We start from the raw sequence: 121896 nt of genomic DNA on the forward strand, positions 1-121896 counted from the left end.
GACAAGGATTGTGTAAGCATGATATGGGGGGGGTTAGGAGAGGGTTTTCTTTGTTTCTAAGGGGGGATTTCCTTGTATTACTAAAAATGTAAGAAAAGTAATATTGCTAATATATTTATACATGCCTACAGTTGTGGCCAAAAGTATTGACACCCCTGCAATTCTGTCAGATAATACTCAGTTTCTTCCTGAAAATGATTGCAAACACAAATTCTTTGGTGTTATTATCTTCATTTAATTTGTCTTAAATGAAAAAACACAAAAAGAATTGTCCTAAAGCCAAATTGGATATAATTCCACACCAAACAAAACAGAGGGTGGACAAAAGTATTGGCACTGTTCGAAAAATCATGTGATGCTTCTCTAATTTGTGTAATTAACAGCACCTGTAACTTACCTGTGGCACTTAACAGGTGTTGGCAATAACTAAATCACACTTGCAGCCAGTTGACATGGATTAAAGTTGACTCAACCTCTGTCCTGTGTCCTTGTGTGTACCACATTGAGCATGGAGAAAAGAAAGAAGACCAAAGAACTGTCTGAGGACTTGAGAAACCAAATTGTGAGGAAGCATGAGCAATCTCAAGGCTACAAATCCATCTCCAAAGACCTGAATGTTCCTGTGTCTACCGTGCGCAGTGTCATCAAGAAGTTTAAAGCCCATGGCACTGTGGCTAACCTTCCTAGATGTGGACGGAAAAGAAAAATTGACAAGAGATTTCAACGCAAGATTGTGCGGATGTTGGATAAAGAACCTTGACTAACATGCAAACAAGTTCAAGCTGCCCTGCAGTCCGAGGGTACAACAGTGTCAACCCGTACTATCCGTCGGCGTCTGAATGAAAAGGGACTGTATGGTAGGAGACCCAGGAAGACCCCATTTCTTACCCCGAGACATAAAAAAGCCAGGCTGGAGCTTGCCAAAACTTACCTGAAAAAGCCTAAAACGTTTTGGAAGAATGTTCTCTGGTCAGATGAAACAAAAGTAGAGCTTTTTGGGCAAAGGCATCAACATAAACTTTACAGGAGAAAAAAAAGAGGCAAAGAAAAGAACACGGTCCCTACAGTCAAACATGGCAGAGGTTCCCTGATGTTTTGGGGTTGCTTTGCTGCCTCTGGCACTGGACTGCTTGACTGCGTACATGGCATTATGAAGTCTGAAGACTACCAACAAATTTTGCAGCATAATGTAGGGCCCAGTGTGAGAAAGCTGGGTCTCCCTCCGAGGTCATGGGTCTTCCAGCAGGACAATGACCCAAAACACACTTCAAAAAGCACTAGAAAATGGTTTGAGAGAAAGCAGTGGAGACTTCTAAGGTGGCCAGCAATGAGTCCAGACCTGAATCCCATAGAACACCTGTGGAGAGATCTAAAAATGGCAGTTTGGAGAAGGCACCCTTCAAATATCAGGGACATGGAGCAGTTTGCCAAAGAAGAATGGTCTAAAATTCCAGCAGAGCATTGTAAGAAACTCATTGATGGTTACTGGAAGTGGTTGGTCGCAGTTATTTTGGCTAAAGGTTGTGCAACCAAGTATTAGGTTGAGGGTGCCAATACTTTTGTCTGGCCCATTTTTGGAGTTTTGTGTGAAATGATCAATGTTTTGCTTTTTGCTTCATTCTCTTTTGTGTTTTTTCATTTAAGACAAATTAAATGAAGATAATAATACCAAAAAATTTGTGTTTGCAATCATTTTCAGGAAGAAACTGAGTATTATCTGACAGAATTGCAGGGGTGTCAATACTTTTGGCCACAACTGTATGTATGTAATGTTATCCTTCTCATTTTCATAAAAAACTATTTGATTTAAAAAAAGGTAGGAACTCTGGTAATCTGCATAGGTTTATTGATGTAGTGGATCAGGGTTAGCGCCTGTTCTGGGATGCTGGTGGTTATACTCAGACAAGTTGTGCTGGATCTTGTTGAACTAGGTGCGGCCCTCCAAAGAAATGCCACCCCACACCATTACTGACCCACTGCCAAACCGGTCATGCTGAAGGATGTTGCAGGCAGATCGCTCTGTCACATGTGCTCAGTGTGAACCTGCTTTCATCTGTGAAGAGCACCGGGCGCCAGTGGAGAATTTGCTAATCCTGGTGTTCTGTGGCAAATGCCAAGCATCCTGCATGGTGTTGGGCTGTGAGCACAACCCCCATCTGTGGATGTCGGGCCCTCAGACCATCCTCATGGAGTCGGTTTCTAATAGTTTGTGCAGACACATGCACATTTGTGGCCTAATGGAGGTCTTTTTGCAGGACTCTAGCAGTGCTCCTCCTGTTCCTCCTTGCACAAAGGCTGAGGTAGCGGTCAACAGAAAAAAAATACAGGGAAAAACGGAATGCCTCACCGTGCCAATGTGCCTGGTAGCCTTGAATTTGCCAGCAGCGATCCAAAAAATTCCGTCTGATCATCGGATCACAATAAGAGGAAGAAAAAAGTTGTGGGATCACACAGCTGAATAATAAAAAACAATTCTTCATTTCACACCATCATAAAAACATGTAGATATATCCACAGATGGATAAAAATACAGTCACATTCTTATGCGATTCTGGCTATCAGCCCTTAGTCATAGAATGTATGTATGTATGTACATTCTATGACTAAGGGCTGATAGCCAGAATGTGACTTTTATCTATTTGTGGATATATCTACACATTTTTATGATGGTGTGAAATAAAGAATTGTTTTTTATTATTCAGCCGAGGAAGCGGTCCTGCTGCTGGGTTGTTGCCCTTCTATGTCCCCCTCCACGTCTCCTGGTGTACTGGCCTGTCTCCTGGTAACGCCTCCAGCCTCTGGACACTATGCTGACAAGCACAGCAAACCTTCTTGCCACAGCTCGCATTGATGTGCCATCCTGGATGAGCTGCACTACCTGAGCCCCTTGTGTGGGTTGTAGAGTCCGTCTCATGCTACCACGAGTGTGAAAGCACAACCAACATTCAAAAGTGACCAAAACATCAGCCAGAAAGCATTGGTACTGAGATGTGGTCCCCACCTGCAGAACCACTCCTTTATTTAGTGTGTCTTGATAATTGCCAATAATTTCCATAAGTATGTGGCTCATTCTTTTGTTATTTTTATTTGGGTGTTATTTACCTATGATGAAAGTTGCGACTTTATATTCAGCATCATGTTCACATCCATTATACAGTAGATTTGAGTTGAGCGAATATCTTCTGTTCCCCGCTTATTCGGAAAGCTATAGCGCTTGCCGAATAAGCTACAGAGGGAACCCGGTTTCCTGGATCACGCCGGCTGAACAGATGATCGTCGCTGCAGCTGCATGTGTCCCTGCGGTATCAAAGTCACAGCACATGCATGGGGAGCACAACACACAAGCTCTCCACGCATGTGCTGTGACACAGCTGTGACACATGCAGCTGCAGCAGCAATCAGCTGTTCAGCCGGCGTGATCCCGCTGTAGTAGCACTTGCCGAATAAGCGGGGAACCAAAGATATTTGCTCAACTCTATCATAATTATCCTATATTGCAAAATGCACCCAAGTAGCAAAGTGTCACAGCAGCTTTTTAAGTTGCAAGGGAGGATTTGTTCCATAAATGGATTTCTTTTTTACTACAAGCACTGACATCTGGAGAAATCTGCCTAATAAATGGAATCCAGTGGAGCATAATGGGATTTATGTGTTTATTTACCACCATGGTGCCATACAAGTTTGTTCTGAAATGTAAGGACAGCATTACTGAAATGTATTATACATATTCCAAATACACTTAATACCCTGGTGTGCCTGATGTCACAGTATTAAGCCTACTGTATTAGGCAATTTATTTTAAAAAAAGTAAAGTAAGGTACATCCAGCAAGGGGTCTTCGTAAAAATCCATAAAAACTCCAAAGTAACCGCATTTTTTCTTGCTGTATTACAAGACCTTCCGTGCTGAGGAGATCCTCGGACCATGGATGAGCTGAATATCAGGGTACTGCAAGGTTTCCTATGTCTTTTATATATTAATTATAGTTGCGACAAAGGAATGTCAAATATATAATTGCCATATATCTGGCCATTAACATCTTATTGGCAGCTTCACAATATAGAGGCAAATATAACAAACTAAATCAATATATTGCTAACTGCATCAAGTATTTAAATATCTGGCCACACAGGGTTAACTAAACAGGTCATTCACCTCTTCAATCCCAGTTGATAGCAGTGGTTTCACTTTCCAAAAAGAAAAGATAAGAAAAGGCCTACAGTCACTTGACCTTCAGAAGCCCTTACTAATGAGAAAGAAAACATGTGTAACTCGATACCGGCATTCACCTTCCTAGCTTTGTCTAGGACTCATAGACAGGTGGTCATCATTCACCAACCACTGAGACACATAATGCCAACAGCTGCACAGAGGTACATGCATGTATTTCCACCTGTATAACATCGTAAGAAACTCTTAATATAAACACTAACCGCAGTGACTAAGGAGACTGGAAATAGTCCTTGCACTTAACAGCACAGGGTTGGACAACAAGCAAGCTCTACAATATGTTTTAATTATTAAAACGTAACCCAAAAATACCATTATGCCTGTTCTGCACAAGCCTAAAAGAACTCAATGTGGGCCTCTAAAATGAATTAATCCAATACCGAGGGGATGTCAGGAAACACATTAACACAAGGCAAACTGGAGTGTTTAAAATATGGAAGCCCTCTGTTTCAGAGAGACTTTAATTGACATTTTCCATCTGCAAAAGGGATGAACGTAGCTGCTGCCATTAATAAAAAAGTGCACATTTTAAACATTAGCATGATGACCTTTATAGAGAGTAACATAAGCTCTATATTCCGAACAGAAAAATACGTACCGTATATACTCGTGTATAAGCCGAGATTTTCAGCCCATTTTTTTGGGCTGAAAGTCCCCCTCTCGGCTTATACACAAGTCATATACTGGGGGGGCATCGGTGGGGGAGGGGGAGCGGGGGTGTCAGATCATACTCACCCTTCTCTGCAGCTCCCCTGCTTGTTACATGTTGTCGGCGCTTCTCTCTTCCTGCTTCAGCTGTCAAATGGTACCCGCTCATTAAATATGCGCATATTTAATGAGCGGGTGCCAAGTGACCGCTGAACCAGGAAGAGAGCAGCGCCGACATACATGGAACAAGCAGAGGAGCTGCAGATACAAGCGCCAGGACCCGGTGAGTATGAAGGGGGGGGTTGGGAGGCATATTCACCTGTCCCTGTGCTCTGCTGTCTTGCGTCCTCTGCAGTGACATTCAGGTCAGAGGGCGCTATCGCGCTCTCTGCCTGCACAGTCACTGCAGAGCGCAACGCTGATGAGCAGGGGGCAGCGACTGAGGTGACTATACAGGTTTTTGGTTTTTTTTTGTAAGGGAGGCAGCGGCAGCAGCAACATGATGGGGCCACTCACTGTGCAGAAAAGCTGGGGCCACTCACTGTGCAGAAAAGCTGGGGCCACTCACTGTGCAGAAAAGCTGGGGCCACTCACTGTGCAGAAAAGCTGGGGCCACTCACTGTGCAGAAAAGCTGGGGCCACTCACTGTGCAGAATAGCTGGGGCCACTCACTGTGCAGAATAGCTGGGGCCACTCACTGTGCAGAATAGCTGGGGCCACTCACTGTGCAGAAAAGCTGGGGCCACTCACTGTGCAGAAAAGCTGGGGCCACTCACTGTGCAGAAAAGCTGGGGCCACTCACTGTGCATGATAACTGGGGCCACTCACTGTGCATGATAACTGGGGCCACTCACTGTGCATGATAACTGGGGCCACTCACTGTGCATGATAACTGGGGCCACTCACTGTGCACGATAACTGGGGCCACTCACTGTGCACATAACTGGGGCCACTCACTGTGCACATAACTGGGGCCACTCACTGTGCATCATAACTGAGGCCACACACTGCAGATAACTGAGGCCACTCACTGTGCACCCTCGGCTTATACACGAGTCAATAAGTTTTCCCAGTTTTTTGTGGCAAAATTAGGGGGGTCGGCTTATACTCGGGTCGTCTTATACTCGAGTATATACGGTACCTAATAATGATAAACAGGCTTGCGTGGATGGGTTCCTATACACTAGCAGAATGAGTGTATACCCAAAAAAATAAACTTTCAATTTTTTTTTTAAAGAACTCCCATCAAAGTTTTCATTCTAAAACATTGCAATCACCATATATATAGCACTGTGTATTTACAATCGCTCAATCTGCCTTTCTACCCAGCTAATCGTACTCTTTACTCTGCCCTATGTAGAAACAAGAAGTCTCTTTTCCCTGAATAAATCTTTCCAGTCTTCAACTCCTGACCCAGCTGCTCCCTTCTCCCTCTGCCAGGAACTTTTGCAATGACTGATGCATCATACAGAGAAAACTGATTCCCTTTCACTGCATAGAGCAAAGATTAAGCTAGTCAGTTTTTAATCACATGATGTCATGCACCTAATGGAAAAACAGAAGAATTATCTGGGTAGAAAGGCAAAATGAGCAATTGTAAGTGCACAGTGCTATATAATATGATGATTGTAATATACTAACTTTAAGGTAGAGTAAAAAATAAAATCCAAAGCTCCATCACGTAATGAGGACATGCAGGTTTCAAAATAAAATTAACTTTAATGGCCAGGGATCAGCAAGATGGCAAACGGAGGTGTATTTTGCATAATCACTGACTTGTCAGAAAGCTACTATACACAACAAATTAGCGTTCACTGTCACTAAGAGAACGGTTTGCAATTTAGTAGGATCGGATGGCAGGAGGGACTGAAGCACAGTCTTGCTCGTCCAGGGTTGAGTCAATTACTGGTCTGTATTGTAAAGTGACCTAGAAATAAAACAAAAAAAATGGTTTAACAAGCAGAATAATGTAAGGGCATAGAAGAAAACATATGAAGCCAAGTTGTTATATAGCAGCCTATAGGATATCATGCTCAGTATGTGTTTTCCATAGGTTAAGTTTTTAGAAAACTGAAAACGTAAATACTATAAATAATGAAGGTTTTTTTGTTTGACCCCAAGCTTATTTTCATTCCAGATTTGACTCCACACCTTTTGTTTAACCCCTTCGCACCCGAGCCTGTTTTTGCCTTCGTGACCGGGCCAATTTTTTCAATTCTGACCAGTGTCACTTTATGAGGTCATAACTCTAGAACGCTTCAACGGATCCTACTGATTCTGACATTGTTTTCTCATGACATATTGTACTTCATGATGATGGTAAAAATTTTTAGATATGATCTGCACTTATTTGTTAAAAAAAAATCAAAATTTGGCGAAAATTTAGAAAATTTTGCAATTTTCAAACTTTTAATTTTTATGCCCTTAAATCAGAGAGTGATATCGCACAAAATAGTTAATAAATAACATTTCCCACATGTCTACTTTACATCTGCACAATTTTGGAAACATAATTTTTTTTTTTAGGAAGTTATAAGGGTTAAAAGTTGACCAGCGATTTCTCATTTTTACAACAAAATTTACACCACCATTTTTTTTAGGGACCACCTCACATTTGAAGTGAGTTTGGGGGGTCAATATGACAGAAAAAACCCAAAAGTGACACCATTCTAAAAACTGCACCTCTCATTGTACTCAAAACCACATTCAAGAAGTTTATTAACCCTTCAGCTGCTTCACATGAATGAATGCAATATGGAAGGAAAAAATAAACATTTAACTTTTTTTCCACAAACATTTTACTTCAAAACCATTTTTTTTTATTTTCACAAGTGTAAAAAGAGAAAACGAACCACAAAATTTTTTGTGCAATTTCTCCCGAATACGCCAATATCCCGTATGTGGGGCTAAACCACTGTTTGAGCACACGGCAGAGCTCAGAACGGAAGGAGTGCCGTTTGACTTTTTCAATGCAGAATTGGCTGGAATTGAGATCGGATGCCATGTCGCATTTGGAGAGCCCGTGATGTACCTAAACAGTGGACCCCATTTTGGAAATTAGACCCCCCCCAAGGGACTTATCTAGATGTGTGGTGAGCACTTTGAACCCCCAAGTGTTTCAGTAAAGTTTATAATGTAGAGGCGTGAAAATAAAAAAATCATTTTTTTTCCACAAAAATGATCTTTTAGCCCCCCATTTTTATTTTCACAAGGGTAACAGGAGAAATTGGACGCTAAGAGTTGTTGTCCAATTTGTCCTGAGTACGCTGGTACCCCATATGTGGGAGAAAACTACTGTTTGGGCACATGTCAGGGCTCGGAAGGGAAGTAGTGACGTTCTGAAATGCAGACTTTGATGGAATGGTCTGCGGGCGTCATATTGCATTTACAGAGCCCCTGATGTACCTAAACAGTGGAAACCCCCAATTCTAATTCCAACCCTAACCCCAACACACCCCTAACCCTAATCTCAGCCCTAACCATAACCCTAACCACAAACCTAACACCAACACACCCATAACCTTAATCCCAGCCCTAGCCCTAACCCTAACCCTGAGGCTGTGTGCACACGCTGCGGATTTTGCTGCAGTTCCGCAGCGGTTTTGGCCGCTGCGGACCCGCAGCAGTTTCTGCTGCGGTGTACAGTACCATGATTCCCTATGGGAATCGAAAACCGCAATGCAGACGGTGCGGAATTTTCCGCGCGGATTATCTGCGGTTTTCAATCCGCAGAAAGAATTGACATGTCAATTCTTTCAGCGGATTCCGCTGCGGTTTGCCATCTCCTCCATTGAGGAGATGAAAAACCGCAGGGCAAAACCGCAGAGCAATCCGCAGGTAAAACTGCAGGTCTTTCGACCTGCGGTTTCACCTGCGGATTTTACAAAATCCGCGAGGATGAATCCGCACCTAATCCGCGGCGTGTGCACACAGCCTAGCCCTAACCCGTGTACCGGCTTTTTATTTCTTTACTTTTTTTTATTTTTGTGACAAGATCGCTGCCCTGCGATCTGACTCATAGTAACGTCACTTCTCCTTTGATCTCACACTGACAGATGATCAGAGGTGAAGCAGCTTTACTATGTGACAAGATCGCTGCCTGGCACATAATAACGCGACTTCTCCTCTGATCTCACAGTGACAGATGATCAGAGGTGAAGCAGCGTTACTGTGTGACAAGATCACTGCCTGGCACAGCTGTGCCAGGCAGCGATCTTGTCACACAGTAACGCTGCTTCACCTCTGATCATCTGTCAGTGTTAGATCAGAGGAGAAGCCGCGTTACAATGAGTGAGATCACCGGGAAACAAGCAGCTTTCCCAGCGATCGCTCCCATTGGCTGCTGTGACGCTGACGTCATCAGGACCTAAACCAATCAGGTCTCGATGACGTCGGGGGTCCCAGCATGCATTGCGCACCGGGATCCCCACGTTGTAAGGTATGTGGGGGTCCTGGGGGGCACAAAACCGCCCAGTAGATAAACGTCGGCGCTGCACAAAGCCCAGCAAGCGCCAACGTTTATCTACTGTGGGCGGTCGGGAAGAGGTTAAAAGGGCTCCTTCCATTTTACACTTATCCCTGATCATCAAGTTGTTTGTACGGGGGCAAACTTTAATGTTAGGACATGTGCACACACAAATCTTGTGCCAGCCCCACTATTACTATGCAAAGTCACCTTGGACTCACTTAAAGGTTAATGTTTTCCTTTCATTTCGTATACAGAACAACGACAATACTGATGATACCAGTTGCACCAAAGAATGACAATATGTTAAATTTTCCATGTGTATACTCTAAAAAGAGGTCTCTGTAATTTGTACTTTCACATTTTTGTTACTGTTAAACGCAAATTTTGATAAATACATAATGCTGTTGTCAGTATAAGCTCACTGATACATTCACAATTCAAGGGCTTCTATCATAATAAAAAATTGCTGCAGATAGTTACACCTGGACAGAATGAAGATATGGATGCATTCTTTCTGCATCAGATGTCTCTGTTCTCAGAAAGCATGACAATGTTCACAGGAGGTTTTAACTATACAGATATTTGTTGGGAATCTCTCTCAGGTCCAGAATATTCTCATCTCCTCTTAGGACAACTCTTTCAAAAGGTAGTCTGCAATCTTGAACCTTATTCTTACCAAGGAGGAAATGGTTCTCAAATTTTGTATTACAAGAGGAGGAAAAGCAAGTGTGGACTCAGACTTTAAGGTTGGACTTGAGAAAGGCAGATTTTAATGGATGTAAAAGGTCGGAAAAGGTCGAATGGCTGGATGTACTAAAGGACAGAAATGTCCAAGAAGGATGGGAGATTTTGCTAAATGAAATTTTCACTGCACAATCGGTAACAATGCTGAAAAGAAAAAAGAATTGGAAGCATTTAAATAGACAAGGCTGGATGAACACAGAACTTGTTATAAAAGAAATGTATATTAAATAGAAAGAGATGGGCATATCTAAAGAATTATATATAATACGATTTGCAGGGAATGCAGAGCAAGCGATAGAAAAGCAATCAAAAATGGATTTTGGGGTATGCCAAAAGCAAAAGAAAAGGCAAAGATGTTACAGGATTTTTACAGGATGAAAAGGGTGAAGTGGTCAAAAATGAGGCTGAGAAGGCCGAACTTTTAAATTTCTATTTTGTATCTGTGTTCTCTAAAAAAGTAAATGTAACATCAACTGATCTTCACGGTTCTATTGTAGGAATAAAAGAATCCACACTATCTATAAACAGAGATGGTGAGGGAACACTTCAGTAATTTAAATTAATTTAAATCTCCTGGTTCAGATGACTTACATCCTAGAGTACTGAAAGAGTTAGCAGAGGAAATTGCAGAACAACTAGCAAGAGTCTTTGAAAAATCTTGGCAAACAGAAGTCCCAAAAGATTGAAGGGCAAATGTTATCCATATCTTCAAAAAAGGAAAGGAAAGAAGATGGAACCAGAAAATTACAGGCCAGTGAGCCTTACTTCTATACCAGGAAAGGTCTTTGAACAAATTACTAAAGAGCATGTATGTAAATACTTAGATAAGAATACAGTAATTAATCAGAGCCAGCATGATTTTGTAGCAAACAAGTCATGCCAGACTAATCTAATTTCCTTCTATGATGGAATCACTGACTGGGTGGATCAGGGAAATGCGGTAGATATAGTATATCTCAACTTCAGCAAAGCATTTGATAAAGTATCTCATACTATCCTTATTGAAAAAAATGACCAGGTATGGGATTGACAAGGCTTTAGTTAGGTGGATTCATAAGTGGCTCAGAGATCGTACACAAAGAGTGATCATAAATGATTAAACATAAAATTGTAATCGTGTTTCAAGTGGGGTACCACAAGGCTCTGTTCTTGGCTTTTGTTCAACATTATTATAAATGATCTAGATAAGGGAACTGTAGGTAAATTAATCAAATTAGCAGACGATACAAAACTAGGAGGGATAGCTAATAACACTAGAGAAGACAGAGAAATAATTCAGAAGGATCTAGATAAGCTTGAACAATGGACAACAACTAATAGAATGGTATTTAACAGGTAGAAATGCAAGATTCTACATCTGGGCAAGGAAAAAAAATTACATCTCCCGAATCGGAGGAATAGAACTAAGCAACAGCACATGTGAAAAAACTTATACTAATAGAACACAGACTGCACATGAGTCAACAGTGTGATGCAGCAGCAAAAAAGGCAAACAGTTCTAGGCTGTATTAAGAGAAACAGTCTAAATCACGTGAAGTAACTATCCCCCTCTACTCCTCCTTGGTCAGGCCTCATCTGGAATACTGCGTCCAGTTATGGGCACCCCATTTTAAAAAGACATTGAAAAACTGGAGCAAGTTCAGAGAAGAGCTACTAGAATGTTGAGCGGACTGCAAAGTTATGTCCTACGAGGTACGGTTAAAGGATCTGTGAATGTTTAGCTTGCAAAAAAGAAGGCAAAGAGAAGACTTAATAGCTTTCTACAAATATCTGAAAGGAGGTCAGTGTAAAGAGAGCATCCTTATTCTCATTTTCACATGGAAACATGAGAAGCAATGGAATTAAACTGAAAGGTAGAAAACACCGATTAGATATTAGAAAAACTTTTTGACAGCGAGGGTGATCAATGAGTGGAACAGGCTGCCACGAGAGGTGGCGAGTTCTCCTTCAAAGGACGTCTTCAAACACAGACTGGTTAGACATCTGTCTGAGATGGTTTATTGAATCTTGCGCTACATTGAGTAGGGGGTTGGACACGATGACCCTTGAGGTTCCTTCCAACTCTAGCATCCTATGATTCTATGAAAATAAACAAGTTTGCAAATCAGGGCTGTGGAGTCGGTAAGCCACAGTTGCGACTCCGACTCCTGGATTTTATCAGGCTCCGACTCCGGCTCCGACTCCTTCATAAATGGCCAATTCATAACAACAAATTTACTGTTGTAAAATATTAAACATCGTGCTTATTCAGTTTCTCACCATCATATAAGTAATCAGACCACTTAGAGCAAAAACTACATTTATTAGAATACAATAAGAATATAGCAAATAACTTTTATAAACTTGCAGTTAATAAGAAGAAATCTATAAATTTGTCCTCAGAAAAAGTATTGCCTCTGTCAGATCCTCCTTTATGGATGCCCTCAAATCTGATCTAATTATTTTGAGAGCATAGAACAACCTCTCTACACTAACTTGTGTTGGTGGCAAAGCAGTAACCACTCGGGCAACATCTCTGACAATGTCAGGATACAGAGGAATCGCTTGTTGCACTGTTATTTTTGATGAACGGTCAAATTTCTCAATTTCTTTTAGTGCACATGAAAAATTCTGCTGAAATGTACTGGCTGTGTTCCTTGATGGGGATGACTCTTCTATGCGGGAACGCTTTGCACGGTCCTTGTGATCCAAATATTTTTCGAAATTAAATTCTTCATCAGTTGATGAGGGTGAAGATGTGGCAGGACGACCAAATTCTTCTTGTTCCTCCTGACTGTTCTGCAACCCTTTCATCTTTACTGCTATTTCAAACAGAGCTTCTTTTCCTTTACTTAGCTGTTGATCATCTAGAAGAATCCGATGCATTGGGTCTACATAAACAGCTGCCAAAAGAATGTTATTTTGTAATAGTAGCTCCTCTCGCCGTTTCATTGATGTAGCAATGCCACTTGCAATTAACCCTCCTCTTTGGGACAGGCGAAACATCAGGTTCTTCCACTCCTTTAAGAAAATACCTGGAGTTAAGTCCTCTGCTTGTAATTTTTTAGTCACTGTAAATGGGTGCTCTAGCAATTTTTCCAGCTCAGTCACCTGATTCCACGGACTTTCATTCAGCGTCAGTTGAGGGTTAGCCATGTCTACAAGAAAGGTTTTCAGCTCAACCAAGCGCTGAATCATTAAGTAAGTACTGCCCCATCATGTGGCTTGATCAATAATTGCCCCTTTTCCAGCACGTCTCTTCAAAATTGAGTCAACTTTAGGGGTTCTGGCAACAGTAGCCAATTTTCTCACCTTGCCAATCAGTGCAGCAGCATGTCCTTCTTGCAGACTGTCTCTTATAGCCAGCTGTAGCGTATGCACAACACAGCGCATGTGATGAATGAAAGAACATATTGACACAGTTTCAACAAGATCATCTAAACTATCATGTTGCTGTTCATCTGAAGCAAAGTTTGCTCCTCAGTTACAATACTGTGTTCCTCTATTTCAAACATTTCTGTGTCTGTGGACCCAGAATGTTCTTCTAGCCGCTGGTCACCATCATTACTCTCATTCATTAGCTTAATAGTACTTATCATATTTTAAGCATTGTCAGTTACGACAGAAAGAACTTGCTCTTTTTTAAGTTCATAGTCTTGCAGAAACTCTTCCACCAAGACCTGGAGAAACTCACTGGTGTGATGAGCTTTGGTGTCTTTTACTGCCAATGTCTTGGTAACTATTTCATTTTTGTCACAAACAAATCGGACATTGATGGCAAAATAGTTCACTCTGTGACGTGTGCAGGCATCCATTTTAAGAAACAGAAAGCGTCTCTTGAGAGTTTTTTTAAGTTCTTCCTTTTGTTTAAAAGCTTCTTCGATTACTAATTTTCTAATACTCTCTCTCTCCAGAGAAACACCAAGCTTGCGGGCCATTTCCCCATTCAGACACATAAAAGCTGGTCGTGAAAATAATGAAATAGGCACACTATCCTTTACAACAAGCTCTATGATCTGTTTTTTTAAATGTATCTACTGTCATTGTCACAGTAACTTTGTCACTGACAAAATATCTTGCAACTGATGGCTGCAAAGTTCTCTGCTCCTTTGTTTGGCTGGAAGAGCTGGGCACTGGTTCATTGGTTTGGATGCAGTCTTTCTCATCCACTGCTTTCAGTACTTCTGGATGAAAGCGCTGTAAATGTCTCTTTAGATTAGAAGCTCTGGTAGGAGCATTTTTATCTTTGCCTGAATATGCACTCATCTTGGCTTCACAGCATTTGTTTTCGTCTGGATCATTTGTCATACACTGACAGACATAATGTTTTCTATCTTGAGTGATGGTGAAATGTTCAAATACAGCTGATTTAATGTGATGCTTCTTTGACATTCTCAGGTTTTTAATTCTGCATTCACAATCCAAATGACAATTGTTTTTCCTAAAAACAATTGTACAAAATTATTGCCTGGTCGTACAACTGATATAGTGGTCAGTAATACTGTTATTATTCCTCATGTACTCACAGTTAACTGATGCAAAGTTTGTTGAAAGGATAATACTTCTTACAGTCTTCCTCTTCTGAGTAGCAGGCAGCTGTGATATGCTTGGAAGACGCACACCTAGTATGATCTAGTCTAGAGGAGGAGCTTTACTACTAAGAATTTGCAACACATTTTCACTTTCAGTTTCATACATTGTAAGTAGGGGGGTTGGGGCAACATGAGGTTAACCAAGTATAAGATTAGATAAGGGCAGTGGAGAACAGTGACACACAAGAAGTAAGAAATGTCTCTATCTCCAGCAGAACTGCTTATCACTGTTGTTCATAGTTTGATAGAACATATATATTTGAGTAACATTTATAAAATTCATATGAAAGTTAAATTATGAAATATTAATACATTTTTTTTAAAGCTGGAGTCGGAGTCGGTACATTTCTACCGACTCCAACCAAAACTAACTCCGACTCCACGACTCCGACTCTGACTCCACAGCCCTGTTGCAAATTACTTGCTTTGTCTATCCACTGTTATTCTCCTGACAATGTACATAGTGTACAACTAGATTCCAAGGAGATTTACCACCAGAGTCTGGCCGAGTATGTGCAGTAAACTTACATTCCATAAGAAGCGCTAAAGATGTATTCTCAAGTTGTTTCTTAGCAGCACACAGCTCTGCAGTCTAATTACTTCATGGTTGCAGTGGGGCAGGCATTATTCTTAGAGTGTCAGTCCTCTGCTGTTTCCTTCTGTCAAAGTCATTGTTCTAAAGTGTTCACTGTTATCATTATATTTGCATATTGAGAAAGAGAAAAAAAAAAGCAGCACAAAAAATATTCTGTGCAAAAGCTTCCCAGGTATGTACCAAACCTTGTAAATATATCCAAAAAATGGAAGTAGCACACTAGTTAGTTGAAAAACACGTGCAATGTATTTGCCCATATGGCGACGTTTCTGTCCAGAGATGTGGACCTTTCTATCTTGAGAAAGGTCTGTATTTCTGGACCGAAACGTCGCCATATGAGCAATTTAATTGCACATGTTTTTCATCAAACTGGTGTGCTGCTTTCATTTTTTGGATGCATTTGCAAATAGAGACAACAGTGCATTTGAAAAAACACATAGCTCAGGAAAGAGGTGTGATTAGAACTGCTCTGGACACTGCTGATGCTGGGAGTGGGATACTTGTGATTACGCCAAACTTATAGCAGCTTGGTCAGGAGTTGAAAGTGAGCGGAAGAGGTGAGCCGGTAACTGCTCTGTAGAAATCAGTGGCCTGGAGAAAGCTATCCGGGATCTCCTTTTGCTAAACCACTCACTTGCTGCCACTGTGGACAGATGCATCTAAGTAGATACACTGCTGGAACCAAAGGTCGGCCTGGTCTCGGCACATACAATAGAAGCTCAATGGTGTATAACAGCCACAATCTTCCCAATGGCGGGAAATCACAAGCAAGTTGGACATGCAGTTACACATATTCATGGGAAGGGGTTAACAAAATTTCAGGTTGCGTTCATGCGATCAGGTTTTCGAAAATAGAGCCAGAACTGGATTCAAGAGGTCTATTCTTCATAGGCGTCTTTTGTTTATGAGCCATTCCTGACGTCAAAAACTGCATAAAAAAAACTAAATGTGGAAACATATCCCTACGGAGGGTTATTTCACGCATCCTGGGGAAGATTTAACTAAGGTAAATAAAGCAGAATTTACACAGAAAAGGTTGTCTTTCATGACTTATGCCTTGCCTGACAAGCGCATGGCCTTGTGTTAAACATGTGTGGCAAAAATGTGCCTAAAGTCACCTAAAAAAGTGGTGTTAAACATAGACTAAACAGTCTAAAAATATGCCAAATTTACTATACACAAAGAACCAAAAAAATAAATCTGGTACACTTTAAGACCGTCTAGTGTACATCTGCACTTTTTTTTAACCAAGGACGAAGTGTATTCTAAAAGAATGGGAAATATAATAGATAGATTTTTATTTGTAATTGCTCTATTCACTTCTGGCTTAAATGCAGCAGCATTTTTTTATTCCAAAAAGACGCTGTGTGCATGTAATGCACCCTTAAAAGGTTTTTTCCTCTCTTGTCACTTTTTTATTCTTTATTTTCATACTTTTCCTTACCAAACTTAATTTGTGATGTCTCAGATGTCTTTATGTATGTGTATAATGCATATACATAATTATGCGCACAGGTTTTCAACATCTAAGGAACATGTTGACCAGACAACAAAATAAGAAAACCAGGTCTAAACTAGGCCCCCACAACATACATAATATGGGCATGTATTGACAATACAACCCTCTTTAGGGAGTAGCTAGAGTTGTAAACTGGCAAATATAACATAACATACAGAAGATCTTATTTTATTTGCTCCAATCCTGGGTGGTGCAGTCAAATTACCTTGCCCTTCTGATCAACAAATGAGAGTGTATGTTTTCTCCAATGTTCTTCAATAGGTTTCTTCTGCTGTCCTTGTAGTGGCTTAGAGAAATCATATTCATCAATTCTGACCTACAAAGAACAAACCGATAAAAGACCTAATCAGTCATTCTAACCTTTCTGAAACTGAATGGGACACAGGAGATTATCTATACCGCTCCACCACTGAGTAGGGCCCTAATTGGTCTTAAAATGGAAAAAGAGGCTGGCCACTTTTACTCAACTTTAACAATTGTATTGGTGACATGATTTGGTGACACTAATATACAAGTATTAGGAGTTTTCCTCTTGCACTTGTAAGTGCAGCCTTCTATAAACTGTCTACTGTGCACAAAATGGCAGCTGATAGAGGAGCATGTGATGAGAGCTGTTCTTCAGCCCAATGCAGTTGGAAAACATTGTACATAGAAAAGATGTTTTTAATTTGAGGAGGTCGATGGACAGGTCTTGTCACATGTCACATCAGTGGCCATTGTGTGAACCGGAACTCAATGCGGTTACTGAAGAAGTCCGCACTTCACAAAGAAGGAGAACCTATGATAATAAGTCTGATTAAGGGCCATAAAATCACATCCGCAATACAATTATTAGAATAAATATACAATGGCCAACAACTTTACATTTCAAGAGCAGCACGTTAGCTTATAGAAAAGATTGCATTATGAATACATTCAACAAGGTACGGTACGTAAGGCAATTGCCAATTCCTCTTACTGAGGTAATTACCAGTGTGCAGTATTAAGTACAAATCTTGCAAAAGGTAGGGTAATTCAGGAAATCGCTTGTGCCTAATGCTATGGGGATGTATAACACTTCACTAAGGGTGAAAGATGGCTACGACCTAGGGATGGCGCACTAAGGGAAATGATCAGAGACTTGTGTAACTTTGTTTGTTACATATTGTGGTTAGTCATCTGCAAGACCTGTGTCTGGTAATTACTCTATGTAATGCTGTTGGTAATGTTTTGTTTGTAATGCTGTTGTAACGCTGCTGTGATACCATAATTTCCCTCGAGATCAATAAAGTGTATCGTATCTTAATGCTGAGCTGGGAACGTAGTCAAACATCTTATGTAGCCCATGGCTGACTGTGCATCTTATTTTAAAGAGTAGAAGTAAATAAGCGGATGCTGAGCAACTATCGTGCATATTTTTATCCCAAGGGAACATACAATCAAGCATCAAAAAATCCAACATGACCAATACCCCACCCGACATCTGCTGTTGGGGGACAGTTTGGACACCCTCAAACACATTAGATGATCAGCCATTCCCAGAGAAGTTCCAACACACAGAGGCTGTGACAAATACCCAACAGTGGACTACATCACTCATACAATAATATGAGAGCTACTTTACACATATGTCTTGGATAGTTTTGCTAGATACCTGTTAAAAAAGATGCCATCATAGCCTATAGGTTACTAATGTCAGTGTGAGGCAGATGTCAGCCATTTATAGGCTACATTTTCAACTGTTTAGCTGATAAATCACGAAAGGCTATTGAGAACCCCATGAAATATCCCTTAAATACATCCTTGTGGAGGACGCCATACAATGGTAGCAGTCACTAATGGTTACCCTAATTAATATCTATAAGAGAGATACCTTGTCTGAAATACTGTGACTGTCTACGACTATATATAAGCCCTTCCTTTACCTTCCCTGACTGTGTATAGGCCATGATGGAAAAGGGTTTTGCTAAATTAGTGACCTCTTCCTGCTGCAACCAAGTTTCATTTTTGAACTTACATGTGTCTTCCTTTCTCCAAGAGCAATCATTTTTTATTTTTCTGCTGACAGCGATATAACAGAAGGTGTTTGTGGGACGACTTGTAGCCTTGAATGACACCATTCATTTCACTATGCAATGTAGTGGAAAATGGATTTTTTTCACAGTGCTCTTTACACAGAAAAATGACTAGACAATATAATTCTCCCGGTGAGTACGATTATGCCCATTCCAAAGTTGTATAGTTCAGTTCTTTTTTATTTTAGCTGTGAATATTAATTCAGAAATTTGTAAAAAGAAAACAAAAATTTGTCATTTTCTGAGACCTGTAACTATGTAATTCTTCAATCTGTGGAGCTGTATGAGGGCTTGTTTATATTGATACCATTCTGGGGTACATGCATGTACCAACCTTGAAGCCATGGGATTCGTTCAGCATGTTATGGCTGCCATGGTAATCTATCAGCAAGATATAACTTTTTATTGTCCTGTCAATATGGCCGTGTGAGGGCTTGTTTATGTGTGACGAGGTGTAGTTTTAAAACAACATTGATTTTACCAAATAGTGTACTGGAAAACGGGGAAAAAAATTCAAAGTGTGGTGAAATTCCCCAAAAAGTGCAACTCTACAGTTGCTTTTTTCTTTTTTAAACCATGTTCACTAAATGCTAAAACTGACTTGCCATTATGATTCCCCAGGTCATTAAGAGTTCATAGATACCCAACATGTCTAGGTTCTTTAAGTGGTGAAAAAAATATCCAATGTTTGTGCACTTTTCAGGATCTGGGGATGGGTGAGGGCTTATTTTTTGCACGCAGAGCTGACGATTTAATTGATATCATTTTGGTGTAGATAAGATCTATCGATCGTCTGTTATTGCATTTTAATGCAATGTTGTGGCCACCAAAAAAATGTAATTCTGGCATTCTGATTGTTTTCGAGCTGTGTCGTTTACTGATCAGATTCTTTTTTATATATTGACAGATCGGGCAATACCAGATATGAGGTTTTTTTATTGTTTTATTTTCACTGGGGCGAATTGGTGAGGGGGATTTAAAAAAAAAAAAAAAATTTAGATTTTATTTTTTAAAACCTTTTTTTTTTCCCCCACTTTTTACCTGCTTCAATAGTCTCCATGGGAGACTTGAAGATGCGATCATCTGATCTGATCACCTGTGTTACACAGATCAGGGCTTCAGCTGCTCACTTGGTATGAGCGCCGACCATTTCCGGCATGTACACATTAAATGCCGCTGTTAAGAGTTTGACAGCGGCATTTAACATGTCAACAGCTCGGGGTAGATCATGATTCCACCTGCGGCTGTTAGGGGCACATGACAGCTAATCAGATCAGTTGTCATGTGCCCGAAAAGACAGGGGGAGGCACCCAATGACTAACACTGCATATCATTGGGTGTTAGGGGGTTTTAAAAAGGAATCAGTCAGCTAGCACTATTGTGTGCAAACACAGGAAACACACTCCTGTGCTGAACACAAGCTGTATTTAAAACAGGAGGGATCAAAATATGGATGTCAAAAAATCAAGTTGCCGTTATTAAAAGTAGAAAATTTATTTGACATTTGTTGCCTGTACTAATAACCACTTAACTTCATCTGTCAGACAGGCATGGCAGATGTGCACCAGATTTGTATGGATTGAGATCAGGAGCAAATCCGGAAAATCAGGAGCTTCATACACAAAGGGTGGCAGCTGTACTACACAGCTGGCACCTATCTGTAACTTCTGGACAATTCTGATTAAAATACTGCAATCTTTTGGATGTCACGGTCAATAGCATCAATTGCATCCAAGTGGTAAAGGCCCCGTCTCACTAAGCGATCTCGGTAGCGAGATCGCTGCTGAGTCACAACTTTTGTGACATAACAGCGATCTCACCAGCGAGATCGCTGTGTGTGACAGCGATCAGCGAGCGGCCCCCCTGCCGGTATCGCTGATCGCTGGAAGAAACCTCTGGACATTTCTTTGGTCGCTGGTCTCCCGCTGGCTAGCACGCATCGCTGTGTGTGACAGGCGGGAGACCAGCGATCAGGTGTAAAAAAATAATAAAAAAATAAAAAATATAGTTATTCTCACCTTCCGACGTCCCGTTCAGCCATCCTGCCTCTCTCCACGCTCCGGTCCCAGTGATCCTTTGCACGAATGACCGCGAGACTTTGTTATCCCGCGAGACCGTGACATCTCGCGGTCATTCGTGCAAAGGATCACTGGGACCGGAGCGTGGAGAGAGGCAGGATGGCTGAACGGGACGTTGGAAGGTGAGAATACCACCATGGTTACTTACCGGTAGCCGGTTTTTCCGGAACCCATGACAGCACCACATGAGAGAGGGATCCGCCCCGCCAGGACAGGAACCTACTGAAATATAAGGGGCGGCACCTCTCCCCCGCTTCAGTTGGATTACAGAGCATTGAGAGGACTTCCCGGTTAGTTACATGTTTATCCAACACCACATCACACAAATACACCCGACTATTGTGCACACCCATACGGTAAAAAAAGGGGGGGGAATATACGGGTGCTGTCATGGGTTCCGGAAAAACCGGCTACCGGTAAGTAACCATGGTGGTTTTCCCTTCACCCATGACAGCACCACATGAGAGATTTTTGGAGACTTCGAAACACCTTAGGGAGGGACCACCGCTTGCAGCACCCTTCTACCAAAGGTCAAGTCAGCCGAGGAGGACAGATTTAATCTATAGTGCTTAAAAAAGGTTGAGGGTGAGGCCCAGGTAGCGGCCTTACAAATTTGCTCAATTGATACCTCTGCCTTTTTTGAGCCCAGGAGGTCGCCACGGCTCTGGTGGAATGAGCCTTGATGCCATCAGGAATCGGAACACCACTAGCTGAGTAGGCTACACTAATGGCCTCCCTAATCCATCTGGCAATAGTCCCTTTCGATACTCCATAACCCTTCCTGGCACCCTGGAAGGCTACAAATAGGGACTGGGACCTCCTCCACTGGCTGGTTACTGATATATACTCTAAGAGGGCTCTTTTCACATCTAGATTATGGAATTTCTCCTCTCCTGGGTTTTTCGGATTTTCACAGAAGGAGGGGAGGACGATTTCCTGGCTACGGTGAAAATCCGACACCACTTTCGGTAAATAAGCAGGGTCTGTTTTTAGGACAATTCTGTCCTGGTATACCTGGGTATACGGTGGACTAACTGATAGGGCCTGCAGGTCACTTACCCTACGTGCCGATGTAAGGGCCACTAGAATAATGGTTTTTAGGGTAAGATATTTCACTGATAGTTGTTGTACTGGTTCAAATGGTTCCTTTGTGAGAGCTTCTAACACAAGGTTTAAATCCCAGGGAGCCATTTTTTGCGATGGGACTGGTCTAGACCTGTGGCAGGATTTAATAAACCTAGCTATCCATCTGTTTGCCGCTATGTTACAATTATATAGAGCGCCTAGCGCTGAAACTTGTACTTTGAGTGTATTTACCGCTAGGCCTAGCTGTAGACCTGTCTGTAAGAACTCTAAGATAGTCTTGATCGGGGGTTCTTGGTCTAATGGTTTCCCCAGAAACTGCAGAAACTTATTCCATATTCTACCGTATATATTAGTTGTTACTGGCTTCCTACTTTTCATCAGTGTAGCCACCAACCCAGGGGAGAATCCTCTATTACTTAAAAGTGACCTTTCAAATTCCACGCCGTCAGATGGAACCCCTTGACTTGCGTGTGGAATACCGGACCCTGAGCTAGCAGGTCTGGAATCTCTGGCAGTACCCACGGATCTGAGAGGGACATTATCTGTAGTAGTGAGAACCATGGCCTTTTTGGCCAGAACGGGGCTATTAAGATCACTCTGGCCTGATCTTCCCTTATCTTCTTCACTACTACTGGGATTAGAGCTACCGGAGGAAAGGCATAACTTAGCTTGAAATCCCACGGAATTTGCAAAGCGTCCACTGCCCATGGCTCTTCCTTTGGGTTCAGTGAACAGAATCTTTTTACCTGCCTGTTGCTTCTGTTGGCAAAGAGGTCTATTACTGGCTCTCCCCAAAGATGTACTATCTTTTGGAACACTACCCGATTCAGGGTCCATTCCCCCTGTTTTAGTGTGTTGCGGCTTAGGAAATCGGCTTGTGTGTTTTCTACCCCTCTGATGTGTAGGGCTGATAGGGAGTGTAGGTGTCTCTCTGCCCTGTGAAAGATCTCGTTGGTTTTGAGCATTAGGGAGCGTGACCTTGTCCCTCCCTGGTGGTTGATGTAGGCTACTGTTGTGCTGTTGTCCGACATAATCCGGACATTGCGGCCTTCTAGAGTGGGCATGAATATCCTTAGGGCTCTGTTTACTGCCCGTAGCTCTCTTAGGTTGGAGGATGCGTTTTGCTCTAGGTGTCCCCAGGGTCCCTGGGCTACCTGTCCCCTTAGGTGCGCTCCCCACCCCGAGGAGCTTGCGTCTGTCATTATCACGTCGGACACTGGCTTCTGCCACGATGTCCCTGTTAGTAGGTTTGCTCTGTCTAGCCACCATCTGAGAGAGCCTTTGGTTTTTACGGAAAGTTCCAGCCTTCCTTCTAAACAGCCTTTTAGCGACTTCTGTGCTGATAGGACCTCTGCTTGTAGTTGACGGGTATGAAATTGTGCCCATCTGACCGCTGGGATACAGGCTGTCAGAGTGCCTAACAAGGACATTGCCCCTCTCAGGGTCGTGTGAGGTTGATCTATTGTTGCCAAGATCATATCCCTTACCTTTTCCACCTTGGCGTCTGGTAAGAGACAAATTTGTTGATTTGAGTCCAAGATGAAACCTAAGAACATTTGCCTTTGTAAGGGTTGTAGCCTTGACTTCTTGACATTCACCATCCAGCCGAGATTCCGTAGGGTATCTATCACCCTTTCTACTTGCTCTGTGCAATGACGTTCTGAGTTGCCCACAATTAGAAAATCGTCTAGGTAGGGTATTAAAATTGTGTTGTGGATGCGGAGGAATGCTGTCATCTCTGCAACTACTTTTGTAAACACCCTCGGTGCTATGGATATGCCGAATGGAAGGGCTCTGAACTGAAAATGTTTGAGGTTGCCCCGAATGTAGAGCGCTACCCTTAAGTATCTTTGGTATTCTGAATGGATCGGGATGTGGTAGTAAGCATCCTTTAGATCGACTACCGCCATGAAACAGTTGTGGTGTAACAGCCTTATAGCTGAAGTCACTGACTCCATTTTGAAGGTTTGGTTCTGTATCCAACGGTTGAGGCCTCTCAGGTTTATAATCGTCCTGAACGAATGATCCGGTTTTTTTATTAGAAAGAGGGGCGAGTAGAAACCCCTTCTTTCCTGTCCTCTTGGGACCTCGATCAGGACATGTTTGTCCAGCAGGCTTAGGATCTCTGCCTCTAAGGCCAACTGTTCTTCTACCCCTCTCCTGACGGGGGTCACCACAAACGATGCTCTTGGCTGTTGAAAAAAGGGGAATTTTAAACCTTCCTTTATGATGTTTAAAATCCAAGTATTGGAAGATATATTTTCCCAGGCCTGACCAAACAGCATCAGTCTCCCCCCTACGGGGATGCCGGCGTCATTGAGGGGACTTTTTTGCGGATGAAGCGGCTCCCCCGAACATGAATCCAGACTCTTTCTTCCTCTTGTCTTCCCATCTTTTCCGATCTCCCGGAGGCCGGCCTCTATTGAATTTCCCCCTCCGAAAGGGCGGTCTTCTTTGATCTCCCTGAAACCTGGGGAAGCCCTTCTTCTTATCACCCACTTTTTCTAGGATTTCGTCCAGATTTATTCCAAAGAGAAATTGTCCATCACATGGAAGGGAGCATAATTTGGCTTTTGATTGTAGATCTCCCGGACACCCTTTAAGCCATAATGCACGCCTTGCAGCATTTGATAGTCCCGCTGCTCTCGCCGTCAACCTCATGGAATCGGCCGAGGTGTCGGCTAAAAAGGCGGCTGCTCCGTGTAGCAGATACATGTCTCCTAAAATTTTCTCTCTAGACATCTTGGAAGCAATTTTTTCTTCTAGCTGCTGTAGCCAGATCATTAAAGACCGGGCTGTACAGGTATCGGCTATCGCAGGTTTTAGTCCCCCCGCTGTTGCTTCCCAAGCATGCCTTAGGTAGGAGTCTGCTTTCTTATCTAGTGGATCTCTTAGTACTCCTGAGTCTTCTAGGGGCAGGGCCGACCTTTTGGATGACCTGGATACCGCCGCATCGATTTTTGGGACCTTGTCCCATATTTCCGTATCCTTAGGATCAAAGGGATATCTCCTTTTTGAGGAGGAAGGAAGGCTACCTGATTTTTCAGGCTTCTTCCACTCCCTTTCGATGAGCGCCTGGACTTTTTCATTAACTGGAAAGGTGCGTTTCTTCCTTTCCTGTAACCCACCAAACATTACATCTTCTAGGGATTTGGTCGCTTTTTCCTCCTGAAGGCCCATAGTTGACCTAATGGCTTTAAGGAGACTATCAGTATCCTCAACCGGAAAACACGGTCTACCCCCTGTGTCACTATCCGAGGAGGAAGAGGACATGCGCTCAGCCTGATATTCGGACGAGGAGGAGTCTGATGAAGAACTTGGGGAGTTTCTTCTACTTTTTTTCTTTTTCTTTAATAATAATTTAAGTGAACCTTCCACCTCTGATTTTATGACAGATCTGAGGTGAGTTGCTAGGCTCGGCACTTCCTCCGCCACTGTTTGCTGTATACAGCTAGCGCAAAGGTTTTTTTGCCAATCTTTCGCTAGGGGGTTCTGGCATATCGCACACTCCCTATTATTTCTTTTGTTCCCTGCTTTTTTGCCTTTCACCTAAGGAAGCAAATAACACACAAAAAGGACCCTATTAGTAATGGTCTAACATTCACGAAGATCCACTCACCACCCACAAAATCGGGTACCGGGCTGGAAGGCTGCGCTGGAGCATGTGGTCTGTGTTCTCTCGATCTCGAGGAATCATTTGATCTGTGGCTCGGACGGCTGCTGCTCTTACCGCTCGAACGGCTACCGTGCTTCCGTGCCGAGGTCTGCGACGGGGGTAGAGACAGTGGGGACGGTGAGCGTTCCTGCTGTGACCCCATTGTAACAGCCCGGCCGTTCTGCTCCTTGCCTCCTTTAAATAGGCCCCGATGAGCGATCCTTTTGACCCTCCCCCCTGCGACCGCCGGCCATTCTTCTTTTTTTTTTTTTTTCTTCTTTTGTGGCCGGCGCCGCACTAGGCGCCATGTCCGTCGCGTCCGTGACGTCAGCCGGCGCATACCCAAGCTGCACCGCGCCGCTGACGTCAGGCGCCGTAAGTCGCGCCCGGCTTCCCCTGTCCCAGGGAGAAGGAGCGAGCGGGCGCGCGCGCAGGGGGAGGGAGGCACGGAGGAGCGCCCCGAATGGAGGCCGCCTTACCGCACCCGCACGAACCCGGGGCCTGCTGGAGGAACCCCGGGGACTGCGCTTCCAGGCGCCGACGGCCAGCGCTGCAGGTAAGCTGACCTGCTCTTCCTGCGCCGGGAAGGCCCTGGGTCCATGTCTTCATCCATGGCAGGCACCGCCGCTGTCAGCCTGGGATCCCACTCCAGGACAGGAACCCAACTGAAGCGGGGGAGAGGTGCCGCCCCTTATATTTCAGTAGGTTCCTGTCCTGGCGGGGCGGATCCCTCTCTCATGTGGTGCTGTCATGGGTGAAGGGAAAAACTATATTTTTTATTTTGATTCTATTTTTTTCAGCGATGGCCAGCGATGCCGGGTGCTCGGCATCGCTGTGCTGATCGCTGGTGAAGCTGTCTGTGTGACAGCTCACCAGCGATCACATAGCGACTTACTAGCGATCCTGACACCTTGATATCGGTGTCGGGATCGCTGGTAAGTCGCTTAGTGTGACGGGGCCTTAAGACTAGGTGGGGACGGTGAAAGGTGTTAACATACAACTATGCAGATATGCAAATAACAAAAGATATTGCACTCCAAAGTGGAGTTAGTAGGGTGGCAAAGAGAAAAAATGAAAATGGCTGCATCCTCAAGAGGTTTATTTAGAAGATGCTAAAGACTGAAATGTTCAGTATCGGGGAATTTCTACAGACAGACTTTTTGTCATTATCAATCTAAAAGGGAAAAATATAAAAAATTCCTCAACAACTGGTCTTTTGTGTAATGCAGAGTATAACTATTGCCAATACAAATTATTTGAAAGTCAGGATTGTTTCATCTCAGAAACATTTATAAAAGCATGAGATCAAGATAAGGGTTTACATGTATCACAGATCCATCTCACCTTATAGTCCTCTCTGGCGTGAGCACCACGACTTTCTTTACGAGCTTCAGCGCCATAGATAGTCTGAAGTGCATTAAGCATTAGGTTTTGTAATTCAAGTGCCTCCACCAAATCAGTGTTCCAAACTATTCCTAAAATTGATCATTAAAAAAATGTGATTATATTACTTTAATTCTCACATGAAAAGCAAATTACCAGCAACAAGTTTGCAACAAGAATGGACGGTGACTTACGGGTTCTCACGGGTGTCAAAATAGCCCATGGCAAAGCAGGTGGTTGTGGACTACAAAATGAACATTGTAAATACTGTTTATTACTAATGGCCGCAAGGTTTTGCTTATGTGTCAATGCCCTCAGAGAGAAGATTAACAAGATACACTATAAAGTCTCACGATACTAAAGGCCACTTCTAGAATAAAAAAAAAAAACAATGTGGGTAGCAATTTTCATATAGGGTAGCTTAATAGTATATTCACACGTGTCAGACATGAAAACCGCAATGGCGTTTCACTCAATAGAAAAAACATGGGTGGACGAATAGCAATAGAGCTAACCGTTGTGTAAACCTGATACAAACCCACGTCAAATCCGGGTGGAATTCTGAGGACACAGATTTTAATATATGAAAATACTCCTGAAATCACCCATTCTATTTGTATTTCTAGTGGGATGGTTACGAGTTTTTAATTCAAGCATTGGCTACCGGTCATCAGTACACTCAAGTTTCTAATTAGAGGTTTGCTTTTTGAGTCCTAAATAGTGCTGATCTAACGTGCTTTGATAACGTGTTATCTGAGCATCTTGAACGTGCTCATATATTATGTTCGAATCCCCGAGGCTGCATGATTTGCGGCTGTTAGACATACAAATGCAGGGATTGCCTAAGAAACAAGCAATCCCAGCATGTGTTCAGGCTGTCTAACAGCTGCGAATCATGTTCAAGCATAGACTTGAACATATTATATGAGCACGCCCAAGATACTCTGATAACACCCGAGCGTGCTCAGATAACACGTTAGGTTAGAAAACCTATAACAGTTTTGGATACCTTGATAATTCCAACACATATGCAATACTAACGGAATCGTAAAAACATGGTCTATTGGGACCGTGAGGACTGGAGTTTGGGTAACATTGCAATAGACCAAGAACTAAAATCTGGTGAAGTCTAAGTTGTATATTGTACCATGTCATTGACCTAAAGGAGAAACTGAAATGTTGTCATTAAATTGATGTAAAATAACTACCCAAAAAAGACCACCACAATGCATTACCTCTGTCATATGTTTTGATGTCATCCATAGAAGCGTTGACTGCACTCAGCTTTTCACACCCTTCCTGTAGTACAGAGCCAGTTCGGAATACAGCAGCATGAGTCTGCATGGTCTGAAGCCAGAAATAATTATGAGCTCTAAATACCGATGCTTCAGTTCTCTACAACTCTAGGATACTATATTAAAAATAAATGAACAGCCAAAGGAACTGAAACACTTTACATTGTGTATATTAAATATGTATGTTAAAGGGGTATTCTCCAGTTAGAAAGATATCCCCTATCCATTACGCAATAACCTTCCGATCACTAGGGATGCATCCGCAAAGACACTGCAGTGTCCCACATGACTGCAACAGTAGTCAATCATGTGTCCAGCCGCTCCATTCACTGTTAATGGGAGACCGGGAGTTTGCGGAGCACTGCACTAGGCCAATATTAAGCACTCAGTTGTCTGCAGGGTTGCTCCCACTAGATCACTGGAAGTTTGAATTGCAAAAGACTATTACTGTAGATATTGCATTTACTGCATTAGTACTGTTAACCTCTATAGTACTATTCACCTGCTGTGTAAAATCGATTGTCATGCCTCTGCCGCCACTTTATAAAGGGACCCGTGTGTCCAAAAACACAATATAATTTTGAGACATTATAAATTAATGCTTTTTTTTTTCCATACTTGAGTTCCTAATGGATTCTGAATTATATATCATTGTTCTAATATTAATGTGGTGATTGAACGTTCATTCATAGAGATGGGCGAACTCCAGGATGTTCAAGTCCGGTGGGTTCGGCCAAACAGTTCACTTGAATGGGGGGCCCAAACATCCAGTGCTTGCCACGCTGTCACGCACATGCTTCTGATCGGCGATAAAATCGGCAGTGTGAGCCCACAGCTGTGATCAGAGGCACAAAGTTTACCTCCGGTCACTGGTGTCGGCTGATGGGACTACTAATCCCATCAGCCTATGTCTGCTGCAGCTACTAACAGACCACGATCACAGCAGTGGCTCACGCTGTCATTTTACAGCGTGGAACCGCAGCTTTTTGACCAGCAGTAATGATTTTACTACCAATCAGAGGCAGTGTTTGCCACGTTGTCATGCACATGACAGAAACACTCAGTGTTCGGGTTGCTGATCCCGAGCAGTAACACAGACTTCCTGGTGAAGTTTGTGTTCAGGGTCCGTGCACAAACAGTAGGTACGGTACGGACCTTGAATTTTATTGTTCGGATTCGCCCATCTCTATTCATTCACTATCTTTTTCAGTGGAAAAACTTACAGCATGTAGAAGCCAATGCAAAATCTCCAGAAGGGCTTTTCCTGGTCCTTAAATAGTATTGGTTTACTTGTATGAGCCAAAGGAAGCTTTTGGGCACCCTGAACTCCAGGGGCCATATGCGACTGCAACCCTAGCACAGCACCCATTATAGTTACGTCCTTGATCGTACTAGCAAAAATGTTCTTCCTTGCATTGCCTGGCATCCCCAGCCAAGGGATCAGGACATCTGAACTTTATGCTTTCAATGGCGCACAACTCCCTAAGGGCGAGCTCTCTAACCACCATTTCATGTACATATTTTGCCTAAACATGCTAATCCCATTCTTGTTTATTACTTACTAGCTGAATAGCCCGGCGCTGCCCGGGTATAGTAACTAACTATGGTTAGCTATAACAAATTATAATAATTATATCTATCTATAAAGCTGAGTGTAGAGCCCCGCCCACTCTGCATAGCCACATTCACTATAATATCCCGCATCATCCCGTCAGCCAGAGCTACCGGACAACAACCCCTAATATCCCACATCGTCCCATCAGCCAGAGCCACCAGACTACTACCCCTAATATCCCACATCGTCCAGTCAGCCAGAGCCACCGGACTACTACCCCTAATATCCCACATTGGCCCGTCAGCCAGAGAGACCAAACTACTACCCCTATTATCCACATCATTCCGTCAGAGCCACCGGACTACTACCCCTAATATCCCACATCATTCCGTCAGTCAGAGCCACCGGACAACTACAACTAATATCCCACATCATCCCATCAGCCAGAGCCACCGGACTACTACCCCTAATATCCCACATCATCCAGTCAGCCTGGGATCAGAACTAGAGCGCTAGGTGGAACGGGTCCTAACTTCCATACCGGGGATCCCTTTAAGAGAGGCCTGGTGTCAGAACCAGAGCGCTGAGTGGATTTGCCCTGATTTCCATACCAATGATCCTTTTAATAGAAGCCTGGGGTGAGAATCAGAGCGCTGAGGGATTTATCATAACTTCCATACCGGAGATCCCTTTAAGAGAGGCCTGGGGTCAGTACCAAAGCGCAGAGTGGATTAGCCCTCACTTCCATACCGGGGATCCCTTTAAGAGGGTCCATGGGTCAGAAACAGAGCGCTGAGTGGATTTGCCCTAACTTCCATACCGGGGATCCCTTTAAGAGAGCCTGGGATCAGAATCAGAGCGCTGAGGGATTTGCCCTAACTTCCATACAGGAGATCCCTTTAAGAGAGCCTGGGGTCAGTACCAGAGCATTTGAAGGCAATTGCCCTGACTTCCATACTGGAGATCCCTTTAAGAAAGGCCTGGGGTCAGTACCAAAGCGCAGAGTGGATTTGCCCTAAATTCCATACCATTGATCCCTTTAACCTCTTCGCGACCGCCCACAGTAGATAAACGTTGGCGCTTGCTGGGCTTTGTGCAGCGCCGACGTTTATCTACTGTCGGCGGTTTTGTGCCCCCCGGGACCCCCTCATACCTTATAATGCGGGGATCCCGGTGCACAATGCATGCTGGGACCCCCGACGTCATCGAGACCTGATTGGTTCAGGTCCTGATGACGTCGAGTCACAGCAGCCAATGAGAGAGCTCGCTGGGAAAGCTGCTTGTTTCCCGGCGATCTCCCTCATTATAACGCGACTTCTCCTCTGAGCTCATGCTGACAGATGAGCAGAGGTGAAGCAGCGTTACTGTGTGACTAGATCCCTGCCTGGCACAGCTGTGCCAGGCAGCGATCTTGTCACACAGTAACGCTGCTTCACCTCTGCTCATCTGTCAGTGTGAGATCAGAGGAGAAGTGGCGTTACTATGTGCCGGGCAGCGATCTTGTCATATAGTAATGCTGCTTGTCCTCTGATCATCTGCCAGTGTGAGATCAGAGAAGAAGTGGCGTTACTATGAGTCAAAAATACAAAAAATAAAAAACACAAAAATAAAAAAAAAAGTAAAGAAAAAAAAAAGCAGGTAGGCAGGCTAGGGCTAGGGTTAGGGCTAGGGTTAGGGTTAGGGGTGTGTTGGGGTTAGGGTTGGAATTCGAATTGGGGGTTTCCACTGTTTAGGTACATCAGGGGCTCTGTAAATGCACCATGACGCCTGCAGACCATTCCATCAAAGTCTGCATTCCAGAACGTCACTACTTCCCTTCCGATCCCCACCGTGTGCCCAAACAGTAGTTCTCTTCCACATATGGGGTACCAGTGTACTCAGGACAAATTGGACAACAACTTTTGGTGTCCAATTTCTCCTGTTACCCTTGTGAAAATAAAAAATTGGGGGCTAAAAGATCATGTTTGTGGAACAAAAATTATTTTTTTATTTTCACGGCTCTACATTACACTTTAGTGAAACACTTGGGGGTTCAAAGTGCTCACCACACATCTAGATAAGTTCCTTGGGGGGGTCTAGTTTCCAAAAAGGGGTCACTTGTGGAGGATTTCCACTGTTTAGGCACATCAGGGGCTCTGCAAACGCGGCATGACACCCGCAGACCATTCCATCAATGTCTGCATTCCAAAACGTCACTACTTCCCTTCCGATCCCCACCGTGTGCCCAAACAGTATTTTCTTCCACATATGGGGTACCAGTGTACTCAGGACAAATTGGACAACAACTTTTGGGGTCCAATTTCTCCTGTTACCCTTGTGAAAATAAAAAATTGGGGGCTAAAAGATCATGTTTGTGGAACAAAAATGATTTTTTATTTTCATGGCTCTACATTATAAACTTCTGTGAAGCACTTGGGGGTTCAAAGTGCTCACGACACATCTAGATAAGTTCTTTAAGGGGTCTAGTTTCCAAAATGGGGTCACTTGTGGGGGTTTCCACTGATTAGGCACATTAGGGGCTCTCCAAATGCGACATGGCGTCCTCTCTCAATTCCAGCCAAATCTGCATTGAAAAAGTCAAACGGCACTCCTTCCTTTCTGAGCTCTGCCGTGTGCTCAAACAGTGGTTTAGCCCCACATACGGGGTATCGGCGTATTTGGGAGAAATTGCACAAAAAATTTTGTGGTTCATTTTCTGTTTTTACACTTGTGAAAATAAAAAAAATGGTTCTGAAGTAAAATGTTTGTGAAAAAAAGTTAAATGTTTATTTTTTCCTTCCACATTCCATTCATTCATGTGAAGCACCTGAAGGGTTAATAAACTTCTTGAATGTGGTTTTGAGTACATTGAGAGGTGCAGTTTTTAGAATGGTGTCACTTTTGGGTATTTTCTGTCATATTGACCCCCCAAACTCACTTCAAATGTGAGGTGGTCCCTAAAAAAAATGGTGTTGTAAATTTTGTTGTAAAAATGAGAAATCGCTGGTCAACTTTTAACCCTTATAACTTCCTAAAAAAAAAAAAAATTATGTTTCCAAAATTGTGCAGATGTAAAGTAGACATGTGGGAAATGTTATTTATTAACTATTTTGTGCGATATCACACTCTGATTTAAGGGCATAAAAATTAAAAGTTTGAAAATTGCAAAATTTTCAAAATTTTTGCCAAATTTCGATTTTTTTTAACATATAAGCGCAGTTCATATCTAAGAAATTTTACCACTATCCTGAAGTACAATATGTCACGAGAAAACAATGTCAGAATCAGCAGGATCCGTTGAAGCGTTCTAGAGTTATGGCCTCATAAAGTGACACTGGTCAGAATTGAAAAAATTGGCCTGGTCACGAAGGCAAAAACAGGCTCAGGCACGAAAGGGTTAAGAGAGACTGGGGTCAGGATCACAGAGCTGAGTGTCCTAACTTTCATACCAGGGATCCCTTTAAGAGAGGCCTGGGGTCAAAACCAAAGCGCTGGATGGCTTTGCCCTGACTTCCATACTGGAGATCCCTTTAAGAGGGAAGTTATGCCTATATGATGGAGGATGTGTGATGTGTATATGGGCACAGGAGGGGGGATTCATTTCTATCATGTGCTCTGTGCTCCTTTTTGGGGGGCAGACAATGGCTGGGAGCTTATGTTCCCAGGGATAATAGATTTCTCCCACCATGTCAGTGTCTGCTGAGGTGTTGTAAAGTGGGAAAACTTGCCCATAGCAACCAATCACAGCTCATCTTCTTTTAACCAGCTCTGGTGAAATGAGAGATGCTTAGTGATTGGTTGCAAGGAAAACTGTTGCTCATAGCAACCAATCATAGCTCAGCTTCTTTTGAACAGCTCTGTTGAAATGAAAGATGCTTCGTGATTGGTTGGTGATACACACACATTCAGTTTTATATATAGAGATATGTTATCTACTAATTCCTCTAAGGAATGCAGTTTAAGGAACTGAAGCTTTTACCTCGAACAAACTTGTCCATAGAATCATAAAGTATAAAGAGAGCATACAGTTACAGGCATAAATAAGTAAATCAAACCAGACAGGACTAAATGCATCTGCACTAATACAAGGTGCAGCGGACCCAAGAAAAATGGCAGCTGCACAGGTGCATAAATACCAAATGAAACAGCCAGCCTACAATCAGGGATTGGCCGTGTGGTACACCAGTGCAGAAAAAATAATCCGCATGTGACAGTGTTCACACAGGGAATGCAGGGCTTCTGGTTCACAACCTCTTAGTAACACCATATAGGGGGGCTGCCCAGTACCAACTAGAATGCATCCCGTGTGAACAGAGGCCACACGTTTGCAGAACCATTTGGGCCCAACTGCACCCTGAAAGAAATGCATTCTAGTTGGCACTGGGCAGCCCCCCTATATGGTGTTACTAAGAGGTTGTGAGCCAGAAGCCCTGCATTCCGTGTGAACACTGCCACATGCGGATTATTTTTCTGCACTGGTGTACCACACGGCCAATCCCTGATTGTAGGCTGGCTGTTTCATTTGGTATTTATGCACCTGTGCAGCTGCCATTTTACTTGGGTCCGCTGCACCTTGTATTAGTGCAGATGCATTTAGGCCTGTCTGGTTTGTATTTGAATTTTTTGGAGGATTTTTTCTTCTTTTTGAGGTTTTCATAAATGAGTAAATCACCAATGATCAGTTATACCTTCTGCATGTTGATTCTCAACTCTGAAGTTCTTGTGCTTCCATTGGCAAACCGTAATCTGTCCAGATTTGCCACAGACTCTTCTCCAGCATTAGCTTTGATAGAAGGCAGCTTTTCTCCTAGAAACCATGAACACTAGATTTAAGTGTTTTTTTGGTGGCCAAAATATTACATTTGTCAACCCAATTGAAATATTAATTTTTGCCATTATATATTATATAGTGAGGCATGAATTATTAACAAATGTTGTAGATGTAAAGATGTTTTACTTGACTTCTCCAACCTTAACTGAATTAAAGCAATTTTTTTTATATAGTTAAGTAATTTATTAATACATAAATTCCATTAGTCGCTAATAAAACATAAGCATACCAGGCTTGCAGGACTCTGCTATGCTAAGAGCGCAGGCACGACCAAACACCACCAAATCCAGGAGGGAGTTTGCACCAAGTCGGTTGGCGCCATGTACAGACGCTGAAGCTGCCTCACCACATGCGTACAGTCCAGGAACCACTTTGTCTTTACCGTTCTCATGAATAATAACCTGCAAGGAGAAAAAAGCAGACATGTGATTTTCATATTATTTCTAAATACAAGTACATAGGTACTGCAACCTACCTTTAATTTACACAATATACACTTTAAAATCCGCTATATCTCATTTCAGAACAGTGCGGACCGTTACAACTTAGTAAGATAACAAAGTGGACCTCTTTTAGTGAGCTTACTTGTCCTTTGAAGTTAGTTGGGATGCCTCCCATGTTATAATGGACTGTGGGCAGGACAGGTATAGGCTCCTTTGTGACATCAACACCTGCAAAGATCATTGCTGTCTCAGAGATACCTGGGAGACGAGTAGCCAACTGCTGAGGTGGAAGATGGTGAAGTTGTAAGTAGACATGATCTTTATCTGGCCCACAGCCTCTGTAAAGAAAGTCAAGATTTGATGGAGAAAAAAGATGTATAGAATAGACTGGAATCAAAATGATCCTACAACAAAACCTGAAAAAATCATATTTGCTTGCATTTAACCCCATAAAATGGATAAATGGATTCCTGTTGACTCCAATACTGCAGCCAATAAGTGAGCATATATTTAACCCTTTAGTGACAGAGCCAATTTGATACTTAATGACCAAGCCAATTTTACAATTCTGACCACTGTCACTTTATGAAGTTATAGCTCTAGAACGCTTCAACGTATCCCACTGATACTGATAGTTTTTTGTGACATATTGTATTTCATGTTAGTGGTAAAATTTATTTGATATATCTTGTGTTTAAGAAAAAAAAAAAAATGGAAGTTTGGCAAAAATTTTGAAAATTCAAAACTTAATTTTTGTACACTTAAACCAGAGAGCGTTGTCACACAAAATAGTTAATAAATAACATTTCCCACATGTCTACTTTACATCAACACAATTTTGGAAACAATTTTTTTTTGTTAGGACGTTAAAAGTTGACCAGTGATTTCTCATTTTGCCAACAAAATTTACAAAACTATTTTCTTTTTTTACAGACCACCTCATATTTGGAGGTTTTTTTTGTTTTGTTTTTTTTTTTGGGGGGGGGGGGGGGAGGTCAATATAACAGAAAATACCCCAAAAGACACCATTCTAAAAACTGCACCCCTAAAGGTGCAAAAAAACACATTCAAGAAGTTTATTAACCCTTCAGGTGCTTCACGAGAACTAAAGCAATGTGGAGGGGTAAAATAAACATTTTACTTTTTTCCGCAAAAAAAATTTACTTTGGAACCAATTTTTTTTATTTTCACAAGGGTATCAGGAGAAAATGGACCACAAAATTTGTAGCGCAATTTCTCCTGAGTAGGCTAATACCCAATATGTGGGGAAAGCCACTGTTTGGGTACATGGCAGGGCTCATAAGGGAGGGAGCATTATTTGACTTTTTGAACGCAAAATTGACTGGAATCAATGGTGACGCCATGTCACACACTGCACCATAGCGATACAGCATATCTCTGTCAGTGCTTTGTGCCTCCTCCAGCTCTCCTCACAGCTCCACGTCTGAAGAAGGTCCATGATAGTGACCGAAACATAACAAATAGAATGTACACCGTGTGGATTATTAAGCTGTGAATAAAACAAAACTATTTTTTCTGCATTTGGGAGTGCCGGATTTCTTATTCTGTATTGAATTGGGACTGGTATCCTTTTCTGCGCACCCCACATCTGAATTCTTGGAGTGACTTGTCTTTTTTGTCATAATGTCACGTTTGGAGACCCCCTAATGTACTTCAACAGTGGAACCTCCTCAATTCTAACTTCAACCCTAACCCCAACACACCCCTAACCCCAGCCCAACCCTAAGCCAAAGCTAACTTGAGCCCAACCCTAACCTTAGACTGTCAGGAAAATATGAGTTACTAATATCCTAGGAACACATCCTGTTGCCCTCTCCCTATTGGTTTGTGAAAGTCAAGTTTCACAAGTGACCCCCCTAGCTGCTGCAGCCCCCCCCCCCCCCCCCCTCCTTAGTCTGCCTCTGTGAAATTCTATCCATTCCCCCCTCCCGTCAGCAGATGGTCACTTTTATTGCTCTGGCCAGTTAAGTGTGATTTTTTTTTTTTGCTCAAAGTCAAATTTAATAACTCCCGTTAAACCTAGAAACAGGAAAAGATGATTTCCAGAATAATTTAGGCTACGCATGGCAACATTTTGCAGGCTGTACTGCCATTAGAAACCTGGGAAATAAGTTTCTGCCTTCCAGTAACATGCAGACATGGCGTGCTCAGTCTCAAAAGAAAAAAATTCGCAGGGAAAGTATTATGCCCCTGTCTTCACCCTGTGAGCTTTCCAACCAAAGATATGGCAAGGAGAAGCTTTTAATAACTTTCCAAAAATAGGAGGTACTCCCAGGAAAAACCCATATGTGAGGTCAAAGGTGGGAGTTCCTAAGTTTATGGGCAAACCATAACAGAGAAACAACCATTTTAAGACATGTTCAGAACCTGGGGGAAAGACAGTTATTATCCATGCTGTGGACTGAATCTTTTCTTTGGGAACTACCCTCCCCTTGTCAACACGTCATACCTGTGACTGAGATATATAGTAAGTTTCCTATTTTAATCCCTTTTATTTCTGACTGTCTGTACATTGTCAAGCTGCAGCTCTGCAGGTAAATGCTAACTCCACAAGATGGCAGCAGAGTGGAGGGAAGCCTAAAATACTGCTCAGAGCAGACCAGCCTCACTGCAGCGAGGCTACCACCAGGGGGCAGCAGAATAGTCAAACAAGCCCGCTCAATACCAGAAAAAAAAACACATCATGAAAAATATCCTCACCAAACCTTGTCCAATGACTAATGCACTAGCAGGATGCAGCAGGCTCCCAAAGATAGAGGCTGGAGCAGCACAGGTGCCCTCCACTGATGAGAACAGCCACCCTATCACTATAGCAGTGATGATGAAGGTATTAGCTGCCTAGTGGAAAAAAGCAAACAGATGGAGCTTGCTTAGGACATAAGTCACACAGGAAAGTGCAATGCACAGTATCTGGATGACAGCCTATTTAAAAACGCCTGTCCTTTTTTCCCTGTCTGTGAGCTTTGAATTGATGTTTAGTTAGGTACTCACAATAAAATGGGGACCCTTGACGTTTGGGTTACGAGCGTATCTGTTTTGGCTAAAATAGTAACCAATAGCTCATTGAAAACATTTATCATATGCATTTTTTTTGTATCTTTTTATTGCACTTTTTATCATTTTCTGCAGGATGCAGCTGGGCTCCTTTTTTTGATGGTTGTTTTCTCTGTGTGATGCATATATAGTGCTGAACAGCCCGCTTTCCATTATAGGCGCTTTTAAATAGGCTGTCATCCAGACACTGTGCATTGCACTTTCCTGTGCAATGATGGGATGATGTGGAATATTCGTGGTAGTAGTCTGGTGGCTCTGGCTGATAGGATGATGCGGGATATTAGTGGTAGTAGTCCGGTGGCTCTGGCTGACCGTATGATGTGGGATATTAGTGGTAGTAGTCCGGTGGCTCTGGCTGACGGGATGATGTGGGATATTAGGGGTAGTATTCCGGTGGCTCTGGCTGACGGGATGATGTGGGATATTAGGGGTAGTATTCCGGTGCTCTGGCTGACGGGATGATGTGGGATATTAGGGGTAGCTGTCTGGTGGCTCTGGCTGACAGGATGATATGGGATAGTAGAGGTAGTAGTCGGTTGGCTCTGATGGGATGATGTGGGATATTAGGGGTAGTAGTCCAGTGGTTCTTGCTGACGGGATGATGTGGGATATTATAGTGAATGTGGAGCTATGTGGAGTGGGCGGGGCTATACACATTTTATATATGTGTATATATATTATACACATACATACATACACGCACACAGGGTGGTCCAAAAGTAGGTGGACAGAAAATGATATTTATTTTGATTTATATATAAAGTATATTTACTAACACAAGCATAACATTGACAATTAAATCTTACTAGCTATGAACCCGTTCTAAGCCCGGGTAGCGAGCATTTTTATTAGTATATGGTCTCATATCCTATGTGCTGCCACCCTCCTATCCTGGTACGCATGGTACCCTCACCCCCCCCCAATCCTGGTATGCATGGCACCCTATTCTTCAACCTGGTATGCATGGTCCCCTCACCCCCCAATCCTGGTATGCATGGCACTCCCTCATCCCTATCCTGGTATGCATGGTACCCCTCATCCCCCAATCTAGGTATGCATGGTCCTCTCACCCCCCCTATCCTGGTATGCATGGTCCTCTCACCCCCCTATCCTGGTATGCATGGTCCCCTCACCCCCTATCCTTGTATGCATGGTACCCCTCATCCCCCATCCTGGTATGCATGTTACCCCTCATCCACCAATCCTGGTATGCATGGTACTCCCTCATCCCTATCCAGGCATGTATGGTCCCCTCACCCCCTATCCTGGTATGTATGGTACCCCTTCATCCCCCAATCCTGGTATACATGGTACCCTTCATCCCCCAATCCTGGTATGCATGGTCCCCTCACCCAGTATCCTGGTATGCATGGTCCCCTCACCCAGTATCCTGGTATGCATGGTACCCCTCATCCCCCAAGCCTGGTATGTATGGTACTCCCTCATCCCTATCCTGGTATGTATGGTCCCTTCACCCCCTATCCTGGTATGCATGGTACCCCTCATCCCCCAATCCTGGTATGCATGGTACCCCCTCATCCCCAATCCTGGTATGCATGGTCCTCTCACCCGCCTATCATGGTATGCATGGTCCCCTCATCCCCCAATCCTGGTATGCATGGTACCCCTCATCCCCTAATCCTGGTATACATAGTACCCTTCATCCCCCAATCCTGGTATGCATGGTCCCCTCACCCAGTATCCTGGTATGCATGGTCCCCTCACCCAGTATCCTGGTATGCATGGTACCCCTCATCCCCCAATGCTGGTATGCATGGAACCCCTCATCCCCCAATGCTGGTATGCATGGTCCATTCACCCCCCCTATCCTGGCATGCATGGTACCCCTCATCCCCCCTATCCTGGCATGCATGGTACCCCTCATCCCCCAATCCTGGGCATGCATGGCCCCCTCACCCCCCAATCCTGGTATGCATGGCCCCCTCACCCCCTATCCTGGTATGCATGGTCCTCTCACCCCCCCTATCCTGGTATGCATGGTCCTCTCACCCCCCCTATCCTGGTATGCATGGTCCTCTCACCCCCCCTATCCTGGTATGCATGGTCCTCTCACCCCCCCTATCCTGGTATGCATGGTCCTCTCACCCCCCCTATCCTGGTATGCATGGTCCTCTCACCCCCCCATCCTGGTATGCATGGTCCTCTCACCCCCTATCCTGGTCAGGGCTGTGGAGTCGGAGTCGTGGAGTCGGAGTCGGTAGAAATGTACCGACTCCAGCTTTAAAAAAAATGTATTAATATTTCATAATTGAACTTTCAAATGAATTTTATAAATGTTACTCAAATATATATGTTCTATCAAACTATGAACAACAGTGATAAGCAGTTCTGCTGGAGATAGAGACATTTCTTCTTGTGTGTCACTGTTCTCCACTGCCCTTATCTAATCTTATACTTGGTTAACCTCATGCTGCCCCAACCCCCCTACTTACAATGTATGAAACTGAAAGTGAAAATGTGTTGCAAATTCTTAGTAGTAAAGCTCCTCCTCTAGACTAGATCACTAGATCATACTAGGTGTGCATCTTCCAAGCATCTCACAGCTGCCTGCTACTCAGAAGAGGAAGACTGTAAGAAGTATTATCCTTTCAACAAACTTTGCATCAGTTAACTGTGAGTACATGAGGAATAATAACAGTATTACTGACCACTATATCAGTTGTACGACCTGGCAATAATTTTGTACAATTGTTTTTAGGAAAAACAATTGTCATTTGGATTGTGAATGCAGAATTAAAAACCTGAGAATGTCAAAGAAGCATCACATTAAATCAGCTGTATTTGAACATTTCACCATCACTCAAGATAGAAAACATTATGTCTGTCAGTGTATGACAAATGATCCAGACGAAAACAAATGCTGTGAAGCCAAGATGAGTGCATATTCAGGCAAAGATAAAAATGCTCCTACCAGAGCTTCTAATCTAAAGAGACATTTACAGCGCTTTCATCCAGAAGTACTGAAAGCAGTGGATGAGAAAGACTGCATCCAAACCAATGAACCAGTGCCCAGCTCTTCCAGCCAAACAAAGGAGCAGAGAACTTTGCAGCCATCAGTTGCAAGATATTTTGTCAGTGACAAAGTTACTATGACAATTACAGTAGATACATTTAAAAAACAGATCATAGAGCTTGTTGTAAAGGATAGTGTGCCTATTTCATTATTTTCACGACCAGCTTTTATGTGTCTGAATGGGGAAATGGCCCGCAAGCTTGGTGTTTCTCTGGAGAGAGAGAGTATTAGAAAATTAGTAATCGAAGAAGCTTTTAAACAAAAGGAAGAACTTAAAAAAACTGTCAAGGGACGCTTTCTGTTTCTTAAAATGGATGCCAATCCTTAAGGATATAAAGTTATTCTCGGGCTTACTGTGCGCTGCTTGACCGGAATGAAATCACCACAATATGAGCAATTTGTCCATTTATTTCCCTACGCGTTTCAAAGTGTGAACCACTTCTTCTTCAGGGGGCCATATTGCAAGTGTCTTCAGTAAAATGGCGCCGGATCGCGCATGCGCAGCACGATTCCAGCCCAGACTCCAGCCCCGGTCTCCTGCCCCGAAGAGAAGCGCCGCGGCAAAGCTCCTCCCGGTTAGGTAAGTATGGCGTCGGAGATGGCGGTATGCAGTGTGTATCATACCGCCATCTCCGGCGCCATACACACTCCTCACCGCTGGCTGGCTCACTCTGTCTGGAGCCAGACTGCGCAGGCGCGTCGCGCTTGCGCAGTCTATAGAGGCTTCGGACAGAGTGACGCTTACAGCGTTATATTATAGATTCTGAACAATAATACAAAAGCCCTTAAATTTTATCAATGCAGGTGCTCAAACTGTTTTCCATCACAATTTGCACAGCTTTGAAGTCTGCCTCTTACGCTTTGACAAACATTTTTGCACAAGTCTCTTTGGGTATTAATTTCTTGAAATGCATCTCTTATGTAATTTTTCAAGTCACTGACACTTTTTGGTTTTCGACTATAAACTTTGTCCTTGTGTACTCCCCAAAAGAAAAAATCCATTGGGGTCAAGTCTGTCAACGTGCCGGCCAATCAAGTGGGCCTCTTCGGCCAATCCATTTATTTTGAAATGTTTCATCAAGATACTCGCGGAGTACTCTTGAATAATGTGGAGGGCCCCATCTTGTTGGAAATAAAGGTCATTTGAATTAGGCTGTTGCTGTAACTGGGGAACAACTTGATTTATTAGAATTTCGAGATACTTATCTCCTGTGACTTCTTCCATCAAAAAAAAAAAAAAATGGTCCAAAAACACCAAAACATGAAATACCACCCCAAACATTGACACCAGGCGCATTTAGTTGTTGCTCTAATGCTAAATGCATGTTCTCATTACACCAGTATATACAATTATGTCTGTTAATATGGCCAGATAATTTGAAAGAAGCTTCATCACTCTACATAATGTTATCGAAAATTACTGGATTTTCTTCAGTTTCGTTAAGCATAATCTCTCTAAATTGCAGCCGCCTGTCTGGCTCATCCTCCAATAAACCATGAATTAGACGCGGACGATAAGCTTTCCACCCAATAGATTTCAGGATTCGCATGATGGAAGCTCGTGAAATTCCCAATTCTAAAGAGTCTCTTCTGGTGGACTTTTTGGACTCTGAAGAAATGTTTCAGCAACAAGTTGTTTATTATTTTCTGTACAGGCTGTTTTGGGGCGACCAGTTTTTGGAGCATTAGGGATTGAGCCAGTGGCATCGAATTTGTCACGAATGCGGTAAATGGTTTGTCTCTTTGGGGCTTGGTACCAAATGTTTCAACCCAATTTGCTCTAACTGTTTCAGCATTTTGAGATTTCCAATACTCTTAAAATCCATTTTCTTTGTATTTAAATTATTTGCCATTATGGGTTATCTGAATTATTTGAAAAGAAAACAGATTTGGGGGAGATTTACCTGTGAAAACTGAATCTGTGAAACTGACTCAGGTGCCCTTAGCAACCAATCAGATTCCACCTTTCATTTTCCAAAGCGTCTGTGAAGAATGAAAAGTGGAATCTGATTGTTTGCTAAGGGCAACTGATTTAGTTTCACTTTACTCCATGTTTGATAAATCTCCCCCTTCATAACCCTATTACACACACCGTCCACCTACTTTTGGACCACCTTGTATGTATATATTTATCATTTGTTATAAGTAACCATAGTTAATTACTATTCCAAAACGAAGTTTAATTTGAGCTGGGAACAGATGGTCTGATAGAGGCTGGGTGCCCCCTCTATCAGGAGATATTTTTGATTGCAGACATTGCTGAGTTTTATATAACCACACTCTTGCGGGTACTCTGGTCAGTACAGAAGAGGTCACTTAATAGTTTTAGGCACCAGCCAGAGATAAACTGTCACAAATTTTCATGTTGTTAAAGTGGATATTTGGGACTCTGAACAAAAAAAATAATAATCGATTCAGCTGCCTCTGCTGACGTCACGTCAATAGGACGGCGGATTTCTTTTCCGGGCTGCTCTGTCGACGGAGTGTGACTACGGACGTCATTCTTATCGACAAGTCATTCTGATTGACAGCTGGCTCCCCCAGTTGGACAGCAGGGATCCCGCTGTTAATCAGAATGACGTCCGCAGTCCAGCCCTGATAACAGAGCAGAGCCGAAAAGCCACCATTCTGTCAATGTGCCGTCATCAGAGGCAGCTCAGTCACTGGCAGGAACAGTCTGACTGCGCAGTGCCAGCAAAGAACAGAGCTGGGCAGGTAAGAAGCAATTAAGCAGTTTTTTTTTTTTATACAAGTCCCGGATATCCCCTTTAGCTTTTTAATCCAAATACTGGACTTATTCCATATGGGCATGCTCGCAATGTGTTAACTAGCTCTTTAGCCTATATGACATATGGAAGAATACAGATTGTTGGCAGTAATTTACTTTTTTAAGATATGCAGAGAAGCAAATTGAGATTCAACAAAATCAAGCCTTCAAAGCAATGAATCTGCAGAGACGCATCATGTATTATAAGATAAAACCCCAATCGCTGAGGGGATCTGGCTGCTTACACCTCCACCAGTCCACAGAATAAGGCTCTGAAGAGTCTAGTTTGAATGGAGTGAAAGTTGTGTATGCGCGCTTCCAGTCCATTCATTCTCAATGGGACAGCCACAAGTAGTTGAGCGCAGCGTTTAACTGTTCTTTGGAACTCCCGTTAAGAATAAACAGAGCAAATGTGTGCGTGCTTGACCTCCGTTCTAATAAAATGGAGTTCTTCAGAGCTACGTTCTTGGGATTGGTGTGGGTCCCAGTGGTCGGGAAGTTATAATGGATAGCTTCCAAGCTTAGTAACACCAAAGACTGCAAATGCCCTTAAAGAGGACTTGTAATCAGTTCAAAAATAACCAGTTTTTGCTGCTGTTTTATTCTGGATGATTTTATTCTGTTTTACGATGGAGGTGTAGCTTTGAGGGGGTTTAAATCTATCGCACAGATCTAGAAATATGGGTAGGATTCTTTGAGGGTGGAGAGGTGAACTTTCCAACTGCTTTGCATTATTACCCTGGTAATCACATGGCAGATTTATAAAAACAAAAAAAAAAAAAAACACATATTATAATACTTAATGGGTCCTTTCATCGCCAAGATCATATCCCAATATGTAGTGGGTGTAATAATACTAACACCAAATACCTACAATTAGAAGTTTCGGATGGTTTTTCTGATTTGCTATGACTCTTTTCTCATGCGCAGGTCTTGCAGGACCTTAGGTAGCCATGGTTACGACCACTAGCAACTAGCTAACTTACTGTCACTATATCAGTGGTTGTAACCTACTGTCACTATATCAGTGGTCGTAACCATGGATACCTAAGGTCCTGCAAAGCCTGCACATGAGGAAACACATAGCAATCGAATCAGAAAAATTGTACTACATTTCTTTTTTTTTTTTGAACCAAAGATTTTTTATTATATTCAAATGCCGTTTACATTACATGCAGGCAAAAGCCTATGCAAAATCCAGAACATATACAAAAAAAAATATACGACATTCGAGTTACCCCCCTCATAAGAAAGCCCCCCCTCCTCCCTCGCCCCCCCAGCCTAATTGCCATAAGACATTCTCAATAAGGTTGACTCTACTGCAACCACTTAGACCAAAGTTTTTCAAAATGCACCTCTTTGTGTCGTCGTCTATAAACTCTTTCTTCTAACCGAACTACATTGTTCACTCGTACAATAAATTCCCCAACCGTCGGGGGCTCGGCATCGATCCATTTTTGTGCGATCAGTTTACGGGCAACATATAAAAGTTTTGCTATAATTGGCTTATATGCATTTCCCACAGACACTTCCTCCACATACCCCAACACACACGTTATGGGGTCCCTTCCCACTCCACATTGGTATATCTTCTCAATTTGTTCAATAACCTCCCCCCAATATGAAGAGAGTCTTGGGCAGGACCAGAGCATGTGTAACATTCCCGCGGGCTCAACTCTACATCTTGGACATTCCGCATTGTCCCTCAGGCCCATTTTTTCCATAAGTTCCGGGGTTTTATACATTCTATGTATGATGTACAGCTGCGATATCCTACCCGGTTCACTCAATGAAAGTTTGGGTATATATTCTAATATAGTGTCCCATATTTCATCTTCTATCTGTCCCACTTCCCTCTCCCATTTAGCTTTTGCCTTTAGGGGAAACCTAATCATGTGGGAGTACAATAGGTCCCGGTAAATGGTGGAAATAACTCCCCTCGTACCCCCAGACGCGCACACATAATCCAACACAACATCTTTTTGTACCGTCATATGTGTCATATGTTTCTGTGCCTGGAATGCATGCCTGAGACCGAGGTATCGAAACTCCCCGCTGCTCGAGAGCCCAAACTCCTCTTTTAATACAGAAAATGGCTTGATTTCCGTCCCCTCCAGTAACTGCCACATATATTGCAATCCTTTCCTCTCCCAATCACCAAAATCCTTCAATTTACACAGTTCTGATAGGCTTGCATTATCCCAAATAGGCGTGTATGTCGTCAATTCCCCAATTCCTCTGAGACTCTTAATATTTTGCCATATTTTATGCATTAACCTAAAAGTAGGTAGTCCTTTTCCATGACTCACAAAGCATCCCGCCTCCAGACTCTGTATTAATATTTTTTTATTGGTCAATTGGGCCAAAATTTTTCCCATAACATTTAAATTTCCCTCCTCTTGCCAACCTCTGAAGTGCTGCCCTTGCGTTGCTATAAAGTATATCCATGGGTTTGGTGCCGCCAGCCCTCCTTCCTCCTTCCCCCTTTGGAGCACTTCCAGTTTAAGTTTTGCTTGTTTTTTCCCCCAAATTAGTTCCCTAAAAATAGTATTAATTTTATAAAATCTTCTCTTTGGGATCCACACCGGGGTATTATGGAGAATATACACCATCATTATCATTTTAAGTAGGTTCGTCCTCCCTACTATTGACAATACTAGTTTACACCATGCTGTCATCTTGGCTTTAAGTTTAACTAATAAAGGATCCAGGTTTAATTTGAGAAATCTAGATATAGGCATTGATACCCATATTCCGAGGTATTTAAATTCATTAACTACTTTCAGCTGTCCATCCACCCCACCTATATGTGGACATCCCAATTCCCGGTCAATCCCCATGATACATGATTTGTCCCAATTAATTCTCAATCCGGAAAAGGATCCAAATCTTTCTATAAGGGCCATAACCTTAGTCAACGAATCTCCCCCATCTTGCAGAAAAAGGAGTATGTCATCTGCATATAGGGCAATCTTTTCCTCCAGATTCCCATATCTGAAGCCCTGTATTTCTGTGGAGTTACGAATTTTAATCGCTAATGGCTCCATCACCACCGCAAATAGCAACGGCGATAAGGGGCATCCCTGACGAGTTCCTCTGAACAACCCAAACGACTCCGAGGTCTCCCCGTTAATCCTAATGTACCCCTTTGGATCCACGTATAATAATTTAATCCAGGAAATAAATCTATGTCCGAATCCCATTAACTTCAATACTGCCCATAGATAATTCCACTCTACCCTATCAAATGCCTTTCGTGCATCCAGCGAGGCCACCACCCTTTCCCCTTCATTATCTGCCGGGAGTTGTATATTAAGAAAGAGTCTACGTAGGTTGTACTACATTTCTAATTTGAGGAATTCTTACACCTACTACATATTGGGATAGGATCTTGGAGATGGAATACCCCTTTAAGTGGGGAAGTGGGAAAAACATAAGAGCTAAAACTGGCGACTTTTCCCTTGGCGACACGACAGTTCCTCTTCAACATATCTGATATAAAAGTTTTGTTTATAACTGGCAAATTGACTCCACCTGACAGCACACTCAAGGCTTTCTCCCTTTATTTTTAAGTTACTTTAGGTCATCTATCTGTACCTATTTGTATAAGAATTTAAGCAACATGAATGCCACTTATTTTTTACTTAAATAGATACTTGAATTAGAAGTAAGACCAACCTTCCCTCACGAATCTCAATGGTCATGGACCGGGATACTACATCACGAGATGCGAGATCTTTAGCTACTGGTGCATATCTTTCCATGAATCTTTCACCTTCACTGTTAATAAGAATTCCTCCCTCACCACGGCATCCTTCAGTAATCAAACAACCAGCTCCATAAATACCTGCAAGTTGGTAAAGTAAAAGAAGAAAAAGGGTAAACCGTTTAATTTTTCATTGTAAAGAGAAGTAGTCATTAAATCCATACTGCCCAAATCACTAAGCATGAATCAAAACCTGGTTGCTTTTTTGCAGATAGGTACGTTTTATTCTGAAATTATACTGCATTTCACAGAAAACATAGAGCCCAATTCATCAAGATTGGCATTGTTCACCTCGCTCAATGAACGGGTGTGATCGAGCCAGATGCCCCCGATTAATGCTCAAGACCACATTCAATAACGTCATTAACCCTTCAGATGCTTCACAAGAATTCACGCAATGTAGAAGGAAAAAATGAAAAAGCCGGATTACTTACCGGTAATGCTCTTTTAATGAATCCACGACAGCATCCACTCACTACCCTCCCTAGAAGTTAACGTAGCGTGTATACACCTTCTTACACATAAAAGTGAAATATTGATTGCCTAATAATTGGCGGTCCTCCAGGAACTCTGAAATCCAACTGAGGAGGAGAGGTGGACCGCCCTCTTTTATCTCTATAGGTTTCCTGTTCCTATGGGGAGATCCCGCTCTCTCCAGTGGGTGCTGTCGTGGCGAAGGGTAAAATGTTATTTTCCCACAAAAATGTTGCTTTAGACCCAAATTTTTCATTTTCACAAGGTTAACAGGAGAAAATGTACCCCAAAATTTGCCGTACAATTTCTCCCGAGTAAACTGTTACCCTATATATGTGGTGGGAGACTATTGACTGGATGCACAGCAGGGCACGGAAGGTAAGGAGCACCACTTGATTTTTGAAGCACAAAATTGTCTGAAATAGATAGCGGACGACATATCACGTTTGCAGAGCCTTTGATGTGCCTAAACAGTGGAAACTCTTCACAAATGACCCAATTTTGGAAACTAAACTCCTCAAGGAACTTATTTAGAGATGCGGTGAACACCTTGAAGTCTCAGGTACCTCACAGAAATTTATAATGTTGAGCCGTGAAAATGAACAATTAGATTTTTCCCACAAAAATGTTGCTTTAGCCCCAAAGTTTTCATTATCACAAGGGTAACAAAAGAAAAAGAACCACTAAAGTTTTTGTGCAACTTCTCCAGAGTACAGGCAAAGAAGAAGAAAGAGAGGGATTTTTTGGGTTCTTACCGTAAAATCTCTTTCTTGGAGCCTTCATTGGGGGACACAGATTACCATGGGTGTATGCTGCTGCTAGGAGGCTGACACTATGCAAAACAAGAAAATTAGCTCCTCCCCGGCAGTATACACCCACCGACAGGCACCAAGTACCTCAGTTGGTGAGAAAGCAGTAGGAGAAGCAACCAAAACTCACAAAATATGTACCAACCCAACAAGGGACTCGAAGACCCAACACGGTACAACTTAAACAGGGAGGGTGCTGTGTCCCCCAATGAAGGCTCCAAGAAAGAGATTTTACAGTAAAAACCCAAAAATCCCTCTCTCTTTATCGCCTTATTGGGGGACACAAATTACCATGGGACGTTCCAAAGCAGTCCTGAGGGTGGGAACAGCAATAAGGAACGAGAAGGAAGGGCTTAGGTCAGCCGACGAGCTAACGCCGCCTGCAGCACCCTGCTACCAAAAGCTGCATCAGACGAGGCCTGAGTATGAACCCTGTAGAACCTCACAAACGTGTGCAAAGACGACCAGGTCGCGGCTCTGCAAAGTTGTAAAGCCAAAGCCTGGTGTCGAACCGCCCAAGAAGCTCCTACAGCCCGGGTGGAGTGGGCTCTCACTCCCGGAGGGGGCCGTTTCTCCTGAAGGCGGTAAGTTTCCAGAATGGTAGAACGAATCCAGCGAGCAATTGTGGATTTGGAGGCCGGAAGCCCTTTTCGGCGACCTTCAGAGATGACAAGCAGGGAATCGGATTGACGAAACGAAGCGGTCCTGGCAAGGTATACCCGCAAGGCTCTCACTACATTCAGGTTGTGGAGTGACTTTTCCAGAGGGTGGACAGGCGCAGGACAAAAAGAGGGAAGGATGATATCCTCATTAATGTGGAAAGGGGATACCACCTTTGGGAGAAAGGATGGGACTGGAATGAGAACGACCTTATCCTGATGGAGGATTAGGTACGGGGAACTACAGGACAAAGCCGCCAGCTCAGAAACTCTCCTAATTGATGTAATGGCGATCAGAAAGGTTACCTTCCAAGAGAGAAGGGACAGAGGGATGTCCTGAATAGGCTCGAACGGCGCCTTTTGAAGAGTGCCAAGAGCGAGATTGAGGTCCCACGGATCTATCGGAGAACGATGAGGCACCACGTGGGCGACTCCCTGGAGAAAGGTTTTAACTTGCGGCAAGGGGGCCAGATCCCTCTGGAAACGAATCGACAGAGCAGATACCTGGCCCTTGAGGGTACTGAGGGACAGGCCCGCATCTAAGCCGGACTGGAGGAAGCCAAGAATGGATGGAACGGAGAAAGACAAAGGAAAAACATTGCTGTCATCGCACCAACGGAAAAAAGCCTTCCAGTACCGATGGTAAATGCGAGAGGAGGTTGGTTTCCTAGCTCTAATCATGGTCTGGGTAACCTGGTTGGAAAAACCTGAGTCTCTCAGAATCGCGGCCTCAACGGCCATGCCGCTAAACTCAGAGACTGAGAATTCTGGTGGTAAAGGGGGCCTTGAGAGAGAAGATCTGGAAGCCTCCAGGGAACGTCCGCGAGCAAGTACACCAGTTCCGCGTACCAAGGGCGTCTTGGCCAGTCTGGAGCCACTAGAATTACTGGGATGCCTTCTGATTTTATCTTCTTGACCACCCCCTAGGGATAAAGGCAAAGGGGCGGGAACAGGTAAGGAAATTGGAACTGGGACCACGGAATTACCAGGGCGTCGCAACCGACGGCTAGAGGGTCCTTGGACCTGGCTGCAAAAAAAGGAACTTTTTGATTCATCCGCGATACCATGAGATTGACGTCCGGGGTGCCCCAACACTGGCAAATCTGATTGAAGACTGTGGGGTGAAGGGACCATTCGCCTGACGCTAGGCCCTGGCGACTTAGAAAATCAGCTGCCCAATTTTCCACCCCTGGAATGTGGACGGCGGAGATCGCCGGAACATAACGCTCTGCCCACCGCAGAATCTTTGCCACTTCTACCATTACTTGCCTGCTGTGAGTACCGCCCTGATGGTTTATGTACGCCACGGCCATGGCGTTGTCCGATTGAATGCGGACTGGTTTGCCCACGAGAAGAGGCTGCCAGTAGAGTAGGGCAAGGAAGATCGCTGATTTCCAGAAGGTTGATGGGAAGTAGAGTCTCCTGGGCGTTCCAGCACCCTTGGGCCGTTTTCCGATGGAAAACCGCCCCCCCCCATCCTAGAAGACTGGCATCGGTGGTGATGACTTGCCACTGAGGCGGTAGAAAGGACCTTCCCTGGAGAACTGATGATGGTAATGTCCACCAAGTCAGGAACTGCCTTACTCTGAGAGGCAGGAGAATGGGGCGATCCAGAGATACAGAGGTCTTGTCCAAGGCTGAAAGGAGGGACAGCTGGAGCGGGCGAGTGTGAAATTGTGCGAAAGGCACAGCTTCCATGGAGGCCATCATCTTCCCCAGGGTCCTCATGCAGGACCGAAGGGGAATGGGCCTTGAGCGTTTCAGAGATCAGATTCCCTTGCAATGGGCTGAAAATTTGTCCCTCGGTAGAAACACCCGGGCTAGATTCGTGTCGAACTCCATGCCCAAAAAGGTCAGACGCTGAGTAGGAAGCAGGATGGACTTCTCTTTGTTGACTATCCATCCGAGGCGGTCGAGAGTATCCAGGGTTATCTGAAGACTCTGAAGGCAGTCTTGGCGGGACAAGCCCTTGATCAAGAGATCGTCCAGATAAGGGATGATGAGGATCCCCCTGGAGCGAAGGATGGCCATGACTGTCACCATCACCTTCGTGAAAACACAGGGAGCGGAGGCTATGCTGAAGGGAAGAGCCGCGAACTGATAGTGATTTTCCTGAATCGCAAAGCGGAGGTATCTTTGATGTTTCAAACAAACAGGGATGTGAAGATAGGCATCCTGAATGTCCACAGAGCAGAGGAACTCTCCGGGTTCCACTGAGGCTATCACTGAGCGCAGGGACTCCATCTTGAAGTGGAGGATCCTCACGTGGCGATTGAGCGACTTGAGGTCCAAGATTGGACGAAGGGAGCTGTCTTTTTTCGGGACTACGAAGAGATTCGAGTAAAAACCTGAAAACCGTTCGTTTGAAGGAACGGGAACGATAACTCTGGCGGAAAGAAGGGAGGAGACGGCCTGAAGGAACCCTGGAATCCGAGACCGCTGTCTTGGGGGACGAGACAGGAAGAAGTGTCTGTTTGGGGGGGGGAGGAAAATTCGATCTTGTAACCGGATACGATGATTTCCCTGACACAAGCGTCGTCGACAACGGATAGCCATGCATCCTTGAAAGAGGAAAGTCTGCCTCCCACCCTCAAAGAATTTCCAGGTGGGGGTGACCCGTCACTTAGATGAAAATCTGCCGGACCGGGAGCCTGAAGACCTGGAGGGCTGACCTCTTGATCTGCACCGGGGAGCGGGTTTATATGATGGTTTTCTCCGGTCTCTGGAAGCGGAGGGCCGGTCCTGCTGGGATGAACCTTCTGTGGAAGAGAAGGGGCGAAAGGAACTAAACGGCCAAGAAGCTTTTCTGTTGAAAAACCTTCTAGGCCGGGACTGAGGAAGGGAAGTACTTTCACCACCAGTGGCATACGAAATTATCTGATCCAGCTTGGCGCCAAAGAGCCTAGAGCCGTGAAATGCCAGGTTGGTGAGCGACTTTTTAGAAGTGGTGTCCGCACTCGACTTCAACCAAAGGATGCTGTGTATGGCTACTATGTTGCTGTTAGCTCTTGCTACGCACCCGGCCACATCCAAGGAGGCGGCCAAAAGGTATTTACCTGCATGATTAATTTGGTCTGCTAGATCTGCCAGCTCGTCCTGAGGTGTTGCCGCCAAGATGCCCTTGCGAAGAATTTTTGCCCAAGCTGAAATGACTTTCGCCACCCAGGCGGAGGCGAAAATAAAATTGACTTAGCCAGCGATTCTATTTGCCTGTCAGTCGGATCTTTAAGCGAAGCCCCGTCCGGAAGGGATAGAACCGTCTTAGATGAAAGACGGGAAACTGGTGGATCTACCTCGGGAGCTTTGGTCCATTTTGTGACTAGATCCGCATCGAAGGGATATAGCACATCTAAGTACTTGCGGCCTGAAAAACGTTTCTCAGGGTGTTCCCAGTGATTGGATAAGGAAGTATCGAACGCCTTGTGATTAGGAAAGGTTCGAGAGGGAGGCCTCGCTCGCTTAAAAGAAACAGAGCATTCCTGAGGGGGTGCCTTATCCTCCTTTATTTTGAGGGTTTGGAAGATAACCAATATGAGACTATCCACCATGTCCCGTGTTCTAGCCATGTTGTCCGCCTCTGAGTCAGATTTCGATTTGGAATCATCGTCTGACCTAGGGTCGTCTGCTGATGAGGGAGACGAGGAGCGTAGCCTGGGTGAAGCGGAAGGACCTTGCGAGCTGGAAGAAGAGCCAGACAGAGCCCGCTTCCTAGAACCCCTACCCGGCCTGTCCGTCTGAAGGTCTCGGTCAGGTGCAGGCGACTCACTGTGAGGGGCGGTCGGCGCACAGGTGGCTGTAGTTAGCTGAGATAAACGTTCTAAGACCTGGACCAGAGACTGAGAAACTTAAGTCAGAGACCAACTGAGACATTGCAACGGCGCACTCAGGGGGTTGAGTGCTCTCATTTCGGGGCTCGGAGTGCTCCTGAGGGACAGACATAGTGGAAGGGCTGCAGGACGGGCAGAAAGGAGACGACTGACCTGATGCCCACTTCCTTTTTACAGTGCGCGCAGGCGTAGTGAATAGCGGTGGGTCTGGAAAAGAGGGCCCTTTTAGGGTTGGGCATATGTGTACTATGCGGCAGTAGCATTAACCTAATAGGGAACTGCCGTGGGGAGCTAATTGTAGCGTCAGAAAATAGCAGCGACGAGCCTACCACGGTTCAAATGCGCAGCAGAACACCGTTGTGTCCCCCAAGCAGAGATCCGTTGAAGAGAGAGAGTGATATCCCAGAAATGACAGGCTAACGCTAGCGGTTGGCGAGGCTTAACGACCGAGCTGCGTGATTGGATGAAGACTGAGGGTGGGCGCGGCTAAAGGGAGAGACTGATGGCGCCGAAGAGAAAGCAGCCCTGTGATGGGCTAAAAAAGACGCGAATAGAGCGTGGGCAGAGAGAGAGGAAGGAGCTTTCATAATGAAAGCGAAAGTGAAGAATGCGTCTCCCACCCGAGACTACCTGATGTCCCTGAAGAGGATGACCGCAGGGGCCCACAAATAGAGAGCAGGCCGCTGGGAGAGAAAGTCCTCTGTACCCGCACCATGTCCCCATAGTGCAGAAGACGGCGTCAATTTCTTGCTGGAAGGGGAAACGTCACCGCTGGTGACCGCAGTCTTCCTCTCAGCCCTGTCCCGGAAGGGAAATCGGCTAGGACCAGCCACCTGTCATCAACCCATAGCACCCGAGGGTGATAGGGGAAAGGTCCTGGCTGCGGTCCTGAGAGTTGCGATGTGGGCAATACCACATTGCTCGCTCAGCTGCCTGATATGGGAAAGCAGGATGAACTTACACCCTGTTTCCCGATGCTGAATCTGAAAAATATATGGAAGAGATTAATACACACAACTAAACCCTAAAAAGGAAAAAGAAATCATTAAATGCGGATCTGGGGAGATCCATGTTCGCCTCCTATAGACACTAAGCACAAACTGAGGTACTTGGTGCCTGTCGGTGGGTGTATACTGCCAGGGAGGAGCTAATTTTCTTGTTTTGCATAGTGTCAGCCTCCTAGCAGCAGCAGCATACACCCATGGTAATCTGTGTCCCCCAATAAGGCGATAAAGAAATACTAGCACCAGGTGATTTCCATAAAAATTTACATTTGACTTTTACATACCAAATACATGATAATACTGCACCATACCTATATGTGTTCCTTATGGGAGATCATGTTTCGGGTTGTACTCACACCTCTTTATATAGAAAACCTATTAGAGGTAACTCTCTGCTACATGTGGAGAGTTGCCATTCTACACATGTTATACATAATTTGCCTGTAGGTTAATCAGAGCGAAAAGATTGTGCACTACAGACGGTGATTTTTTGGAGCAAAGCAAAAAAAAAAAAAATAATCGTGGCTATAAGCCATGGATGATTAAAAGAGCTGAGTCTATAGTGGGGAAGAGATCTAGAGTTTCTTTACTGACTGACTGTGTGGAGGATGCATCTGTTTCTAAACAAAAATCGAGTCTTCCTACCTTTACGACTGTTTTTAGCACTGATTATAATGACACAAATTCCTACCAATATTGCATCAGGATCCAATTCTTTCAAATATCCTTACACAAGGTTATAGGTGTGTTCCGAGACGAGTAAAAACTATTGGTAACATCTTCTCCCCTATTATGTTTGTTAATCCATCTCCAACTCCAATTTGGTTACAGCATGTATGTAATTTTGTGTGCGGAAGAAAAAAGTAATTTGTTCAGTTTAATGGAGAGAACTGACACTTTTCGTAACATAGTTACACAGAAACACTACAAATTAAAGGGATATATCAATTGCAATACTACACATGTTGCCTATATGGTAACGTGTGTTATGTAATAAATATTATGTGGGATGTACAACTAGATGTTTGAAAAAGAGAATTAGTGAGCCTGTTACAGCAAGCAAACCTAATTCCTCTTCTAACAAAAAGAGCATCTCGGGGTTGGCTAAGCATTTCTTGGGGGTACATGCAGGTAATACTGACAGCCTGAGGGTAAAAGGCATAGAACGTGTGTGAAGACCAGTCCGAGGTGGAGATTGGGAGAGGATGCTGCTCGGGAGAAAAGCGTACTGGATACTGGCATTAAATGCCAGATACCCAGAAGGCATGAATTTCAGGGGGAATCTGAGATATTTTTATTGAGACCTATTGTCAGGTTCCCCAAGGAAAAACAAATAATTGTTCTGTGTAGTTGGATTATTTTATCACAATTTCAAGGTATTGATGGGGAGAAAGAGAAAAAAAATCTTGTGTTTTTTTCCCTTGTATGTATGTGTGAGAATTGGTTCCTGAATGCACACGAGATAATTCTATATGAATACAATAGATGTAGGTATGATTTCAAGTGTGTGCATTTTGTAAACCGGGGAGAGAGAAAAATCTTCAAAAATCCCTTTTTCTTCTTTCTTGTAGGGAATTGGGATAAATGTACTTATTATGATCATTGGTGCTTATACTGTCTCATAGTTGTAATAGTGAACACTTTATTAACATTGTAAGTGTTTGAATACGAGTCAACTATTGGTTGTATTTTTGCATAGTAATAATAAGAGCAATATTTGACAGAACGATATTTGTTGGCCACATGATTGAAATTCTGCTTTTTTCTTTTAGACCAAGATTCGAAGGTTGATTCCACCATGATTAGTCCATTTGTGTTAGAAATTTTGCATGTTCATTGTATTTTTAGATCCAAAACACGTCAGGTGTGCGGGGGATGTTTGACCCTTGACATTTAATGAAATGTATGTTTTTAACTTTTTGCAAGCTATGGATTAAAGAAAAATGTAAATTTTTATGGAAATCACATTTTTCCTTCTTTGCCTGCATTTACAAATGGACTCCAGTCACATTGAACCTGACACCCGTGGTCCTGTGATATTCTGGTGAGCACTGACTAAATCCTTTCCCCTTTTTCCTATGTTGATTCTCCAGAGTATGCCAATGTCCCATATGTAGGGGAAAACTACTGTTCAGGCACACAGTAGAGCTCCAAAAGAAGGGAGTGCCATTTTGGGAGAGAGACTTTGCTCGCATGGTTTGGGGGCACTATGCCACATTTGTAGAGCCGTTGTAGTGCCAGGAGTGCAGTAACCCCCCACAAGTGACCCCATTTTGGAAACCACACCCTTCAAGGAATTCATCTAGTAGTGTGTTGAGCATATGGAACCCACAACAACTTCACAGAGATTTCTAATATTGGGACATGAAAATATTTTTCTCCAAATTTTTAATTTTCACAAACAATAACAGGGGAAAATGAACCCAAACATTTATAAAGCAATTTTTTTCTGAATACCCTATATGTGGTCATTCATCTCTGTGTGGGCGTACGGCAGGGCTCAGAAGAGAGCCAATTGCCTTTTAGGGAGTTTCCTAAAGTAGTTTGTGGACACCATTTGCAGAGTACCAAAACTTCAAAAACAGCAGAGAACGCCATTTAGCAAATTACACTGAGGGAAATCATCTAGGAGTATAGTGACTATTGTGACTCCATTTGCATTTTCCAGAAATTGGTGCTAAGTGGATGTTGGAGAGTGAAAATTGCAAATATGCCATTTTAGTGCCCAATGCACAGTGTCTGGTTTGTGCTTCTGGAGATATGTGCCGCATAGAATGTTAAAATTGTTATTTAGAACATAACAATTGACGACTCGTCTCAAAATAAGATTGGTAGGGTTCTGACATTGGCATGATCAGTTGAAATTGCTACGGATGCAGCCTAATTGAAGGCTAGGTCCACACTGAACTTATGGACACACACAAGTACATGCGCTCATCTGGTATGAACCCATATCTGTGCACTGCCAGGTTGGATCCCAAAGCATTCGTTCACCATAGGGACCCATTATAAAGAATCATATATTGAAATATAAAGTGCAATCTGCTGCGCTTTCCTATACAGTTACATAAGTGCATGAAGGCCAAAGAGGCTGGATCACACTTTTAGCCTGCATCTGGTGAATGATTGGTCATTGTGACGTTACAGTATATGTCTGGAAAATTTTCCAGTTATATGCTGTAGGCTAGCTGCACGGACAGTGCACCTAGCCAAAGCGATGTACAAGCTATATACAGCAAACCTACGGTATACATTGCTTAGCAGCCGCTGCCTGAATACTGTAGTTCATTAACTTAAATAGGAGGTCAAGCTCTGTACTCGTCTACAAAGCAAGGTGCTTGGCTGCTGTGTTCCGACCATACATTGCTTAGGTCCGGTTGCTGCCGAAACAGTTTTCAGTTGATAAGTGGGTGTGTTTAGATCGGATTCCCACTGATCTCATAGTGATGAACTTATCCAGCAGATATATCATCAATGATTAGACCTGGAGAACCCTGTTAAGCGTGTTGTCCCCTCTGCACCAGTGCCATAGATGTTGACGTCAAGTAGGGTTTGGGCATGCTGGAGGTCTCAGATGAAGGGACCATACGGTTTTCTGAGCTTGGATTTTACTGGACTGTTTTTTTTGGGAGCTATGTTGCATTTCCAGTGCCTCTGAACTATTAGGCCGGCGTTACACTAGAGTGGAATACGGACGAGTGATAGGCGTTAAAAAAAACGCATTGCACACGGACCAATAATTCTCTATGGGGCAGCTCCCATCAGCCGTATTTTTCTTGCGCATATTTTACGGTCCGTGCCAATCGCAGCATGCTGCGATTGTCAGCGTACTACGGCCGTAGTACGCCAATGCAAGTCTATGGGTGCGCTAAAAATGCGCATTACACACGGACCACATGTGTGACTTGCGAGAAATACGCACCCGGTGTCTTTTCTAAAAGTCGGCAATTCAGTGCGCTATACAGTAAACTCACACTGACAGGTTTAATAAAGAAACGAAAGAATAAATCTAGATATATATATATATATATATATATATATTATACACGAACGTCATTGAGACACATATATTATATATATATATATATATATATATATATATATATATATATATATATATATATATATTAAATCACAAAACTCAAGATAAAAAGCGGACGGCACCGCTGTTACCGTGTAACTTCAAATGATGTACGGCATGCAGAAGCCCAGCAGCTGGGAATCTCGGGTGCCAGACCTGGAAACAGTCAATTCTGGGAATCCATGCAAAGAGAAAAGGTCGTACTCATCGAGATGGAAGTTTCAGTGATTTATTGACATATCATGAACATGTCAAGTCGGGGGAATGACATAAGGAGTGCAAGAAAGGCTGACTATATATATATATATATATATATATATATATATAACAGAGTTCTTCATAGCAGAAGAGCCGCTAATTCAATTGCCGGCTTCTGTCAAATCATTCCCTAACCCGACATGAAGTGACACATGGTTTACATACAGTAAGCCATTTCATTTCATGTTTTTTTTTTATATGTCCCTGACTAATAATTAGATGAGGGTTTGTGTGCAAAATTTGGGAGGTGTGTTAATTTAAGGGGTTAATTCGTTGTAAAAAAATGCGTGGGCTCCCGCTGTAATTTGTCAACCAGAGAGGTAAAGCAGGTGAGTGAGGGCAGATTTTAATAGCCATGAGAGGGACCATTGTTTTTGCCCCCACCCCCCCGGCACAAAAATCTGCCCCCAGACACCCCAGAAATGGCGCATCTATAAGATGTGCCAATTCTGGCACTTATCCTCTCTATTCCCATTGCCCTGTAGCGGTGGCGAATTGGTTAATTTAAAAAAGAGTTAATGTCACCATTCGATTGTAAGGTGACATTAAGCCGATTAATAATGTAGAAGTGTCAATAAGACACTGATCCATTATTAACCCTATACTAAGAAAGGGTTAAAAACCACACACAGACATTAATTAAAAAGTCTTTTAATGAAATAAATACACCAAGTTTTTGACAAATTTTTATTAGTCTGGTAATCCCAAAAAAACAATGACCTGCAACAAAAATAACATTAAAAAAATCACCAATATCCGTACCTCTCCGCCGTTCAGTCATGTCCCACGCTGCTATCCATCAGAAGGGGTTAAATAGCTTACAATGAGGACCGATGCTAATGCGTCCAGCCTCACTGTAATCTACTACAAATGAATTGATTCAGCTCTGCGTAGCCTCAATGGCTGCCTGTAGATGATCTAATTACCGTGGGAAAGTTTCTGACTTTTTTCCCACGGTCATTAGTTCATTCACAGATCAGCCGGGCACTCCCGCTGACGTCACTGAGGCTGTATATATATGTATTCTATGTGTCTAGATCTATTCTTTCATTTGGATTTGAAAACCTGTCATAGGGATCCATTATATGTCCGTTTTGCAAGCCTGCGAGAGAAAAAAGGTATACGGATGCCATACATATTACATACGGATGCTTACATGAGAAAAATACGCGGCCACACCCCGACAACGGATGACATACGGAGCACTATTTAGGGACCATTTATGTGTATTACGGCCGTAAAATACGGTCCGTATTTTTCTACGTAGTGTGTGACTCCAGCCTTAGGCACATGGACAACCTCTATTTTTCTGTTGACATACAACAGATCTAAGTAGGGGCTTGTTTTTGAGGAAGATTTTTTTTTTTTTTATTGGTGCCATTCGGTAGTATGTAACATCTTATATTTCATTTTTATTCCAATTTTTGAAAAACAAAATTAACAAATAAAAGCAACTTAGGAATTGCCTTTAGTTTTTTTTTGCAACATATGATGTTCACAGCTTGGTAAACATGAGAGACGACTTTATTCTTCAGGTCAGTACAATTACAGTGAAGCCAGGATTATAAAGTATTGCACGCTAAAACACTGATTTACAAAAAAAAAAAAAAAAATTTTTTTTGCATTGCCAGATTCTGCAAGCTATAACTTTTCTATTTTTTCCAATGAATGAGCTCCGTGGGAGCTTGTTTTGGACTACGGTACATAATATTTTTTTTTATTATTATTTTTTTAGACTTTTAGGTGGAATAGTGAACAAAATCCAGAAATTCATAAATTACTTTTATTATTATTTTTTCGTGACAATCACCATGTGATAAAAGTGAACAGTCAACTTTATTCTTCAGGTCATTACGATCGCAGTGATAAAAGATTTATAAAGGTTTGTTTTATGTCTTTTGCACACTAAAATCAATTTTTTTTTACAAACAATTTGTTTTTCTTTTTTTCTAATCAATGGTGCTACATAAGGGAAAATTAACACAGTAATCAACCTAAAAAAAAACCAAAAACATACACCTAAAAGAGTTTTGATAAAACCGTGACAATATTTTATACAATGAGAAGAAACATGCAAGATAAAAGTATAAAAGACTATACCTGTTGGATGAAACTGTACAAATTCCAAGTCTTGGCACGGTAGCCCAGCTCGTGTCACCATGGCATTGCCATCACCAGTGCATGTGTGTGCGGAGGTGCAGCTAAAAAATGTGCGTCCGTAACCACTAGGAGTTAAGAGAGTAACATAAATATAATTAAATAGACATCTATATGTTTTTCTTTTTAAAACCATATTTGAATATAAAATGTCCACTAGGCACCAAGGCCCCATAGACTGTTCATTACCTGATCAAAAAGGGCACTCAGAGAGAAATAAAACAAGCTTGTGTCAAGAAGAGCAACAACAAAGTCAGAGCAAACTGGACAAAACATCAGAACGGAGATGGGGATGAAAACCACTAACACATGAGAACCTTCTTGATGAGGTTCAACTAAAAGATCTAAAGTTTTGTTTTAACTTTCTTTAGTAATGTTTCCAGTATCTATGGGTCATGTCTAAACATAGTAATGAGTCTGTAAATAGTGACTAGTGAGAAATCAAAAGGCAAGATCCGGCTGATATTCCACACATCTGTCAGCAAACATAAGACTTAGGCCGGCTTCATATTTGTGTATGGAGGAGCTGCGGGCTTCCTCCATGAAGCTCCGCCCACGGCCGCACCTCCTCCGGTCAGCTCCGCCTCTGTCGGCATGCGTACCCTATCTTTAGCATTAGGAACGCAGGCCATGCCGATGTATGCGGATGCCTCCACATGCGTCGTTTTGACGGTGCGGTGACCTGTTTCTATATTAGAACTGAAGATCCACAGAGCACATCTTCCTACACATGAAGGGAGGGGTTCCTACTGCACATACTAACATGTACCTATCTTATTAATATTCTATGTCAGGTTTCTATCAGTGTAACAATTTTGTTGCAGTATAGTGATTACTTCCCAAGACAAAATGAGTGTAATAAAAGATATTTAGGAATTTATTTAAAATTGCACTGTATTTTACTATTCCCAGAGAACACCTTTAAACTCTATAGTAGCACAGTAGCTGAGCAGATAGTGTTGTAACATTGCAGAGCTGTGTCTTAGACCTAAATTTTATCAAGGACCACATCTGTAACTGTATGGAGTTTGCATATTCTCTCCATATTTCCTTGGGCTCTCTACAAATACAAAAAAAAAAAAAAAAACTGGCTTCACATGAAATTATGGAAAATCAAAGCCATTCCAGAACTCCCCAGCTGCTGGTCATTATCAGAAATAAACAATATTACCCTGTAGCTATAACGGTGTTCTTAGCCCTGAATCGATGTATGGAACCATCTTCCATACACAACGCAATAACACCACGACATTCTCCATTATCCATTAGGAGGTCCAAGGCAAAATATTCCACGAAATAGCTGGTGTCGTATCTGAGAGACTGAAGAATTAAAAACATTAAATCTAAACAAATAAAAAAAATATTATAACAAAAAAAAAAAAAAATCAGAAACTAAACACTCAGTGTCAACATAATTAATGTTTACAGTTCTTTACCACTGCTGTCAGTTTTGGACTAAAAGAAGGTCTCATCAGCGATCTTCAGGAGCACACCTTGGTTGCCAGTCCCAGCTGGTGGCATGGGTGCACCACTGGTATAACTGCACTCTCCAATGGTGTGTTCTGTATATGACTATTTAGTCCATATATCCAGTTGGACTTGTACTGTAATTTAATATTTATTCATAGACCAACACTGCTGCTATATCTACATTGTACTATTTTATATGCGTTGTGTACAATACCATTTGATTATTAGAATCACTTTCTATATGTCTTTCCCTGTGATTTTCCTGTGTTTGATTTAGTCCCCTCTATGTACCGTATTTTTCGCTTTATAAGCGCACCTGATTATAAGACGCACCCCCAAATTTGTTGAAGAAAAAGAGAAAAAAATGTTTATGTTAAATGGAGGTGTGTCTTATAATGCCTGTGTCCACCTTTCAAATCATATACCGTATGTGTTCCTCATCCTGGTATTTATATAACCCCCATCCTGGCACATTGCCCCCTTGTGCTGGCACATAGCCCCCCCCATCCTATCCTGGAAATGGCCCCCCCGGTCACTATATGCCCCCCTGCTGGCACTCACATGGCCCCCCTCTCTCTATATGCCTCCCTGCTGGCACGCACACGGCCCCCCATCCCTATATTCCCCCTGCTGGCACACATTGTCCCCCCGTCCCTCTATTCCCCCCTGCTGGCATTCACATGTCCCCCCCGGCCCTATGTTCCCCCTTGCTGGCACACATTGTCACCCCTGTCCTATAATCCAACCCTGCTGGCACACATTGTCCCCCCACCCCTCCATATATTCCCCCCTGCTGGCACACATTGTCCCCCCATCCCTATATTTCCCCCTGCTGTCACACATGGCCCCCGTCCCAATATTTCCCCCTTGCTGGCAAGCACATGCTAAAATAATAAACAGTTAACTCACCTACTACTGATGATCGCTCCTGCTCCCAGCTCCCCTGTGGCTTACCAGTGTCTGTGTCGAGTCTGCTGTTATCCTCCTTCTGCAGGGCGCACGCAGCTGCTGCTCATTCATGCAGCTCATTGTTGCTACAGGACCTTCCATGATGTGACCAATAGGAGCTGCTCAGCTGCGGTCATGTGACTCGCAGTGCACACTGGGAGTCATGTGACCGCAGGTCCTATTGGTCACATCATGCAAAGTCCTGAAGCGATGAGCTGCCTGAATGAGCTGCTGCTGCCGCTCGCCCTGCAGAAGGAGGATGACAGCAGACTCGACTCAGGAAAGCCACGGGGGAGCTGGGAGCAGGAGTGCTCATCAGTAGGTGTCTATAGTGACTGGGGATGAGTGCAGGCACATGTAATATGCACCGCTCCCCTGTCTACCAACTCGGCGCTATTTCAGCACCAAGGTGATGGACAGCAGGTGCAGTGACTATTACATGAGGCTAATGAGCGGGAGCACAGGACCTCCCGCTGTCTCTGCAGCCCCCATCCAGCCCACCCAAGCCCCCCACTCTATAGCACAGCAGCACACAGATTCGCTTTATAAGACGCACCCCCCACTTTCCCCCAAAATTTGGGGGAACAAAAGTGCGTCTTATAAAGCGAAAAATACAGTATTTTTATCTTCTCTGCTAATATGCAGTTTTTTATACTTAAGTACTAATAAAAAAAAATATATTTTTTATTGATTATTCCAGTGCCTATTCACTTTTTTGGTAGGATGTCCACATTTAATCAGTGAATACTCACATACATCATGAATATATAATAGGTATTTTTATTGTCTTTGTTGTTTACTTCCCAACAAAGCAATTTTACGTTTGAGTTGTTTTTTTCCTTCTCTTCATCCAAGAGCCATAACTTTTTTATTATTCTGACAAAATAGCTGTATGAGGACTTGTTTTTTGTGGGGGATGAATTGTACTTTTGAAAGAAATCATACATTGTGTCATGTGATGTACTGTACAGTATAGAAAAATATTTCAAGTGTGGTGAAATTGGTAAAAAGCACAGCTAAGCAATTGTTTTTTGAAGTTTTGTTTTTACAGCGTTCATTACACGGCAATATGCTTCTCCAGGTCAGTATGGTTTCGCTTGTTTGTTTCATTAAGTGGTAAAATATAGGTATTGTGAAAACAAAACCTGTGTGAGGGCTTGTTTTTTTCAACCCAAAGTTGACATGTTTATTAATAGCATTCTGGGATGAATACAATGTTTTGATTGCCTCTTCTTATTGCATTTTTTTCAGTTGTTGCTGAAGCCAAAAAATGGCAAGTCTGGAGGTTTTGACTTTCTTTTTCTCATTACAGCGTTTTTTGATAGATTGGACTTTTACAGTGTGACGGTACCACATATGTGATTTAAACCACAGATATTTTTTTACATATTTTAAAAACTTTTTTTTTTTTTCTTTTAATTATTTGCTGTATTTTATAGCTCCATTAGGGGACTTGAACCTGTGGTTGCCTTATCGCTTGTATTATACACAGCAATACTGCAGTAGCATAGCAAAAATCAGTCTCCCATGAACAGCAGCCATGAGCAGTTAGAACAGTGCTACTTCCATGACACATTAAAATAAGACTTCCATTGGCATTTATTTAACCAGCTAACAGCTGAAAGACGACCTCCACTCGCATATTTTAGTGGCAGATGATAGCTGAATAATACAGCTATCATCTGCTGATGACTTATCACTGGTGTGTGTCACTGATCAGAGAACAGTTGTCACAGCATGCAGACTCAGAAGTAATGCAAATTATTAAAAAAAGAAAACAGTCAAAAACTGAGCACAGATGTAACAATAATGTAAAGTGTCATGTATTTTTCCCCATTATCACACCTTCCGGACAATTCCAGAATCTTCTATTCACATACTGAACTCTGGCTGCAGCCAGAGCCTTTATAATTCCCTCGCTGCAGCGTGCCTAATAGCCAGCGCACAAGTGGCCCATCCGGCGACTAATTATCCTAGGTGCAGTTCCCTGACTGATCTGAGGGTAAAGGGGGCGCCAGATTGCTGCAAGTTCCAAAACGGAACTGGAAAGTGGAATATACATAAATCCCGGCAGTTTGTAACACTTTGTGGCAGCAGTGGGACAACTAAAATAAGTCCCTGTGGTAAATTGTTAGGTCAAGACTAGCTTGCTGTATTTCATCACATTGTGGCAGTGATGGGATAACTAAGATAAGCCCCCCTGCACATGTGATAGCCGTGTGCGGCCAAAGGTCATACAACCCCTATCCCTGAAAAAGACATCAGGGATACCGCTCTGGATAGCACCAATTAACAATATCCTCTAATGTATGTGGTCCTCTTATTTAAAACAAGAAAAACATTACAATTCTCTAGTCAGAACTGACCAACCAATGGCAGTAAGTGCTGGTGGATAATGAGAGATGGGACAATCGATTCGCAGGTCCCCAGTTCATTGCAATTAAGTAGCGCGCAGTGTCAGACGCAGCCGGCGTGTGGTCACGTGTTCCCGCTACTTAAGGGAATGAATATTCACCTCTCTACACGCCTATGGGAGCGGAGAAAGGGGAATATTGATTTCTCTTAAGTAGCATGCACCCGTGATCGCCCAGTCACTGCAGGAAGCCAGCGGCAACAGCTGACACTGTGCGTGCTATTACAGAGAAAAGAATATTCACTGCCAGCGCAGTGAATATTCATTTCTCTTTAGTACTGGGTACAGGAGTTATCCGCAGCAGTCAGCTCCTGCCTCCTGCACCCGCTGTGGCTATCGCCTGTGCTGAAAAACTCTGCTTATACTGAAGTATATACGGTACGTTAAACTGGCAAAAAAAAGGGCAATGTCACTTTGTTATTATTATTATTCACTATTTTCCCAATACGGTAAAACTGACCTGGAAATATGATTCTCCAGGTCACTACGATTACCAAACATGTAGTTTTTTTTTTTTTTTTTATTGAAGTGCTGAAAAATCAGAAATTTGTAATAATAATAAAAAAAAAAAACTTTGTTGGTGTTGCCATTTTCCGAGATCCGTAACACTTACAATTTTAGGGATATATTGCTGTGTGATAGCTTAATCAAGACAAGCATGGGGGTCTTCAGCAGATTTAATCAGCCATGTGATGTGACGGAAAAGATGCGGGCTCTATGTGAAAGCCGGCATCAGAGGCAGGAACACGACATAAGACGTTAATTTAGGTCATATGTTGTGAAGGGATTAACTGACAGCATTCATCACTCCGCTTTTGATAGCATGGCAAGTCAGGGAATTCTCCCATTGATGCAAACTAAATCCCATCGATTCTCCTATGCTCCATGATAAGTAAAAGATATAATAATTTTGTATGTCCTATGTTGGGAAAGGATTACAAAGAATTAGACCTTGACTTACCCTTCCATACAAAGTGTGTAACAATGAATGCCCAGTTCTGTCTGCTACACAGCAGCAGCGATGAGCCTGCCCTCCTTTACCATACTTCAGGCTTTGCCCTCCAAAAGCACGTTGGTAGATCTTGCCTTGTTCTGTTCTGCTGAAAGGCATTCCATAGTTTTCAAGCTACCAAAATAGGGACAGACATTTTCTTCATTAATTATATACCTTATTTTTAAACAGATAAAGTTTATTATGAGATTACAGGATGAAGTACACATCATATTACATAGACAATCCTATGTAGTGTATCCCTAGGATAGAAGGGTATACAATGAAAATACTAAAATATATCCACTAATCATATGCACTACACAGACATCTACAATGAGAGCAGAGATGGAATCCAACAATAACACAAGAGAAAAAAATCAACTGCTTCTACTGTGTGTCTGTCTGATTCCACCAAGGGTAAGGGGAATCCAAGAAATGGGCCTAAGGTGACAGGGACAATCAGAAGGAAAGGCAAACCATGCAGTTAAAGGGTACTCAACCCATCTACCCTAGAGTTTCTTTTTAATCAAGTCAATTTTTTTTAAATTTTATAACAGTTACACATACACAAATAACATTCTCAACCAAAGGTGTTTAACCCCATCCCCCTCCTCCATACCCTGAACACCACCACCACCCCCAACATTTGTTATTCAGAATACCATATCATAGAGATACGACCATACAAAACAGAATAAATCAGGCCGGTCAAGACGAGACAAGTCGAAAGGCACACAGCTGATTGGCTTTGTAAACGCAACGTGTAGTGATTCTATAGCAATTGATACACATCTAACAAGATCCTATCGAGGCTGATCACTGGTTAACTCCAAGCCAGGGACCCCACAATTTATCAAAATATTTATTTCTATCCCTTTTGAGGTATATCCCTTTTTCCAATGATGAGGGAATCAACTTGATTAATAAACTGTATAGTAACAAGCTATGGCAAGTTTCCCAGTCTCAACAGAACACAGTTAATCTACATATCTCAGTATGCAGGTGAGGGGATTACTAGTCACCATGCACCCATTGGCTGATTCTATATGCCCCAAAACTGAGTGCAGACCGCGGGCATGACCATAACATGTGCAATATTCCTGCTTCCTGAGGGATGCACCTCAGGCATCCAGAAACATTTCTAAAACCTATTTTAAACATCATTTCAGGTGATTTATAGCATCTCCTGAAGTAGTAGTCTTGGTGACATTGAAACGCGTTGAAAAAAATAAAAACACCATTCTTTATCTTCTACCTGCCTGGATTGTACTTTTACAGGAGAGCGGAAGTTACCCACAAATTTTCCTAATCTAATACTATGATTTGGTCATCACTTTGACCTATGGATCCGCTGCAGCTGACAACTTGGATGTGTCTATATGTTTTAATATCCTGAAAGATCAGGTGAGTGCAAACAAATTAAAACCCTATTGGCGCTTTTTTTCTCCTGTAGTTTCTCTAATTCTTTTTAACCAACAGAGGGACTTTCTGAAGGATGACAAAGAGAAGGTCACCATAGACACTGGATATTACCCCCTTCGTAGCGCCCTCTGAGCAAATAGTGTCCAATACCACATCTCTCTAGTTTTAACATCTTTCACTTTACATTGGGCTCTATAGGCATGTTGGAGTTGAAAGATTTGGAAGAAGCAACTATCAAGTAGATGGAACTCTTTGCAGACAAAAGATTTGAGTCACTCATTGCTGACCACCTGGTGAACGTACTGTATACCCATAATCTTCCAGTTCCTGAACTCAGTTAGTTTGGCAAATTCTGAGAGTAAAGCCCCCGTTACACACTGCGATATCGCTAGCAATATCGCTGTAAAGTCACCGATTTTGTGACGTTGCAGCGATATTGCCAGCGATATCGCTGCATGTGATACTTACTTCTGACCGGCTCCCCCGCTGGTTATCGCTGATCGCGCGAGAAGCTCCTGGACCATTCCTCGTCGGTCACTTCCTGCTGGGCTTCCTGTGGCGCCGACGAGCGACGCGTGGAGCCGGGCGGGAGGACGCAGGATCGCCGCGTCTGACAGGTAAGTAGCGATCCCCGTCCCCAGCGATGTCGCTGGTGAGATCTGCCTGTGTGGCAGGTCACTAGCGACCACCTAGCGATGCACCAGCTATCCTGACCGCGTCATATCGCTGGTCGGGATCGCTGGTGCATCGCTAGGTGTAACGGTACCGTAAGTCATTACTCCAAAGAGGTGTGTACATTGATAAGTGTTCAACCGGCCTTAAGGGCCTTTCACACATAGCGAGATCACTAGCGATGTCGCTAAAGCGTCACCGATTTTGTGACGCAACAGCGATATCGCTAGCGATATCGCTTTGTGTGACACGTACCTGCGATCGGTCCCCCCGCTGGATATCGCTGATCGCGCTCGAATGTCCTGGGCCAGTTTTTCCTCATTGGCGTTCCGCTGGCGCCGACTAGCGACGCATGGACTCAGGCGGAAGTCATCATCATCGCTGCGGTGTGACAGGTAACAGACCGCCGACGGATCGCTTATTGCTGCTGCGTCGCTGGTGAGATCTCCCTGTTTGGCAGCTCACTAGCGACAATTTAGCGATGCACCAGCGATCCTGGCCTGGTGCATCGCTGAATGTAACGGGACCCTTAAGTGTTTGATTTTAAGCCAAACCTTGGAAATTAAGTCCAACGTAGGGTATACTGAGAGACCACCAATCCTGCCTGCCTCTAAACGTTCCACAAGGGGCCCCTGTCCCACAGTATTTTGAATAATTTTACAAACCGAACTGCCCGTGTCACTTTCTTTCCATCCCTTCATATGTTGGGATTGAGCCGCCAGAAAATATAACCATGCATTTGGCAGTGCCAGGCCACCATAGTCTTTTGGTCTCTGCAAAGTTTCTAGTCTTATTCAAGGAATGTCCTTTACGCCAGATCAAAACTCTGAAAAGCATGTTTATCTTATGGAATCTAGATACCGGGAGCCAAATGGGAGAATTTCTTTTGCACTTAATTTTGTCTAGAAGAAGCAGTTTATTTGGTTTTTCATAATCTCAAAGAGGAGATGATATTACCAACCCCAAGTATTTGAACTGGGAAACCAACTCTATTTGGGTATGCTGAATGTCTGAACTGTCTACCAGGCCATCTAAGAGTAATAGTAGATTTATCCCAGTTAATAGTCAGATCTGATAACCGCCCAAACTGTTTAAGTGTATCCATTACACTATTAAGGGATCTACCGAAGTCTCCCAGAAATAGCAGAATGTCATCCACATACAATGCAATCTTCTCTCCTACTTTCCCACATTGAACTCCTCTAACTTCAGAAGAATTCCTCACTACTGCCGCCAAGGGCTCTATTGCAATGGCAAACAACAATGGGGACAGAGGACACCCCCAGTCTTGTGCCTCTATATACTGTAATCTGAAGCTTTGTGACAGCTCACCGTTTGCTTTGATTTTAGCTGTAGGGGAGGAGTATAGCAACTGCACCCATGATATAAACGTGGCTCTGAACCACATTTTCTTCAACACCTCCCAGAGAAAATTCCACTCTATGCTACAGAAGGCCTTTGTTGCATCAATCAACAGCACCACTCTATGCCCAATGTTATATGGTGGGAGCTGCATATTCAAAAAGAGGCGGCACGAATTTATTGCTGTGGAATTGTTGGCCATAAAGACAGTTTGGTCTGGATGTACGGTATAACTTTAGGCATTATTCCTAACAGACTATTACCTAATGTTTTAGCCAACATTTTGATATCTACCGTCAATAGAGAAACAGGTCTATATGCTTCATGAAGAAAAGGATCTTTCCCTTTTTTAGGGACAATAGTAATAATTTTTTTAAACCCCAGGTTATTTTTATCTAGTATACTTTTCATGGCAGCCTCGGCATATACACATACTTTTCTTAAAGGGAATCTGTCACCACATTTGACCTATCTAAGCTATTAATATGGGCATACAGACGACAGACTGCTGAGGAGAACGATACCTGTGTATGCCTCATATCAATCAATCAAATCAAATTTATTATCGCCAAGTACATATTACATATATACAAGGAATTCTTTGTGGCAAAGAGGCAATATAATATATAACAGATACAACAAGTAACATCTAACAAGACAGATACAGTATATAGTCTACACATGACGATTTAATTGTTGAACAGAGAGTGGATAGAAGCTGTTCATATGGCGGTTGGTGCTGCATTTGGGGACTCTGAAGCGACGTCCTGAAGGGAGTAGTTGGAATGAGGAGTGTCCCGGGTGAGAGGGATCGGATGAAATTTTCAATGCGTGGGATCGAATACTCTTATCATAAAGATCCTGGATTTTAGGCAGGGGGGAACCTATAATTCTCTCTGCTGTTCTGAAAGTCCTTTGTAGCGGAGTTTGTCATGCGCAGTGGCTCCCCCATACCAGACTATCAGAGAGGAACAAATCACAGATCTGATGACAGCATTAAAGAAGATCAGCAGATTCTTAGACAAACCATATCTTTTCAGCTGACACAGGAAGAACATCCTCTGTTGTGCTTTTCTTATAACAGCATCCACGTTTTTCCCCCATTTAAGATCATGAGAGATGATAACACCAAGGAATTTGGTCTCTGTGACCCTAAGAACCACTTCGTCATGGATGTAGATTGGAAGTATCTCATGTTGATCTTTCCTAAAATCCACAACCATCTCAGCAGTTTTTTTAGTGTTGAGTACAAGATTATTGGCTTTACACCAGTCACATATTCTTTCCACTACACTCTGATACAAGTCTTCAGCATTTCCCCTGATGAGACCAATCAGTGTCATATCATCGGCAAATTTCAAGATTTTTACTCAGTCTGGTGAAGAGATGTAATCATTCGTATAGAGAGAAAACAGTAACGGGGACAAAACACACCCCTGAGGTGCCCCGATGTTTGTGACCAAGGTGTCAGAAGTGAATGGTCCAACTTTTACACTCTGTATTCCTGGCTGTCAGGAAGTTATAAATCCACAAGCATAAGTTGAGAGGGACTCCAAGAGCTACCATTTTCTTATGAAGTAAATTCGGATCAATGGTATTGAACGCTGAGCTAAAGTCCATGAAAAGAATCCGGACATAAGAGTGCAGTTCATCTGTATGATCCAAAATGTACTTCAGTGCCAGATTGACAGTGTCGTTTGCCGAACGATTCTCCTTATAGGCAAACTGAAGCGGGTCCCATAGCTTCTGCGTGAATTTTATCAAGTGGGACATCATAATTCTTTCGAAGACTTTCATAGCTACAGATGTGAGTGCTACTGGTCTATAGTCATTCAACTCAGAGGATCCCACTTTCTTGGGGACAGGGATAATTGTGGAATTTTTCCAACACTGAGGTACAACGCACTCTTTCAGTGACACATTGTATATATTTGTCAGTATAGGGGCAAGCTGGGTAGCACATACTTTCAGACACATTGGAGATACACCATCAGGGCCAGGTGCCTTTTTGACCTTAAGTCCCTTCAGGATGCGTATCACCTCTGCCTCGGAGATCACTACTTGGGTGTTGCACAATGAATGATCTTTATATGAACAGACTGAGGAGCTTAGAGATGAATAGCCACTGTGTGTAGAGCTTGCCTCAAATCTGCAGTAGAATTCATTTAACTCTGCTGCCAGACTTCTGCTGGGGTTCACTATAGTGGGGTGGCTTTTATAATTGGTGACCTCTCTTAATCCTCTCCATGCAGATCTAGTATCTTTTGATGAGAACCTTTCCTCCAGAATCTCTGCATACTCGTGTTTGGCTAACTTGATCTCTTTAGATAGCGAGTTCCTAAGTTTCTTGAATTCAGTAATATCGCCTGCTTTATAAGCCTCCTCTTTTCTCTTACGGATCAACCTGACTTTATTTGTAAACCACGGCTTGTTGTTTCCCCGAAAGTGGACAGATTTGGATGGAATAAACGTGTCTTCACAAAAACGGATATATGAGGACACTGCATCAGCCCATTCATCCAGACCCGAGCATGTTTCCTGGAATACCTCCCAGTCCGTGCATTCAAAGCATGCTTGTAGTTGCAATTTTGCCTCCTCAGACCATGTCTTCTTTGTATAAACTGTAGGTTTGGATGTTTTCAACCTTTGCCTGTAGGCTGGAATTAAATGAATTAGACAATGATCTGAAAAACCCACTGCTGCTCTCCTCACTGCCCTGTAGGCCCCTTTTATGACTGTATAGCAGTGATCAAGCGTATTGTTCTCTCTCGTGAAGCAGTTTATATGTTGAGTAAATTTGGGGAGATCCAGGTTGAGTTTTCCTTTGTTAAAGTCCCCCATTACGATCACAAATGCTTCTGGAGATCCTTTCTCCCATTCTGATATTTTGCAAGCTAATTCACCAATAGCAGCTTTAACAGATGCTTGAGGGGGAATATATACTGCAACCAGAACCATAGATGAAAACTCTCTTGGAGAGTAAAATGGTCTACAATTGAGTGCAAGGTACTCTAGATCTGGAGAGCAACCTTTTCCCAGTATGTTAACATCACAGCACCAGCTAGTGTTGATGTAGAGACATACCCCACCCCCCCCTTTGTTTACCTGAAGCTACATCAGATGCTATGTTGAGGATAATTCATCTTTTATCACTTAATATAAATGACCTCTTACTGGCTCTGAGGCGGATGGTGCCTGGAGATAACGCTGCCTCCAGAGCATGTTTTAGATGAAGCTGAGTTACCAGTGTGATATGTAATGGCCGCTCTCTGCTCTTCTGATCCTACTGCAGAGCTGTGCGTGACTATAACCGACTCATCTGCAGGTTCCTCTCAGCTCCAGCTTCCATTTCACAGGCAGACAGGGCTGCAATATTGTTATAGTACAGCAGCGCTCATGGAGCTGCAGAAAATGTGTTTGTAAGACAAATTTAATTTCTCCTGTTCTGTGTCAGTTACTTGTCTCACTGGTAACTGCTCCTTCATGTTAAATAAGCTCTGGAGTCAGAGTTATCTTCCAGGCACCATCTGCCCCATAACTTGGTTATGATCAAGCTAACAATACCCCATGGGATCAATTTCTGAGGCCAGACATGCAGAAATCAGTCAGGTAAGGTTCATAACAATGAATTTCATTAAAGGATACTGGCCAATTTTGATGTCTGATGCTATCCTGAGTTAAATTATGCCATCCACTCCCTCAATATCTCAAACACGCTCATGCACTACATGATCTGTTAGTTCGCAGTCACTATGTTCCACCACCATCATATTTCTTTATCTAGTTCACACGGTCCTAACTAGGATTGTTACCCCTGTGGATCCTATGGCACTTAACCACAAATTAACTGAGAATTTGTTTTTTTCAAATTTTCCTCCAGCTTAAAAACATACAAAATTGTCCTCTGTGTTAATTGTCAGTCAAGTGACATAGTATATTGGGCTATTTGTCCTTGTAAAATTATTTACATTGGCTTAACCTCATGTGAATTCAGGGTAAGACATTAAAAATGCAGCAAAAATTAATGAACCCTAAAATCTAGAGAAATTAAAAAATATTCCAAAACATTTTAAGGAACATCATATTTGTAACAGGCACTTTCCATGTTTAAGAGGCATTGATAAAGTTCTATTGGGCACCAGAGGAGGCAGTCTAAGGAAAATTTTAGCACAAAAATAAATTAAACCTAAAGCACTACATTTCTGTCAGCGTTTCATCATTCCTTTACATTTTTTACATTGCAGTTGGGGATTGTGGATACCAGTTTTCTATCAGTGCTTTATCAGCTGTATTAATAGATTATGATAATAACTGGTTTCATGTTGCCTTTGTAGGTATTAAAGGGAATCTGTCACCCCTTTTTTTCGTCTATCAGCTGCCGCATTGACATCAGGGGCTTATCGACAGCATTCTGTAATGCTGTAGATAAGCCCCCCGATATAACCTGAAAGATAAGAAAAACACGTTAGATTATACTCACCGGAGGGGGCGGTCCGGTCCGATGGGTGTCGTTGTCCGGTCCGGCGCCTCACATCTTCATGCGATGATGTCCTCTTCTTCCCTTCCTGTAGCAGGCGCACTGCTCTGCTCTGTTGAGGGCAGAGCAGAGTCCTGCATTGCGCAGGCGTCGGGAGAGATCTGGCGCCTGCGCATTGCAGTATTCTGCTCTGCCCTCAACAGGGCAGAGCAGTGCGCCTGCGCCACTACAGGAAGCACCGTCTCTCCAACATCTAGGCATTAAATAATTGCTCCCTCGGTTTCTAGGGTGCTGGCAGAAGGAGGGAAGAACAACTTCTTGATTCATTTTCGGAGTTAATACTACTTTGGGGAGGATCGCTGGGTCGAGCCTCAAGACCAGTCTGTCTATAAACACCTGTAAATATGGGTCTTGAATAGATAAGACTTGTAATTCCCCTATTCTTTTGGCCGATGTGATTGCTACCAGGAAAGCAGTTTTAAATGAGAGCCTATTGACATCCATATCATTTGCTGGTTCGTATGGGTATTTACAAAGTGCTTTTAGCACTAAGTTTAGGATTCAAGGTGCGACAGACTTGCCGAAGGCTTCAACCTCTGTATAGCTCTAGTTATCCAGGGGAGGGCAGATAGGGGAAAGTCGAAAAATACACTAAGGGCTGAGATCTGTTCCCTTAAAGTACTTGGTCTGAGACCCTTATTGAAACCTGCCTGCAGGAAATCAAGGATCTTGGGGATGTCCGGGAGAAATGTATCTACCGATGATTCTCTGCAATAAATGCAGAAGCGCTTCAAGATTTTATTATAGATAGCAGAGGTTACTGATTTTCTGCTTGCTAGAAGGGTAGATATTACTTTGTCGGACAATCCCCTTCACTTCAGGATCTGCCTCTCAGAATCCATGCTGAGAGTTGAAGACTATCCGGATTAAGGTGGTGAACTGGGCCCTGGTGGAAAAGGTCTTTTCTCCTTGAAAGGAGGATGGGTTCTTCTTCTGCCATTTTCCTCAGCAGAGGTAACCAACTCCTCTTCGGCCACAAGGGCACCACTAAAACAATCTTTACCCTATCCTCTTGCACTTTTCTGAGCACCCTCGGAACCAGAGGAATAGGGGAAATTCATAGAACAGCCCCTCTCCCCATCGTTGGGACAGAGCGTCGACTCCTGCTGAACTGTCTAGGAGGTATAGGGAGAAAAATCTTCTGACCTTTGCATTCTGTCTAGCTGCGAACAGATCCGCTCGTGGCACCCCCCAGCGTTGACAGTACACTGAACACTTCCTTGTTCAGCTCCCACTCTGTGGGTGATAACCAGGGCTGTGGAGTCGGAGTCGGTGCTCATTTTGGTGGAGTCGGAGTCGGTATAAAATGGACCGACTCAGACTCCTAAAATATATAATAAATTGGGTACAGTAATTCAATGCAGAATGTGCTGAATATTTTTTCATAGGAATTTGGGAAAGTTATGAAATGTCCTATAAATGGCTGTTCTAGTCCTGATCTAAGGCTACATTCACACACAGCATTTTTCCTGCGTTTTTTGAGGATACGTTTTTCAGCTGCAAAAGCAGATCAGCTTTTTAAAAAACCGCATCACCTGAAAGGTTTTAGAGCTCATAGATAATGTTTTCAATAGCAAAAGCAGATTAGAAATCTGCTCTATCCATCCATTTATCGATATCTGTCTATCCATATCTTATCTGTACCAAAAAGAATGAAAGCCGGGTAGCACACAGACTAAAGCTCCCGTCACACATAGCGATCTCGCTAGCGAGATCGCTGCTGAGTCACAAGTTTTGTGACGCAACAGCGATCTCACCAGCGAGATCACTGTGTGTGACACTGGCCAGCGACCGGCCCCCCCTGCCTGTTATCGCTGATCGTCCTGAAATGGCCAGGACATTTTTTTGATCGCTGGTCTCCCGCTGGCCAGCACGCATCGCTGCGTGTGACAGGCGGGAGACCAGCGATCAGCACGCTGGTTACTAAGGTAAACGCAGGGTTTCTAAGCAGCGCGTGGTGCTTAGAAACCCGATGTGTACCTTAGTTACCAGTGTGCTGATGCAGGGAGCTAGTAACCAAGGTACATATCGGGTTTCTAAGTGACCCGCGCTGCATAGAAACCCAGTGTGTACCTTAGTTATCAGCTCCCTGCATCAGCGCGCTGGTAACTAACGTACACAGCGACACGCCCGCTGGTGAAGCTGCCCGTTTGCAGCTCACCAGCAATCATGTAGCGACACACCAGCTATCCTGAAAAGTTAATATCGTTGTCGGGATCGCTGGTGAGTCGCTGTGTGTGACGGGGCTCTAACACTCCTTTATTTTTAGCACCAGTCAGGTACACCTCATAGCTGCCCAAAAGGATGCCCAGTAACACATCAACATCAATTGATAGTTGGAATAAATAGACTGCATTCATCACCACAACTTCTTAAGGTGCTGGCTTTATTTTCAAGTGTAGGGGTGTGCAGTATGAGGTTCTGAAGCAGCTGAGGTGTGCAGTATGAGGTTCTGCGGAACAGTAGGAGGCTCTGCCCCCCCCTAGGTTTGATCCTGGCTACACCCATGGTGTGAATGTAGCCTGAGGATCTAGGCTTTGTCTTAGCTGAGATAAGTCATAGTGATAGATATATATATTATACACACACATACATATAATATGTGTGTGTGTGTGTGTGTATTACACATATATACATATGTACACAGTACAGACCAAAAGTTTGGACACACCTCATTCAAAGACTTTTCTTTAGTTTCATGACTATGAAAATTGTAGATTCACTGTGAAGGCATGCATCAAAACTATGAATTAACACATGTGGAATTATATAAATTACCAAAAAAGTATGAAACAACTGAAAATACTGCATGTCTTATATTCTAGGTTCTTCAAAGTAGCCACCTTTTGCTTTGATTACTGCTTTGCACACTCCTGGCATTCTCTTGCTGAGCTTCAAGAGGTAGTCACCGGAAAAGGTTTTCACTTCACAGGTGGGCCCTGTCAGGTTTAATAAGTGGGATTTCTTGCCTTATAAATGGGGTTGGGACCATCAGTTGTGTTGTGCAGAAGTCTGGTGGATACACAGATGATAGTCCTACTGAATAGACTGTTAGAATTTGTATTATGGCAAGAAAAAAACAGCTAAGTAAAGAAAAATCAGTGGCCATCATTACTTTAAGAAATGAAGGTCAGTCAGTCCGAAAAATTGGGAAAACTTTGAAAGTGTCCCCAAGTGCAGTGGCAAAAACCATCAAGCGCTACAAAGAAACTGGCTCACATGAGGACCGCCCCAGGAAAGGAAGACCAAGAGTCACCCCTGCTGCAGAGGATAAGTTCATCCAAGTCACCAGCCTCAGAAATCGCAGGTTAACAGCGGCTCAGATTAGAGACCAGGTCAATGCCACACAGAGTTCTAGCAGGAGACGCATCTCTACAACAACTATTAAGAGGAGACTTTGTGCAGCAGGCCTTCATGGTAAAATAGCTGCTAGGAAACCACTGCTAAGGACAGGCAACAAGCAGAAGAGACTTGTTTGGGCTAAAGAACACAAGGAATGGACATTAGACTAGTGGAAATCTGTGCTTTGGTCTGATGAGTCCAAATTTGAGATCTTTGGTTCCAACCATAGTGTCTTTGTGCGACGCAGAAAAGGTGAACGGATGGACTCTACATGCCTGGTTCCCACAGTGAAGCATGGAGGAGGAGGTGTGATGGTGTGGGGGTGCTTTGCTAGTGACACTGTTGGGGCTTTATTCAAAATTGAAGGCATACTGAACCAGCATGGCTACCACAGTATCTTGCAGCAGCATGCTATTCCATCCGGTTTGCGTTTAGTTGGACCATCATTTATTTTTCAACAGGACAATGACCCCAAACACACTTCCAGGCTGTGAAAGGGCTATTTGACCAAGAAGGAGAGTGATGTGGTGCTACTCCAGATGACCTGCCCTTCACAGTCACCAGACCTGAACCCAATTGAGATTGTTTGGTGTGAGAGGGACCGCAGAGTGAAGGCAAAAGGGCCAACAAGTGCTAAGCATCTCTGGGAACTCCTTCAAGGCTGTTGGAAGACCATATTCCAGTAATTACCTCTTGAAGCTCAGCAAGAGAATGCCAAGAGTGTGCAAAGCAGTAATCAAAGCAAAAGGTGGCTTTTTTGAAGAACCTAGAATATAAGACATATTTTCAGTTGATTCACACTTTTTTGTTAATTATATAATTCCACGTGTTAATTCATAGTTTTGATGCCTTCAGAGTGAATCTCCAATTTTCATAGTCATGAAAATAAAGAAAACTCTTTGAATAAGAAGGTGTGTCCAAACTTTTGGCCTGTACTGTATATATGTAATCAATATTATATATAGTGTATTACATATTTACAATTTATTACAGTTTTTTGTGTTCTAAAGTTGTATTCCAATAAATATATATTATGTGCTATCTAAATATCTTGACTATTGTATCATAAAAATGATTCAATGTCTGATGTTCACATTATACTACAATAAATGTTTCACTTAAATATAAGCAATATATGTGGGAGTCGGAGAGTCGGTGTAAGGGAAATTGAGGAGTCGGAGTCGCAGGTTTGGCTTACCGACTCCACAGCCCTGGTGAGAACTTCTGCCTCCTCAGGAAGTTTGCCACCTGGTTCCTGGATCCTCCCAGGTGTACTGCAGAGACGGATAAAACCATGCTTTCTGCCCATCTGAAGATCTTCTTGGCTAGACGTTGCAGTGAAGGATGTTTTGGTCCCCCTTGATGACGTAGGAATGCCACCGCTGCCATGTTGTCAGACAGTATCTTTATATGTCTGCCTTTAACCATTGACTGGACCTGAAGTAGTACCTTCCATACTGCATAAAGTTCCCTGAAGTTCGAAGACCTGGATCTCATCTCTGGACTCTATCCTCCATGGAAATATTTTCCTTCCACATGGCCGCTCCAGCCTAGCTGACTTGCGTCAATGGTGTCCATGATGCACGGGGAGAGAATCCAATGAAATCTCACTTGGAGGTTTTCCGGAGTGGTCCACCAATGTAGAGATTCCCTCACCGGGAGATAGAGGCATCACCATGTCCAGAGACAGTTGACGTCTGTCCCAGGCATGTAGAACCACACCCTGGAGCTCTTGAGAGTGGAAATGACTCCACCGTACGCAGTGAATACAATATGTCATTAGTCCCAGGATTTTCATTGCTTTTCTGATAGAGCAGCGGCTTCCAGTAAATTGGCGGATTCTCTCCAGCATGGCACCCAGTTTCTCTTCTGGTAAGACAGATGCTCTTAGATAGGAGTCTAGCAAGATCACAGGAACTTCTTTCTGGACTCTCGAACAAGGTCTGACTTCTCCCAATTTATGACCCTTCCCATCCTCTAAAGCGTGGAAATCGAGGTCTGGCAGTGTTCCCTGAGCTGTTCCTCGGAGCTGGCTATGATTAAGAAGTTGGCTACATAGGGGACTATGATGATGTCCCGTTGTTAGGGGCTTGTGGAACGCACCAAATAAGATGGTATAAAGTGCGTTCACAGCCCAGGGTCCACCATGCAGAGATGGTAAACTGCTGCTCGGTAATGGCGGAGAACTAAGTGAACACTGGTGGGATATCCGCTGACCCGGTGTGCACAGGAGTGAACTCTGTTACCTCACAGAGCTGCTGAAACAACTGCCGGAGCCTGTTATACTCACAGAGCTCGGCTGGGCGAGCACTAGCTAATGGTCACAGAACTCTGCCCCAGAGACACAGGGTTAGAGTCCCTCTAGACCACTAGCGCGCAGAGCGCTGCAGTTGCAGTGCCAGCAAGAGAACAGACTAATGTTAATTGCACCGAGTGCGCACTGCACTGCTCCAGCGGACGCCACTAACCACCCAGAGCAGGGAGGAAAGCGCTTATCTAGCGCACGTCGCCGCTGTATGGAACGCTTTTGCTCGTGCGGTGCAGAGGAGCCTTGTGCTGGATGGCACTATATGACGCTAACGCTCGCATGGAGAACGGGATGCTCTGTGGCACATAGACTATGCCACTACTGGCGCTGACTGACTCCGTAACCCCTATACCATACACAACCAAAGGGAGGGGATCATAATGAGTCAGTCACCAGTCTCATGCATCCATCATCACACACACAACTACCCATAAGAGTCTATACTAGCGCATGGCCGAGCGGCCATGAGACTTTTATAGCGGTGTCCTTCCGGGACCTTCCCAGTGGACCAATCGGAGCAGGAACGGGACCTGCGCATGTGACCTCCGGCCTCCTATGAGAGGTCGTCCCACGGGCATGCTCAGTAGGCAAAAGGCAGGACTTAGTCCCAGGAGCATCTTCTTGTGGCTGACTCAAGCATGGTGTTATAGCAGAGCTTGAAGGAGCAACCAGATGCCTAGCATTAGCCTGGGCAAGACGCCGGGACCGACGTCTCTGCTGAGCAGGAATCTCTGCGGCTGCAGAGGAATGGGAGACCACAGAGGACATGGCTCGAGATTCCCCCCGTGTAGTGGGGGAAACTCAAAGCCTAACACCCGTTTCCTTAGGTAGGTGACTAACTCGACCACAAGCTTGGTGAATACTCTGGATGCTGAAACTAGGCGAAAGGGAAGACATCGGAACTGGTAGTGCCAGACCCTCCCCTGGACCCTCAGAGCAAACCTTAGGAATCTCTAGTATGAAGCGTGGACAGAAACGTGATAGTACGCGTTTTTTAAATATCTAGGGTACACATCACCGCATTCTTGTCTATAAGAGGAATCGTAGCTCTAATGGATTCTATCTTGAACTTCTTAATCAACGACGCTGCAGGAAAGAAAAGCGCAATAGGGTCTAATCCAATGGACATTTGAAGATGAACAATAAATTGTACTCGCCTATTGTTTCCAAAATTATAGCATGAGAAAACTCATTAGAATTTACCAGCTGCCGCAGATCCACTTAGTCAAACTAGTGACCGAATCAGGATATTCAGTTTGTGAATTTTGTGGATATCATCCGCGCTGCTGAATGTTTATTCTCAACGTGTTTCAAAGTCACTAGGACTTCTTCCTCAGGAGATGCCATCATGTTTTTTTAAATCTAGGGTACACATCACCACATTCCTGTCAATAAGAGGAATCGTAGATCTGATGGATTCCATCTTGAACTTCTTGTATTTTATCCATTAGTTCAGGGGCTTCAGATTTATTATTGTCCTGCCCTCTCCCGAAGGTTTCTTTACTGAGAAGAGACTGGAGTAATGGCTCCTGCATTTTTCCTCTTCGGGGAACGGGACTACCACTACAAATTCTTAGTAGGTCCTAGACATCTGTCCACATGGGGGAAGCGGCAGACTGAAGGCGGAGGTTTTTATTATGAACCTTTCTGGGGGCAGAAGGGTGAACTTTATTTTGTAGCCGCAGGAAACTCTCTCTAAAATCCACAGATTTTCTGAGATCTCCCACCACGCCCACAGGAACCGCCCTAGCCGTGCCCCCCTCTCATGGCATCACTTTCTACCTGAGCCTGAACCAAAAATTGAGTTCATACCCCTACCTCCCTTGGGGTAGCTCCATCTGTCCATTTTAACCTTCCCTTTATAGCCTGACTTCTGGCTAGGTTGGGGCCTACGAAAGGGCTGATATTTCTTTGGTTTGTCCTCAGGGGAAAAACCCTTTCTTTTTGTCTGATGCCTTCTCCAGAATATCATCTAGAACAGGCCCAAACACTTTATTGTCCAAGAAGGGAAAGGAACAGAGGTTATTTTTGAATCGAGTGTCCCCGACCAAGTATAAAACCAGATAGCCCTTCGGACAAAGACCCATTTCTGGCTGCGAATCGTACAGATTCTGCAGACGCGTCAGCAATGAATCCGGGCACCAGTTTCAGCAAGGGAAGAGCTTTTAGGATGGTGTCCCTGGGAGTCTTAGATCTCAAATGTTCCTCTTAAGTCGTCGACCCATAAGTGCATGGATCGAGCCACCGAGGTTGCCACGATGTTCGCCCGGATTATGGCTGCTGAGGTTTCCCAGGTTCTCTTTAGGAGGCCATCCTCCTTCCAGTCCATGGGTTCTTTCAAGCTGGAGGAATCTTCAAAAGACTGGTTATCCCGAGAGACTTTAAACTTCACCTGCCCTTTAAGCCAGAAGACGTCAAAGTCTGGGAAGATATCCCCAAGATAGACGTTCCGGTAGACAAAGTGACGAAGAGAACTTAAATCCCGTTTTTCTGCACCCTCCCATTCCTCCATGATCATAGAACGAATGTGGCTGTTGACCGGTAATACTCTTTCTCTGGGATTGTAACCCCCCAAAAACATCTCGTTCTGTACGGAGAGGGGTTTTGGGGTTTCCGCCACCTGCATGGCATGTCGTACAGCACGGAGGAGTTCATCAGTGTCCTCGGAGGAAAAGAGACATCTCTTCCCCCCCCTCTGTTGTGTCAGTTAAAACGTCCCCTTCTTTCTGGTCAGATTCATCTGGCATCTCATCTTCAGAGGACCCTTCTATCTCCCTTGGTCTTTTAAGGGACTCTCCCTGGGATTCGGATTGTGAGGCATGAGAATATACAATCCCAGAAATTGAGGTCTGGACCTCCTCTCAGATTATGGACCTCATGTCCAACAGCAAAGCAGTCTGTTCCTCTCTGATGATTCTTGAAGTGCAGGGTTCACATAGGTGCTTCTGACAGGTATCTGGTAGTTTGACGTTACAGATAGCACATCTCCTACACTTCCCTGACTTCTTGATATACTTCTTTGGAGTTGTCGAGACAGGTGTCCCCCCCCCCCCCCCCCCCCCCAGAATACACAGAGTACATGCCATGTGTTTCTATGTGTAGGGTAAGGGCTTAAAGTGAGTGTCACTTTGCAAGCTTATTCACATGCCCCTGGCTCTGTTCCAAGCCAATGTCAGCCTTAGCAGAATCCCCCATGACCTAAGCTTACAGTAAGGCAGCCTACACACATTCCGGGACATTATTTATACGATACCTATACATCAGACTTCTCTGCTAATGTCCTCGCCGGATCCTCTTTTTGCATTCCACCATGGAACACACGCTGGCCGTGACCCAGAAGTGCTCTGCCTGACCTGCAGAGATGAGGTCGCCGGAAGCGCACCTGCATGGCTTGCAGCGTGCCGGAGGCAGACGTCCGAGCAGAGAGCCCCCAGGCAGGGGGAAGCAGCTTGAAACTCAGGAGCAGCACTTCACTGAGGTAGGCTGAGGGAACCCCCATCAAAGGGCGTCAGCCGCAGACCTCTTGCTGGCAGGAATGGAAAGATTGGGCCCCCGATCCACGCTGATCTGCCCGGTGCAACCAGGGATAGGAGCTTCCTCTCTTCGTTCCTATCCTCATTGGGACAGGAAAAAACACTGAGCGGTGGAGATGGGAGGGTCCTTTAAACCTCTCTTTGCTTTCTGTCCCAGTGAGGATAAGAAGGACGTCCTCCATGGTACTGTCAGGATGGTGAACTGGAAATGGGCCTGTTTACGCATGAAAGAGTTGAAGGAAACTGAAGAGTAAATTATTCAGAATAGTAAGCTCATCCTTCAGGCCCTGGAATGATTTAAAGACACAACCGCATAGTCCTGACCCTGATAGACCAAACCAGCCTTCTCCCATAAAGGCCCCCCAAATATATACTTTAAATACAAATGTGGTCTAGACCCACAAGTTCTGGATGTGAAGCAATATCAGGGATGTATGGTAAAATTTAATTTAATTATGTTTAAGTAGAATATCAAAGTAGTGATCTACCTGGGAACTGGGTGACACGACCTGTACTACCCTTGAGTCCCTCAACCTTCACCAGATAACTCAATTTAGATACCATGACTGGTCGGCGCTGTAACCCTGATACTTTGCTTTTTGGGGTATCCTCGGGAAGACTGACATACTACGGTTTGTTTCTCAGCCTCAAACACTTTTTGATTTGCTATTAAATTCCCATTTATTTCTATTTGTACTAAAACCACTAAGTATGGATTTGCAAGGTATACTTTTATGCCAGCTGCATATATATGCATTTAATCTTATACATAAGGACTTTATCCATGTAATCATGCATTTCATTAAAGCAATTGCTAATATACTTTATACTTCATATTTCATGACTGCATTTTTCCCATTATGTTGTACCTACAGTTTACACTTTACATATACATTCATGGGGTATAGATCTTTTTACCTAGACACAATACAGGATGTTTCCATTATAAACTTCTTCATATACAGTCACCGCTCATTTTTTTACACCAAATACATTATGTATGCCTATTTACTCTGTTGATGCTGCCTCTCTCCTGTAATTAATTCATTTTTATTTTTTATTTGTGTGAAAATACATTTGAGAACTGGATATATACATTAATGGAGGACTAAAGACAGCTCATGGTGACATTGCTAGTAGGGATATACCTTTCCATCTTTTGCCTATACATCTTGCACCACTCCTATTTCCTCTTTGGGTGCACACAGAACAAGGCCACTTCAGGTTTCATTACAGTAAAGTTGCAGATGTGCCACACACTTCCCATCTGCACTGCAAACTGTAAAAATCCACAGCATATTTTGACACACCGTAGTTTTCAAATCCGCTGCGCCTGTCATTTTCAGCTGTGGAAAATGTGCTGCTTTTCAGATGTGAGTAAACATACCCTTTTCTCCATATCTTCAGTACAAGACATAATTTCATATGCAATTCCACCTCATGTCTGTATCATATAAGGTCGCTTTGTCATGTATAAACAAAAGAAGAGGACGAGAATTCTGTGGACCAGTACTTACCTCAATAACGGAAGCTGGTGCTTGTTCTGTCATGTAATGGATGGCATCTTGATCACCCAACCAATCAGAGCCTTTTACTGTGTCATAAAAGTGCCACCTCCAATCATCATCTTCCATGTTGCCCAAAGCTGCATTTATACCACCCTAAATAAAACAAATTATAATGATCGGAACTAAAAACATTAATAAATCTGCATATTATGGATCCCAGTCCTTAATTTACCATCAATAAAATATACAAATAAATTAAGTAAGTCAGTGTTTAAATAAGAATATAGTATAGACAGTAACGAGATAGATGTAGAATATATAGGGTAGCAAGTAGCACGGTGGCTCCAGAGTTCAAAGGACACCACCTGCAAGCAGTTTGCACGTTCTCCCCACGTTTACGTGAGTTTCCTTCCATCTTCCAAAGACATGCTGATAGGGAATTTAGATCCTTAGCCCAATGGGAACAATGATGATAAAGTCTGTAAAATGCTATGGTATATGATAGTGCTATATATATATATATATATATATATATATATATATATATATATATATATATATATATATATATACGCACATACAGTTATGTCCAGAAATATTTGGAAAGTGACAAGTTTTATCATTTTAGCTGTTTACCAAAACATATTCAAGATCCAGTTATATAATCAATATATGTTTAAAGTGCAGACTCTCAGCTTTAATTTTGAGGGTATTCACATCCTAACTGGAGTAAGGGTTTAGGAATTACAGCGCTTTAAAATGTAGCTGCCTCTTTTTAAAGGAACCAAAAGTAATTGGAGTATCTCAAAAGCTCATTAAATGGGCTGCAAGAGCTTTTCGCCGCTTTAATCCATCAACAATAAGCAGGTAAAAAGTCTAGAGCTGATTCCAAGCGTGGCTTTTGCATTTGGAAGCTGTGACTGTGAACCCACAACATGCGGTCAAACGAGCTCTCAATGGTAGTGAAACAGGCTGAAAAATAAGAAATCCATCAAAGAGAAAGCAGAAATGTTACAAGTAGCAAAATCAACAGTTTGGTACATTCTGCAAAGAAAAGAATGCCCTGGTAAGCTTGGGAATTAAAAACGCATGGATGGCCACATAAAATAACAGTGGTGGATGATCGAAAGAATCCTTTCCATGCGGAAGAAAAACCCCTTCACAACATCCACCCAAGTGAACAACTCCTGAAGAAGAGAATTCCAAGAAGTACGTGTTTCAGTATCCAAGTCTACCATGAAGAAAATACTTCATGAGAGAAAATACAGAGTGTTCAGTACAAGGTGCAATACCTTCTACTCAGATTCAACCACATGCAGCAAAGCTGATTGGACGGCGCTTCACGGTACAAATGGACAATGACCAAAAATATACTGCAAAAGTAACCCAAAGGTTTAAGGCAAAGATATGGAATATTCTGCAATGGCCAAGTATTGTCACCTGACCTAAAACCCATCGAGCATGTATTTCACATAATATACATAGTAAAATATTATATAGCACTGTGCACTTACAATTGCTCATTTTGCCTTTCTACCCAGCAAATTCTTCTGTTTTCTCTGCTCTATATAGAAACAGGAAGTTTCTAATCTCTGGAGAAATCATTCCCCTTCAACTCCTTACCCAGCTCCTCCCATTGACTTTTGCAGAGACTCATGCATCATACAGAGAAAACGGACCTCCTGTTTCTACACAGAGCTTATAAGGATTCAGCTAGTTCATTTTTAATCACGTGATATACCACTAATCTAAAACAAAAGAATTATCTAGGTGGAAAGGCAAAAATGAGTAATTTTAAGTACACAGTGCTATATACTATGATGATTACGATGTATTACAAGGATAAAAATTTTGATGGGAGTGCTTATTTAAAGCTGATAGGCTACACTTCAATTGCATCTCAGTTGTTTCATTTTTAATAAAAAATAGTGGCATGCAGAGCCCAAATCACGAAGACCAAATATTTCTGGACCCAACTGTAAATGAGTAATATGATTATATAACTTACTGACAACTAAACAGAAATCCAGTCCATGTTGACAATTTCTATGTTGCAGTAGAGGCACTCAGGTAAACTGGGACAGTTTTATAAAGCAGGTCATTACGGAAGCGGCGATGACAAATAAGCGAGCTTTTGTTTTTTTTTATTTACATAAATAAATTTATTGGGAAAATATGTTTCTTTTTAGGGATTTTTTAAAAATTATTTTTACACTTCATAATATTTGTTTTCACTTTTTTACATTGTCCCAGGATGGGACATCACTGTATTATATCAGATCGCTGATCTGACATTCTGCACTGCAGAGTATCAGATCAGGATCTGACACGCAAGGAAGGAGGCATGCCAACGCCTGCTCCCAGCAGGCGCTCACAAGCCACCTTCCCTGCAGGACCCCACGGCCATCATGCGGACCAGGGTTCTCCATGGAGACCATCAGGAAACCGCGATTGCATCACGTTGTCCTGATGGAAGCGCGCAGGAAGCCTCCCTGCGCGATGCTCCTCTATGCCACGATCACTAATGACAGCGGCATCAGAGAAGTTAAATGCTTGTGATCGGTGCTAGAAGCAATTGTGGGCGTTGCTGCAGGGTGTCAGCATGAGGCCGCACGATCGGTGCACCATACTAGTACTGCTGTTTGTGGGAACGCATCTCCCGCAGAGCAGTACTAGTACGATGCATGTCGGGAAGGGGTTAAATGGAACCTGTCACAGGAAAACAGGCTTTTAACCTGCCAATATGGGGTTAATCTGTAAGTTAATAGCATTCTGAACCTGCCCAGTGATCATACTTAGAGCCCTGCCACCAGAAGGAAATTAACTTTAACCCTACAGCGTTCAGTTTCAGCCACGGAGGCAGCGCTGGCGCAGGTTCAGTCACTAGTTTGAGTATAGAGAGTGGCGGCAGTGACTTACAGATGGCCCTAATGCAGGGCTGCTGTCAGCCAGTGCTGGGACATGGTCATTGCTTTCTATACACAGAGTGATAACTGATCCCCGCTTCCTTTCCTGAAACCCGAACACTGCAGAGGGAAATAAAGTTCATTTCCTTTCGTCAGCAGAGGTCTAAGTGCAGGCACCAGGCAGGTTCAAAAAGCTACGAAACGGCAGAATAAACCCATATCTGCAGGTTAATAGCGTTTATTCATGAGACAGGTTCTCTTTAGGTTTCAGTAGTAGAGCACACCTGAGAAAGTGCTGCAACACACCCAATAAAACGGTCAGGAACAGAAAAGCATAGCTCCAATTATATAGAATTCTAGCTTTATTCCCATATAAACTTCAGTAGAGACAGCGAGATACGTCACGAGAACAGCAGGACAGGCAGCTAGTTATGGCAACCATCAGATGCAGAAGAAGCCTCATCTCTGCAGCCATTGCAGGAAACTGATAGTCATGAAGGCTCAGTGGTCAGAAATGCTAAAATCCATGTGAAAATTAACTGCTGTCTTTTACAATATGGACACAAAAAAAAAGAAACCAAATCAAAAGCACGTACCTGTGCAGCCACTGTGTGGGATCTAGTTGGAAACAACTTTGTGATACATGCGGTATTGAAGCCTGCTTCAGATAAGCCAAACGCTGCTCGTAATCCTGCTCCACCAGCGCCCACCACGACCGCATCAAACTCATGGTCCACTACAGGGTACTGTGTGGAAACCTGGAAAACAAAATGGTCAAAGAAATTGTGGAGGACACAAACACCAACTTTATGTGCCAAAACTACACCAACATGGAAGACCACAAAATGCCAAGAGCCCAACACACACACACAGACACTTGCTGATGCACTCTTGGGGTCATCTTTACTTGCAGTCTAAAATTCAATTTATTTCCTGGTATTAAAAAAAGTAAGACAATGCAATATTCATGAATACCTCGTGCAGAAAACTGGAACACTGCCGGTGCTGTCACTATGCAGAGAAAACCTTATAGGGGACATGGACGGGGTCTCTGCTCTTTCTTCCATCCAGGAACTAGAGTACATCACAAAGTGATGGGGTATCTGAGCAATATACAGCACCACCTTTAGCAGTTTACGAATGTCATCAGCATAGTGATCCGCAAAAGAATATAAAGCGCTTAGCAGAACGATGCTGGTAATTTCATCACATAGAATTTACAGGAAGATATTTAAAGGAAAACTTACCGAATCAGAGACTTTAGCAGATGCATTCTTCTTGCCATAAACCGTGAAGTGGAAAGTTCTAGTAAGTGCAGGGGACACTGCTGCCCATTTCTAGAACACACAATAAGAGTTCATTATATAAAAATATTTACACCTCAAAAAACAAGCTTTATTGTCTTAAAAAGAAAAACTTACAAAAAAAAAAAAAAAACATCTTATTTTCCAACTGTACATCATTAAGATTATTTTGATGTTCCTTTGTGCAGGAGTGCACTGCTCCCCAGCCCCTGGCTTTGTGTATGCCAGTGGGGCAGTGAAAGGTGGTGCTAGTACACTATGGGCTGCTAGTGGTGACAGCTTTGCCTCGGCAGCATAGGGGAAGCACAGGGGCAAGAAAGATGGCCAGCTGCAGCCACCTTCTGAGTAGTGCTTGCCAGCTGCATGACACCTGTGCGCCTCTACTAGAACATACAGCCTGGAAGCACACAGTACTTGTCTAGAGACCAGACTCCTCCTGAGGTCGCCATAACCACTCACCTTGTCAGCAAGCAGTAAACTGTAGAATCAGATATCTATAATAATAAATGCCCTAACCAGCTTCCGGTTGTAACAACTTCCGTCCAGTTGTAACCGGTGACGTCACCACACACACACGCACATGTTAACCCTCAACACACCACACCGCCTCAACACACACTCCTCTCACCTTTCACCTCCACTCATGTCCACTCACTCTTTCACTCCACATACGTTCCTTTCTCTCACTCCGTTTCTCATACTCACACCGTCATCGTCGCTGCCCCGACATCTTCCTCCGCCGCCGCGATCCAGACGTTCTCCAGGCCGCCGACATGTTCTTGCGGGACGCCATCTTGGATTTCGTGAAATCCCGTGATATTAAAGATGGCGTTGCCACAACAACATGTCGCTGGCGTGGACGACATCGGTATCCAAAAAGATGACGTCGGCGAAATCTCGCGAGATTACGCCGACGCCATTTTGGATCCCGATGTCGCCATGCCAGCGACATGTTGTTGCGGCGACGCCATCTTGAATATCGCGGGACTTCACGAAATCCAAGATGGCGTCCCGCAAGAATATGTCGCTGGCGTGGGCGACATCGGGATCCAAAATGGCGTCGGCGTAATCTCGCGAGATTTCGCCGACGCCATCTTTTTGGATCCCGATGTCGTCCACGCCAGCGACATGTTGTTGCGGCGACGCCATCTTTAATATCGCGGGATTTCACGAAATCCAAGATGGCGTCCCGCAAGAACATGTCGGCGGCCTGGAGAACGTCTGGATCCTGGATCGCGGCGGAGGAAGATGTCGGGGCAGCGACGATGACGGTGTGAGTATGAGAGATGGAGTGAGAGAGAAAGGGTCGTATGTGGAGTGAAAGAGTGAGTGGATGCGAGTGGAGATGGTGAAAGGTGAGAGGAGTGTGTGTGTTGAGGGTTAATATGGCAAGAGGTGTGATGCTATCGCATCCTCCCAATGCCATAGCATCGGGCCATAATCTAGTTTTTTAATAAGTGGTTAACTGCACTCCAGACTTTACCCATTTTTAAAGAGACACTGACTACCCCATTTAGGCCACAATGCAGAAATGCTGCGGAATTGTCCGCAGCATTTCCGCAACTCCCAACCGCAGGTAAAAAGCATGCAGAATTCGCATGCGTTTTCCCGCAAAACACAAGCGCTTTGCAAGCGTTTTTAGCTTGCAGAATGAAGCATCGCTTGGAAAAGTGATTGACAGGTTGGCTATGCTTGTCAAGCATATTGCTTGACAAGTGGTGTAACCAACTTTTTACTATTGATGCTGCCTATAAGGATAGAATGTTAAAAATAATAAACAAAATAAATAAAAAATAGAGATATACTTACCCTCTTTCGGCCCCCGGAGTCCTTCTGGCCATCATCGGCGCTGCCAGCAACTTACGTTCCCAGGGATGCATTGCGCGAATGACCCCTGATGATGTAGCGGTCGGCGACGTCATTTGGGGTGATTCTCGCAATGCATCCCTGGGAACGTAAGTTGCGCCAGCGCCGAAAGAGGGAAAGTATATCTCAATTTTTTATTTTAATTCTATTTTTACGGGGATATGGTACCCAGGGCATGGAGTAGAGTCTCCTCTCCTCCAGACCCTGGGTACCATCTGCACATGAAGCGCTCACTTCATGCACAGTGGGCATAGCCACATACGTAAAGTGAGCATTTCAATGCAATCCTATGGCGGAGGAATCGCCACGAATCCGCAGAATTAATGGACATGTTGGGGATTTTACCGCTAAGCGATTCTGCAGCAGAAAAATCCGCAGCATTGGCACAGCAACTGTGGAATCCCATAGGATGGGAAAGCGTTTTTTAAGCGTTTCCGCAGTGGCAAAAACGCAACGTGGGCACACAGCCTTAATGTCCAATATATCCAAGCGGCCATTCTGACTAGTGACTAACCCGTAATGACCTGACAAGTAGCCCCACATACACCAGCTCTGTTCTTTCATTGCTATACTAATAGTTTACAATATTAGCAAACACAGCCATACATGATTAGTCAATATTCACACTGCACACATTATAAAAGCTTGCAGCATGCTTAATAATAGCAGCAATACCTTCTACAGCACCTGAGATTTGGAAAGACTGCACACACACACCAAGATTAAAAAAAAAAAAAAAAAAAAAAAAAAAAAGAGCTCCTTACCCATAGGAGCACAAACGCTATATATGACTATGGTACTTAGTTGAATTTGGAATACAGTGAAAATATTAGTGATGAGATCAGGTCATGTACCTGCTACTATGGCTTACGGGACAAGTCTAATGTTCAGGCCACCAAGTCCCGCAGCACGGGAGAGTTCCTGCAGGCTGGAGTGGATATAATGCGAGTGACAGTTTCAGGCCACTGGCTGCGCACAGGGCACAAATGGGTAAGGCCTCTTTCACACTTCCATTTTTGACAATCAGTCAAGATCCGCCAATTTTGAAAAAAAACGGATCCGCCATTTTTCTTTGCGGATCCGTTTTTTTTCCCCATTGACTTTCATTATTGGCGGATTCTGACTGATTGCCGTCCATTGCATCCGTTTTTTTTGAGGATCCGCCACAATCTTAGTGTCCGTCAACATCCTCAAAGATTTCCAAACGGAGCTTGCAACGTTTTTTTGCTGGCGGATCCTCCAGACACTGAATTAACCCCAAAATCTGTCTGGGTGCTGGACAAAAAAAAATTCTCTCTCTCTCAGCGATTCCTTTAAATGTCCTCATTTTCAGGATCCATCTAAAAACGGATCCTGTGCCATCCGTTCACATCAGTTGAGAACGGATCCGCTTGTCTGCCTTTTTGGCGGATTATAACTGATGCAAAAAAACTGAAGTGTGAAAGAGGCCTAAGTGAGGAGAGAGTCCAGATGTATGGCAGGGCCTACTGTGCTTGGTAAAAGAGGGTGAGAGTATTACAGCTTGTTCCACAAAAAACTGGTAGTTTAATGAGCAACCAAAGCAAATGTCAGGCTCCATTCAAATGGCAGACACGTAATTAATATTGTCCAACAGTATTTGGATATGTGCATGTTTTGGATTTGCAGATTTTTCTGCTGAAAAAAAAACACAAAATACCGCATGGTGGCAGAACCTCAAGATGATTGTGACACTGCAGTGTAGGTGACTTGGTGCCTCCCAGGTACGACACCAGAGAAATGCCACTACCCCTCTTCACAAACTCCACACCCACTATATGCTGCAGGGGTGAGTGACCTCACAGGGAAGAGCACTAGTCAGGCACTTTACGCAGGACCCCATTCCTACTGTAGTGTGCTTTGCTACACAACGTGTGTATGTGTGACAGGCGGATGTAAGGGGGGATGCCTGTATCAAAGTTTTCAGTTACACAGACTCTTTGCAATGAATTTAAGACAAGGAGGCACAAACCTTATAGGAGGGACGGGTGGCATACACTTCACAGGATGGGCATTCAGGTGACAGGAGGGTCTGGGGGCCATACACTTCACAGGATGGGCATGCAGGTGACAGGAGGGTCGGGGGCCATAGACTTCACAGGATGGGCAGCATGCAGGTGACAGGAGGGTCGGGGGCCATACACTTCACAGGATGGGCGGCCTGCAGGTGACAGGAGGGTCGGGGGCCATACACTTCACAAGATGGGCGGCATGCAGGTGACAGGAAGGTCAGGGGCCATACACTTCACAAGATGGGCAGCATGTAGGTGACAGGAGGGTCGGGGGCCATACACTTCACAGGATGGGCGGCATGCAGGTGACAGGAGGGTCGGGGGCCATTGACTTCACAGGATGGGCATGCAGGTGACAGGAGGGTCTGGGGGCATGCATGTGACAAGAGTGTCGAGGGCTTATCCTAGGCATTACAGGAGACACTGGGGCTCTCGCTGCCATCTTTGTTGGTAGGAAAAAGTACATCCTCACAATGACACCAGCAATCATGAGGACATATGAATGGGCCACAGCATTCAGTAGTGAACACTGCGTGATGCAAGGCGTAATCTTGCTGGATCAAGAACTCCGATCCCAAGGAATCTGCCCGAGGGCCAGAGGAAAGACCAGAGGCTCCCCAACCCTCTTCTAGAGCATCACTAAGTGATAATTGGATGTAAATGATTACATTATAAAAATAAGAGTCATTCTTCAAGAACCACCCTACACGGGGCACCATTCTGATGACATATCCACTGTATGAACGGCACTATATTCTGATAACAGATCCACTGTATGTAAAACACTATATTCTGATGACAGATCCATTTTCTATGCAGCACTGTGTTCTCATGACAGATCCACATTCTATACAGCACAGTATTCTGATGACAGATCCATTTTCTATACAGCACTGTATTCTCATGACAGATCCACTTTCTATACAGCACTGTATTCTCATGACAGATCCACTTTCTATACAGCACTGTATTCTCATGACAGATCCACTTTCTATACAGCACTATATTCTCATGACAGATCCACTTTCTATGCAGCACTATATTCTCATGACAGATCCATTTTCTATACAGCACTGTATTCTGATGAAACATGGATTTTTGTGAGTACTCACCGTAAAATCCTTTTCTCCGAGACGCTCATTGGGGGACACAGAGACTGTGGGTGTATGCTACTGCCATCTGGAGGCTGACACTAGGTATACAAAAAACAAGTTAGCTCCTCCTCCGCTGCATACACCCTCGCCCCGATAGCGGGCGGAAACCGGTTTAGTGCAAAAGCAGTAGGAGAACATAAAAACAAATTAGCCTTAATGCAGAAAGTCATATGTCTGAAGAAGGACCACCCTACATTAAGAAAGGAATTATAGCAATTAAATAAACAAGGGCCAACTGGCTAACAGGGTGGGTGCTGTGTCCCCCAATGAGCGTCTCGGAGAAAAGGATTTTACGGTGAGTACTCACAAAAATCCATGTTTCTCCTTGGGGGACACAGAGACTGTGGGACGTCCTAAAGCAGTCCCTGGGTGGGAGGACAACTCACCGATCCAAGCCACATGCCCTCCTGTCTAAAGGTGTGCCACTGCCGCTTGGAGAATTTTTCTACCCAGGCTCGCATCCGACGAGGCCTGAGTATGCACATTGTAATGCTTACAAAAAGTGTGCAGGCTGGACCATGTCACTGCTTTGCATACCTGCTCTGCCGAAGCCTGGTGCCGAAGCACGCAAGAGGCGCCCACTGCCCGAGTAGAGTGCGCCCTTATCCCTGTTGGAATCGGTGTGCCTCTAATACGGTAAGCCTCCTGAATAGTTAGGCGAATCCATCTGGCTATGGTCGACGTGAGGCTGCGAGTCCCTTCCTGCGCCCTTCGGGAATCACAAACAACGAGTCTGTCTGGCGAAAAGGTGCTGTTCTTGCCACGTACCTCCTGAGAGCTCTTACCAGATCTAACGTGTGGAGCGCCCTTTCCACTCTGTGTACTGGCGCTGGACAAAATGAAGGCAGAACAATGTCCTCACTAATATGGAAAGAGGACACGACCTTCGGCTGAAAAGGCGGCGGTGGTCTAAGGACTACCTTAACCTTAAAAAAAAGTCAGAAATGGAGCTCTACAAGATAATGCTCCCAACTCCGAGACCCACCTAATGGAAGTTATGGCTACCAAGAATACAACCTTCCTGGAGAGATATGGCAATAAATTTCCTGTAACGGTTCAAACGGAGCTTCCTGCAGGGCACTCAGGACCAGGTTAAGGTCCCAGGCGTCTATGGGTGCTCTAAAGGGGGGTACCAAATGAGAGACCCCCTTGAATGAAAGTCCTGACCTGCATATTGGTAGCGATCTTTCGCTGGAAAAGGACCGACAAGGCCGATATCTGCCTCCTAAGGGAACTCGGAGCCAACCCTGCATCTAGGCCGGACTGAAGAAAAGCCAGGATGTTGGGGACCGAGAAGGATAATGGCGCAACTCCGTGTTCTCGACACCAATGAAAGAAATCTTTCCAAGTATTATGATAAATTCTCGCCGAGGCCGGCTTCCAGGCGCTAACCATTGTAGCAACCACTTCACGCCCAAACCCCGCCTGGGTCAGAATCCAAGATTCAACGGCCATGCCGTCAAACCCAGGGCCCCTAAGTTCGGGTGACAGATCGGCCCCTGGGACAGTAAGTCGTTCCGGTAGACGCCAAGGCACGTCTGCGAGGAGCTGCACTAGATCCGCGTACCATACTCGACGGGGCCAGTCTAGGGCCAGCAGAATTGCTGGGACCCCCTCTGTCTTGATCTTTCTGATGACCCTCAGGAGAAGTGGCAGTGGGGGAAACAGGTACGGGAGACGAAACTGGTTCCATGGTAGGACCAACGCATCCACTGCGATTGCTCGCGGGTCCTGAGACCGAGCGACAAACGTGCCCACTTTGGCGTTCTCCCTGGAGGCCATCAGATCCACGTCCGGAGTCCCCCACCGTTGGCAAATCTGCTGGAAGACCTCGGGGTGCAGGGACCATTCCCCGGCCGCAACACCTTGCCGGCTTAGGAAATCTACTGCCCAATTTTCCACGCCTGGTATGTGAACTGCTGAGATTATCGAGTGGTGCCTCTCGGCCCAACGGAGTACATGCTCTATCTCGCGCATGGTTGCCCTGCTGCACGTGCCTCCCTGGTGATTCACGTACGCCACTGCCGTGGCGTTGTCTGATTGAACTCGGACTGGGCGTCCTGCTAGCAAGTGCTGAAAATTGAAAATGCTGCAGTGCCAACCGCACCGCTCGAATCTCCAACAAGTTGATAGGGAGATGTGCCTCCTGAGGCGACCATTGCCCCTGGGCTGTGTGATGGCGGAAGATTGCCCCCCAACCAAAAAGACTCGCATCGGTTGTGATCACCAACCATTGATCTGGGGGAAAGGGCTTCCCCTGACGAAGAGAGGAGTCGCAAGTCCACCACTGAAGTGCCCGTCGGACTTAAGAGGACAACCTGCACTGGTGATCGAGCGAGAACGGACTCCTGTCCCAAGACGCTAAGAGAGCATGCTGCAGTGGACGAAGATGAAATTGAGCAAACGGAATTGCTTCCATCGCCGCCACCATCCTCCCTAGAACCCTCATCCCGAACCGGATAGTGTGAGGGCCTGGTTGTTGAAGACTTCGAACTCCCTGCCGGAGCGCCCGAGCCTTGTCCTGAGGGAGAATTACCAACCCTCGGGAAGTGTCGAAAATCATCCCTAGGAATAGAATCCTCTGAGCCGGGGTAAGGGATGACTTCTTCCCATTGACCAACCATCCTAGGCGAGATAGGGTATCCAGTGTGATGCTGACATTTTCCTCGCATGCCCGAAAGGACGGACCCTTTACTAAGAGGTCGTCTAAGTACGGCAAAACCACTATGCCCCGAGAATGTAGAATGGCCATGACAACAGCCATCACTTTCGTGAATATCCTGGGGGCCGTGGCCAACCCGAAAGGTAGGGCCACAAATTGGAAATGCCGCCCATCGATTGCAAACCGTAGGAGCTTTTGATGCGGGGGAAAAATAGGGATGTGCAGGTAGGCATCCTGGACATCGATCGAGGCCAAATATTCTCCCTGCTCCATGAACGATATGACCGACCGGAGAGATTCCATGCGAAAATGCCTGACTCTGATGAACCTGTTCAGGAGCTTTAGGTCCAGAACCGGCCTTACTGTTCCGTCCTTCTTGGGGACCGCGAACAGGTTGGAATAAAATCCTTGGGTTCTTTCGCACTCTGGTACAGGGACAATGACCCCGTTGCGCTGCAGCACCTCGATGGCCCCTAGCAATGCCTCTGCCCGGGATTCCGTTTTGGGAAGCCGGGAAAGAAAAAATCGTCTTGGCGGATCTTTGACAAATTCTATTTTGTACCCGGACGACACCAATTCTGCCACCCATGCGTCGCGCGCCACTGCGACCCAGACGCGGCAGAACCTGAGCAGACGTCCGCCTACTCTGCTGTCCTCAGGTACCGGATGCCTCGAGTCATTTTGCTGAGGGCCTCTGGGAGCTGGCCCCCCTTGACCTGGGCGGGCGGCCCCGCATCCTACCCAGCGGGTTGGCTTTATACGTGACCTGACGCTCTTTGTCTTGGTGATAGCGAGCTGGGGCGGAGGTACTGGCCGCTGCCATCCACCCGGGGGTGCGAAATGCTCGAAAGCGCGCCTGAGGTTGACGAAATGGCAGTTTAATCTTCTGTTGTGGAAGAAAGCTGCTTTTTCCCCCTGTAGCATCTGAAATGAGTTTGTCTAATTTCTCCCCAAATAGCCGGTTACCCTGAAAAGGCAGGGAAGTCAAAGACTTCTTAGAAATTGAATCAGCCTGCCATAGCCTTAACCACAAGGCTCTCCTAATGGCGATTGCATTTGCCGCCGCTAGTGCCACGCAATTAGCCGCATCCAAAGATGCATTAATTAAATAGTCACCCGCCATCGCGATCTGACATGCTATCTCAGCCACTTCCGTCGGCAATTCTCTATCCTGTAGGACCTTATTCAAAGAATCTGACCGCGACATCATGGCTTTGGCTACCCATGTTGCCGCAAAAGAAGGAAAGAGAGCTGATCCCGATTCCTTTATACACCGAGCGAGCTAAACCTTCTATGAGTCGATCCGTGGGTTCCTTAATGGAAGAACCACTAGGTACTGACAACAAGGATCTTGAGGCCAGGCGTGACACTAGGGGATCCACCACCGGAGATTCCGCCCATTTCTTACAGAGCTCTGATGCGAACGGATATCTCGTTTATAGCGTTTTTTGTCCTGAAAAACGTTTGTCTGGACGTTCTCTGTGCCGCTGCACTATGTCCTCGAACTCAGGATGAGTGCTAAACACTCTATGTGGTCTCCTGTCCTTCTTAAAGGATACCTTATAACCTGCGGTTAGGGAGACATCATCCTCAATACCCAGAGTCTGATTGACAGCTTCAATAAGACTGTCTACAGTCTCCCGATACCACGGGGTATCCAGGTCCAAGGATTCCTCCACGTCATCACCTGAACTCTGCTCGCTCCCAGAAAATGGTGACGGTGAGCGAGACGCCGCACTCGCGGATGCTGAAGCACCGGAGGGTCCTGGAGACGCAGTATGGGTTCTTTTCCTATGTGTCTGCCTAGAGAGAGTGCGGCCCCTGCAGGCCGGAGGCTCTTGTGAGGTGGATGAACCCTCCCAAACAGGCGAGCCGTCGTCTCTACCCCTATCCGGGGCCTGAAGGGTCTCAATCGCCTTCGTAAGCGAAACCATGGACCGAGAGAGTGATAACGCCCATTCCAGGGGATCCAGACCCTTGGGCTCTGTCGCAGGGGAGGGATTCTGGGCGCGTTCGGAGTCACAGGCTTCACATAACTTAATCTGCGCTCGTGGGAACATAACCCCACAGGAAACGCATGCGGCATAAAGAAACGTGTGCGTTTTTCCTTTTCCAGACATACTGCTGGAGTAGGCCAAAAAAAAAAAAAAAAAACTTTTTTCTTTTAAGGTTCGAGGGGAGAGGAGGAGGAGGAGGGTAACCCTGTAATGCCTTAGTGTGGCTCCGGGACGGGGTCGCACTTACCCGCTCCTGCGTGTCTCTCCCCGTTGCAGTCTGCCTGCTGCTTCACTCCTGGGTAAGCTGTGAATCTTCTCTTGATCGCGGCCTACCCTGCTTTGCAGCCGGGGCCTCAGTTTTCCGCCCTGGGCGCGATGTCATATCCGGCGCCGCCCCCCATGACCAGGGCGGGCGCCGGATATGACGTCGCGCCCAGGGCGGAACTTCCGCCCGCGGCCCAGGCCAAAGCCGCGGGCTAAATTAGGGACGGTCCGTCCGCTGGCGGACCGCTACCCCGGCGATCCGGTCCCAATGCCGCTCCGTCTGCTGGCGGCTTGCCGGGCCCACTGAGTCTCCCGGACCGCACCGGTACTAGGAGGGAGGAGGGAAAGTGAAGGAGCGAGGAAGGATAGAGGAGCGGAGGGAAGGAGGGGGGGGGATAATGCGATTTGAGATTAACCGGGCTTTAGCCATTCTGAAGACTGTCCTACCCCCACCAAATGGCCGCCTGACTCCTCTCCACCCGGGGGTGAGCCGAGGCTGACTACTATCTCTGCCTACAAAAAACGCTGCCCAGGGCCCTCTCCAGCTCATACCTGCACTCCAGCTCGATAGCCAGCACCTGAGGTATTTCCGTTTAGGACGGTGCAGGCACCCTAGCTCCATCCGCCTTGTAGGGGCGAGGAGAGCGACCGTTCGCCGCCATGCAGCACCGCCATCGTGCATTGGTGGAGCAGTGGGGGCCGCACAGACTAGTCTTGTGTCTCTGTGAAAGCCCATGGTTTCGATACCTAGGGGTGGACAGGGCTAAGTCTGGCATAGTGTCCCACGTCGCGGGAAAGGAACCGTGGATGGACACTCGCACGTGGTCGCCCGTTGCTGGTTTGGGGAAATCGGATCCTTTCAATACGATGCATTGCCCCTGTCTAATCTTCATGAAATAAAAAACAAAGAAAAAATAGATGTCTGGGGAAAAGTCCCAGAGATGTCCCTCGGTGCGGGAAAGGATACGCGGAGGCGATACTCAACGCGTGCTCGCCCGTTGCTGGTTTGGGAAGATCGGACCCTTTCTATAGGATCCGTCGCCCCTGTCTCCTCTTCATAGCGAGAGGAAAAAAAAAATAGTCTGCAGAGATCCAGACTGCATGTGCGTCCATAAGACACTAAGCAAAAAACTGGTTTCCGCCCGCTATCGGGGCGAGGGTGTATGCGGCGGAGGAGGAGCTAGCTTGTTTTTTGTATACCTAGTGTCAGCCTCCAGACGGCAGTAGCATACACCCACAGTCTCTGTGTCCCCCAATGAGACGAAGGAGAAAGATCCACTTTCTATGCAGCACTATATTCTGATGACAAATCCAATTTCTATGCAGCACTACATTCTCATGACAGATCCACTTTCTATACAGCACTATATTTTCATGAAAGATCCACTTTATATGCAGCACTGTATTCTGATGAAAGATCCACATTCTATACAGCACTGTATTCTGATGAAAGATCCACATTCTATACAGCACTATATTCTCATGACAGATCCATTTTATATACAGCACTGTATTCTGATGAAAGATCCACTTTCTATGCAGCACTATATTCTGATGACAGATCCAATTTCTACAGTCATGGCCAAAAGTTTAGAGAATGACACAAATATTAATTTTTACAAAGTCTACTGCTTCATTTTTTCTAATGGCAATTTGCATATACTCCAGAATGTTATAAAGAGTGACAGCTTAACAGCAATTACTTGCAAAGTCAATATTTGCCTAGAAAATTAACTTTATCCCCCAAAACACATTTCAACATCATTGCAGCCCTGCCTTAAAAGGACCAGCTAACATCGTTTCAGTGATTGCTCCATTAACACAGGTGTGGGTGTTGATGAGGACAGGGCTGGAGATCAATCTGTCATGATTAAGTAAGAATGACACCACTGGACACTTTAAAAGGAGGCTGGTGCTTGGCATCATTGTTTCTCTTCTGTTAACCATGGTTATCTCTAAAGAAACACGTGCAGTCATCATTGCACTGCACAAAAATGGCCTAACAGGGAAGAGTATCGCAGCTAGAAAGATTGCACCTCAGTCAACAATCTATCGCATCATCAAGAACTTCAAGGAGAGAGGTTCCCTTGTTGCCAAAAAGGCTCCAGGGCGCCCAAGAAAGACCAGCAAGCGCCAGGACCGTCTTTTAAAAGTGTTTCAGCTGCGGGATCGGGCTACCAGCAGTGCAGAGCTTGCTCAGGAATGGCAGCAGGCAGGTGTGAGTGCATCTGCACGCACTGTGAGGCGGAGACTCTTGGAGCAAGGCCTGGTCTCAAGGAGGGCAGCAAAGAAGCCACTTCTCTCCAGGAAAAACATCATGGACAGACTGATATTCTGCAAGAGGTACAGGGAGTGGACTGCTGAGGACTGGGGTAAAGTCATTTTCTCTGATGAATCCCCTTTTCGATTGTTTGGGACATCTGGAAAACGGCTTATTCGGAGAAGACCAGGTGAGCGCTACCACCAGTCTTGTCTCATGCCAACTGTCAAGCATCCTGAAACCATTCATGTGTGGGGTGGCTTCTCAGCCAAGGGAATGGGCTCTCTCTCAGTCTTGCCTAAAAACACAGCCATGAATAAAGAATGGTACCAGAATGTCCTCAAAGAGAAACTTCTCCCAACCGTCCAAGAGCAGTTTAGCGATCAACAATGCCTTTTTCAACATGATGGAGCACCTTGCCATAAAGCAAAGGTGATAACTAAATGGCTCAGGGAACAAAACATAGAGATTTTGGGACCAAGGACTGGAAACTCCCCAGATCTTAATCCCATTGAGAACTTGTGGTCAGTCATCAAGAGACGGGTGGACAAACAAAAACTTTCAAATTCAGACAAAATAAAAGCATTGATTTTGCAAGAATGGACTGCTATCAGTCAGGATTTGATCCAGAAGTTGATTGAGAGCATGCCAGGGAGAATTGCTGAGGTCCTGAAGAAGAAGGGTCAACACTGCAAATATTGACTTGCTGCATTAACTCATTCTGTCAATATAACCTTTTGCTACTCATAATATGATTGCAATTATATTTCTGTATGTGATAAAAACATCTGACAAACACACATAAAAACCAGAGGCCAGCAGATCATGTGAAAATATAATATTTGTGTAATTCTCAAAACTTTTGGCCATGACTGTATGCAGCACTATATTCTCATGACAGATCCACTTTCTATACAGCACTATATTCTCATGACAGATCCATTTTCTATATAGCACTATATTATGATGAAAGATCCACTTTCTATACAGCACTATAATCTGATGAAAGATCCACATTCTATGCAGCACTATTTTCTCATGACATATCCATTTTCTATACAGCACTATATTCTCATGACAGCTCCATTTTCTATGCAACACTGTATTCAGATGACAGATCCACATTCTATACAGCACTGTATTCTCATGACAGATCCACTTTCTATACAGCACTATATTCTGATGAAAGATCCACTTTCTATACAGCACTGTATTCTGATGAAAGATCCACATGCTATGCAGCACTATATTCTCATGACAGAACCAGTTTCTATACACCACTGTATTGTCATGACAGATCCACTTTCTATGCACCACACTGTATTCTGATGACAGATCCACTTTCTATAAAGCACTGTATTCTCATGTCAGATCCATTTTCTATACAACACTGTATTCTCATGACAGATCCATTTTCTATACAGCACTGTATTCTCATGACAGATCTACTTTCTATGCAGCACTATATTCTCATGAAAAATCCACTTTCTATACAGCACTGTATTCTCATGACAGATCTACTTTCTATACAGCACTGTATTCTGATGACAGATCCATTTTCTATGCAGCACTATATTCTCATGACAGATCCACTTTCTATACAGCACTATATTCTCATGACAGATCTACTTTCTATACAGCACTGTATTCTGATGACAGATCCATTTTCTATACAGCACTATATTCTCATGACAGATCCACTTTCTATACAGCACTATATTCTCATGACAGATCCATTTTCAATACAGCACTATGTTCTCATGACAGATCCACTTTCTATACAGCACTATATTCTCATGACAGATCCACATTCTATACAGCACTATATTCTCATGACAGATCCACATTCTATACAGCACTGTACTCTCATGACAGATCCACTTTCTATACAGCACTATATTCTCATGACAGATACACTGTTAGCGTGGGTGGTCAGGAGCGGGAGCTCCGAGAGTGGACCCTCTGGACCGTGGCACCGAGGGACCCCGGGCGAGCTGCCAGGTGGAACCGACCCCTATACAGGGACCGTTAGGAGCAGGCCCAGGGGTTCGAGTACCACGGTAGCCGGTACCGAGAGGGGCGGCTCAGGATGGACCGGAGTAAGACGGAGACTGGAGTAGGACGGCAGGAGCACTGAAGACAGGACTGGAGTAGGACGGCAGGAACACTGAAGGCGGGACTGGAGTAGGACGGCAGGAACACAAGGCAGGACTGGAGTAGGACGGCAGGAACAGTGAAGGCAGGACTGGAGTAGGACGGCAGGAACAGTGAAGGCAGGACTGGAGTAGGACGGCAGGAACACAAGGCAGGACTGGAGTAGGACGGCAGGAACAGTGAAGGCAGGACTGGAGTAGGACGGCAGGAACAGTGAAGGCAGGACTGGAGTAGGACGGCAGGAACACGGGTAGCAGGACTGAGAAGCTGCTGTGAGGAGCAGCCGAGGCAGGAACTGCAGGAGCAGAGTGTGCACGATGGAGAGAGGCCAGAGTGCCAGGAAACACAACGATCAGGCGCCTCCCTCAGGGGGAAGCGGCCTGATATGGCCCCGTCTGGTCAGCCATTGGTCCAAATGTGCTTCCGGGTCAGGGCACAGCCGGAGCATAAGAAGCAGGAAGGAGGCGCGGCCGCGGCCTATGGCGCATGCGCATAGCATGCAGGGAAGGCATCGGTCGCGGGTCTGTCTCAGGTGACCGCCGCGGCCGTCGGGTGGAGAGAGGCTGCGGCGTGGGAGCGGAGGCCGGGTGAATATGGCGGAGCGGTGTAACAGTACCCCCTCCCCTAAGCCGCCCCCCCCGGAGATTAACAAGAAACCTCTTGAGGATACGGGGAGCATTAATATTCTCCTGAGGCTCCCAGGATCTCTCCTCAGGACCAAAGCCCTTCCAATCAACGAGAAAGAAAGTCCTACCTCTAACCCTTTTCACAGCGAGGATGTCCTGCACTTCAAAAACGTTGTCGGCACCCACCGGCTGAGGACCAAGATCAAGCGAGGAATGGAAACGATTCAGCACCACAGGCTTCAGGAGAGAGACGTGAAAGGTGTTCGGGATCCGGAGCGAAGCAGGCAACCTCAATTTGTAGGCAACTTCGTTAATACGTCCCAGAATTTCAAACGGACCGATGTAGCGTGGACCCAACTTGTAGGAGGGCAGTTTTAGTCGGACGAATTTGGAGGAGAGCCAGACCTTGTCGCCAACACGATACTGAGGAGAATCCAACCTCTTTTTGTCTGCATAGTTCTTCATCTGATCAGCGGATCTCTTGAGTGATGTGTTGGTCTCAGCCCAAATCTTAGAAAATTCCGAGGACAAGGCATTGGCCGCGGGTACCTCAGAGGCGGGGGTTATAGGAAGAGGAACACCAGGATGTCTGCCAAAAACAATGAAAAACGGAGACTTGGCCGAAGACTCACCAGCATGGTTGTTATAAGCGAACTCTGCCCAGGGGAGTAAGCTGACCCAATCGTTCTGGTGGGCGTTAGAGAAGTGGCGTAAGTATCCCGTAAGCGTCTGGTTGGTACGCTCTACTTGTCCGTTGGACTGTGGATGGTAGGCCGAGGAGAAGTCGAGGGAAACGTTCATAAGCTTACAAAGCGAACGCCAGAACTTGGAGGTAAACTGAACCCCTCGATCAGACACAATGCGTCGAGGTAGTCCATGAAGCCTGAAGACTTGATGAATGAAGATCTCGGCCAGCTCCGGCGCTGAGGGAAGACCGGGCAGAGGGATGAAGTGAGCCATCTTGGAAAAACGATCCACCACCACCAGAATGACTGAGCAGCCCGCAGAGCAGGGTAGGTCGGTGATGAAATCCATGGCGATGTTCTCCCAAGGAACCGTAGGGACAGGCAACGGAAGCAACAAGCCAGACGGAGATCTCCGTGGTACCTTGTTCTTTGCACAGGATGGACAAGAAGCCACAAAATCGAGTACATCTTGGCGAAGTGAGGGCCACCAGTAGTGACGTTTGATAAGATCAAGGGTCTTCTTAGTTCCGGCATGGCCGGCCAGTTTGGAGGAGTGCCCCCATAGAAGAACCTTTTGCTTGAGATTCTCTGGCACAAGCGTCTTGCCAGGCGGAGGAGTAAGCCAGTTCACTGGAGCCACGGTGATGATCCTAGTGGGATCAATGATATGTGACGGTTCCTCCGTGGATTCGTGTGGTTATAAGACCCTGGACAGGGCGTCGGCTTTGGAATTCTTGTTGCCGGGACGGAATCGGAGCTCGAAATCAAATCGGGCAAAAAATAAAGACCATCTGGCCTGGCGAGGGTTTAGTCTCTGGGCAGACTGGAGATAGGCCAGATTCTTGTGGTCCGAGAAGATGACAAAAGGATGGACAGCTCCTTCCAGGAGGTGGCGCCATTCCTCCAAGGCCAACTTGATGGCCAAAAGTTCCCGGTCACCGATCGAGTAGTTACACTCGGATGGAGAAAAGGCCTTCGAGAAGAAGCCACAAGGGTGCAGGCGACCGGAGGCGGTTCTCTGGGACAGCACCGCCCCGGCACCAGTCGAGGAAGCGTCCACCTCGAGTACAAAAGGTCGATCGCTCTCAGGGCGATGCAGGACCGGAGCCGTGGAGAAAGCCCGTTTTAGGGACAGAAAGGCCTCCTCTGCCTCAGGAGACCAATCCTTGGAAGTAGACCCTTTACGGGTGAGCACAGAAATGGGTCTTGTGATCGCGGAGAAGTGGGAGACAAATTGCCGGTAATAGTTGGCGAACCCGAGGAATCGTTGTATCGCCTTTAATCCGACAGGGCGAGGCCATTTGAGGATGGCAGACAACTTCTCGGGATCCATCCTTAGACCAGCGTCGGAGATAATGTATCCCAGAAATGGCAGAGAGGTCTGTTCGAAGAGACATTTCTCGATCTTTGCATACAGACGGTTCTCCCGAAGACGCTGAAGCACCAGGCGGACACTGTTTCTGTGGGACGAGAGGTCCGGCGAGAAGACGAGGATGTCGTCTAAGTACACGACCACACAGGAGTACAAGAGATCCCGGAAGATCTCGTTGACGAACTCTTGAAAGACTGCAGGAGCATTGCAAAGACCGAAGGGCATGACCAGGTACTCGTAATGGCCATCTCGAGTGTTGAAAGCGGTCTTCCACTCGTCACCTGCACGGATACGGACCAGATTGTAGGCTCCTCTGAGGTCCAGCTTGGTAAAGACCCGAGCCCCTCTGAGACGGTCAAACAGTTCCGGAATGAGTGGAAGAGGGTACCTGTTCTTGATGGTAATCTCATTCAAGCCCCTATAGTCAATGCATGGCCGTAGAGTCCCGTCCTTCTTTTTGACGAAGAAGAACCCGGCTCCCGCGGGCGAAGAGGATTTCCGTATAAAGCCTTTGGCGAGGTTCTCTCGGACGTACTCGGACATGGCGGTGGTCTCCACGGGAGACAGAGGGTAGATTCTGCCCCTTGGGGGGGTTGAACCAGAAACAAGTTCAATTGGGCAGTCAAACGGCCGGTGTGGAGGGAGGACCTCTGCTTCCTTCTTATCAAAAACATCGGCGTAGGAGCTGTAAGCTGGAGGAAGACCCGGGAGGTCTGGAGGTGACCGTGGAGCGGCCGCCAGGCGGACAGGAGTCAGACAGCGAGCTTGGCATGGGTGCCCCCAGCGGAGTATCTCCCCAGAAGACCAGTCGAGAACAGGCTGATGAGTCCTTAACCATGGAAGACCGAGTAGAATGGCGTGAGAGAGCTTAGGTAAAACGTAAAAGGCTATCTTCTCTCGATGTAAGGCTCCGATTTGCAATTCCACCTCTTCAGTGACCAAGGTGACGGTCACCTGTAGCGGTTTGCCATCCACGGTGGCAATCTGAATTGGGTTAGATAGAGTGACTACAGGAATTTGGTATTTGTCTACCTCTTCCGGCCGAATGAAGTTACCCGCTGAGCCCAAATCCACGTAGGCCACCTCGGAACCACGCCTCCCTCCTGAAACCAAAAGCACAGAAATCGTAAGGGGTTGAGAGGAATCATCATCATCACCTAGGAAGGCCTCTCTTACCTGACCTAGGTGGAGTCGTTTCCCTGTCTCTTAGGACAGGTGCGGATATAGTGTGACGAATGACCGCAATAGAGGCACAGACCTTGTGCCCGTCTCTCTCTCTGACATAACTCGGCCAACCTGAGATGATCTATCTGCATGGGCTCACCCGAAGAGAGGGAAGAAGATCCGACTGAACGTGAGCTGGCCGACTGAGTGAAAGGAGGAACTGACCTGGAGGAGTGCCTGTCTCTCACTGACTCCCGAGCGCGCTCCAGGAGGCGCAGGTCAATGCGGGTAGCCAGCGAGATAAGGTCCTCTAAGGTGGACGGGGTATCTCGACCAGCGAGTTCATCCTTTATTTTACTAGAAAGACCGCGCCAGAATGCCCCCACCAAAGCTGCGTTATTCCAGCCGAGCTCAGAGGAAATAGTGCGAAAGCGAATAGCATACTGTCCGACCGTGAGAGAGCCCTGGTGTAAGTTAAAGAGTGACTCAGTGAGAGAGGCTAACCGGCCCGGCTCATCGAAAACCTTACGAAACGTATCCAGGAAAACCGGGAGACTCGAAACGACCGGGTCGTCACGTTCCCAGAGCGGGTTTACCCAAGAAAGGGCCTCTCCCTCCAGATGGGACATGATGAAGGCCACTTTGGCCCGGTCCGAGGGATATTGCTGCGGCAGCCATTCAAAGTGGAGACTACACTGATTTAAGAACCCCCTACAGAGCTTGGGATCCCCGGTGAAACGAGGCGGCTTGGCGAGGCGGGGCGTCGGATGAGCAGCAGACGCAGGGGGAGGAGTCGGCACTGCAGCGGCAGCCTGGAGGGCCGACAAGCGACTATCAAAGGAGGCCATGTAGGACAAAATGTGGGTTTGAGTATCTTGGTGCTGACCCAGCTCCTGTTGGAGACTGGCCAGCTGAGTGGCATTTCCAGGATCGGCCACCTGTAAGGCCGACAAACGGGTGTCCATCGACTTCATGATTGACATAATGCGCCCCTGATTCTCCCGTAGGAATAGCAACTCTTTCTGGGTAGCAGCCGTAGTACCGGCGGAGTCGATGGCCTGATCGTACTGTTAGCGTGGGTGGTCAGGAGCGGGAGCTCCGAGAGTGGACCCTCTGGACCGTGGCACCGAGGGACCCCGGGCGAGCTGCCAGGTGGAACCGACCCCTATACAGGGACCGTTAGGAGCAGGCCCAGGGGTTCGAGTACCACGGTAGCCGGTACCGAGAGGGGCGGCTCAGGATGGACCGGAGTAAGACTGAGACTGGAGTAGGACGGCAGGAGCACTGAAGGCGGGACTGGAGTAGGACGGCAGGAACACAAGGCAGGACTGGAGTAGGACGGTAGGAACAGTGAAGGCAGGACTGGAGTAGGACGGCAGGAACAGTGAAGGCAGGACTCGAGTAGGACGGCAGGAACAGTGAAGGCAGGACTGGAGTAGGACGGCAGGAACAGTGAAGGCAGGACTGGAGTAGGACGGCAGGAACACGGGTAGCAGGACTGAGAAGCTGCTGTGAGGAGCAGCCGAGGCAGGAACTGCAGGAGCAGAGTGTGCACGATGGAGCGAGGCCAGAGTGTCAGGAAACACAACGATCAGGCGCCTCCCTCAGGGGGAAGCGGCCTGATATGGCCCCGTCTGGTCAGCCATTGGTCCAAATGTGCTTCCGGGTCAGGGCACAGCCGGAGCATAAGAAGCAGGAAGGAGGCGCGGCCGCGGCCTATGGCGCATGCGCATAGCATGCAGGGAAGGCATCGGTCGCGGGTCTGTCTCAGGTGACCGCCGCGGCCGTCGGGTGGAGAGAGGCTGCGGCGTGGGAGCGGAGGCCGGGTGAGTATGGCGGAGCGGTGTAACATACACATTCTATACAGCACTGTACTCTCATGACAGATCCACTTTCTATATAGCACTATATTCTCATGACAGATCCACATTCTATACAGCACTATATTCTCATGACAGATCCACTTTCTATACAGCACTATATTCTCATGACAGATCCACTTTCTATGCAGCACTATATTCTCATGAAAGATCCACTTTCTATGCAGCACTATATTATCATGACAGATCCACTTTCTATACAGCACTATATTCTCATGACAGATCCACTTTCTATACAGCACTATAGTCTCATGACAGATACACATTCTATACAGCACTATATTCTCATGACAGATCCACTTTCTATGCAGCACTATATTCTCATGAAAGATCCACTTTCTATGCAGCACTATATTCTCATGACCTCATGACAGATCCACTTTCTATTCAGCACTGTATTCTGATGACAGATCCATTTTCTATACAGCACTATATTCTTATGAAAGATCCACTTTCTATACAGCACTATATTCTCATGACAGATCCACTTTCTATACAGCAGTATATTCTCATGACAGATCCACTTTATATACAGCACTATAGTCTCATGACAGATCCACATTTTATACAGCACTATATTCTCATGACAGAACCACTTTCTATACAGCACTGTATTCTCATAACAGATCCACTTTCTATACAGCACTATATTGTGATAAAAGATCCACTTTCTATGCAGCACTAAATTTTGATGACAGATCCACTTTCTATAAAGCACTATATTCTCATGACAGATCCACTTTCTATACAACACTATATTATCATGACAGATCCACTTTACATACAGCACTATAATCTCATGACAGATCCACATTCTACAAAGCACTATATTCTCATGACAGATCCACTTTCTATACAGCACTATAATCTCATGACAGATCCACTTTCTATACAGCACTATATTCTCATGACAGATCCACTTTACATACAGCACTATAATCTCATGACAGATCCACTTTCTACACAGCACTATATTCTCATGACAGATCCACTTTCTGTAGAACACTATATTCTGATGACAGATCCACTTTCTATACAGCACTATATTCTCATGACAGATCCACTTTCTATACAGCACTATAATCTCATGACAGATCTACTTTCTATACAGCACTGTATCCTCATGACAGATCCACTTTCTATACAGCACTATATTCTCATGACAGATCCACTTTCTATGCACCACTGTATTCTGATGACAGATCCACTTTCTATACAGCACTGTATTCTGATGACAGATCCATTTTCTATACAGCACTATATTCTCATGACAGATCCACATTCTATACAGCACTATATTCTCATGACAGATCTACTTTCTATACAGCACTGTATTCTCATGACAGATCCACTTTCTATACAGCACTGTATTCTCATGACAGATCCACTTTCTATGCAGCACTATATTCTCATGACAGATCCACTTTCTATACAGCACTGTATTCTCATGACAGATCCACTTTCTATGAAGCACTATATCCTCATGACAGATCCACTTTCTATGCAGCACTATATTCTCATGACAGAATCACTTTCTATACAGCACTATATTCTCATGAAAGATCCACTTTCTATGCACCACTGTATTCTGATGACAGATCCGCTTTCTATACAGCACTGTATTCTCATGACAGATCCACTTTCTATGCAGCACTACATTCTCATGAAAGATCCACTTTCTATGCACCACTGTATTCTGATGACAGATCCACTTTCTATACAGCACTGTATTCTCATGACAGATCCACTTTCTATACAGCACTATAGTCTCATGACAGATCCACTTTCTATAAAGCACTATAGTCTCATGACAGATCCACTTTCTATACAGCACTATATTTCTATGACAGATCCACTTTCTATACAGCACTATAGTCTCATGACAGATCCACTTTTTCTACAGCACTGTATTCTCATGACAGATCCACTTTCTATACAGCACTGTATTCTCGTGACAGATCCACTTTCTATACAGCACTATATTCTCATGACAGATCCACTTTCTATAAAGCACTATAGTCTCATGACAGATCCACTTTCTATAAAGCACTATAGTCTCATGACAGATCCACTTTCTATACAGCACTATATTTCTATGACAGATCCACTTTCTATACAGCACTATAGTCTCATGACAGATACACATTCTATACAGCACTATATTCTCATGACAGATCCACTTTCTATGCAGCACTATATTCTCATGAAAGATCCACTTTCTATGCAGCACTATATTCTCATGACCTCATGACAGATCCACTTTCTATTCAGCACTGTATTCTGATGACAGATCCATTTTCTATACAGCACTATATTCTTATGAAAGATCCACTTTCTATACAGCACTATATTCTCATGACAGATCCACTTTCTATACAGCAGTATATTCTCATGACAGATCCACTTTATATACAGCACTATAGTCTCATGACAGATCCACATTTTATACAGCACTATATTCTCATGACAGAACCACTTTCTATACAGCACTGTATTCTCATAACAGATCCACTTTCTATACAGCACTATATTGTGATAAAAGATCCACTTTCTATGCAGCACTAAATTTTGATGACAGATCCACTTTCTATAAAGCACTATATTCTCATGACAGATCCACTTTCTATACAACACTATATTATCATGACAGATCCACTTTACATACAGCACTATAATCTCATGACAGATCCACATTCTACAAAGCACTATATTCTCATGACAGATCCACTTTCTATACAGCACTATAATCTCATGACAGATCCACTTTCTATACAGCACTATATTCTCATGACAGATCCACTTTACATACAGCACTATAATCTCATGACAGATCCACTTTCTACACAGCACTATATTCTCATGACAGATCCACTTTCTGTAGAGCACTATATTCTGATGACAGATCCACTTTCTATACAGCACTATATTCTCATGACAGATCCACTTTCTATACAGCACTATAATCTCATGACAGATCTACTTTCTATACAGCACTGTATCCTCATGACAGATCCACTTTCTATACAGCACTATATTCTCATGACAGATCCACTTTCTATGCACCACTGTATTCTGATGACAGATCCACTTTCTATACAGCACTGTATTCTGATGACAGATCCATTTTCTATACAGCACTATATTCTCATGACAGATCCACATTCTATACAGCACTATATTCTCATGACAGATCTACTTTCTATACAGCACTGTATTCTCATGACAGATCCACTTTCTATACAGCACTGTATTCTCATGACAGATCCACTTTCTATGCAGCACTATATTCTCATGACAGATCCACTTTCTATACAGCACTGTATTCTCATGACAGATCCACTTTCTATGAAGCACTATATCCTCATGACAGATCCACTTTCTATGCAGCACTATATTCTCATGACAGAATCACTTTCTATACAGCACTATATTCTCATGAAAGATCCACTTTCTATGCACCACTGTATTCTGATGACAGATCCGCTTTCTATACAGCACTGTATTCTCATGACAGATCCACTTTCTATGCAGCACTACATTCTCATGAAAGATCCACTTTCTATGCACCACTGTATTCTGATGACAGATCCACTTTCTATACAGCACTGTATTCTCATGACAGATCCACTTTCTATACAGCACTATAGTCTCATGACAGATCCACTTTCTATAAAGCACTATAGTCTCATGACAGATCCACTTTCTATACAGCACTATATTTCTATGACAGATCCACTTTCTATACAGCACTATAGTCTCATGACAGATCCACTTTTTCTACAGCACTGTATTCTCATGACAGATCCACTTTCTATACAGCACTGTATTCTCGTGACAGATCCACTTTCTATACAGCACTATATTCTCATGACAGATCCACTTTCTATAAAGCACTATAGTCTCATGACAGATCCACTTTCTATAAAGCACTATAGTCTCATGACAGATCCACTTTCTATACAGCACTATATTTCTATGACAGATCCACTTTCTATACAGCACTATAGTCTCATGACAGATCCACTTTTTCTACAGCACTGTATTCTCATGACAGATCCACTTTCTATACAGCACTGTATTCTCGTGACAGATCCACTTTCTATACAGCACTATATTCTCATGACAGATCCACTTTCTATACAGCACTGTATTCTCATGACAGATCCACTTTCTATAAAGCACTATAGTCTCATGACAGATCCACTTTCTATACAGCACTGTATTCTCATGACAGATCCACTTTCTATGCAGCACTGTATTATCATGACAGATCCACTTTCTATACAGCACTGTATTCTCATGACAGATCCACTTTCTATGCAGCACTATATTCTCATGACAGATCCACTTTCTATACAGCACTGTATTCTCATGACAGATCCACTTTCTATGCAGCACTATATTCTCATGAAAGATCCATTTTCTATGCACCACTGTATTCTGATGACAGATCCACTTTCTATACAGCACTGTATTCTCATGACAGATCCACTTTCTATACAGCACTATATTCTCATGACAGATCCACTTTCTATGCAGCACTGTATTCTCATGACAGATCCACTTTCTATACAGCACTGTATTCTCATGACAGATCCACTTTCTATGCAGCACTATATTCTGATGACAGATCCACTTTCTATGCAGCACTATATTCTGATGACAGATCCACTTTCTATACAGCACTCTACTCTCATGACAGATCCACATTCTATAAAGCACTATATTCTCATGACAGATCCACTTTCTATGCAGCACTATATTCTCATGAAAGATCCACTTTCTATGCAGCACTATATTCTCATGACCTCATGACAGATCCACTTTCTATTCAGCACTGTATTCTGATGACAGATCCATTTTCTATACAGCACTATATTCTTATGAAAGATCCACTTTCTATACAGCACTATATTCTCATGACAGATCCACTTTCTATACAGCACTATATTCTCGTGACAGATCCACTTTCTATACAGCACTGTATTCTCATAACAGATCCACTTTCTATACAGCACTATATTGTGATAAAAGATCCACTTTCTATGCAGCACTAAATTTTGATGACAGATCCACTTTCTATACAACACTATATTCTCATGACAGATCCACTTTACATACAGCACTATAATCTCATGACAGATCCACATTCTACACAGCACTATATTCTCATGACAGATCCACTTTCTATACAGCACTATAATCTCATGACAGATCCACTTTCTATACAGCACTATATTCTCATGACAGATCCACTTTACATACAGCACTATAATCTCATGACAGATCCACTTTACATACAGCACTATAATCTCATGACAGATCCACTTTCTATACAGCACTATATTCTCATGACAGATCCACTTTCTGTAGAGCACTATATTCTGATGACAGATCCACTTTGTATACAGCACTATATTCTCATGACAGATCCACTTTATATACAGCACTATAATCTCATGACAGATCTACTTTCTATACAGCACTGTATCCTCATGACAGATCCACTTTCTATACAGCACTATAGTCTCATGACAGATCCACTTTCTATGCACCACTGTATTCTGATGACAGATCCACTTTCTATACAGCACTATATTCTCATGACAGATCCACTTTCTATACAGCACTATATTCTCATGACAGATCTACTTTCTATACAGCACTGTATTCTCATGACAGATCCACTTTCTATACAGCACTGTATTCTCATGACAGATCCACTTTCTATGCAGCACTATATTCTCATGACAGATCCACTTTCTATACAGCACTGTATTCTCATGACAGATCCACTTTCTATACAGCACTATAGTCTCATGACAGATCCACTTTCTATAAAGCACTATAGTCTCATGACAGATCCACTTTCTATACAACACTATACTTCTATGACAGATCCACTTTCTATACAGCACTATAGTCTCATGACAGATCCACTTTTTCTACAGCACTGTATTCTCATGACAGATCCACATTCTATACAGCACTGTATTCTCATGACAGATCCACTTTCTATACAGCACTATATTCTAATGACAGATCCACTTTCTATACAGCACTATATTTCTATGACAGATCCACTTTCTATACAGCACTATAGTCTCATGACAGATCCACTTTTTCTACAGCACTATATTCTCATGACAGATCCACTTTTCATGCAGCACTATATTCTCATTACAGATCCACTTTCTATACAGCACTGTATTCTCATGACAGATCCACTTTCTATGCAGCACTGTATTCTCATGACAGATCCACTTTCTATACAGCACTGTATTCTCATGACAGATCCACTTTCTATACAGCACTATAGTCTCATGACAGATCCACTTTCTATACAGCACTATAGTCTCATGACAGATCCACTTTCTATACAGCACTATAGTCTCATGACAGATCCACTTTCTATAAAGCACTATAGTCTCATGACAGATCCACTTTCTATACAGCACTATATTTCTATGACAGATCCACTTTCTATACAGCACTGTATTCTCATGACAGATCCACTTTCTATACAGCACTATATTCTCATGACAGATCCACTTTCTATACAGCACTGTATTCTCATGACAGATCCACTTTCTATACAGCACTATATTTCTATGACAGATCCACTTTCTATACAGCACTATAGTCTCATGACAGATCCACTTTTTCTACAGCACTATATTCTCATGACAGATCCACTTTTCATGCAGCACTATATTCTCATGACAGATCCACTTTCTATACAGCACTGTATTCTCATGACAGATCCACTTTCTATGCAGCACTGTATTCTCATGACAGATCCACTTTCTATACAGCACTGTATTCTCATGACAGATCCACTTTCTATGCAGCACTATATTCTCATGACAGATCCACTTTCTATGCAGCACTATATTCTCATGACAGATCCACTTTCTATGCAGCACTATATTCTCATGACAGATCCACTTTCTATGCAGCACTATATTCTCATGACAGATCCACTTTTTATACAGCACTATATTCTCATGACAGATCCACTTTCTATACAGCACTATATTCTCAAGAAAGATCCACTTTCTATGCAGCACTGTATTCTCATGAAAGATCCACTTTCTACACAGCACTGTATTCTCATGACAGATCCACTTTCTATACAGCACTGTATTCTCACGACAGATCCACTTTCTATGCAGCACTGTATTCTCAAGAAAGATCCACTTTCTATACAGCACTGTATTCTCATGAAAGATCCACTTTCTATACAGCACTGTATTCTCATGAAAGATCCACTTTCTACACAGCACTATATTCTCATGACAGATCCAAAATAAGGGGTACAAAAATGTATAACCAATGGGCTCATTTAACCATGACGTCCACTGGTTTTGCATTACCCTGCCCCGTCACTGGTGATTAACAGTTCAATGAGCGTCCTGGCCGGCCACAACATGAACACACAAGGTCCCATTATCAGTATATCTAACTAAACTTCAGTCTCTGCAGTACAAAAGTAATTTATTAAGGGCTAACACTTACAAGGCTATGGACTTAGTTGAAATTGGCAGTTTGGGCGGAAAGTGTCCCTCTAAATACAGGAATATGTTCAGATGCCAGGGCTACACTACACACGGCACTATATTCTGATTACCCACTTTATATATTGCACTACATTTTCATGACAGAACCGCGTCAGGGACAAAGCAAACAACTGTAAGATATGGATATGTTTATCTTCTAGAGCCTCAGCTAACCCAATGCAGGCAGCTCTAGGGGTCTGCGCCAGAAGCGATGTCTGCTCTGTTCAGAGGGTCAGGTGACTGGAAAACCCTGTGATCAGAGACACTGGTGTGGGCATTGGCCCACGGTGGATGCCACCCTTTATTTCAGGCACATCCACGCCTTGTAATTCTAGATTTTCTCTGTACCTGCCAACCTCATTATATCCTGCACTACATTCTAAGGACTGGTCCACAACAGTGTCATGCGCTGCAGTGAACCCTGGGAGACTGGCAGAACAATCGCAGGCTAATCAGGACCCAGATAGAAGACTGAAAAGTAACCCCTCACATTCTGCTGTACAGAGAAGCATTCACCAAACTAAGCCTTCACTTCAGAACAGACATGGGTGAGCAGCAACATATCAGTGTGGTCTCCACCAGCAGCGCCATGGCCAGAGGACACAGATGTCACCCTCTGCCCTTTCAGAGCACAAAGGTGACTGGTGACCACGTCTACAACCAATCACTAGCAAGAAAAAGTGTGACAGTGTCCCAGCCAGCCAATAGTCTGCGAGGATGTGATCTCCGCCTAGTCCCGCCCTCACCAATCCAGCTGCCTGCGCACGCAACCCGGACACCGCCATTACACGAGCTCGCCCTGCCCTGCGCTTCGCACAGATCTCCCGTGTACAGCACAGTGCCGCAGCTCACCTTACTGCGCGTCTCGAACGACAAGCGCCTTCCCAGGAGACGCGAAGCTGCCGCACTCAGTGCCGCCATGATGCCTGGGGAGGGGTGTACGATAGAAACACCGCCCCTTCTCACAAAACTTTATTACATCAAGAACACAAAGACACGATGACATGCGCAGAAATATGCGCAACTTAGGAAAGAGCACTTTGGACCCTGCTAATATAGCTATTACAAGATATTGTAGGTTCTCCAGCAGCCAATATACTGTAGTCAGTACAATACTAGGGTATATAGAACGTATGAACACATTATATGCCCCCAAAAGCCCATATACTGTAGTCAGTACAATACTGAGGTATATAGAATGTATGAACACATTATATGCCCCCAGCAGCCCATATTACTCTAGTCAGTGCAATACTGAGGTATATAGACTGTATGAACACATTATATGCTCCCCAGCAGCCCATATACTCTAGTCAGTACAATACTGAGGTATATAGAATGTATGAACACATTATATGCCCCCAGCAGCCCATATTACTCTAGTCAGTACAATACTGGGGTATATAGAATGTATGAACACATTATATGCCCCCAGCAGCCTATATACTCTAGTCAGTACAATACTGAGGTATATAGAATGTATGAACACATTATATGCCCCCAGCAGCCCATATTACTCTAGTCAGTGCAATACTGAGGTATATAGAATGTATGAACACATTATATGCCCCCAGCAGCCCATATTACTCTAGTCAGTACAATACTGAGGTATATAGAATGTATGAACACATTATATGCTCCCCAGCAGCCCATATACTCTAGTCAGTACAATACTGAGGTATATAGAATGTATGAACACATTATATGCCCCCAGCAGCCCATATTACTCTAGTTAGTACAATACTGAGGTATATAGAATGTATGAACACATTATATGCCCCCAGCAGCCCATATTACTCTAGTCAGTACAATACTGAGGTATATAGACTGTATGAACACATTATATGCTCCCCAGCAGCCCATATACTTGTCGGGATCCCTCAGATTACTCTTTCATCTGAAGGACCGATGTTCTTGGGTGTGAAGCATCATATGTCTCTAATTAAATCAGCTCCGTGGAGAAGAACTACACAGACACCAGCTGTATGGTACAACTCAGGATGCCTCCAAGACGCCTCTGGCTTATCAGTTAGGCTTCCGTCTTTTATAGTAAAGAATTTAAACATTTTACAGACATGCGCAGTACAAATGATTTTACAACTTGTTTTAGACAAAGAAAGTCATTTAGGCGAAAAAGCAGAGGTATTTGACCTTGGTTCACAAGGGAGATGTCTGAGACATCTCCTCGAAGAACAGATAAGGTTTTAAACAAGAGAATGCAACATAGACAGAACTCAATTTAACTCCTTCAGTTCCTATCATTCCCCCCTTTGACATCTTCATTTTCCACAATCTGGAACACTGGATCCTGCAACAACAGCGGATAGTGGCTCGTTCACCAGGTACTATCCCAGGCCGACGGGTTGCCTGAGGGAGACAGGTCTTCTACCTTCTCCATCCCCCAGATACTGAAGCCACGTCCATCATTGCAAGAGTACGCTCCTTCATGCCAGAAATGAGATGTCAATCTAGGACTCAAAGGAATAATAGTTAAATTCTTGTTGTTTACAGTCAAACTTCCTTATCTATTTCTACATCTTTTCTTGCATACAGAGATACACCAAAAAACAAGTTTCAATAGCACATATATTACGAAGATACAAACAACAATGATTTTGGACAGCAACGGTGGTGTTCAATATATCCAATATATCCCATATTTGGTCATCTAAGTAATCTGTAGCCCTGACTAATTTATCCCACATTTGAGTAATCATAGGATAAATAAAAATAGAGCTGACAATTTTATTAGCCACACTCATCTGCACTATATGTGGTCTCCCAGAGAGGCGAGGTGTATTGTCAGCAGCTCTTTTGTACAACGTGTGTTTAGGTATGCTCTGAGTATTCAACTGGTCATTCGGAATAACAAAGGTAGCTGGAGTCAAACGACCCAGAGTACAAGCACCTTTTACCCCTACTGGCAACCATTTATATGCATTGTCTCCACATACCCAGAACATGTCACTAGGTAGGTCCCATAGGGCTGAATGTTGTAATACCAGTCAATGAACTAAATCTATGAACACAGATACATTCTGAACCATACACCAATTTGGAAGTTGTCCTAAAGGGCTACACTACCCTACATCGGGATTTCCACAGGTGGGAGTTCCTTTCTCATATCCAGATGACTCGTTGCAAGGTATATTACCTGAAATATTAAAACAAGTTTCATTATTGCCCTGGGGAAATAAATTGGAATACTCCCAGGACGTGTTATGCAACCTTCTTTCTAGCAGTATTGGTTTGAAGGCATCAGTAGAGTGGGAAGTTACATTAAAACTAACTTGTAGGCCATACATTGGAATTTGCCCCAGGTAGGTTAATCGAGTTCTATTCCTGGGTACCCAAGCCCCCCCTTTATATGCCAGATATTGAAGGTATGTATTACTTCCTGAAAGATTACCCTGCCACCAAGGGTATCCTACCCATCCCACAATAGGTATACCAACAGTTGTGTTCCATAACTTCACATTATTTGTGGCATTATTAGCAAGTGTATCAGAACAACTGGTCCAGGCAAATAATTCCTCGGGTGGCATAGGAATAACAAGGAACGGAATACTAGTGGCTGATACTGGTGAATGTGTGCAGATCCAGCAAATGATTTGACCAATCATTCAGTAATTTTTCATGATGTTGTATAAACTTATTATTCAAGGACATTGGAGAATTTAGATTGTCCCACGCAGCTACCATTATTACAGATAATGCAACAAAACCAAACCAAAACATTATGCACTCTTATGCTTTGTTAACTCCTGTGGCTAGTTTGCAATGCGATGCGTGGATCCAGGTTGGTCGTCCTTCCAACTTAACAGAAGTAGGCGTTATTAGGAGTACTTGGTAAGGTCCTTGATATCGGGGTTCAAGGGTCTTTCTGGAGTGTTTCTTGACATATACGTAATCACCAGGTTGTAGACAGTGAGTTCCTTCCACACTATCTGGATCTGGAATGGAAGAGAAAACTAGAGAATGCATTTGAGTTAAATGCTTTTGCAACTGGATTACATAACTTGTCAAATTATCCACATTAAGTGTTAAGACCTGTGGGTAGTACAACGCTGTGTTCGGTGGTCTTCCAAACAGTATCTCGAAGGGTGACAGTTTAGTTTTCCCCGTGGGTGTGTACCTTACTGAGAATAATGCTAATGGGAGACACTCTGGCCATGGTCTATGGGTCTGCTCCATGGTTTTCTGTATTTTCAATTTCAGTGTCCCGTTCATTCTTTCTACCTTCCCTGAACTCTGTGGGTGGTAGGGTGTATGAAATGCCTGTTCTACACCTATCATTTGCATTACATTTTGCATTACCTCAGCAGTAAAGTGTGTACCTCTGTCTGATTCAATTGTTTCAGGGACACCGAATCGTGGTACTAGTTCCATCACCAGTTTCTTTGCAGTGGCTCGAGCTGTAGCCGTTTTCACCGGGTAGGCCTCTGGCCATCCAGAGAAG

General features: G+C 44.2%; 1 protein-coding gene across 1 annotated transcript; it reads right to left on the reverse strand.

Annotated features, from left to right (window-relative positions):
- Nucleotides 1-3639: 3639 nt before the first annotated feature.
- SDHA (succinate dehydrogenase complex flavoprotein subunit A) lies at nucleotides 3640-118444 on the reverse strand. Its single transcript, XM_073587714.1, has 15 exons — nucleotides 118290-118444; nucleotides 89707-89796; nucleotides 89056-89217; nucleotides 85563-85706; nucleotides 66837-67001; nucleotides 62216-62364; nucleotides 60988-61112; nucleotides 47688-47856; nucleotides 35276-35471; nucleotides 34920-35091; nucleotides 34548-34666; nucleotides 28266-28377; nucleotides 26992-27122; nucleotides 16980-17090; nucleotides 3640-6804 (listed from the first exon to the last, which is right to left on the reverse strand). Exons 1-15 carry the CDS (start codon nucleotides 118356-118358, stop codon nucleotides 6718-6720), a joined length of 2001 nt encoding a protein of 666 aa, XP_073443815.1. The 5' UTR covers nucleotides 118359-118444; the 3' UTR covers nucleotides 3640-6717.
- Nucleotides 118445-121896: the final 3452 nt, after the last annotated feature.

This window comes from Dendrobates tinctorius, unplaced genomic scaffold (assembly GCF_039654945.1).
Source record: "Dendrobates tinctorius isolate UK_male_01 unplaced genomic scaffold, ASM3965494v1 ptg000102l, whole genome shotgun sequence".
Lineage (NCBI taxonomy): Eukaryota > Metazoa > Chordata > Amphibia > Anura > Dendrobatidae > Dendrobates > Dendrobates tinctorius.

Coding starts and splice junctions, on each gene's coding strand:
- SDHA (XM_073587714.1), bottom strand. CDS start 118,358: ATGGCGGCACTGAGTGCGGCAGCTTCGCGTCTCCTGGGAAGGCGCTTG. Junction 67,002..85,562: donor CACCAGCTTCCGTTATTGAG/GTAAGTACTGGT, acceptor CTATTTTGGTAG/CTTGAAAACTATGGAATGCC. Junction 61,113..62,215: donor AACACCGTTATAGCTACAGG/GTAATATTGTTT, acceptor CTTAACTCCTAG/TGGTTACGGACGCACATTTT.